The sequence below is a fragment of the Spermophilus citellus genome, assembly GCF_964194105.1.
Source record: "Spermophilus citellus genome assembly, chromosome: 3".
In the NCBI taxonomy this organism is placed as follows: domain Eukaryota; kingdom Metazoa; phylum Chordata; class Mammalia; order Rodentia; family Sciuridae; genus Spermophilus; species Spermophilus citellus.
The window spans coordinates 222121625-222265803 of NC_138184.1; positions in this window are offsets into that span (position 1 = coordinate 222121625).

Consider the following 144179-nt stretch of genomic DNA (forward strand, 5'->3'; position numbering starts at 1 on the left):
AGTTAGAAAGATGACTCCGTAAAAACAAACAAGAACAATGAAAATATTCCTTCAAAGGTAAATAGGTAAGATTTATTCATTATAACCTAAATATCATTTAAAGGCAATTTACTGTTTAGCAATGGTAAATATAAAATTAAATTAAAATTTTATATTATAAATAAATAAAAACATAAATTATAGACATTTATCACAGCAAAAATATTCAAAGTATAATGCATCAGAATAATAATCTTGAATAAAATAAATATCCCTAAAAAGCTACTGATTCTGTGTGATGAGAATGAGAAGCATAGAATTTTACTGCTTTAAATTCTAGGCCTCGATATTTCATATGAAATAAATTAATGTAAAATAAATTACTGTTGAGAGCCACAGCCGAAGGGGCCCCAGCAAACTTCCAGCTGCCGGCAAACTTTCAGACTGCCAGCTGATGATTGGCTCACAGCGGCCCCAGCAACATCTAGCTGATTGGCTCCTCTGCGGTGATGCTCATTGGGCTGTTTCCCTGCCCTTTCAGACCACAGAGCTGCTCATTAGGGGACTTTTTTGGCTCCACCCATGTGACTCAGCCAATCGGCCTCAAGAGCAGGAGGATTGTGGGAGGTGGAGAGAGGCTTGTGTTGGGGTGAGAGGCTTGTGGGAAGCCGGTGGTGGCAGTTGGGCTCTGAGGGTTTTTCCTGAGGAGCTGTTTTGTTTGGCATGTGTAGTTCTAAAAATAAAGTTAGTTTCTTTTGACAAGTGGCTCCTGAATTGTGCCCAGCCAGACTGCGGCAAATTACAGTAACCAAAATGAAGCTGTAAAATCCTTGTCAGAGTTGAGTCCAGAAAGATTTCAAGGTCATATCAAAGTAACTCTCAGAAGGTCCCCTAAAATTCAATTTGGACAAGTACAATAGCCATTCATTCCTAAAGAGTCTGGGAATTATTAATGCTCATGTCTGTTCCATTCCTTTGTATACACTTTCAACTCCGTCCAAGGGAAGGCATCACAAATATTAGGTGAAACATTCTGACTTCAGGAACAAAATTTTAAAGTATTTATGACATGGACAAAGATAATGCAGCAAGGACTTTTTTTGTTTGTTTTTAATACTGTGGGGTTTGTTTTGAAGATAAAGATGTCACTTTCTTTGGAGTTCCTTTGTTACTGAATATTCAAGAAGGACCAAGATGAGATTCAAAAAAGTAGGAATTGGGATATTTTCCCTTCTTCACCCCTATTTAGTTGATTACTGCTTGTGTTCTCAGAAAGTTGAGTGTGACACTTAATTCATGGGTAAACAATGGTTTTGTACCTCTTCCTACATCTTAAACTCTCCTGTATCCTCGGTCCATACTTATTTAGAGAATTCATTTATTTCTTTTTCTCAGAGATGACCACCTTTTAAAATTCTAATTACTAACCAAAAGAATAAAATTTTATTGTCAATACTATCAACTGTCAAGGAAATAAAGGACAACAGCTTTATTACTTACTCTTTAATTTATGATTTACTGATCTTCTTCAACAGAATGCCTGCTAAAAATTTTAGTTTTAATGATATTACAACATAGATTTGTCATAGATTATTTAGATTAGGTAGACCAAAGTTACAAGATTTAAATTCATGTAGAGGAATCAAATATATCCAATTGCTTGAAGTAGGACATTAAAGTATAATTTGTTGTAAAGTGCACATGTATAAAAGCAACTTGATAATTTTCTGTAAAATACCATAGAACAGAATATGACTATAAATATTTTTAAAACTATTAAAGAATGATATAATGGGATATTCAAGAAGAATAAAAGGATAAAGTTCAACAGGATGTGAGTCCATGGAATGATCATTTTATTAATCAAATGAAATTGTTACAATTTAGGTCAAAATGGCTTTAATAAGCACACGGTTAATTCACAGAGATTGGGTATTTGTTTGCTGTCTTGAGAGATTTATTACCTTTTCATATCTATTTAATGTAAACTGCAGCATCCTAATATGAGAAAAAAATCTAATTTTCACCAAATGTATTTAAAAAAAAATCATCAGACATGCTGGCAATGAAATGTTTCCATTGAAATATCTAAAATATACAGAAATCTATATTAAAATATAATTTATAATACTACTAAGCCACAAAGATTATTTACTGTTTGCTGACATGATTTTTTTTCTGACATTAAAGCACTCTGTACATAAATTTAATATATGGAAATTAAAATTATTGAATTAACATAAAATTATAGATGTCATACAAAATGTGACAAAGTCAGAGTTGCAATAAAATTAATTTGGTTTGTCATTTTGATTTGTGAAATGGTGGGCTTAGAATAAAAGACTAATATTTCTATTTTTTTTAGTATTAATATATTATTTTAAATTGTGTGAACTCCTTTTTGAAGAACAACACATATAAGATGCCCCAATAACAAATTACATTTTTAAAATGATTAGAAAAGTTGGGATAATTGGTTCTGCAATTATTTAGTATACTGATATTTCAAACCAAAGCATAATAAATGTTAATCATTAGTCACTTACAGAAATCTCAAAATATTCTAATTAACACATCTAAATAGTAATATTATGAATTTATTTAGATTTTTCAGATTGTTTTGATTGTTTTAAAGAACTAAGCATATTGTGCTAGAAACAGTCCATATACTTTCTTTTAAGGCATTGCTTAGATTAATTCAACATATGTTTAACAATTGACTATTTAATTTGAAAATATTATAGAATACTTAAGGCTATAAAGATTAACAGAGCATATTTTTTTTGCCCCTAATGAATTCATATGACATGGTAGAAATAATATGAATATGTTAAAAAAATAGAATATGAAGCATAGATACCTTAACATTAATAAATAATTACAGATAAATATCATAATTTGTATGTTAGGGACAATTTGACTATTTTATATCATTATGTTATCTTTTATGTAAAAAATAAATATGAAAAATTTTAAAGAAAAAAAAATAGTATCTATGTTGATACTTAGGCAGCATTTTAGTATCTTTCAGTACCTACTACCAATTTTATTCTGTTCACTAAGAAGTAGCATAAGACTGATATTTTCTAAAAAAACATATTGTGTATATTTAGGGTAGACAAACATGATATTGTAAAAAATATTACTATAGAGAAGAAAATGAACATATCCATCACTTCACATAATTACACATTTCTTTTTTATTGCCAAATCAGTTAAAATGTACTCATGTAGTATGAATCTCAAATACCATGCAATTTATTATGTTGTGTTGTCTTTAAAATGAAAGGAGTTCAGTGTAACACCTATCCCTGAAATGTCCTTCTCCAGTCCCAGAGACTTAGCAGGAAAGGGGAAAACAAGAGCAAGCCCAGGTTGAAGTGTTCAGATAAATTCTCTCTTGAAGGACAGTGACTCTCTGTTTTTCAGGTACATTGCAAATGAGCAGGCTAATGTTATCTATAAGAACTACTTTCTTGCACACACAACCGCCCCTTGGGATGCTGGTTTTACCAGGAACAAAGCAAACTAAGCAAACTTATTCCTTAGCCTAACTTAGGAACTCCGCTCCCTGCAGTAACCAGTGATTTTCAGAGCATCATGGAGAGGGAAATGCTCTTGTAGCTGGCCACCCTGGGAAAAAACACCAAGGAGGAATGAAGTTGCTACTTTCTAGTGAACTACTGCAGGCACTACATGAAACAGTTGTACCTATGCACCCCATTGCCTCTGGGCTTTCTGGTGAAGCAGCTGTCCAGTCCAGCACCACTAGATTTTCTGTGTAAGCATTTCTCAATAAACCTTATATCTCACATCTCCTGTCCTAATGCCCTCTTGGGTCTCCCAGCAACCCCATACCACTGCCTTAGAACAACGTGGCTGTGGATGTTACAGTCTATTGTCTTGATGTTGTACATTAGATCTCGGGACTTGTTTACCCTCTCTTTATTCCTCACTTTGGTAAACAACATTTTGTTATCTAGATCTGTTTATTTTTTTTTCAATTTGAGTTTTATGTTTTCAAATAATTGCAAAAATTCGATATTTTCCTTTTTCTGTCTGCCTCATTTCACTTAGCAGATGGTCCACCAGGCTCATCCACATTGTGATCAATGACCATACCAAGGGGGTTTCAGTTCTGAACAATATTACATTATGTAAATGTAACCACAGTTTTCTTTATCTACTCATCTATTGTTGAACTTAGATTGTCCATGTGTTTTGGCTATTGTGAATAATGCTGCAGAGAACATGGAAATGCAGATATTTTTATAGGGTTGTGAAATCATTTTTTAGGTATATGCCCAGAATAGGGATTGCTAGTTTCTATGGTTAATTTCTTTAAAAACTTCCATACCATCTTCCATAATATTGCTGCCAATTACTGCCTATGAGTTCCCTTCCCTGCACACCCCTAACAATTTTGATTGACTGATAACATTTGACACTAAAGGTCCAAACAGATGTGAAGTGGATTAGGGTTTTTGACTTGAATTTCCCTCATGATTAATGGAGACACCCTTATCATACATCCATTGGCAATTTTTATATCATATTTGGGAAAATGTCTCTTTATTTGCCCAGTTCTTGACTGGGTTATCTGTTTTTCTACTACTGAGTGGTATTTGCTCTTGAGAGATTGTGGCTCTTATTCTTTTATTAACTATGTGGTTTTCAAATATATTTTTCACTATGTAGACTGCCATCCCATTTTATTATATCCTTGGCTATACAGATGATTTTTAGTTTGATGTAATCATATTAATTTTTATTTACTTTTTGGCCCAGTCTTTTGGTGTGATATCCAAATTGTTGCCAAAGTCAACATCCAGGAGATTTTCCACTATGTTCATTCAGAGGTTTTCTAGCTTAGGGTCCTACATTTAGTCATTTTATCCATCTTGAGCTGTTTTTGCATATGTAAGATAAGGTTCCAATTTCATTCTTTTGCATGTGAAAACCCATTTTTTTTCCCAGCATCAGTTGTTGAAGAGACTTCCCACACTGTGGTTCTCTTGGTGCTCTGTTCAAAAAGAACTTAACATTTTGTATTAGGATTTATTTCTTATTCTGTAGTCTATTATTTCTATTGGCCTGTGTATTTCTTTTTATACAAGTTTCATACAATTTTGACTTAAATATATCTGCAATGTAACTTTAAATCAGGAATTATAATGCCTCAGAATTATTTTGGCTACTCAGAATCTCTCCTATTTTTATATGAATTTTAGAATGTTTTTCCACCTCTGAAGAAAATGTCATTGGGATTTTAACAGGGTTGCTTTAAAAGTGTATATCAATTTAGATGGCATAATTATTTGAAGAAAATTAATTCTTTAAACCCATGAGTGTGGAATATCTGTCTGTTTATATGGATTTTTGAATTTTTTTCAGTTAGGTCATTATTTGTGTACAAAAATGCTAGAAATAATTAAATATTAGTTCATATATGTGTGTATGTGTGTGTGTATGTGTGTGTGCATGCATGTGTGTATGGTGTGTAAACTTTGGGACTTTTTACACATAAAAGATATCATCTTCATATGAAAAATATTTTTCCTTTCTGATATGGATTTTTTTTATACCTGGTTTCAAATTCATTGTTATTTCTATTTAAGTTTGTGCACACAGGACTGATAGCCTTTGACCTGAGTGAGGCTCAGGATTTATTTTTTTAATACAGACACTTATTTATACATGACAGTAGAATGCATTTTGACCCCTTGTACACAAATGGACCACAACTTCTCTTTTCTCTAGGTGTACATGGTGCACAGTCACACTGGTCCTGTTACCATACATGTATTATACAGGGTAATAATGTCTGTCTCATTGCAGTGTCCTTCCCACCCCACACCCCTCCCCTGCTGTCACTCCCCTCTGCCCAATACAAAGTTCCTCCATTCTTTCCTAGTCCCTTCCCATTATGGATCAGCATCTGCTTATCAGAGAAAACATTTGGCCTCTTGTCTCTTGGGTTTGGCTTATTTCACTTAGCATGATATTCTCCAGCTTCATTCCTTTACCTGCCAATGGCATAATTTCATTCTTATTAAAGGCTGAGTAATATTCCACCGTGTATATTGACCACATTTTCTGTATCCATTCATCTGTTGAAGGGCATCTAGTTTAGTTCCATAATTTAGCTATTGTGATTGAGCTGATATGAACATTGATGAGACTGTGTCACTGTAGTTTGCTGATTTTTTAAGTCCTTTGGGGATAAGCTGAGGAATGGGATAACTGGGTCAAATGGTGGCTTCCTTCCAAGTTTTCTGAGGAATCTCCATGCTGCTTTCCAGAGTAGTTGTACCAATTTGCAGTCCCACCAGCAGTATATGAGTGTACCTTTTTCCTCAAATCCTCGCCAACACTTATTATTGCTTGTATTCTTGATAACTGCCATTCTGACTGGAGTGAGATGAAATCTTAGCAAAGCTTTTATTTGCATCTCTCTAATTGCTAGAGATGATGTACATTTTTTTTGTATGTTTGTTGACCGATTGTATTTCTTCTTCCGTGAAGTGTCTGTTCATTTCCTTTGCCCATTTATTGATTGGGTTATTTGTGGGGTTTTTCTTTTTTTTTGGTGCTATTTTTTTTTTTTGAGAGAGAGAGAGAGAGAGAGAGAGAGAGAGAGAATTTTTTTAATATTTATTTTTTAGTTTTCGGCAGACACAACATCTTTCATCTTTGTATGTGGTGCTGAGGATCCAACCGGGCAGCATGCATGCCAGATGAGTGCGCTACCGCTTGAGCCACGTCCCCAGCCCTTGGTGCTAAATTTTTTGAGTTCTTTATATATCCTGAAGATTAGTGCTCCATCTGAGGTGCATGTGTTAAAGATTTTCTCCCATTCTGTAGGCTTATTGACTGTTTCCTTTGCTTAGAAGAAGCTTTTTAGTTTGAATAATATGGGTAAATTTTATTTATATATTTTTTATTGTATGATTGCTCTTGTTAGTACCTCTAGCACAATGTTAATTAGACAAGAGTGTGTACCTTTGCTTTGCACTGATCTTCAGTGGAAAAGATTTCACTTTTGTACATTGATTATAATTTTAACTATGGGGTTTTCATAAGTGGTTGTCATAAATGCAGAAACATACCCTCTGTTTCTAAACTTTTGATTTCTCTCTCTCTCTCTCTCTCTCTCTCTCTCTCTCTCTGTGGGGGTGGGTGTGTGGGGGGGTGATGTGTGTGCGTGTGTTTCTCCTAGAAAAGGTATTGGATGTGGTTAAATGATTTTTCCACATTAGTTGAGACTATTGGGTATTTTGTTTTCTTTTGTTTTATTTGTTCTGTTTTTTATATTTTGGTAGTAGGTATTGAACCTAAGTTTCTCTAAAACTGAGGTACATCCCCAAGCCTTTTTTTAAATTTTAATTTTAAACAGGGTCTCACTAAATTACTTAGGGCCACATTAAATTGGTGAGAGTGACTTTGAACTTGCAATGCTCTTGTCTCCTGAGTTGCTGGGAATACAGGTGTACACCACAACACTGACCAAAAACGTATTTTTTATCATACAACTGTTAATAGGATATTTTCCTTGTATGCATGGGATAAATCCCACATTACCATGATATGTAATATTTTTGATGTGTTGTTGGGTTCAATTTACTAAAATTTTATTCAGGATTTTTACATGAATTTTCTTCAGAGAGATGGGACTATAGTTTTCTTTACTTACCGTATTTTTGTCTAGCATAAGAATGAAAGTGATTCCTCATAAAATGTGTTAGAAGTATGAGCTCTAGCTATATAGTTGGAAGAGTTTGAGATGTATTGGTATTAATCATTTTTGGTGTATTTAATTTAATTCAACTCTGAAATCATATATATGGTCCTAGGTTTCTGTTTCTGGGAAGGTTTTTTTAAAATTACTTTCTCAATCTCTTTATTTGTTATTGGTTTGTTTGGATTAGTTTTTCCTTATGAAATATTGGTAGATTGTACTTTTTTTAGAAATTCATTCATGTCCTATAGATGATCCAAAGTTTTTGTACATAGTTGTGCATAATATGTTTATTTATGAATTGTCTATTTTAATTTTCTTACTTTAATTTTCAGTTTTATTTATTTATTTCCTCCTTTATTTTGTTTCTCATTAGACTAGCTAAAGTCTTATCCATTTGTTTCTTTATTCAAAAAAATAACTTTTAGTTTATTGGTTCTTCCTGATTTTTTTCTTTTCTCTATTTTATTTATTCATGTTCATGTTTAGATTTTTAAAACTTTCTTCCAGTTTTTGAATATATCATGTCCTGCTCTCCTGGGATGTAATTTCTGCTAAGAAATTCTCTCCTACTCTACTAGACAGCTCTTCATATGTTACCTAACAGTTTTCCCTTACTTCTTTTAAAGTTCTCTCTGTTTTTAACTTTTGAAATTTTGATTGTGTGTGCCCAAGAGAGGAATTCTTTCAGTGGTAGCATTTGGGGCCTTTTGAACTTCCCAGATCAGGATCTTTACATTTCTGTCAATACTTGGAATGTTTAGATTAATTTTTTATTAAATTCGCTTTCTGTCACTTTTTCTTTCTCTTCTTCTTTTGGAATTCTTATAAGGCAAATATCATCTATTTAATAATATCTTATAAGTCCCATAGGTATTCTCTATTTTGTAAATCGTTTCCACCTTTGACTAACTTGTTTTTGAATATTCTACTCTCATCATCTAATTACTACCCAATCTCTACTTCCTCATACCATCACATATGGGGGAAGAATTTTAATATAAAAATGTTGGGTAGATACAAACATTATCCCCAGCCCTATTTTGTATTTTATTTAGAGACAGGGTCTCACTGATTTGCATAGTACCTCACTTTTGCTGAGGATGGCTTTGAACTTGCAATCCTCCTGCCTCAGCCATCCAAGCCACCAGGATTTCAGGTGTGCACCACCATTCCTGGTGAAATATTTATTCTTAATCAAACACTGCCTTAATGGTTTATTTAAAAGTAATTACTACATGATCTATCATCTTTGCATGACATAAACATCAGTCATTTTAAGTGCAGAAAACAAGGGTTATCTTGTATATTTATAGTTTTTGAAGTCACTAGTACAATTTTAGAACATTATATCAATCACACTGAAGAGACCTCATTGCCTGTTCAGGTTTTACCTTGGTATCCTTAAATTTCTTCAAGTAAAGTATATGAGAGGGGAATTTTTAAGACATATATTTGGAAATGTTTATGAAAATGTATAGCTGATTTGTAAGATTCTGTAATTCATAATTGGCAAAAAAATTACTAGCAGAAGTACTAAAACACTTAAAATAATTTATAATAATTTAAAATTTTGAACACATGAGGTATTATATGCAAATTTCAGTAATATTTATTTCTCTTTAGCAATCTGAAGAAATAGTTTAATGGAATAGGTTCATATTCTGACCAAATATGACTTGGTATTTACCAGTTGAACACAACTAGTTAGGCCTATTTTACTCAAAATATGTTAAATAATTTGTCTTAATATTTTAAGGCTTAAAGTAGTGATTAGGATTCAAAAGCAATATATGATTTTAATAAATTTGAAATCAATTATAATGGATATGGACAGGCAAATCATTATCACTCAAAAAAGCCATCTGTAACAACCAGCAAATGTAAGGTAGTGGTTCGTTTTTCTCTTTTTTCAATATCAAACATAAATACTATGAATAAGTTCTATATTTTCTTAGTATCTAATCTACAGTTATGAGAAATGACACATAATAATACTCTTTAGGAATCTGCAGTATTTTAATGTCATGCATATCATCATTTTTTTTCCTTTGATGGATATTTCAAAAGACTCCTAAATGAAGTTTGACTCAGCATTCAAATTCCATCATTCATTAATGTTTTGATGAGCTGATTGGGGCATCTTTGCTAATGAAGTGTCATTCATATTTTAGTTTTACTTTATGATTTTCTAATAGTTCATTTATGTGGGTTGAACAACACGAGTACATTCTTCCTCATAGTATTTTCCTTGAAATATTACCCTCTGGGATACGTTGACAGGAACAATTTCCAAAGCCAAGCAAATTTGGGAAAATGTACATTTTTAGAGCTATTTGTTATACACCTACATATTAAAATTTTCTCAGAATGATTGTAATAAGGAAACCTGTATCTTTTGTTTTTATTTTTTACCTTAATTTCCCAAAGCTATCTGCTCACATATGTAAAAAAAAAAAAAAAAAAAAAAAAAAAAAAACGATTAGAATGTATCAACATCCCAAAGGGTAGTGTTTCGTGAAGCATGTTTTGGAAAGCATCAATTTAGGGCAGGAATCCTTTACTGAGTGGGTTGTTTTGTTTGTTTTAGTTTTCATGGGTCTATTTCTAGATTCTCTCTTTTGGATATTCTTCCATCTTTTCATTCATTCTACACTGTCTCATTTACTGAAAGTTTATAGAAAACATGAGTATAAAATAGTGTTAGTCTTATATTTTTGCTCATTTTATAAAATATATATTTGATACACATTTCATGTTCAGGTAAATTTACTTTAATTCATTTTATTTGGTATATAATTTTGTTAATACATATGGGATATGATATTGTAATTTGATATAGGTACGCAAAGTATAATGATCTAATCATGTAATTAACATTTCCATCTCTTAAATGATAATATTCTATGTGTTGGGAACCCTGAAACTCTTATCCAGGTATTTTTACATGTATAATTGTCTGTTGTAGACTGTGATTTTCCCCCCTGTGCCATACAATGCCCCTTCCTACTGTGTTTAGATGCCCATTATATTTTCTCTCACTATTCTATTTCACCTCTCTTTTCTATCCTTTGGTGAGCTGGCCACTATTCCATTTATTCTCTTTCTATGAGATATTTTTCTACAAATGTCTTTCTGTGTTTCACTCATTTCATTTAACATAATATTCTTCAGTTCCCCCTATTTTTCACAAATGACATTTCATTTTTTATACATGAATATTACATTGTGTACATGGAATAAAAATGTGCAAAAATTTCTAAACATAATTCAAAATCATGTTTGTATAAACTTAATTTATAATAAAAATTTGTATACATCATTTTCCTAAGTCAATCTTCATTCTATGTTATCACAATCAAAATCTCAGGAGCAGGGGATCCAAGATGGCGGGCTAGAGGGAGGCTGCATTTTGTTTTGCTATGTGACCTTGGATTTCAGTAGTGGCAATACTGTTTCTCTGTGAATTATTAGAGGACCCCCAACAGCTGCTCCCTCTCAGGTCTCTAGGCCTCAGTGTCAGTGCAGAACTCTCAGCCACTCACCATGGAGGACCTCCAGCCACTACTCCTGTGTGTAACCTCTTCTACCAGTGTGGGGCTCCCCTAGTTGCCTCCATCTTGGGACACTGCAACCAATGCCAAAGTCCCCTACATGTGATGGGGGACACAGGACAGGGACTGGAGACAGCTGCAGCCACAGCACTGCATGCCAGAGCTGCATCTCTGAACATGCCACCAAACACTACTACCTGGCCTGACCCAACTTGATACCCCATCTCTGAAAGCAGTCACCTCCATCTTGGGACACTTTTTCACCATCTTTAGTTGGTAGCCCCCAGCTTGGGACACTGTCTAGGGACTAGGAGCAATATCAATGTACATATATTTCCCAACTCCCCCTAGTTCCCCCCAGCCACTAAACCAGCCCAGTACTTGTGGCTATGTGGTCCATCTGTAGGTCACAATGCCTGGCCCTGAATGCCCAATACAAAACAGCCCTCTACATCAGGTGTGCAGCCCCTGAGCGCAGCCCACAAGACTGCCTGAGACAGAGAAGTTCCTGATTGGGAAGCAGAAAGGAAGGGGGTGAGTGAGATACAGTTTAGAGACTAAACTAGAGTCTAGGAATTGTGAGGTGACAGGTGATATGAGGAGACAAGACCAGGCACCCACATCACGTATGCAGGCTGCAAAGGAGATCCTTGGGTTGCAGTCTCCCATGGGGACCAGCATGTTTTATACATCACCTCCAGGATCTCTACCCCTGACCAACTATCCCAGCCTAATAACCTTCACCATCCTGAGGGTAGAGATACTAGCAAACAACAGACAATCCCACCTATTGGATGAGAAGGGAAGCAGGAAAGACAATGAGCTTCAACAAAAGCAATCCTTGTATTTTCCTTCAAGACATTTTCTCCTCCTCCTCCTCCTCCTCCTCCTCCTCCTCCTCCTCCTCCTTCTTCTTCTTCTTCTTCTTCTTCTTCTTCTTCTTCTATCTTTTCTCCTGTCCTCAAATTTCCAATATTTGTGAAACCAAGCACTTTTCAAGAATTAGGCTACAGATGTCTGAATAGTATGTTACAGTTGTGTTTTATACTCTTTTATCTCCTATTTTTACATTTTTTTATTTTTCTTAATTTTCAGGCTTGTTTGTTTTGTGTACTCTCTCTATTGTCTTCCCACTTACTTGTCTCCCCAAAATCACTTTTTTTTTCCTCCAGCTACTAGCCAACTTCTTTAGATTTCTGTTTCACACTTCCTAAGATGTAATAACTCTATATCCTCACCTCATACCTCCTTAACATCTCATCCTACACCTCACCCCATGTTCTTTCTTTGTCCACGATCAGAAACTATACACTTTTGCAAAACTACTGTTTATATTGTAGATAATAATTGAACTCAACATTTTTGCTTATTGTTACAAGTCCTTAAACACCTTAATAGCAGCTATTTAGTTCAAGGTTACATATTGTTTGTATTGGGATCTGTTAATATTGTTCTCCCCCTTAAAGGAGAGGTATTGGAACCCTGCAGGGGCACTATAAGCCTATAGTAAAAACTCTAGTGCCTCAGATCCCCATTGCTAGAAGGGAAGATACATGAACAACATGAAACAAACAAGGGAAGAAAGTGCTCCAAACAAACCAAGATACTACATTATTAGAACCCATGGCCAGCACAGCAGAAGAAAGGACAGAGAAGGAGTTCAGGATGTATATAATTAAAATGTTCTGTGAATTAAAGGATGATATGAGAGCACATACAAGCAGCAAAAGATCATTTCAATAAAGAGCTACATAAGCAAATACAGAAAGCAAAAGATTATAGAGATAGAGGTTCTGAAAAACAAACAAAAACCAAACAGAAATCCTTGAAATGAAAGAATCAATAAACCAAATTGAAAACTCAATAGAAAGCATCACCAACAGATTAGATCACTTGGAAGAAAGAACATCAGACAATGAAGACAAAATATATAATCTTGAATATAATGTTGACCACACAGTAAAGATGATAAGAAATCATAAAGAGAATATTCAAGAATTATGGGAAAACATAAAAAGACAAAATTTAAGAATTATTGGGATAGAGGAAGGCATAGAGTTACAAACCAAAGAAATGAACACTCTATTCATTTAAATAATACCAGAAAAATTTCCAAACATGAAAAATGAATTGGAAAACAAAATACAAGAGGCTTACAGGAAACCTAATGTACAAAATCACAACAGATCTTCACCAAGGCACATTATAATGAAAATGCCTAGCATACAGAGTAAGGAGAGAATTTTACAAGCAACAAGATAAAGGAATCAAATTACATACAGAGGGAAAATCAATTAGGATATCTGCAGGTTTTTCAACCCAGACTATGAAAGATAGAAGATCTCAGAAGAACATATACTAAGCTCTGAAAGAAAATGGATTCAAAACAAGAATCTTATATCCAGAAAAATTAAGCTTTAGATTTGATGATGAAATAAAAATCTTCCATGATAAACAAAAGTTAAAAGAATTTACAACTAGAAAGCCTGCACTACAGAACATCCTTAACAAAACATTCCATGGGGAGAAAATGAAAAACAACAATGAAAATCAGCAAAGGAGAGGTATTACACTAAAGGAAAAACCAATCAAAGGAGAAACCAAGTCAAGTTAAATTACCAAAAATAAATAAACAAAAATGACCAGGAATACAAATCATGTCTCAATAATGACCCTGAATGGTAATGACCTAAATGCACCAATTAAAAGTCATAGACTGGCAGATTGGATTAAAAAAATAAAAAGACCCAACAATATGCTGCCTCTGTACAGGGCTTTTTGTCTTGGATTGTGCATTCCCTTAGTATTTTGTTATACTTCATTTTGAATTTTATCCCATGATTATATATCTTCTATTATCTAAATTCATATATTGCCTTCTAAACTGTGATCTTCTTTATGGAAAATCCACTATTTCCCTCTCCTGCTATAGCTTGAGTGTCTCCCAGAATCACATGTGATATAGAGTTTTTCCAGCTGGTGGTACTACTACTGGATGCTTTTTTGCTGTTATTGTTGTTGTTCTTATGCATGAGAGGAGAACGTATTTTGGCATATTGTACATACATGGAGTATAACTATTAGGATCCCATCCTTGTGGTTGTACATGATGTGAAATTACCCTGGTAATGTATTCAAATACAAGACTAGGAAAACTATTTCCAATTAATCCCACTGTCCTTCTTATTCCTCTCCTCATTCCTTCCCTTATGTTTCCTTTGTCTAATCCAATGGACTTCCATTATTCCCCTCTTCACCCTCCTTGCTTGTGGGTTAGCATCCACATATCATTGGTTTATTGTAATTAGCATGATATTCTCCAGTTCCATCCATTTACAGGCAAATGCCATACTTTCATTCTTCTTTATGGCTGAATAATATTCCATTATGTATATATACCACTTTTCTTTATCCATCTATTAAAGGACACCTAGATGGGTTCCATAGCTTGGCTACTGTGAATTGAGCTGCTACATTGATGTGGCTGTTTTACTGTGGTATTCTGATTTTAAGTCCTTTGGGCATAGACTGAGGAGTGGGATAACCAAATAAAATGGTGATTCCATTCCACATTTTCAAAGGAATCTACACAATGCTTTCCATATTGGTTGCACCAATTTGCAGTCCCACCAGCAATGTATGAGAGTATCTTTCTTCCCACATACTCACTGACATTTATTGTTATTTGTATTCTTTTTTAAAGATTTTTTATTTGTTCTACTTAGTTGTACAAAATCATAACAGCAGAATGCATTTCAATTCACCATGAATAAAATGGAGTGCAAAATTCCAATACTCTGGTTGTAGAGCTGCACCATTTGTGCAATCACACGTGTACCTAGGGTAATGATGACCATCTCATTCCACCATCTTTCCTATCATCATAACCCCTCCCTCCCCTCTCCTTTGCCCAATTCAAAGTTCCCATGCCTCCCCCATCATACATCAGCATCCACTAATCAGAGAAAAAAATTGACCTTTAGATTTTGGGGATAGGTTTACTTCACTTAGCATAATATTCTCCAGCTCCATCCATTTATCTTCAAATGCTACAATTTATTCTTTTTTAATGCTGAGTAATATTCCATTGTGTGTGGTGTGTGTGTGGTGTGTGTGTGTGTGTGTGTGTGTGTATGTATATATATATATATATATATATATATATATATATATATATATCCTTTATAATTGCCATTCTGATTGGACTAAAATGGAATCTTGGTGTAGTTTTAATTTGATTTCTCTAATTGCTAGAGAAATTAACATTTTTTGATATATTTATTGACCATTAATATTTCTATTTCTGTGAAGTGTCCATTTAGTTCTTTTGCCCACTTATCGACTAGATTATTTGTTTTTAGGTATTGAGTTCTTTGTATTATATGGAGATTAATGTCCTATCTGAGGTGCATGTGGTAAAGATTTTATCCCATTCTGTAGGCTTTCTCTCACATTCTTAATTTTTTGCTTTGCTGTGAAGTAGCTTTTTAGTTTGATACAATTTCATTTATTGATTATTGATTATCCTTCTTGCACTTTAGGAGCCTTGTTGGGAAAGTCCATTCCTAAGCTGACATGATATAGGGCTGAGCCTAATTTTGCTTCTGGCAAATGCAGAGTGTCAGATCTAATGCCTATGTCCTTGATAGACTTTGAGTTAAATTTTGTACAGGGTGAGAGATAGGGGTTCGATTTCATTGTACTACACATAGATTTCAATTTTTCCCAGCACTTTTTGTTGAAGAGGTTATCTTTTACCCAATGTATGTTTGTGACATCTTTGCCTAGTATGAGGTAACTGCATTTATGTGGGTGTGCTTTTGTCTCGCATCTATTTTTGTGCCAATACCATGTTGGTTTTGTTACTATAGCTCTGTAGTATAATTTAAGGTCTGGCATTGTGAGGTCTTCTGCTTTACTAAAAAGATTGCTTTTACTATTCTGAATCTATTTCTTTTCCAAAAGAATTTCATGATTGCTTTTTCTATTTTTATAAAGAACATCATTGGGATTTTAATAGGAATTACATTAAATCTGTATAGGGCTTTTGGTAGTTATGTTCATTTTGACAGAATTAATTCTGCCTATATAAGAACGTTGGAGATTTTCATTTTCTGACATCTTCAATTTCTTTCTTTAGTGTTTTACTACAAGAACCTTTAAGAGGTGGGATGTAATGGATGTTAGGTCATGAGGGTTTACCTTGCAGGGAATATTGGGATTTCAGTCCCCATGAAGTGAATATGACACATCCACCACCTTACCTGCTCTAATATAATGTACTTCAACAGTCCTAAAAACGATAGGACCAAGTGACTATGAATTCCAATACCTAAAACAGTGAACTCAAATGCTGAGGGCCATTACCAAGTAGGAATGACGCATTGAAATTTCCTTGCCAGCGTACCCCATGTTAAATGGACTTGCCTTGGAATTTCGCTGTTGACATTGCATGTGTGTTTGAGAAAGGTGACCCTACTCAAGGACGAGGGTGGATCCAGGATTAGGGTGTATCCTGCAGTTTGAGGAAGTATAGTATCCCGGTCCTTGGGTTTAGGGCGTTCCCAGTTTAAGACAATAGGGATTTTAGGGAAGTTGGAGGTTGAAGATTATTGCTGCCGAGATTAGGGCGTTCCTGCTGCCTGAGCTCCTGTTGAGCTCTCGTGAGATTCAGAGAGGATTTTGGGAGGAAGCCTCGTGGAGTAGGTGAATTGGGTGGCAGAAGAACTGGGATTGCCCCAGAACGTGTGTGGAGGCCGGTGTGAGTTCGGGAATAAAGAATTGTTGTTTGAATCTACAAAGCTGTGTGGTGGCTCGCGATTCTGTGCCCAGCCAAGACTGCTGCACTCAAATGAATCTTTTCCTCTGTTAAGTTGATTATCTCAGGTATTCTGTCACAGTGTTAGAAAGCTAACAGTTACTGTATGCATACTGCCCACTTCTTAATGTTTGACATTTAATGATTTGCACATGCTTAATGAATAGAATCTCACTAAATTTGTTGTGTTCTTTGAGGGGCTATAAATATAAAGGTGAAATGTACTGAAACACCAAGCAGGTGGTAGACAGTTATCTCCTTATGTTATATGTCATACTTTTCTTTTTTGTTGTTGCTCTATCATTACTGTTTTCCCTCAAAGTTCCAGATGTTATACTTCAATACCCATATGTGTTAATTTGAAAGTTACATGTTATGTTAGGTGAAAAAATGATTACATATGAAAAGATTTTGCTAAGGAACTGGAGCTCAGAAACACAGCAACATTCAGAAGCAAAAAGTATTACTGGGAACAGAAATCACCGTGTATATCATGATATTGTGCTTATGGGAAATGAATATTGAATTCTACTTCGAATAAAAAGTTCCATTATGGGTGGTGAATGTTTCCTACGTTTTTATGGTTACTGGGTTTCAATTTTGAAAGCAAAGTACTCTTTTATATTGGAAATACCTCTTTATTATATTTTTACTTTCATATATAAAGCTGCATTCCTATTGTTCTTGGATTGACCTGAATGCAGGGAAATATTCCAGGAATATATGACTTTGAGTCAGTTGGTATTAATTCTGATTGATAATTAGATATGTAAATACATTTAACATAATATCTTATTGCAAATCTAAAAAATCTTCTCCTAAATATTTATTTCACCAAAGGAAAAAATAAAGAAAAGGTGCTATGGGTATCTTATCCAATTATTTGCATATCCTTTGGGTCAATGCAAGAAGGCATGTAAAGATTTGAATTTTTTTATACTTAACTTTACCTTATGTTAATGAAAATACTGAAAAAACAGAAGATAAATTAAAATCTGTTCTTGGTTTGACAATTTCTGAGCTGTATAACTGGTTTCTAATGTGTACTACAATTTAAATCTTAATAACCCAGCTTTTCAAAAGTGTACTCTAACACTATTAAAATTGAATTCTTTGGAATAAGGGATGTTCTGTTGAAAAGAGGTAAAGTGGCAACTGAAGAAAAACCATGTTTTTGCTATTAGGAAGTCAGAAGATGAAGTGATAATGGACAGGACTGGGAAGGAGCTTGAAATTATTGAGCTTGAAATAGAAATCATGAAAATACTTGGAAAAGGCCACCTGCATGGGCTAATGTGCACCCCATAATAAGTAGCAAAGGTAAAACTCAGACATCATATTTGTACCTATGGACTAGAGCAACTATTTTCAGTAGAAGTGTCATACTTCTCTTTACACTGCATGTTTTTAGTCTCCAAACCTCAGCAAACTCTTTCAAGGGACAGTTGTGCTCTCAATAGTCATTAAAAAATGTTTTCTCTCCAAATCAGAGAAAGCAAACATCTTTTGGGCTTCAGAGGAGAACACCAAGAGTAAAATGGTATATCCACTGATGTGTCCCTTTTGTGAATCACCCCTCATTAGGGGATAGCCACCAGCAAGATCAGAAGGATGGTAATGAAGTTGATGATAAGTCTACAGACTTGTCCATGGACACACAGAAGGGGCTCACTTTGGTTTAATGACAGACCCAAGGTCACCAGTTGGCAACAAGCCTCCATGCTCTTATGACTTTTGTATATAGAAGAGACCTGGCTTCACATATATAAAAATCTATTTACAGGTTTATATATAAACCTACCTTCCATAATTTCAAAGATCTAAAGCAATTTATATCTATATACCTATATCTACATCATGAAGATACTTGGAGAAGACGAATTGTGTGGTCTGCAAGTATCACCATAATATAGATCTTTGAAATAATAGAAGTCCCCTAGAGAGGTCAAATAGTTTGCCCAACATCAATACAGCTACTGACTGAGGGAACCAAGGTTTGAAATGACTGGCTTTTGTTCTGCTCTCAGTTACTATAGACCAGTACAGTTGGTATTATGTGGGCACATGAGTCTCTTGTGTTTTACAATAGCCTACTTTCCAGGCTCTTGAATTTCATTCCAATTCAGTTCACTTTTCTTCTTTTCATGTAGTCCTACTTTGGTGGCTTTGATATCATTGAGGATAAAGCCTACAAATATTTCATCTTTAAAACCCTGCAATTAAGCAGAATAATTAAAGACATTTTAATCCTTAAGTACATGGTTCAATCATTGAATCTGGAATAGAATCTTTCTTATTGAAATTAAAATTCAGTGAGTGTTTTTGAAGTATCATGAATTAGACTATATGTTTTTTTATTCAAGAGAAAAAAACAGATATTCACATTATTGCAAAACTATTTGTACTGAAGAATAAACACAGAGATGCTTTAGCTTACACAGTATTATTACTCTTTACTTTAAATAAGGGAGTAAACAGACCCTGTGTTTACAAACCTCCCAAAGGTTCAGTTTTATCTCATATTCTGCTTTCAACTGATTGATAGTGAAAAGTCTTGGGGAGGATGTATCGTCACCAGTGTGATTGCCATAATGTGTTAGTAATATCTGCAGAACACGTGAAGGCTTTTTAAACATTCATCTGCATAAATACTGTCCTGTCACTACTTTAACCAAAAGAAAAATAAACGTAGAATCTCTCTTCCTGGATGGTTTGTATAAAATATACATATTTAAATAATGAAAAGTGCATTTAAGATACAATTTTACTTAATATCTATTTTACTTAATAGCTATTAACTCCAATAGTCTCTAGCAGAACATGAAGATACTTTGCATCAGATATTTGCTCAGACCAAAATGTGGAACACCCTAATTATAAATTAAGCTGAGAAAGCAGGATTATCCAGAAAGAAAACAAACTATAAAACACAATTAAAGCAAGATCACACTTTTCCTTATATGTATGCAAAAATAAAATTTTGTGTAAAAGCTAATGGTAATGGTAATTTGTGTGTAGTGTGTTGAGTAATCTTGATGGATAAGGTCATTAAAATTAATCAAAAGCATATATATATATATATATATATATATATATAATGTACAGAATTCCAGTTTTAATAATTTTAATCATTTGTCCATATTAATAAAATTGCTGACATGGTCTTTAAAGTACTATTCTAAAGCAGCTAATTGATGTGCTCAGAAACTCACAGAAATTATAAGAAAAAATTTTATGTAAAAATCATGACAATTCAAAGTCAGAAAAGAAACTGATGAATTGAGTAAAAACAGTATCAAATATGTAATACAGATAATGATAAAGTGAAGTAACATCAAATAAAGGGCCTAATGTTGACAAAAGGAAATAATAGTTCAGAATCAATAGTTAAATGAAGAAAGTAAACACATGTTCAGTTGAAGAATATTATTTTTTCTAGTTTGGCTAAACAAAAGAATCAATTTCCACAGTGATTAGATAGATACTTCACCAAATATAAGCTTCATTAGCTTGACAGTTCATAGAGAATTTTTAGTTAAATCAGTTTCCTTGCACAAAATATTACACAGTTAAAGTTCACAGTTTATAACTGCCTCCAATTATTCTAAATATTCACATATTTAAATATTAAAAGTAAAGAGAAGGGAAAGCATGAACCATAATGATAAACAAAAGAAGGCTGGTGTTCCTATATTAGTTTTAGACAAAAATAAATTTGGAAAAAATATTAATATCAGGAATAAGGAGGGCTTAAAGTAATAATAAAAAGACTCATTCTCCAAGAAAATACAATAATCTTAAAGTTCTATGTACCTGGTAAGAAATAATCCAAATGCAGGAATAAAACCAAGAAGAACTGAAATAACACATGGACAAACCCATAATATAATTGCATAATTTAGCACTTCTCTTTTAATAATTGATAGATCAAGCTGAGAGAGAATGAGTAAAGACATTATTGACCTGAAAAGCACTATTAATCAACTTGATCTAATTGACATTTAGAGAACATTCTACCCAGTTGTAGCAGAATACAAACCTTAGCTAATTTAAAACAGCAAAAATCCTACAAAGTACATTACATGACCACAGTGGAATTAATGATTAATAATTGTTTAAAATAGAAAGCAATAGACCCAGATGATTTTACCTGTGAATTCTATCAAACATTTAAGGAAAAAGTGATGCCAATCCTACCAAATTTCATTAAAAAAGAGAAACACAGGAAATACTTCCTAACTTACTTTTTAAGGTTGGCATTTTCTGAATAACAGAACCAGATAAAGATATTACAAAAAAAAAATAAAGATTACTAGTGCTCACCAACAGAAATAGAAAATTCCTCAGTCAAGTATCAGCAAGTGGAACACAACAGCATATAAAAATGAATGTAGCAAGACTTATTTCAGATGTGTAGGACTTGTTTAATATTCCAAAATCAAATTAATCTGATACTACAGGCTGATAAGAAAATTCATAAGATCACATCAATTCCAGCACAGTAAACACTTCCGGGATTCATTCATGTAAAACTCTCAAAGGGGAAAGGAAAATTCTTCAACTTGATAAAGGATATCCATAAAAAACAACAGGCATATCTAGAAGGTTCTTTGAAGCATATTTTTTTTTAAGTGCACATCTTAACAGCATTTCCTTCTGTATCAGGTTGTGTTTTTTTGTTTGTTTATTTTTGTTTTTGTTTTGTTTTTAATCAAAGAAGAAAAACCTTTGGGATATCGCTAACTACGCATTTGTCACAGGGATGGGATCTAACACTATGGCCAGATAAGGTCAAGCTGTCCTGGTAAGACTGTTGACTAGTGACCTGCACTAGAGCATGAAGTGCTCTAGGCAGACAGTCTTCAAGCAAGAAGAATGCATGTGAGGAGGAGCAAGGTCAGGGTTAAGGCCACCTGAATCTCCTAAGGACAGACTGAAGACCCCCTTGTTTCTACTGCTTCTGACTTTGATGACATGGATGATCAGCAACAAGACCCGACATCCTGCATTGCCCCTGTCCAGGAGCCAGAGAGGAAGAAGGAGGATCCCAGGAAAGGTGCTGCCTCTCAATCCTGCAATGAAGTGTCAAGGGGGGAATTTGGAAAGTCACCGCGAACCTGCCCCAACCCTCCAAGCGTTAAAAAAATAAAAATAAATAAATAAATCAAAATGACAGGTGCTTTTCTTTCACACTCCAAATTTTACATAAAAATATCTGAGTGGCCTGTCCTAACCAGAAACAGAGGAGAAGGAAACCTGGGCAACAGGATTCATCCCACCCACGCATACAACCCCAACACCACTGCAGCACCCACTCGGGGAGGCTGGTCTTCTCACACTGTCTTATACCTGGAAGTATACTTTCTGAACACACAAACAAAAACATAAGTATTAGACGTAGATCACTTCTAAATTTAGTTTCAAATTAAAAAAAAATGGATTTTAAGAAAGTGCTTGGATATTGTTTCAAATAACTTCAAGTCAAATTTTACTTGGTCATGATTCATGTTGACTCTTTGCTTCTTTTAAACTGAAAAGCACTATAATGCTACAGTGTTGGAGTTCATGTACATCATACATGTGGGTGTTACCGATGCAAAGAAAGTATGAATTTGTATATGTTAAAATGTCAAATCACTTTTCCTTCCAAAGTCCTACAGATATTACTTGTTTGTCCTTTGGAATGTCACATGAAGAAATCTGAAATCTTTATTATTAGATAATCTCATTATTCTGTATGGATCTTTGTAAAGTGCTCAGTTTATCCTAATAATTTGATTTTCCTCCTGATTTCCCCTATGTTGGAATGACTGTTTTGATCAGATTTCAGGGAAATTTCTTATGTTAAATTTTAAAAATATGTCTCCCTTTCCATTCATCCTTTTGCCATTTTATCTCAGCCTTTTTTATCCTTTGTCCACGCTTGTTTCTAAAGAAGCCATCTTCCTGCTTTCTTTTTTTTAAGATATTAGTTTTTTTCAGATATCCTTTTTGATTGGTTGTAGGTGGGTTCAAGATGGATGTGGCTTTTCTGGGATTCTGCATTAATTGTATGAATATTTATTGAACGTAATTATTTGTCCGATAATTCTTTCAGGAGCTGAGAATACAATGGCAGATAATTTCCTGTCCTTTTTTATACTTGTCTTTGGCCACAACTTGGCTCTTTCTCTTTCCTATTTCTTTAAGTAAGATATGTTTAATCCTAATAAGTGCTTGTCTATGTGATCATTTTGTACCTACTTATGTGATGGTCAAGTCTGCTTCTGAAATGTAATATTAATTTCATATTGAAGTGTGAAGTAGCAGTCCAAACAGACATTATTTGGAGTACCTCTAGGCAACTACAGGCTTCCTTCCTTCCTGTACTGATTCCTGCCTTTGTCTTCTCCTTGTCAAAGTTAATTCTGAATACATTGTGTGTCATTTTACTTTTAAGAGATAATTGCCTAAGCGCTAAGACACTTCATTGATTCATTTAGATATTTTCTGTCCCTTTCTAAAGGTACAAACTTTGAGGTTCTATAGGGCCAGAGAACATAATCCACGTGCCCCATATTTGCCTACTCATCCTTAGATGGGTTCTGTAGGGGCATGTCCAGTTTTCTTACTTACAATTGAAATTGTCAGCTAGTTTTCTGTCATCCCTATTCTGTCATTACTGACAGGAACATTAGTAAGTGAAGGTGTATGTGGTAATCATAATTATCACTAATATAAAAGCCAATATTTATGTAACATATAAGCACTGTGATAGGTGGTATATATGAATATATATTTTATTTCAACCTCAAATCAATCTAATGCTTTAACTTTGATTTCTATTTGTGGCTAAAGATGTTAAGGTAGAAAAAAAAAAAGCATTTTGACTAGTGCTATACACTTAGGGGAAGGGTCAGGATTAATCCTATGTAATTAGGTTTCAAAATCTGCCAGGTAGTTGAGCTGCCCATCAGGCAGGTGAATATGGCTAGAAAAGCAAGACCTCTCAATTAATTTGGTCAAAGGCAATGCATTCTCTTTGCATTGATAATGCCTGGTTCAAGCCTTAGATTTCTGCATCAGAGCATCAGAGGACCAACTATCAATGTTTAAAGACTTCTGTATTTTCATGTAGCCTATTAAGGGCAGGATTTACTATAAATTGAAACCATGTTTTTTTTTTCCCCTCTATTGAAGTCCATCTCATTTTTTATTATTATCTTCTTCCAAATCCTGGCAATAGAGTATCACAAATGATAATATCTGAAGTTTTTAGTTTTGTTTTTCTTGTTTCATTTTACCTTAATAGAAAACTGGGAACTATCTTTGTAGGAGTAGTTTGAAATATGTCATTCTCTCTGGAAACTTGAAACTAGTTATTAATTATTCAAGCTAATAATTATTTTCCCAAACCAAGAAGGAGATATTTCTGAAATTTTACATTTTGTAGACATCTAAACAAAAGAAATATTAAGTATTTTAATGTCAAAAAGTTTTAGCATTTAATAACAAAATAATATAAAATGGGCATTATTTTATTGCTCCTCTCCAGAAAACATATTTCATATACAGAGTTAATAAAGATAAATGGATTGTTTACTGAAGAAAAACACAGAGTATTATAATTAAATCAACAGGCAGAAAAAAAAAATACTGAAATGCCAAATAGGATTCCAAATTATGTGTTCTTGGTTTGTAAACATGATGTGCCAAAGAGCAGGAAAGCCACATGCTTAATAGCTGGCGCAGCCTCCTCGGCAAATTTTATGGGATATGAACCCAGAATATAAAAAACAAAATGAAACAGTGAAGATAAATAAAATTATACAATTCATACTTGAATTTTTATTTCTTTCAGTCAAGGACTTATTTACTAGCAAAACTTTGAAGTGAAAATTGAAAATTGACTAATAATTCTCAAAGTGGGAACACGCATATTTAGAAAAAGGTTTCAAATTAACTGCTTTTATTTCTCTTAATGGCTTTTCTTTTCTTTCTTTCATTTTTTTTTTAAATTTATGGCTTGACTTTTAATCTCTCTTATTTTTCTCCTTGCAATGCCTGAAAGAAATATCTTTTAGTGAGGATAATTACATAATTCTAAAATGCCTAATCAAACTACACCATTCATTGGGATATATATTTGCATATTTATTGTACTAAACTATTGCCAACTTTGAATAATTTCCCTTTAAGAAAACTGTGCATAAACTACAGATAAGTTGTAGTACAGTCAACTGCTTGTTGGCATTCTTTACTACGCTCTGCTTGTCATTTTAAGAGTAAGGGTACAGTGTATTCCAACAGCGATTCTTGGGATTTATCATCTTTCAGTCTTTAAAAAAAATCCCTAAAAAATCTTCTACTTATGAACAAGATAAAATAATATCATTTTTATTTGCACCCTAGACTCAAACAACTAAAAGTTGGGATATAATAAGTAAAGTATTTTTTAAGGTAATGGAAACTGTGCAATTAAGAAAGTGTTACCAAAATATGGAAACAGGATGAGCTCTGTGATTTCCACAGTGTCCTGTCCAGAAGGAATTTCCAGGGTGTGATGTAGGGAAGAGAAGTCCAGGAAAACAGGGTGCTATTGTTGAGGTGAGCCAGGAAGTCAAATCTTAAAAGGAGGAGAGTCTAGTGTTCACAAGACAAAGCAGCTTCCTGTCAATGGTAGAGTACTCCAAAAAATTTGTTCCATTTGCAGGGAAAAAGCAGATATAGACCAAATGCTACTCTGGTTCTGCCCAATAAAATTTAAAAGCAAGACAGAAAGTCATAATAACAAAGTTCAACATTACTTATTGGAATGCAAAGATATATAAACAAGACAATATAGAATTTACACTTTTCTGTACTTTTGAATGTGACCAGGTATGTAAAAAGCAAGAAAATACAAGTCACAATGAGGAGAAAAATTAATTGGCCAAAATTAATCTCAAAATATGAAAGGAAGAATTAATTAGAATAACATTAAAAGGATTAAATTATAATTATATTCTTTTTAAAAATTTTTATTTTTTAGTTTTAGGTGGACACAATATCTTTATTTTACATTTATGTAGTGCTGAGGATCGGACCCAGTGCCTCATGCATGCTAGGCAAGCACTCTACCACTGAGCCCCAACCCCAGCCCCAAATTATAATTATATTCTATCTGTACAAGAAGCTAAAGGAAAACAGAAACATGTTAACTAAAGAAACATGAAGAGATTCAGATTGAATTCTAGAGATGAAGACTACAATAACTGATATGCAATTTACTGGAGGATTAACGGGAGCTGGAACACTGTAGAAGAAGAGAGTAAGAGACATGAAAATAGCCCAAGAAACCATCCAAAATTAAACAAAGAGAAAATTGAAAAATAAATATGCTGTGTTCATTGAGCTGTTGGACAAATTTAAGTAGCTTACAATAAATGTAATTAGAGAAACCTACAAGGAGAAAAGGGGGAGGAAAAAAAGTAAGAGATAATATCAGAAAACAATAATGATCAAAAATGGTTCAACTTTGACAAATAAACACTGTTATATCTAAGAAGCCAAATGCACCTTAAATACAGTTAGATGATGACAATTCTTCAGAGGCATAACATAAGAAAATCACTTAAAACAAGGGATAAAGAAATAAAGTTAAAAATGGTCATAGGAAAGACAAATAATAATGTATAGAAAAAAATACAGTAGACTTCTCCTGGGAAATATGGCAAGCCAAAAGTCAACAGAGAGGCAGGAAGAAAAAAAATAGAACAAAGCAATCAAATGTAGAATTATATACACAGAAAAAATATTTCTGAAACAAAGTTAAAATAAAAGTAATTTCAAACAATTCAATGGCTAAAATAAATAATAACCTTCACACTTAAAACACAAGAAATGTTGAAGGAAATTTTTCATGGAGAAACAACACCAAATAGAAAGCTTGGAAACATGCAATGAATAGAGTATAAAAATAGTAACAAGGTGAATAAGTTAAATACACTTTTCTTACTGTGTAAGAATATTCTCAAGACAATTGTTTAAATGAAAGCAATAATATTGCATTGCATTTTTCTGACAGTAGTCAGAAATGGTCATTAAGAAAAAATAAAGGTATTCTCTCATAGATACTTATCCAGTGCACAAAATGATATGATACTATTTGAAAGTAGATAGTGATGAATTAAAATGCATACTACAGGAACAGCAAACATCAAATATAGACAAGCAAATAAAAGAATTACAACTAATAAGTCAATAAAGAAGAAAACAGTTAAATAATAAATTCACTAAATCCAAAATGCTTTAAAGAAGAAAAGAGTGGAAAAAGAAGAAAGCAAATGCAAGTATAAAATAGATAGAAAATGGTAGATTAAGAAACAACCATAACAACGATCATTTTGAATTACATGAACTAATTAGTAGACAGAAATTTTCAAAACTGATAAAGCAAGTCCCAACAAACCCCAGCAATTTGATTATAGAGTGGGCAAAAGATTCAAACAAATATATATATATATTTTTTTTTCTCACTAGGGAAGAAATATACAGAAGAAGTAAGAATTCAAACAACATTAACTATTAAGAAGTACATACTGAATTCACAATGTGATACTACTATAAATCCTTTAAAATGTTTAAAAATTTCAAAAAGCCTGGACAAATTGATGGTTTGTGAGAGTGTAAAACAACAGTAAATCCTATTCATTTCTGGTAAGAATATAAAATAGTTTGAAAAAGATTTTGTTGGTTCCTTAAAAAATTATACCTGTGCCGTTTGACCAGCTGTTTCACTCCTAGGCATGCACCACGCAAAGACTTGGACACCCCGGTGAACATAAGATCCTTGCAGCATCCTGTGAGGGAAGTCCAAGAATCTATTCCAGAGGGCCAAGCTCCCTTATCACCTCTGGACCACAACAAAAAGCAAGGAAAGCCTTAGCTTCAAGAACTTTCTATATGTGAGAAAGAAAATCAATGCAAAAAAAAAAAAAGATAAATGACATCAAATATCATGAATTAAGGAATAACATTTATAAACATATGATAAATAAGGGATTAATGTTTCAATTTTATATATATTTAAAATAAAGTTCTAGAGTTCTTGAGAAGAAAACAGAGCTCCAAGAAAAGTTGGTAAGGTATATTAATATATTGATATTATATATGAATCCAAATATACCATAAATACATGAAGTGTTCAATCTTCATGTGAAGTAAGAAATCCAGAGAACAACTAGATAAGCTGAATAACGTTTACAGTAATGCACATGCCTTGTGGAGGCAGGGAGAGTGGCTTGCGCCTGAATACTGATGAAACATTGATTTTTATGATTTTAGAAAAGCCACTTCAGCAGTGTCTACCAATAAAACATGGATTGATATTGAAATAATATACAGAAAAGTCATTTCTGGATATTTTGCATAGGCAAAATGCCTGAAAATAAATAGTTGGGCTGATGAGTACCAGGTATAATAGATGTATGACAAAGTACAATTTAAATCAACCATGGGAGGGCTTTCATAGATTCTATTATTTGAGAAGAGATAGATGCATAAAGTGAATATAATGCCCCTTGTCATTTTCCTAAAATTCATTATTATGTGCATTTGTATATATAATATAAATATGGAGAAAAATATGAAGGTACACAACAAATTGTTAACATTTGTTAAAGGTGGGAAGAAGGTAAAGAAGAAAATGTGGGGAGGGTGTACAAAAATAATACTGAAATGTCATAAAAATTTAAATGGCCATTTTCTAATTAAAAAAAATATATATAGTCCAAAGGAAGACATATGGAAATGAGGGATACTTGGGTGAAACTAGAAGGATATTCCAAAGGATGTTATAAAAATATGAATGGTGTTTTTTGAAATTAATAACATTTTTTTACTTCACTGCTTATTCTTTAGCATAATAATATTTTTTTTCAAAGACTTTGTGCTATAAACATATTAGGAAAACTATTAAATACATGAAAAGTATATGAAAAAATTTAAAACCTATATTGGGGTAGAAATTATTAGAAAGATCTTTTTTAAAAGACAGAATGGAATTGTATTTAAATTGGTACTTCAGAGCTTAAGAATTTATTTGCTTCCATAACCAAAAAGCCCAAGGGAAGCCCTGGCTTTTGACAATGCTGGTACAGCAACAAAACCAATGTCATCAGCAGCATGTCCCGTCCGCCTTCCTGTATAGCTTTCCTTTGTGCTGGATTTATTTTTAGGCAAGGTCCACTGAAGGTTGACAAGAAGGCCATAAAAAGCTCTAGGCTGACATCCAACTAGAAGATGGCTCCTGGGAATGAATGATCTCTCTTTATCACATGTAAAAGAAGATGGCCTGGTTGACCATCGCTTTGTTTTCCACTACCTGGTCTGGGGCTATTGCTATGACTTTGGCATTCCATGTCACTTTGGTCAACTCTGCTACTCGTTCCAATCCCTGGAAGCAGAGTTGAGTTTCTACTATTAGAATCAGACAGTGTTAGGTGATTTTCTTAATGAAAATTGGGATGCCAATATCAGACAAGGAGGAGATGGAGCACAGTCCCAGGATAAAGAAAGTCTACCATATTACATCCTTCTTAAAATGGGGAAGAAAATTAAAAAGTTTCAGAGAAAAAGATAGGAACACCTAAGTTTGTCTATATAATGCTCCTTATAGCAACAGTTAAAAGATGAGCAATAGATTAAAAGTACATCTGTATCAGTAAAATACTTAATTTTTTGAAAGCATACCTATAACTCACAGGGAAGAAAAATAACAGTAGAGAAATTTATGGAGTACATAAACAGGATTTCTCAGCTAAAAATGCTAATGACCAATAAGAATATATAAATGCTATCCTCATTAGTACTCAGTAAAGCAAATAAATGTGATCATAAGATTTCAATTTTCATTAATTAGATTATGGAACTGGAAAGAAAACGTGATAAATTACAATACCAAAGATAGTTTAGCAAAATTGGTGCTTTCAAGTATACTTGATGGAAGTATAAATTGGTTCAGTTTTTTTTTGGGTGGTACAGCTTTTTGAGGCTGACAAGTTGACAGTGATCTGTCAAAGTTTAAAATGTGCATACTTTGGTCTATCTACAAAAAATACTCATAAATATACATAAATGCAAAATTATAAGAATATTATGGCACTATTATTTGTAATAGCAGAAAGCAGAAAAAGTAGGGAGTGTCTATCAATAAGAAATGAATAACAAATAAGGGGACATGCATATTTTGAGTAGGGTGAAAATCCTTAAAAGCATGTAATAGCCCTGCACAAACAGAAATGTAGACCTTATATGGTGTATCTCTAATTCTACAGAATTCTATGTAGATGTGCAAATACACATAATTTCTATGTAATGACCCCTGTCCATGTCTCTGTGTGTGGGTTTTGTATGTGAATGCATAAAGAAATAGTGGAAAGATGGGCACATGATTCAGGCAGTGGCTGATTCTGGAAAGTGCAGGAATTCACAAAGGTAAGGGATTGCTAAGGGGGTTGTAATCCCTTTTCATGAGCTTTCTATTTATGGTTAGTGGGGTAAAGTGCTGTAAAAGCCAGCAGAAAACGATGGGTCACCTTTGCAGAAATTACAAAAATCATCTTTCTGAGGACTGGGGTTCAAAGAAACAGCAACTGTAGCTTTTGTTCTTGTCTTTGTATTACAGACAAGCGTTACATTATTTAACTCTTGCATCCTCATCCCACATCACCTACCTACCCCAACACCCATGCTGGGAATGCTAACCCAGCAGATCTATAAGAGTCCAATAACCTGGTCTCTATGGAGACATAGCTCACTTTATAATTTATTTCTCATGGTAAAAAAAAAAAAAAAAAAACATTAGGAATGTACTGGCGGATACCCCCTGTTCTCTGAAGTATCTAGCATTGTTCTAAGCGTTGAAGGAGCTAGGATTTAAGCACACTGCCCTTCACTCTTATCTTGAGCTTGCTTTCCTAGGGGGTAATTTGCGCTCTTCCATTTTAAAATATTCCACTTTAAAGATTTTTTTCTCTCTATTTTTTTTCTTTTTTTTTAAATTTGTTTATTGTTCTTGAACATGGCTTAACTGTTTACCATGAGTCAAGAGAGTGACCAGAGAGTGGGCTATTGAATGCAAAACTTTCTCTTTGGCATTGTCTGGTACCCCTGGGGCAGCTCACCTGTGGTCTGTGAAGCCTGCCAGTGCCTGTGCCTGAAGGCCACTGGCAGAAGTGCCAACAGCAAAGCAGGGTCAGCACACACCAGCCCTTCCAGAGAGCTATTTAATTTAAACAGATTCACTAATACTTATGGAAAATTATTTCTTTTTTAAAAAATACATACATTTTTAAATCTCTTTTTTAGGTCATTTTTTTAATTTTATCCTGAACATGGAGGGCTTTTTATGAGAATCTATCAGTAGGAGTGGAACATAGAACAAGGTAGCATTATGATTTGGTTTGCCAAGAAGGACTGTTGCATGAGATTTCAAAGAAATACTCAGCATTAAAAATGTCTTCTATTTGTAGATCTAAGCTACTCTGCTATTTACCTCCTTAGTATATACTCTAGCACACACCCTCACAGTTTTTAAATTTGAGTATTTACAAGCTACCCTCATGTTGATCATTCTTCTTCTTGTTGTTGTTTTTGTGATTATAAGTTTACTTTAGCTTTTGTTAGTTAACTGTCATATCCTTCTTTAAGTAAAATAATTTTTTAAAAGAATGTTGTTGATTCTCTGGAGATAGGAATAGTTTAAATACACCTTGGGGGAAGATTTGGGCTTTAATGTTTGGAGTATTTCAGACTTTGGATGAAGGAAAACTAAGTTGCTTAATGTAACTTTAATGCATTGTTTAATGACTGTAATAAATTGTGATGTATTTTTTCTTTCTATTAAAAAAAGAAAAATTATCATTTAATATTTAATACAATATCTCAATTTACAATTAAAGTTAAGAATATTCATTTTTCTTTTCTTGAAACAGAAACTCTTTTTCACATTGGGAAAATAAGTTTTAAGGTTACAAAAGTTATACAAAGGAGTAAGCAAGGATATGGAAAAAAGTAATATGAAAAATGTGTTTTAATTTTAAAAACTCTTGAGAGGTTTTAAACAGAATATCTCACTGCATGACATTTTATCCCATAATTTAGACAAAAGAAAAAAAATGGCCCTATTTTTGGAACTAGCTTGTAAATTAAAATAAACCCAACAGAATAAGTCATACAATATGGGAGAACTGGGCTAGATGGTGGCATTACATCTTTCTCAAATGTCTGGTGAGAAGGGAACACAAGAAAAATGTTTTAGCGATCCATGTTCCTCCAAGAACAAAATGCAGGACTAATGAGGGCCATCTCTCTCATGCAGAGAAAAATGAAGGTTTGTGAGAAGTGAACAAATTTGGATTATGAATAATGCTCCCTTGATAATGGACCTCCAGCTCTCTGTACTGACCCAGGAGGCATCATGTAAATAGGGGTCTGTGCAAGAAAGGCGTTTAAATAATAAACAGTAATAAGGGTTATGCTCAAATTCTTCCTTTGAATAAGATTCATTATTTAGTGAGGAAATAAAGAACTTTAGCTCTTTAGTTTGGGTGACGATAAAAGGGAGACTTTTTAAGTCACAGGTTTTTTTAATACACAGAATAATTATTGGAATGCTCCAATTGTTTCTCACGTATCTCTTGATCTTCTATCTATATGTCTATCATGTGTCTATTACTATCTATATGTTCATAAAAATTATACAAAATATAAAATCTTGTAGAGTAATTTTTCTGTCATTGAATATTAAATTTTTGTTGATTTGGAGGACTATATTTTAGAGTCTAAGTCATATTTAACCTTTATTAGTTCCTGGAGACTCTTGACCCTATGAGATATGTCACATTCTAATATTTCCCTACAGATTCAAAGTTCATGAAGACCTGAGACAGCTGGTTAGAGGGAGCTCTTATGAATCCCCTGCAACAGAATGATGCTCATTTTCTTCCATATTTTATTTTTTTTCTTCTTATCAGTCTTAGAATTATCCAACATATTTGTATCCCTCAAGTTTATTAACCAGCCTTAAATTGTTTCTTTTATTTATTCTCTCATTTGAGTACCATTTACAAAAGAGAACACTTACTTTACAATAGGGAACAGGGGCACTAATGAAGATATAGATGTTAGTAGAACTCAGGTTTCTCCTGGGGACTGACAGTTGTTTCAAAGATTTTAAAAACCTATGAAAGTCATGCTTTTTAAAAATTTGAGTGTACCATTATAAATAACTTAAAATCATTAAAATTATGTCATCATGTTTCATAGGCCTAGAGAAAGACTGATAAAGTTCAGACCTCAATTTCCCCACTTTGAAGGTGTATTGTGTTATATAAGTAATTTATCTCTCCTTCATGACTTTACCTTTAAAATAAATGGATAATAATAATAGTGTCTGTATCATGATATTATTAAGAAGATGAAATGAGCTAATTCATGTTGAGTACCAAGGAGAATGGCATGTAGGAAGAGATTGGCAATTATCACCTCTTACATTATTACATTTACATTGGTCACTCTTTTATATGACACACTACTAGTGCCTAATTGTGGTTTAGATTAATAAGTTATCAGTCTATAGTATGCACATATATGTGTGTGTATTTAAATTGTAAATATGCAATCTTATTAAAAATATCTATTCACATCTATGCCATTTATCCCTGAACTGACTTTTTCCTGTATAAAATAAACTGCAGTTTCTATACACAGCTTTGGGAGGTAAGATAACAGATTGGAATCCTGTGAAGTGTAATGGTTAGCTGGATTTGCTTTATTTCAAGATTATATTAATATTTTATGATTGTAGTTTATGTAATCCCAGTCAACACATGTGATTAATCTTTGCATATAACATTAATAAAAATAAAGAAATAAAAATTATATGTTAGAGTCTATAATTTTAACTTTTTAAAGTATCAGATATATGGGCCAAAATATCTTAAATATGGTGTAAAGGTAAAATTTCTAAGCTGATTCTAAGCTGCAAAATTCTGAGTTAAAGTGTAAAAGACTAGGGCATTGTAAAGCTTCTAGATTACAAGGCCTGGGCTAAAAGGTGAAAGCCTATTGTTACAATTCCTCTGCTATCCCCGGAACCTGTAAGTTGTTAGGACAATGCAGGAGCTGCTCAGTAAATATCTCTATTGATTCCCTGGTTGTTAAATAGCTAAGGGCTCCAGGTAGCATGGCATGTAAGCATATAGGCCCCAGGACCAATCCGTTTGAATGTGTGCCCCACTTGGAAGTGACCAATCACCCCTACCCAAACTGTTCCCGCCAATGAATGGACTAATCATGTATCAGAATTGTTGTTCAATTTCCCCGCGCTTCATGATGATTTGTTCTGATGTATGCAAAGCCCACCACCCTCTCCAAAAAGTGTACTTAAGCTCTACTTGACCTCTGCTCTGGGCTCTGGGCTGCTCTCCCTTCTTGAGTGAGCACAGAGTCCCAACGCGTTGGAACGGATCCCTAATAAAAATCCCCCTTGCCATTGCATGAAGCTAGTCTCGTGTGGTCTTTCCTTCTCCGACGTTTCGCCGGACCCTTACATTTGGTGCGTTGGCCAGGAACTGCGCATCGCCGGACAGGGAGACCCAACGAACAGCTTCGGGGGTAAGTAAGGCGCCTTTCTCTCTCTTTCTCTCTCTCTCTCCTCTCCTTCTTCTCCTTTTCTCCTCCTTGTTCTTCTTTCGCAATCGCTCAGGTGCGATCGCTCAGGTGCGATCGCTCAGGTTTGGTCTCTGGCGGCTCAATGGTGGGCGTAAGTCCCCAGAGGGCATAATCTCTCAGAGCCTCGGGTGGGGTTGGCAGTGTGTGTGTGGCTGTCAGTGGAGAGTGTAAGCTCCCCCTGGCGGTGGCAGGCAGACGTGTCTAGGGAGCCACAAGCCACGCCCCCAAGGGACGCTTTGGGGGACTTGGGGGGATGGAAATGCCCCCCCATCAGGTAGAGGGGCGGATGAACCCTTGTCGGTGTATTTTGCTGCCAACCCGTCTGGTTTTGCCGGCAACTCTTTCTGTTGAATTCACTGTCTGTCTTTAATTTTTGCTTCTGAATTTGTGTTAAACGTTTACTGTGTGTCCGCGTTTGCGTCACGTTTGTGTTGTCTCCCTGTGCTTCAGAGTGGCCCACCCTCGGAGTTGAATGGCCCCCAGGAGAGTCCCTCCATCTCTCTCTCTAATCTGCAAAGTCAGAGATATTGTCTTTCAGCCTGGCCAAATGGCCATCTAGATTGTGGCTTCTAACCTTTCAGGACCTCTGGGAATCTCTTCCTGCATGGGTGGGGTCCGCGCAGTCCGCTGGGAGGATTCCACCCAGCGGTATGGCGGATCTGTCCTGTCCCTGTCCCACCTGTCCTCTCCGCCCCCTGGCCGACTCCCCTCCCGGGAGGGGAGAGGGGTGCTCCAGCGGGGGCGGTGGACGGGCAGACGGAATCGGGGGTGAGGTCGGCGGGGGACCGCCCCTCCTCCCCCTCCTCTGCCGGCAACCGGCTGCCACCGGGCGTATTTTCACCACAGTGGGGCGGGTGGGGTTGGAGTAGGAGCCCGCAGGGGACTGCGTCCCCCCCCCGTCCAGCTGGCAAGCAGAAAAAAGCGGCTCGGGGGCACCCGGCCCTCTCCCTCCCTTGTGGGGGTAGAAGGGACCGGGTCCCCAAACCCCCTGAGTGTTACAGCCCTCCCCGGCTGCAATGATCACCAAATCCCGGGGCAAAAGAATCGAACGGGTCTTCCTCCAGTCGGGCTGCTTGAAAATGAAGCCCAAGGCTGGTGATAAATTCCAACTAAGGCTAAATACTGAGACTAGGAAAGCAATGTTTTCTTTCCCTCCCGTAATCAGCTTGAGTGCAAATAGAGATGCCTGCTGGAGATTTAACAACTTTGACATCTTGCTTTGACTTTTCTCAAAGCCCTGTCCTCGTTATTAAACTGGTGTTAATTGGCTTTAGAGATGGGAACCAAATTTTCAGTCACAAATTTGAGTCTCCACTCAGCTTTCTTGGGGAAGCCTAGCACTCAAACAACTGTAAGCAGAGGATGAGCTTTTTGGGAGCTGGCTACTAAAAAGTTAGGGGGAAAAAAATGCCTAGTGCCTAAGGTCAAACCAAACTGGAGGAGCTAATCCTGTGGGTGGGAGATAAGACTAAGGGACTCCCAGCAGCTGCCAGAGCCATTTTGCTTTGGGGAACTCCCTTATCTCTTATCTAAACCTTAAGGATTACTCCACCTTTGTTTACTTAAAAAAAAAAAGGGGGGGGCACTGAATGCAGTAAAGCCAGTCACACTGAGACCCTTGATTTTATACCTATAGTTGCCCCTACGTGAAAACATCTGGTCCACTCGTGGGAAAGTCTATGGTGCCACTGATGGGAGTCATAATTAAATGAAAGTTCAAAACTTGGAGGGATATATTCTTACCTGGTTGTCTGATTGTTTCTTAAAGATAAACTAGGTTAAATGTGTGTCTAAAAATAATTTTTTATTGTAACAATCTGGTATCTGAATGGGTTTCTAAAGCATTGCACTATCTTGCAGTTAAAAGTTGGATTTAAGCAATTGTTTAGTTTGATTTCAGATAGTTCTAAAGAGTTTCAATTTTGAACTGGGCAGCCTAAGGAGATTTCACTAGGTATACAGTGCATTGATTTGGGCAAGGATAGTAAATTATGATATGATATCTGTTTCCCTCAGCGTGTAAGATTCAGGGAAGAAAAACATGTTAAATTAAAACGTTGGTCTGGCTCATTAAAATAACCTTAAATAATTAAATAACAACAGTCTTGGAAATTCTCAAAGCTTAATTTCAGATATACATGGTAGTGTGTGGGCAAATTTAATGTAACTTAATGCTACTTTAGGAACTTCAGAACAAGGAAAGTGGCATAGAGGTCTTAAAGAAATTTCTTCTGATGGCAGAGATCCTATTTCCAGTTTTATGTGAGCAAGTTTTTCTAGTGTAAAAAGATAAAATTTTGGGAATTGCTTCTTAAATTTATATCATAATTTTCAACATCCAAACCTGGAAATATGACTTATGGCTAAAATGCCTTAGGCCTAAAGTGTCTGTTCAAAATAGCAGTTTTTCCCTGCTCCTTCCAGACCTCAGCCAGGGCTTAAGCTGATATGCAAACAGAAGCAGCTTGGAGCTCAGGCCCAAGGAAAAAAAAAAAGAGTAAAAGTGACTTTTTACCTGAACTCAAACTAGACCAAACCAAGAAGTAAATTGTATGGTATTTACTAACTACTGGCCAGTCATCTTTTTTTTTTTAGGACTCTTGCTTTTTCTTAGATTCTGTATTTTTTTCCGAGCTCGTGATTCTGATCCTGCAGACCTAGGTTAATGTTTTTCTGATCAGTGGAGTTTTTTTTAAAAAAAAAAAACAAAAACATTGCAATGGAGATTTCATCTGCGAAAAACTACAAGGCCTTTGTTGTTGTTATGTGTGCACACTCTTGTTATGTGTTGTATGTCGGTATGTCTGTATGTGTGTATGTCCATATATCCTGCAGTGATATGACAATTGACAGATGAGGAGCGCTCATAAAAAATTAAAAATGGATCCAAATATCTTTGATTCACGTGATTCAAATGGCTCAATTTAAATTGGGTAAACAGATGAAAGTAAAGAGGTCTTGGATTAAGCCTATAAGTTTTTCTAGGTGTTCAAAAAAGGCCTTAATAAAATGTTAACTCTGCTTAAATTTAAAAGTTTACAAGTATTGTTTCAAAATGTGAACAAAAGGAGGTTAGTAGATAGAAGAAGAAACTAAAAGGTTCTAGGTATGGAACTGATAGAGAGAAAAAAAAATTGTGTTTCTAGATAGGAGAGTCTATGTGACTAAGTAATCAAGAGGGTTTAAGTAAGTGATGAAGGAGGTTTATGTAAATTAGTTATGTGTATAAGTTTTTGAATAAGTTACACAACTATAGTTAAACAACAACTGTTGTTTTTCAATACTTTCCTTGTGCTCTGCATAATGAAGTTCCTTCAAATCCGATTACAGAAAGTCTCAAATCAAACTTTCAACCAGCTTCTGCTTAGGCACCACCAGCCTCTGATGACCGATGGACCCCCAACATCTTCAGGAGAACAATTCACTCAGTGCTGAAGCTCACTACCAGGCACGATGGAATGCAACGGACATGGGACAGGGGGAAACAACAAGTTCAGAGAACCTCTTAATCTGCCATCCTGGATTCATGAGTCTTTATGTCCTATTAAGCTTCCTCATGGCCCTTGGCCTCTTTTCTGTCAGCCCCCCAACATGGAACTTCTGCCAGAAATTGATCTTTGCTCTAATTTTTATCTTCATTCTGTTCTTATTCGCACTGATCTTCTTCAGGTGCTGGTGATAATATCTGGAAAAACCTGCCAATAGACGGGCTACCTGCCATTTATCTAAGCCCTGCCATCTCCCCCTTAGTCATTTCTTTGAAAGCTAAACTTGGTTAATATAAAAACATCAATGTAATTATGGTGTTATTAATGTGTTCATATCTTTCAGGTATACAAGTCTGTAAGGTAGAAGCTTCAAAAGAACATTATATCAAGCTGGTGTTCTAAAGTTGTATGGTAATTTTAGGCTTAAAAAGAAAAAAAAAACATGTTGGAAATTTATTTATCATTTGTGTTCTATAACTGGACTTGTTATCAGTAAGATATGTAAAGTTCTATGTTGCTTTCTACACTGAGATACAATTTAAATGTGTTTTTAAGTCAATGAGAGCCTAATCTGGGTGAAGGTTTTATTGTAAGACACAGAAATACTTTGCTACTTTCCAACAAGAGGTTAGAAGCTTCCAGCCTTCCTTTAATTCATGTTTTAGATGTGATATTATGTTGTGTTATCTAATATTCATGTGAACTTGAGCAACAATTTATGTAGGCTTTGTAAAATGATGTCTAAAAAGCAAAGATCAGCTTCAGAACTATAGTATTTAAGACTTATAAAGAGCCCCACCTTACTTGAGATAAGGCTCTACGTCACATCTCACTGCATGTGAAAGTGACTATGAAAGAAGTAGGCCAGATTTCAGTGCATTTAAAGTTGTGCCCAAAAGTTGGTTTTTGTCACGATTGCCAGGATACCAAACAGGGGATGTACTCTGCCAAAAATTCTAGATAGCTATTACATAGACTAAATATGTTTTTACCCTAGTTAGTTTTGTTTTGTAGTTTGCCTATAGATGGTTTAAGAATTGCCTGTTAATGTTTTAAAGAGGTACTGCTTTAAGAACTCACAACCTGGGTTAATTTAAGATAATGAGTTATAGGGAGTTGCCACCTACAGGATAGAGAGATAGACATTAAAGTTCAGTACCCTTAATATAAGGCTGTTGACTTATTTGCTAGATGTTTAAGATTAAGCCTTAAAATTAAAAATGTGGCTCTTGCCCTCTGAGTCAGTCTGAATCAGGGAATAGGGAACTGAGCAAAGGGCTCTGCAACTCTAGGCCACATAACTTCCCGAGTAGGGAGATTAATGAGACCAGTGGAGGGCAGAAGGCCAATCAGTGCATTTGCTGTAAAGAGGAGGGTCATCAGAGAAGGGAGACATCCCTGATGCTTCTGAGGGAAGCCGTATGATCAAGCCAGGCCTGGACCCATCCTAGCGCAAATGGCACTAGCAGAACTGAGAAGTTGCTGTGAAGTTCCCGAGGACTCCCAGGAGACTCAGCTGACTGTTAACAATAGGTAGAAACATAAGTCAGTTTGACTTGCTTCATCTTAAACACTTAGCAAAGACAGTCAAAGCCAAAGCACAGCTGTTCCTGGACATCTTAGATGATAATAATAGTTAAATGTAACTTCCATAAATAAGTAAACTGGAGGCTACAAAAGAGATTCTTAGACAGAAATGCCTGATAACTGTCAAAGGGACTGCTAGAGTAGTTTTAGTCTAAGGCCTTTATTTCTAACCAACGCAGGTAGGCTTGATGTTTGCTAACATGGTTATCTAGCCCTAAGTATTAGACTATATCTTAAGATTTCTCTGTTAGACACAGAGGTCATACTAGCAAAGGATTTTGCAGGATCAGATGGCATTAGATTATTAGACTATATCTTAAGAAAAAGGACATCTGTAACCCTAAATGTTAGTTGTTGTGTTTACATCCCTGATATTTCTGACAATGTGACAAATATCCTTAAAGATTTACATGCTCAGATGGAAGCCATGTCCTCAGCAACTTTGTCATGGAGACAATATCTTAGCTCCTGGTTTTTGGTACTTCCTGGTGGGAAACATTGTTAATCTTTGTCTTGGTTATTATACTCATTGGCATATTCCTGTGCTGTGGCATTTATTACTGCATCAATATGGTTCCAGTACTAATGAGTTCTTGTTTGTCCTATAGACCACCTATCATTCGAATGGCCCTCCAGCCTATTACTTCTCAATTGGACTTTTAGCATGGACCACTCAATAGACCCGATATTTTTAAGGGGGACTCCAAACTGCTTGCCCCACACCGTCCCTTTTCAGCCTGAAGAAGCCAGAAAGATTCTCTTTGTCCCCCTTCCTCACATCAGTAAGGAGTTCCCAAATTAGAGGGGGGAATGAAGCCAGATTTAAAGTTAGGTAGTCAGTGTAGCTAGATAAATCGGGGTCTAATATCGAGTGAAATCTAAAATGGAGGCCATGCTGAAATCGATTCTAGGAAACGCAGGACAACTCATAGTGATCAGACAACAATATGCTCCACTGGCAGAAATGAAAAATGAGACCTTCCAATAATTATGATTCAGTACTTTTAAGATTAAAAGTAGTCAGAAAAAGGAGTGGGGAATGTAAAGGTAAAATTTCTAAGGTGATTCTAAGCTGCAAAAGTCCGAGTTAAAGTGTAAAAGACTAGGGCATTGTAAAGCTTTTAGATTACAAGGCCTGGGCTAAAAGGTAAAAGCCTATTGTTACAATTCCTCTGCTATCCCCGGAACCTGTAAGTTGTTAGGACAATGCAGGAGCTGCTCAGTAAATATCTCTATTGATTCCCTGGTTGTTAAATAGCTAAGGGCTCCAGGTAGCATGGCACGTATGCATATAGGCCCCAGGACCAATCAGTTTGAATGTGTGCCCCACTTGGAAGTGACCAATCACCCCTACCCAAACTGTTCCCGCCAATGAATGGACTAATCATGTATCAGAATTGTTCAATTTCCCCGCGCCTCATGATGATTTGTTCTGATGTATGCAAAGCCCACCACCCTCTCCAAAAAGTGTACTTAAGCTCTGCTTGACCTCTGCTCTGGGCTCTGGGCTGCTCTCCCTTCTTGAGTGAGCACAGAGTCCCAACGCGTTGGAATGGATCCCTAATAAAAATCCCCCTTGCCATTGCATGAAGCTAGTCTCGTGTGGTCTTTCCTTCTCCGACGTTTCGCCGGACCCTTACAATGGGGACTGTATTTTGGAAATTAGGAATCTTATTTCTTTATTTCCTTAAAATTGCAAGGAAAGACCCAAAAAGTAGAAATCTTTGTAGATCTAAACCTTTCTCAACTACATTTTCAGGAGAAAATATTGGGCAAATGGCATACTGCTCATTAATATTTATTCATCTTCTTAATAACTTTGTTTGGTTTAGGTGCTCCCTAAAAGCTCATGTGTGAGATAATGCAAGAAGGTTTAGAGGAGATATGATTAGATTATGAGAGCTTTAACCTGATCAGTGGATTGATTCACTTATATGGATTAACTGGGTGGATCATTAGGTAGGTAGGGTGTGACTGGGGGAAATGGGTCATTGGGAGTGTGCCTTTGGGGTTTTCCTTTTGTCCCTGGTGAATGGAGCTCTCATGCCCTGAGCTGCTTCCCTCTGCCCTGCCCTTCTGCCATGGTGTTCTGCCTCACCTGGGGCTCGGAGTTATGGAGTCCACTATCCATGGACTGAACCTTGGAAACTGTGAGCCAAAATAAACTTTTCCTCCTTTAATTTGTTCTTGAAAGGGTTTTTGGTCACCATACACAAAAATGGACTAAAGCAGCATTTTAGGTTCACGGTTTATTTAGATCCAGCCAGCTTTTGTCTGGACTATGAAACACCTTCTCCAACTGCTCTCCCCTGCTTTACAGTGGCTTCTCCCATCCGTTCTCCACAAGGAGGTCCACACCAAGATCATGAAGTCTCTCACAGTTCCATCTTCCCTTTTGCTTTTTCTCCTTTCTGATGCTTCTCTGCCTTTCTCTTACAAGGCTGCCTGTGATGGTTTTGGGGGCTTCTCCATATAAACCTCCTCATCTCATCTTCCTCACCTGAATCACATCTGCAGAGTTTACTATGTTGTACTATTTACAGGTTCCAGGGATTAAACCTTGATATCTTTGGGATTCACCATCCAGCCCACAACATCTGGTTTATGTCCCCAGCACCAGCCTCATTTTGAGCCTCTTTCTTCTCTGTCACAGCCACATCAGATGACTTTTCTCATCTTCAGAAGTGCTAACCTTCTCTCCCCCACTCCCTCAGTGATCCTCCCTCATCAGCATGGGGTGCTCATTCACTCACTCTTCCCTGCCTTAGCTGGACCCCATCCTAGGACACATGTTAAGAGTCACCTTCTGTAGATAATATCTCAATCCTCAGAGTCCAATAGACCTGCTATGGTCCTTCATAGACTCCCGTGATTTTCATTATATTCTTGATAACAATGTGTAAATATGTAATTGTCTCTTAACAGATCATTTCTTTTCCTTAGGAATCGATATGCTTCATGAGGACAGAGGAGATACCATTTCACTCACCCACACAGGACTAGCCTCATTTTCAGATGCCCAATGAGCATACATTTTCATTTGAAGATAACCTTTATGATGATAATACATTTATTCAACAAATATTGATGTAGTCCATATTATGTGACAGACACAGTGCTGTTTTATTAAAGGCCTGCTAATATTTTGAATCTTGCTCTTTGTGTTAAAAATTAATTGTTTTATTTTAATATTACTTGTTTTATTTATAATTGTAAATATGAGTGAAGGGTTCAAAATAACATTTGAAATTATACATACCTTCTGTTTTCTTTTTAAATGTTTAGACATTCTTGTGTACTATATTAAAACTTTGATCAGCAAATTTAGTTGTGAAAAGCATTTCAAAGTGAATTTAGTTATACTCAACTTTTAATATGTGTGTGCCTTATACTTTCTGTCCTTCATCAATTATAGATTCATATCAATCAACAATTAACTGGAAAATACTTTTTATAAACATCAAAGCTACCATGATATTCCACTGAGCAGTAATAAATCTGCCAAATAATGGAGCTATGAGTGAACTCATTCAAAACACACTAGAGGTTTTTGTGCTGTGACCTTTCAAATACAATGCATATTTGAACATTTTAGGGCAAAATGTTCAAATATGCATTGTATATTTTAAATGAAAGATAGAAATGCATTATTCCTGTCTCTAATTATGCAATTACTTGTTGGGAGAGAAAGTCCTTGATGGGCCCTGGGTATTCCTGTGTGTTCTTGGTTTCTATGCCAAAAATAGAACATTCAAGAGTTCTTACCTGGGCCATTTCTCAGGATTGCATGTGCCTGCGGAACATCTAGGGAGGAGGTCGTCTCTCTGTCTGGGGAAGAGCAGCCTTGGTTTTGCTAACTCTAAAATCCTGAAGCCCAACCTTTCCTTACTATACCTTAGTTCATTGTGTCAACAGCCCTCCTTCATCACCCCTCCCCCCATGAAACTTAGGACAATGGGAGATGGGCAGAAAGATGAAGCTGTTATGTAATAAGTCCATTCTTTCGGACCCAGTTCTCATGCTTTCCACCTACATCCATGAATATGGTCACAGGCTATCTTACGAGATCTACATGGAGTAAAATCTTGATCCTTCACAGTTCCCAACATCACCCTCCAACACTGATGGGAAGCTGGCAGGCAATAGATTCTCACTCATTTCTTTAGGCCATGGAAAAGTATTTTGATCGATAATGTCAACCATTTTAAATTATAAACATAACTTTATTGCTTCTACTTGAAACCCTTAATAGACTCTTCAGTGATTTTTATTCAAATCCAAACCCCTTTCCAAGGAATGTTAAATGCTACCTATACCTAAGTACAACTATGCTTGATGTTCCTCAGTCCCCACCCTATTTTGGTCCTCTCTTCATTTTCTGTCCACATCTCTCTACAGAGATTTTGTTCTCACTTTACCAGTAGCTAGATAATTCATATCCCTTACAAAAAATATAAAGTGCATTCTAAGGGAGTCCCTGTCTACCAGAGACCTCCTTTTCCTTCCACATACACAGCCTCCATATATATTTCATTGCCTGAAAATTTATTTACAAAGGTACACTCAGTGCTGGGGAAAGAAGATTCTAGGCCTATACATTAGTGCTAGGAAAATGCTTTCCCATCGAGCTACATTCGCAGTCCTACTATCTTTAATGATTAAAATCAACCCCAGCATTCAGTGGATTGAAATCTTAGATTCTCTCTTGACCAAATTGAAAGCAAGTTGAGGATGGACTGCAGCTTGTCCAGCAGCTGTGCTGAAAGCCTCTTTTATTTTAGCACCCAGGACAAAGGAGCAGCCCCCATGTGGGACTTGCTCACCTCTTGAAAGATGAAGAGAGCAGGGAAGGATGGTTTGATGGCTTCTCCAGCTTTACTGACAACTGACACTCTGTCCTTCTGCTTACATTGGCCAATACGGATCATATGGATGAATCTGACATGAGTAGCGTCAAGAAGTATACTCTGTCCCCAAGATGTTTCGAGGTACAAGGAAATGAGTCATAAATCTTTATAGGAAGTTGGGAGCAAAGTCTGGTACAGCCACTTAAGACCAACAGCTCTCCTCTTTCATTTTCATGACCAGAAATTCAGTCTGGGTAGCTGCATTTCTGAGGCGCAGCCCATGGGAGCCTATGTCCAGATACATCTCAGGTCATCATAAGCATAAGTTTTTCATTGCTTTACCTCAGGCTCCAGGAACAGATGTTTTTTCTTAGTTTCATCATTAAAACCATCCAGGTGACATTATTTCTTAGTTTTCTATTCCCATTGTATCTTAAGACTTCCTGAAAAATATAATATGTAACTGAAGCTGCTGCCTCCTCCCTTGCAGTTTCTTTGAAATTCAGAAAGCAAGCCCTTCACTTTTTTTCTTACTAAACCAGATAACAAACAAAAAATAGTTAACACAGGCAAAAGTGGAAGATTACGAATTTTCCATGAGACCCAGCTTATAGTCCTGATTCCCTTGGGCTGTAGCCGTGTGGAAGGTGAAGGTGTGAATCAGAAGGGACATCCTAACCTCATCTTCTCACCCGCCTTTCTTCCTTCCAAAGGCAAGACACAGACATTGAGGCAGAAGTGGGTTCATCAGGAAGCTTTAAAAATAAAACAGGAATGAAAAGGGAATCTTATGAAAACAGAAGGGAGATCAACAGAGTAGAGGAAGGGGGTTGAGAAGGAGGGATGGGGAGAGAGCACGGAAAAGCACTGGGGAATAAAATCCAGCAAATTATGTTATAAATATGGATGAATATACACAATGAATCCAGCTTTTATATATATATACACACACACACATACATATACATAGTTATATCTATACTTATAGTGCACTAATTAAAATGATAATAACAACAATCAAGGGTAGGTTAGTCCAGTAGAGCAAGTACATCAGGGAAGGATGAAGGAGAGGAGAAAGGAAAGGTACTCAGGAATGAAATTGATCAAATATGTGCGCATATGACTATGGCATAACTATATGTAATTATAATGTACCAATAAAAATTAAAAATCATTTGCATTAGAAAGAAAATTATTGTTATATTCTCTCTATAGATAATAATACAGAAACCATGTCAAATAAAGAAAATACATAGTTAAAGTTTTTTGAGAAAATATTATTAAAATGTCAAAATCTAATAATATAAATATATTTTCTAAATTTTGTGAACATTGGTATAATATAATATAATGAAGCAATCATTAAGCATGATTATTTTCTAACTTAAGTATTCAACTTTTTGTCTACATTTCTATATTTATTTTTACATTCTTTTCCTTAATGAGTTCCCAACAATGCCCAAGTGTCTGGCTCTATAGAACCTGACTCCATCCCTAGGTACAGGTCCTTCCTAACTTGTGCAATTTAGGTAGTAAGTATGTGAACCAGTTGATCCAAGGTCCCAAACCCACATGACCAGCTCTGGTACATATCGTAATGAATGGTAACAAGGGGGTGAGTCCAACCTGACATACAAGAGGCAACTTATGCTGAACACCTCCAGATGTGGTCAGTCTAAGGAAGGATGCAAGTGTGTGCCAAACTCATCTCTGTGGGTACAGAGGCCATCTTCAAATTTTCCTTCTAATAATAAGGCTCCAGTTGTATTCAATAAAGGAGACATCAAGTCACATTTCCTCATTGGAGCTCAAATGGTCCCATCTGGAGAGCAATGAACTTGATAGCATAATGCAGTGGTAAAAGCATGGAGTGTGTTGCTGAGCTGCTGGGGTATGAATTATATAAGTCGCTTTACCTTCTATTTTTATAATCATGAGCAAATTCTGCCCCCCTTTGTGTTTGATTCCCATATTTGTTAAAATGAAATAAAGATAATACCCAAAGTCATGCTTGGAAGATGAAATAAACTAGTAAATGCTAATTGCCTAGATGAGGAGGAGAAGGGGAAGGGGAAGGAGGAGGATGAGGGGAAAAAGAAGAAAACAGAAACAGAAAAATAGAGAAATACCTCTAAGGTGAGAAACTGAGATGAGGAATGGAAAGGGCCTGCTTAGGTGCGTCCTGTATCTGGGGATCACTAGATATGATTTTCTTGTGGGTGCAGTGTTCTAACATTATTCCTTGACCTATGCCTTCCTTAGCCATTAGTTTTGACCTCTATGCTACAGCACTCAAAATTCGAATAATTAAAATATGTTCTGATAGCCCTTTCATATCACACAGTTTGGCACAGTAAAAATCTTGATGCTCAAAATTTTACTGTCATTATTATTTCAGATCAAGCAAATTAAGTTTTAATATTATTTAAAGATTGTCCAGGTCATCTTCTTAATAATGTTTTCTATAATAAGGCTAACTCTAACATAAAATTTTCACTTGGAATAAAATAACTAAAACTAACTTTCAATAACAAAAATCATCATGCTTATTTTAACCTGTTTATTGAAAATAAGTAGATCGTAAGCTTATTAATGTGTTTAGGATTTGTAATATATTTTATAGCATACTTCAGAAATTAGGAAGTACTGTGTAAGAATGGTTTTCACTTTTGTTGCAGGATTGTCCCTCACATCCTCCATTTGTCTTTCGGAATCTGCTCTCTTGATTTATATAGGATTTCATCAGTGCACTCTTTGTACCTAGATTCAGTTTGTGTTCAGGAAATGGTGAACTTGACCTGGAATCACGTAGTTTATTAATCCCTGGCTGCGTTTTGCACAGTTTGCTGAAATGGGATTATGTTCTGGATTGCAGATCACAGCCCTTCTCAACTTGTTTCTGTTCGCCACACTTTGCCCATCAGTGATCCAGCACCTTCCAGGTCTCAGGCATTAATGGAAGCTCTGGTGTGGTGAGCTCATATTGCACTTGTGCTGAGGTTCTGTTATGTTCTCTTCACACTTTTGAAATAATAGGACTAGTTCCCTGATGAAGGAGGCTCCAGAGAGCTTCCTTGCCCCTTCCACCATGTGATGCCTTAGCAAGAATTTTCCAGGAACTATGAACCAAGGAATCTGCCTTTGTCAGGCACCAAGTCTGACAGACTTGATCTTGGACTTCTTATTCTCTAGGATTGTAAGAAATAGATGTCTATTGTTTATAAGCCAGTCTGTGACACTTTTGTTATAGCAGCCTGAATGAATTGATGTAATCTCCTTTGAAAACTTTGTTTGAATTATTATTTGTTATCATGTCTATTTCAGCTAGGATTATAATAAAAACAGGCAATAAAAAGTAAGGTAGATTATTCGTTTTTTTTTTTTTTTTACAAATACTTTATATAATGAAACCAAAAATTATATCTGAATAAAAGAAGGATGCTGAGGGCCATAGCCAAGTAGGAATGACACATGGCAATTTCTTTGTCAGCCTACCCAATGTTGCTCAGAGGGAGGACTCTCCATTGTGGAAATGGGCTTGCCTTGGACCCAGGTCATTTGCAGTGACATTCCATGAATGTTTGAGAAAGGTGACCCTGCTCAAGGACCAGGGTGGATCCGGGTTTAGGGAGGATCCTGCTGGATTAGGGTGGGTCCAGGTTTAGGGTGTATCCTGCTGGGAATAGGGCACATCCTGTTGTTTCTGATATGCAGTATTTGGATTTATCTTTGATTCTAAGAGTAGTGATCCATCAGACTCTGCCTGAACCAGTAGCGACATCCCCTTAAGTTCCTCCACATAAGTGGAGGAGACATGCCCAGTGCCTGGGTCGTCCCATTGCCGGTCTTCGTTCAGGGTATAAACCTTCACTCGTAGCCGTGTATCCGACATGGTGGCTGCTGTCCCTACTGCTCCGCCCGCCGCCTCCTCGCTCACCTCTTCCACAACCCTCACTCTTGAGAGACAGTAGTGGCGGCAGCGGCGGCGGCGGCTCTGGAGAGGCCCCAGTTCACCATGGCTCCAGAGGTTCAGCCTCGAAAAGGGTTGACAAGAGCCACTGAGACCCCTCCACTCGGAGTCCCCGTTATCTCTTACTTCAGCCCCGCACATCTCCATCCTCCTGTCCCTTTGCCCCCCAGAGCTTGCTCGCTCTCCCGCCTCCGCCACCACCGAGGTATCTATTACAGATCCACCATCTTGTAACTGGATTCTCTCTCAAAATTGTGTGACCTTTTTACCACAAGTTAATCTTGGAGTCAATCCTAGAGGACTGATACCTAACCATATTTGGCAGATGGACGTCACACACTTGCCAGAATTTGGAAAATTAAAATATTTGCATGTTACAGTTGATACTTCTTCCGGATTTTTGATGGGCTCCCTTCATGCCGGAGAAAAAACTAAAGATGTTATAGCTTATTGCTTACAAAATTTTGCCACTGTGGGAGTTCCAAAACAGTTAAAAACAGATAATGGTCCTGGCTATACCTCTACCTCTTTTAAACAATTTTGCTCATCATTTGGTATTACTCATATAACAGGAATCCCATACAATCCACAGGGACAAGGCATAGTTGAAAGAGCTCATCAAACTATTAAAACGTACTTATTAAAGCAAAAAGAGGGAATTGGAAAGGGGTATATATCCCCCAAAGATAAACTTAAAGTAACCCTTTTTACTCTAAACTTTTTAAATTTGGATTCATCAGGGCTTAGTGCTGCGGAAAAACATATGTATCCAAAAAATGTACATAAGCCTAAGGTACTTTGGAAGGATATTCTAACAGGACAATGGAAAGGTCCTGACCCAGTGATTGTCTGGAGCCAGGGTTCTGTTTGTGTGTTTCCACAGGGAGAACAGCAGCCGATTTGGATTCCAGAGAGATTAACTAAAGCAATTTCTACAGACCAAAAAGATGATTTGACTCAAATCCATAACAGCTGATATCCAGAGCCCCAGCTTGGCTATTCTTACATCTGTGACAGTGATCAACCAGGATGCTTTTTTCAATATCTATTTTATTATTGCATTTTCCCACATCATAAAGTTCTATTTTATTTTTTGAGCTCATACACACCTAGGTTAATGTTTTTCTGATCAGTTTTATTTTTGACTGTGGAGTTTTTAAACATTGCAATGGAGATTTCACCTAGGTAAAGCTACAAGGCCTTTACTATTGTCTTATGTGTTGTATGTTATGTGTGCACACTTCTGTTTTGTGTTGTATGTCTGTATGTGCGTATGTCCATATATCATATATGAGGAGCGCTCATGAAAAATTGGATCCGAATTTTTTTTTTATTCATGTGATTTAAATGGTTTAATTTAAATTAGGTATAAAGCTGTTAAGGATTGTTTTTAAAGGTGGTTAACAGATCTGTTTGTTTACTTTCACCTTTGCTTTTCATTATATTTAATAATTCTGTTCAGGATAATGTCTCTTTAGAATCTTTGCCAGAATTCCTATCTTCATCCCAGTGCCGGTGAAGAAAAAGATAAAACCAAACTACAACTTCTATGATAGCTATCACAGTAAACTGTATAAACTGATGCATCCATGAATAATAACTCAACAAGTAATGCTCAGTCAAGGAGTTGATTTACTTTGGGAGGAAATGGACATATTGATAGACTCCTCCACTTTGAACTGCTTGCAGAACTTGCCTGGACTATGTATCACTTGTATACATTGTGAACTATCGTTTGGTGCAGCGAATTGTGGTAGTGCTGGCATATCTTTGCTGATGGTGTCACCAGTGATGCAATTTTTCCAAAGGAGCCGTCAATTGGCTTGGTGTCGTGGCATTTCTGTATCCTCCTCCCTTCTGCTAGTGATGGTCTAAAATTTAGGGGCCAACAGAGGTGAGGCAAAGAACCTCACCCCCCCACTGGCACCAAGGCCAAATTTGGGGGCCAACAGAGGTGAGGCAAAGAACCTCCCCCCCCTCCTCCCCACTGGTGCATAGGCCTATCCACAAGTATGGCTGTATGCTGGACCAGTAGTCAGTGATGGGTATGATCTAATTGCAGTGGTATAAACCTAAGACAGGAAGTTGATGCCTAGAGGTCAGTTCATCTGATGACGGGTAAGAACCATATATTGAATTGGACAACCTAACAGGCACGGTCCCTAGCTGTTGTTTAATTAATCAGAAGCGGGGAGATGCTGAGAGCCATAGCCAAGTAGGAATGACGCATGGCAATTTCTTTGTCAGCCTACCCAATGTTGCTTAGAGGGAGGACTCTCCATTGTGGAAATGGGCTTGCCTTGGACCCAGGTCATTTGCAGTGACATTCCATGAATGTTTGAGACAGGTGACCCTGCTCAAGGACCAGGGTGGATCTGGGTTTAGGGAGGATCCTGCTGGATTAGGGTGGGTCCAGGTTAAGGTGTATCCTGCTGGGAACAGGGCGTATCCTGTTGCCTCAGGGACTGCTCCTTGAGTTCCTGTTGAGTTCTCATGGGATTGAGAGAGTATTTGGGATGCAGAGCCCAGTGGAGGTGTGGATTTTCCCCAGAACGTGTGTGTAGAGTGCCGGTGAGAGTTCAGGAATAAAGAATTGCTGTTTGAATCTACATGGCTGTGAGTGGCTCGTGATTTTGTGCCCAGCCAGACTGCAGCAGCAGGAATACTCTATTTTTAAGTTTTGGGGAGAGGTGGGCAAAAAACAAAACAAAAACAAAAACAAAAATAAAAACAAAACTATAAAGTTACAAGTACAGACTTTTAGACTACTTACAGTCAAATTCTATTTGTGTCATTCATTACCTATATACTTTATTTAAAATTCAGAGTCCTCACTTGTAAAATGATCTATTGGTAAATGGTAAATCGAATCTCTCTCACATTATTGAAGTTAGAAATGTGTGTGTGTGTGTGTGTGTGTGTGTGTGTGTGTGTGTGTGTGTGTGTTTAAATCCAAATATTATGTTGTTAGGCACAGTGCTTTTTAGTGAGTGATCTTTCAATAAAGTTCTTACTTTGTAATTTGCATCTGATATATCATGAAAGTTCATATTTTAGGGCTGAAATTTATTTTTCTTTTCTTTGCCATCATAAATCTATGCCCTATGGGGAAAAGCTAAGTGTGTGCTTATTCATAAATAATTTCAAGTTATAACTTTATTAGAAAAATACAACTTGCACTGAGTCATTAGGTTAGAAATAATTGAATCTTTAATTGTTTAAATGTATCCTGTAATATTTAGCTTTTCTACTATCTTCCATACAGCATTATTTGGTAGAGTCAGAGTAGTTCAAATTGGTAGACCTAGGTCATATATAATGAAACATTTGCTAAACTTTTCTCTATAAAAATGTTACTCAAAACTAGTATTATTAATTCTATTCTTACAGATCCATGACCTGCCTTAGAGGTTCCTCCAGAATTGCCTCCAGCAGGTAAGAGAGAACTCAGTTTGGAACTCAGTTTGTAGGATTCAAGATTCATAACCACAACATTGATTTTTTATAGCCTTTCTAATATTGTACCAGGATGTATGGCTTCTTTTAGAAGAAGATTTTATAGTAACATTGACCAAAATCAGAATATTAGCTATTGTAGGGAAGAAGAACTGTGCATGGTATTAAATATACATCAGATTTTCTCACTTGTGACTGATTGTCACTGGTATTTTTTCAGACCTAAGTTCACCACAAAGGTACTATACTAACTACAATTTTGTACATCCTAAACTTGAGCACATCGGATTCTTCCAGTTATCTTAATATGTCTTCTTACTGTTTTTCTAATTTCAAAATCAATATATACTTATTATAGAAAATTTGATAAAGAGAGAAGGTCAAAGAACAATACATAATCTGAAACACTTTTAGTAGTAGTATATTTTTAAAGCATTAATTTTATGGATATCTAGATTTTAGATTGAAGTGGTGCTATTTTATTACTGAAATTTTCATAAGAATAATTAGAAACATCAGAAACCCTGTTTCAAAATGATCATTATGGCTGTGCTAATTTACATTACCACCAATAGCATATATAAAGATAGACCTACCATAAGACTGATGTCACATATGTGATATACCACTTCCAGGTATATATCTAAAGGGGATGAAATCAGCATACCAAGATACACCTGTATGCCCCTCTTTATTTTGGCACTATTCCCAACAAGCAAGAAACAGAATTAAACTGTGTGTTTATCAGTGATTGAATGGGTAAAGAAACTGGTATATATACACAATTGAGTATTATTTAGCCATAAAGAAAATTTAAATCTTGCTATTCATAGCAAAATAAATTGAACTGAAGAGAATTATGTTAAGTGAAATAAGCCCCAATCAGAAAGAAAAAACTTCTTATTTTTTTCTCATGTTTGGAAGTTTAAAAATTAGAATAGTAATTAACAGAGCCTGGGGTTGGGAGGTGGGTAAAGGGTGGCTGAATTTGATCAATGCATGCTGTAAACATGTGTGAAAATATCATACTGAATCCCATTAATATTTACATTTAATGCTTGCTAATAAAAAAGATAAAATAAATGAAAAAATATTATACAAGTGTTTTGCCATGACATTACAGATATGTTGAAAACATCATTTTGTAATAGAATAATTATTTTATAATGGTGTATGATTTATTTAAATACTCCCTTTCATTTGTACTATTAGATTCTAATCATTTTTTTTCCTTTTACATGACTATATAATAGGCTGGGGGTATAGCTCAATTGGTAGAATGCTTGCCTTGCATGCACTAAGGCTCTGGGTTCGATCCCTAACACCACAAGGAAAAAAAAAGTTTTTACAAGACTATATTATGATAATCCTTATAAGAAATATTTTATACTTAAAACAATACACCCAAAGAATTTAGAAAGGGAATGACTGATCTAAAGAATGTCGACATATTTTGCTGTTTCAGTGCATTATTTTAATTTTAAAAACTATACTTGCATACATAATAGCAAGAAACAATCTTTTCATTTTAATTTATGTGGCTATTTTAACAAATGGTTCTTCCCTCCATGGAATTTTTTTCCTTTAAACTTTATGGTTTCCACAGATCTATTATGTCTTTTAAAGTATAATTTGTAATTTATTTCTTATTGTTATCAATATTTTTTTTAAAAAATGTACAATTTCAGAGAAAAATATTGTACCAAACACAGAAGAAATGCAAATAGCATACTTCAGAAGAGAAAATAATAAATCTCACTATAAAAAGAAATGCAAATAAGTTAATAAGGTATCATATTTAATGTTAAACTAGCATCCACTTATTATGTAAGGGCACTGATTCTGGACACAAATAGAGGCTGTCATGTCCAATCTAAAAAATGAAACCAAAATAGATTTTGACTTTGATGTCTGTTGGTGGCATAAAATCAGAGGTTAAGCAATCCCCCAAAACAATGACACAATTTTATCACATATTTCAAATACAAGATGCTAGACACATTTTGAAGCATTATATTGTAGGAACTAAAGATTAAATGTACAAAACATAATAATTTTTTAAAAAATGAAACTCAGGAAGAACTAAAACTAACACACACAGCTCCTCAAAAGCCCCATTAAGAAAAACCTGTTCCTATTTGATGTGCCTGGCAGCTCCTTAGATAAAACTTATTCTAAGGGCTGGTCTTTATTTAACCAGACTGAGCTCATGTAGTACAAATACCATCATTTCTAAGGTACTTATCAAAAACAAACTGCAGTGATTGGTTAATGCCAAGGTTGCCTGAAGTGTAAACTTTAATTAAAGCAAATAAGAGGTGAACTCAAAAGCATAAAAGGAACATCTGGGGAATGAGATGTCTAGAAGCTTTGATGTCTACAAGCTTCTGGGTCATTTAAGAGGCAGTGTACATACGTACATCCGTACATCCGGGAGAGAACCTGGAAGCCCTGATCTCTGGTTTCTGCTTGATCTTGAGGCCTTTGCAAGCAGGAAGTGAAGGCTAAGGTAGATTTGGGAACTTCTGGAGGAGTGAAGGATTTTCCTAGCAAACATGCAATATCCCTTGGTCAAGGCTGAGAGATTCACTAAGACTAAGCTTCACAATATGTAAGAAGAATTGCACACCATGACTGTAGGAACACCAGCTTGTGTAGCCCCTGGAAAACAATTATTATAAGATAATATTATAGTGGGATAAATACAGACACAGCATAAGCAACTCAATGAGGATTTGAGAAAAATTTACATCATCGTGAAAAAAAAAAGCAACAAACTAGGAATAGAAAGGAACTTTTTCAGCCCAATAAAGAATATCTATGAACAACCCTAGCTAGCATCGTACTTCAAAATATAACACAATGCTTTATTCCTGAGATCAGAAAGAAGAAAGGGGCAGCTGTTCTTATCATGTTAATTCAATATAGTGTTAGGAATTCTAACAAGAACAGTTAAGCAGGAGAAATTTCAAAAAGCATTCAGATTTTAAAGGGTGAAGTATAGCTATCCCTATTCAGAGATTATATGATTTTTAAAATGTACTGAATTGACATTTCTTTAAAGAAAGCTGCAATGAATTTCAAATAATTTAAATACTGAGAGTATTTATTTTTCTGATCACAAGGGGATTGAAGTAGAATTTAATAACTCAAAAGTAGCTAGAAGATTCCTAAAGTCTAGATTTTTTTCTTTTTCTCTGTACTGGGAATTGAACCCTGTGGTGCTTTACCACTGAGCTCAATCGTCAGTCTTTTTTACTTTTTATTTTCAGATTGAATCTCACTGAGTTTCTGAAGGTCATTCTAAATTGATGAGGCTGGCCTCCAAAGTGTAGGCCTCATGTGTCAGCCTTCAGACTCAGCCTTAGAAGTTGCCAGGATTACAGGACAGGCATAGGCCCCTCACTAAGAACAAAGTCTGGAATTTGAATAAGAGGTTTCTAGATAAAAATTAAATAAAATATAATGTTATAATTAAAATGGAAAAATAATTTTAACTAAAATATAATGAAGCTATGGCCTATATGGCATATAAAACTAATAAGATGTAGAAAATACAGTATTTACAGCTAAATGTGTAGTATGTAAGGCATTTATTAACAAAAAAGAAGTCCAGGGAAAAAATGGTGCTTTAAAGCCCCATCAAAGAATAAGAGAATAAAAATGCATGGCATTTTATCATAGAATGGGTACAATATGTATAAAACATAAATCGATGGAATTATAAATAAATTCAATAAGGGTAAAATTTTTTTTTCATTTCCCAGCAAGACTAATTTAAAAAAGGTGTAAACAAAAAATATTAAAAACAGAAATGCAGATGGAAAAATCACTGAGGTTTCATAAATATTAGAATAATATTAATAAACCATGATGAACAACTGTGCAAAAAACTTGAACTCTATGAAAAAAAGTTACTAAGTAAAATACCACTTATAAAGTTTTTAGAAGCAGAAAGAGAAAATATGAATATTCTGGTATCTATTAAGTTTTTCAAAAATATCATTACAAAATTTTACACAAAAAGAGAAAAAAAAAAACTTAACCCCATAAGTTTCATCGATGCTTTTTTTTATCCACACACATTTAAGGAAAAATCATAGAAATGCTCAACAAACACTGTAGGATAAAAAAATAATATAACCTTTTCCAACTCATTTTATGAGGAGAAATAATCTTTATAAAAACATGTAATGGAGAAAATAATATAATTGAAAATGACAGACCAGTTTCTCTCACAGATATAGGTACAAAAAAATACTCATTAGATAAATATTAGCAAATGTAATTTGGTGAAAAGCTATATATATCCAACAGTCAGTGGAATTTAATACAAATGTTACAAACAATATATAGAGAATTAATACATTTCATCTGATTAACAGAATTAAAAAGTAAATAAATCCAATATTAATTGGACAAATGTAAAAAAGTATACCGGATGAAATTCTGAGCCATGGAAAACCCCATGATTATGTTTTATTTACATTTAGCAAATGTAAATAAATATATACCTATATATAGGTGTAATTCTCACTCTCTGAGATGTGCTTTTCTCTGCAAAATTCAGGAACACACAAGAGAATAAGCAAGCACATTTCAATCCTCTGCTGTGCCATGGTCATGGGCAATTGACAGATGAAACTTTCTCCCACTGTTAGCCCAGAAAACATTTTACTGTGTTTTTCTGACACTTGGGTGTTTTGAAGAGCTTGAGAACTGCCAGGAAGAGAGGATTTGGTGCTGATAACGCCAAGGTACACCAGCCATTAGCAGGTATCCTGGTCCTTCATTCCTGTCTTTACTTTACATATTGAGCTTTGACCTAATGCTTATTTGAAGAATAGACTGAGATGAAAATAGTTTTAAAAACATCATTACATACCTAGCTTTGCCGATAAAATATTTTTTTTTTTTTTTTTTTTTTTTTTAGTTTCCTGCTGTCCTTGTTCATTGGGGCTGGTATACCAAAGTATCATAAACTCAGTAAGGTATAAACAACAAAATGATGTTTATTCTGGTTATCAAATTACCTGCAGATTTGGTGCTGGAGGGAGACCTGTTTCCTGAAACGCAGATGAAACCCTCTTGGTGCCTCACCTGGTGAACAGGGCAAGCCAGTGCCCTAGCCCAACTCCCTTCAGATGGGCTCCACCTGAACTTGTCACCTCCCAGCAACTTGGAGGGTGAGGATTTCAATACAAGAATTTGGAGGGGACACAAGATTATGGAACCAAGGGAGAAGTAATATCATCTTTATTTAAATATGGTGGATATACATTGTACCATACATTTCATGGAGCCTCTAGGCATTCTGTACAAATATAACACATCTTATTATAGCTTTATAATATTATTTAACATATAATAGGTTAATATCTCCCTTTAATTTTTTTTTCAAATATTCTTCACTATTTTCATGAGAAGCTTTGAAATTTTCTGTTATTTTAAAGATAATTATTAAGTAAACTCAACTTATATAATAGTTTTACCATAATTAAAATATCTGAAATATTTAGGCCCTAAGAGCACATTGTGAGTATTTCCTTAATAAATTTGTATTTCATATTTTGAAATAAATATCTTAATTTTATTCCTGAAGATACCATAAAGTTAGCCCTAGTTATTTATATTTTGCCACTAAATTTTATTAATAAAACATTTTTAATATTTTCTAAGTCAGTAATGGTATACAGCAGATATGTTTACTTTATATTTTTATTCCCTCCAGGCTAACTGGCAGAGACCTTTTATTGGTTCTAGCTGGTTTAGAGTTGATTAATTTAGACTTTCAATTACTCTCATAAAATCATCCAGAGATAATTATAACATGTTTCTTACTTGTATTTATGTTTTAATTAATTTATTAGCAGATCCACAAGAATATAAAACAATTTTCAAAAATTTGAAGAAATTTTATGCTGTGTTTTTCTCCTTGGGGATAATACACACTCTAGTGCGGATGTTTTAATATTCATCCTGCATTTGATCTGGGGTTGTAGAGAGCTGGGAAGTGCAATTTTGTAGATTCTGATAGATGAAATTTTTCTTCAGTTACTTTACAGTTAAAGTGAAGTGTAGGAAAATCACTTGATTAGTTCACTCAAGACTTCCGATGGATGACATTTAGTCTATTTACCCATACATTATAATGTCTATATTGAAGTACATTTTAAATAATATCACACTCAAACTAATAAAGTCCTTATACATTATCAATAATTAAACACTCTAGATGGTTCCATTCGACTATAATTTTGTACCATTTTCTACATAATACAATACTGGCTAATATTACTTGACCTCATTAATTTACCTGAAACTTGATTCATTATTTATTTAAAATATTTCTTAAGTGATTTCTATATGTTGAACTACACAAATTTATGCCCTTAAGTACATTAACCTCGTGAGCCATGCTGTAAATGTAATATAAACAGCTTATTCCAAAGACCTGGTTAAAAAAAAAAGAATATATGTATAATATCTCATTAATAATTTTATATCTATTACACATTGAAATGGTCTTTTGTGTAAGGTTACAATATGTTAATATATTTATATTTATTATATTTATCTTTAAATAGTTTCTAAATTTGGATAACAGGAAATTTAAAATTACATGAGAGTTTGTTAATATTAATATTTTATTAACATCACAGCTGAGACAATTTGAAAATTCATATATCTTACACTCAAAAAGTGTAAATATTATCAATTCTGATGCTTTATACACATGATCTCATTACTAACAATACACAATGACATAATAAGATAGACTTTTATATTTATTTTAGACACGAGGTAACTGAGGCTTGAGATGGCTGGGTGATTTTTCCAGGGTTTTACAGTTGGTACAGAGGGAAGGTAGCCTTTAGTCTTAGAGCTATCCAGCATCAAAGGCATTTTTCCTCTTTGCATCTCTAGAGGGGTCAAAAGCCCATTATAAGAATAATCAGAATATAAAACAATAAAGATTTTGGCACAAAGCAGTTTGAAGGCTTATTTCTGAGAAGTCTTGTGCCCAGCCCACATCATGCAGAGCTAAAAGGCTATTCAGGGAATGATTACAAATCTGTTTCTTCCTATCTTATTAACTAAGAGTCAACTTTGTACCTACATATCTGCTTCTAAGAATGCTTCATAGGCTCACCAGGAAAATCTTACTACTGAGTTGTTTCCAAACAAAGATGATTTATGAGTGAGATACGATAAACTTTCATTCATCTAGAATCTCTGAGCAGAGCCTCTGCATCAAAGTCCACCACAAGCTGCAGGCTTCTGGGAGGGTGCTTCTGCTTCTTCACCAGAGCCTCTGACATTTAGAAAGAGCTAGGGTTTGTCATAAGCACACAGCATAAGTGGACAAAATAGACATTTTATTTTTCTAATTTAAACGAGGGGAAAATTTACATACAATGAAGTACCCGTGATTTAAATGTACAGATTTTGAGTTGGCCAAATTATATGACCATGCAATCAGCAACCCAGTGAGAGCACAACACTTGTCCACCTTTCTCAGAAAACTCCAGTCAACCCTCACTCTCATGGACAACTGCACTTAAGGAGCTTCACCTGTTCTTGAACTGCACGTAAATGAATACCAAAATGCATGTACTCTTCTGAGGGTACTGTTTTGCTCATCATGACTTTCCATGATGCTCATTCATACTATTTTATGTCGAACATTATGCCACATTATATCTCATGAGGATAGCATAATCTGATTAGCAGTTGTTCTGCTGCAGAATGTTTGAGAGATTTTAGGATTTAAGGCTACTACTGATGAACTGGTAGGAGAATATCCTCTGTTCCAGTCATTTCCTCATAGCCAGGACTGGGAGGGCCCTACTGTTACATTTCATAGCTATAAAATGTATATCTATCATGTTCTATTTCCTGGAGGCACAGATGTAAAATATAAATTCTTGTAGGAGTTTGGTAGTAAGATTCTTAATATAATTATCTCCATAGTCACCTTCTAATATTATATTTTAATATTATCTTTGTCTTCTGTTATAACTCTCCCAAACATATTTCAGATGGTTATGATTTTAAAGAACAAACGAAGAGACTAAATAAGTATAGTTAGATGAACTGTGTTTATGAAAAATGAGAATTATAAGTAAAAGACAATGCCACATGAGTGTTCACTTTCAGCTTGATGTGAAATAAAAAAGCATTAGGCTTTGAAAAGTTATAAAGATCCAAAACACTCAATATTCCTGTTTTCTACAGAATATAATCATTATTGTCATTGATGTAAGATATTTTGACTTTTAAAAAACATCCAAATAGTTTCTTTAACTTTTCCCCTTTAATCTCTTCTTCTAGAGTAGCACATATAGTACATAGTTTCTCCTGTTTACCACCTAATATCAACATCCAGTCCGTCTGAAGACTTGGGGGATCCTTCTTTGCTTCTACCAGCTGCTCAAGGCTCCCGGAACTCCTTGGTGGTGGCTGCATAGGCCCAGGCTCTGCCTCCTTCTCTTCATAGTGTTTCCTCATCTCTCTATCTCTCCTCCATGTGTCTCTTCTAAGGGTCTTTGTCATACAATTCAGGATCGACTCAGTAAGCCAGTGTGACCTTCTTCCTAGATTCTTAAATACATCTGCAAAGGTGCTTATCCAACCAAGTCCCAGTTCAGAAGTTTGAAGGATTAGGATGTGCATATGTCTGTTGTAACCACAATTCAACCCTCTTCAGGGCTAAACACATAAACCTGCTGATGTAGAATTTCTGGGCCAGAAGTCCTGGCAGTACAGTGTGTGGTGACCAATCGTCAACATGAAGGAAAAGACAAAGAAAAGAGCTGCTACATTCATATTTCTCTGAGCAACATGACCCGGGAGCTATTGACACCAATTCTGGTCACAGTTCATTGTCCAGGGGCTGTAGTGTGGGTCTGGAATCCCACTCCCCTCAAATATCATGTGCTAGAGGCTGGGTTTTAAATGCAGGAATGTTCAGAGAGCTTTGGGGAAGAGACTTGATCAGGAGGGCTCTCATCTCATCAAGGGATGAATCCATTAATGGGTTCATAATTGAATGGACGAAGTAGTAGTACAGTCCATAGACCTAGCTGGAAGTAAGGCATGCCTTGAAAGAGGATATGTTGTCCCAGTCCCCCCCCCCCTCTCTCTCTCTCTCTTTCCTTCCTGGCCACCATGAGGGGGAGCAGCTCTGCTATACCACACACTCCCTGCCCTGATGTTCCACCTTGCTGAGGACTGGAAGTGATAGGAAATGTCCCTGAACTGAAACCTCTGAAACTGTTAGCCTAAATAAATATTTTCTCTTTAAGTTATTTTTCCCAGGCATTTTGTTATACCATTGAAAAATCTGACTAACACCCCAGGACTTAGTCAAAGGAGTGTCTTGGTTGAGGCTGACATATTTGCTATTGCCTTTCAAAACTACTTTCAGGTTAAACTGGAAATATACAGTCCCTTTTCTTAGATGTCATCATTTTCTGTTCTATACCTATGGTCAAATGAGTCTACTCTCTAATCCTGTAGTTGTTTTTAATAGATGAAATGAGGATATTTCACCCAAGGATGTTAATATTACAGAGTTATTGGAGGCCTTAAATATTATATTATATCAAAATGCACCGTGAACTGTAAGTCTCTAAATTAAAATAAGGCATTATTTTAATTGTGTGGAAGAATCTCTTTCAGGTGTTATCATTCAAAAGCTATCAATATTGGGGCTTTGGATACCCCAAAATGATATAATATTATATTAATTATATTATGAGATATGGTTCTAAATGCAAATCATTAAGAAATGGAAAACAGAAAAGATTAGAACAAAATATTATAAACCATAACAATTTAGCCAACAATGTAATTTATGCAGATGAACAAAAATAAACACCAGATACACATGTATAGGTTTCATTTAACATAGGAAGACTTCTTTAATACAAACTTCCCATTTCCTGGAATAAAAACAACTATTGTTCAAAGAGATTATATAACTTGATTAACAAAATTTATCTGGTCAAGAGCAGAAGTAATATTGCAATGTAATATCAAAGCTAAACTTTTTTTGTATTTTATAGTGATTTTGATAAATAATATTTTATTAATAAATCAGATTTTAAAAATTTAAAGTCAATTATTTTTTACTTTAATCATAAACATTATTTTTTGTTTTAGAGCAAAGATTTTGTAGGCTCCAAATGGATTGTTCACAACTAAGTTAAAAAAAATTAAATATTTTTAGGATGTACCTGTCTAATTCATAGTAATAAGGTTTTCTATGTAAAAACTGCATTATAAGTAACTTTATCCTTGTGTGGTAAATATTATATAATTTGTTGGTATTTTTTTTCAATTTTCTAAGTATGAGATACCTAAAATCAGAAATACATCTTTCTATTCTGTCAATGAATGAATCGAAAATAAGTTTGATTTCTGATGAAATATTCACATTTTGTTCAGCTCAATGGAAATTAATATTGAGTCATCCTCTTTAGCCCACTGGGGACTTTATCCAAGTGTCAAGCTACAAGCTTTTCAGCCTCATTGACAATTAAATTTCTTTTAAAAGAGAGATGTAGAGAATTGAATCTGTTTATTGTAAATGGAAAAGAGATTGGATTGCAGCCTGGTTCCCAGAATGATTGAATCTTTTCTCGGTGAGTCAATATTAAATAAGATGATGAACCATAGATTTCACATTTTCTTTGATAATACAAATGTATCAGATTTCAAAATCAGTGCCAGAAGTTATGTACTTACAACCACTCAATCAGATGGAAAAAGGAATAATGAAGACCTTATGGAAAATTAACAATTATAAAAGGTTTAAATTTGCACAGAGGCTGCTCCAATTTATGGTTTTGCAACAGCAGAGAAATATAGTAAAAGCAACTCTTCAACCCAAGCTGTACATTTGGTTGGAAGAAGAAGGATAATACACCACCAGGAGGTTTCTGACTGCTGCCTTCCCTTCCTTGCAAGTCCATCAAAATAATGAGCAATTCCTACCTGGAGTCGGGTGCTGTTGCCTCTGCGAAGCACTTAAGAGTATTATGGGCATTCTTACAATACTGGAAAATATAAACTTCAAGCTGGTCTCATCTGGAAAACTGAATTCTTAAGTTGCTGTGACAACTGTATGTGGCAAATAGATGAATGTAACAGAAAAAAGTTGAAGACAGGGAAAGTTTGAATTATTTTAATGAAGTGTTTTTGTATATATAGGAAAAACGAGTTTAGATCACTTCTCTGGAGATAATCTTAGTACTGCACAAAACCATTGTTTCTTGGTTCTCAGTTACAGGCTTTAATGTAAAATTGTGAACAGGTTCTCATCACCTCCCTGATAATTCTTCACTATTTCATTATGAGACCTATAACCTAGTATTTTTTTCTGACATCTGCTTTTAAAATATTTTCTCATCCATTCTGCTCTACTTTTATTATATAACTAGCAGGAGTTTTAAAATACATGGAAAGATTTATTTATACACTGATGTTCCATGTCACATAATTAATCCAATACCTGGATGACTACCTGTCATCTGCACCATAGTAATCGGCACCCTACTGTGTGAATTCACAAGTCTTCTTTAATACGAAAGGACACTAATATTCTGTATTATACAACACACAAATGCTTAGTAAATGCATGTTTGGCTAATGTTTTGTGAACACTTTATTTTTCAGCAATCTCACTTTCTTGTATTTTACAAGCACATATGCTTGGAGCCATATTTTTCTTAGACTATTTTTCTCTCTGTTCTTCAGACTGGATAATATATCAGTCTGTTATCAGCATAATTGACTATCTTTCCAACTAAAAGTCTGTGCTAAGCCTAATTCATTCAATCTCTTAAAATTTATTTTTTAAAAATTATATGTATGAATTTAAAATATGTATTAATTTCGCATCATGTTTATCTATATGGATATATATATATATATATATATATATATATATATACTTGTATAATTTCAATATATATGGTGAAAAGATTATTATAGGTAAGCGATTTAAAACAATTTAACATATATTGCTACCCTACTTTTGTATCTTGTATTGTTTCAAGAGCACGGAAAATCTACTCGCTTGTCAATATACAATAGAACATTATTAATTACAGTCCTCCTGCATACATTGGACCTCTAGACTTATTTATCCTCCATAACTGCTAATTTGTACACTCGGCCCACTTTCCCCCTTTCCTCCCATTCCTAAACCCCTGTAATCACCATTTACTCTTTGTTTCTTCATATTTAATTGTATTTAAAGATTCTTCATATGTGGTTGGGCAGTATTTTGTATGCCTAGTTTATTTCACTTAACATGATGTCCTTTAGGTTCATCTATGTTGTTATAAATGGCAGAGTCTTCTTTTGTAGGCTGAATAATATTGGGGTGTATGTGTGTGTGTGTTTTCAATATGCACACTATTTCTTTATCCATGCACACACTTAATTTTAAGATAGTTTTGAATTTATAAAATATAATTTCAAAGTAGTATAGAAGATTCCTATATTTTCTGCCCACAGTTTTTCCTGTTGTAAACACCTTACATTAGTGTGACCCATTTGTTAGAGCGAACCAATACCAATTTATTGGTATTAACTAAATCCCATCCTTAAGATAACCTTAGTTTTTACCTAATGATCTGTATGTTACTTTTGTTCTAGGACCCATCCAGGATATTGTGTGTGCTGTTCATGATCATATCTTTCTTGGCTTCTCTTGGTTATGACAGTGTCTCATATTTCGTTGTCTTTAATGACTTTGACATTTTCGAGTGGCACTGCTGAGTTGCTTTGTAAACTGTCTTCCAGTTCATATTTATCTGCGGTCTTCTTCATAATTATATTGTATACTTATGTGTTTCTCTTAGGAAGACCACAGAAGTGACAGTCATTTTCATGACAGGCTTTCAATGTGATTGAGTGTCATTGTTGGCCTTCATCACCAGGAGGAGTATGGTGGATTTCTCCACAGTGAAAGTACTTCTATGCCATCTTCCCATAGAGTCTTTGTGGAAATAAGTTACTATGTGCTCCTCAAACCACAGGAATAGATATTTATGCTCCTATAATTCTACATGAATTATGGAGGAAGTTTGTCTCTTCTTTCCCATTAATTTATTTATTAAATCATTTATTTAGGTCAGCATTGACTCATGTATATTTATTATATACTATAAATTATAATCTAATAGTAGTTTGGCCATCCAGTTAAATTTTATTTCAGTTATTATAATTTCAGATCAAGAATGTCCTTTTAGTGTATTTTATACTTCCCAATTTTTCTCTTTGTAAGGTCTACTAAATCACTTGACTCATTTTCTTTAAACATAATTTTTGTGATTATTTGAATGTTTTATAATAGATACAATTTCATAAATCTAACATTGGTGCCATGGCCAAATTGGTTTCTATTGACTTCATTTTTTTATTATGAGTCAATTTCTTCTTTCTTGGAGTGACCAGTAATTTTAAAAATTTTCTATTTGGCATCTTAGACTGTGCATTATGGAGTTTCCATCACCATCCACTAAGAGTGTTGACTTTTATTTTAGTGAGCAGTTCAATTACTGGCTGATTGTCTTCAACATAGATAGGTTTGATTTTCTGCCTTTTATGTCTGGGGAAAGGCTAATGTGTTTTTCAAACCTTTCTAAATTAGCAAAAATCAATCTCTGTCTCCTATGTAGGTTTTATCAAGCTCTGGTTTCCGAATGTGCTAGGGTCAGTCTATAGAAGTCTTACTCCATTGTGACGATGTAACTCCTAAAGCCTGGCCTTGCTGGAGTCTCGATCAGATGTTCAGGCCCTTAGGTATGTGTCAGAACTCCAGTTCCCCCACTGCTTCTCAACTGCTATGCTCCATTTTCAATCTCATAGCATCCTCTTCAGCAGCCTGCATAGCTTGATTGTGCATATGCACAGTCTAGTCCTTAGCCAAGCATTTGTTATGCTCCCCAATTTAGACTTCTTTGGACTCTTATTTTATGCACTGACCTTCATTTCAGGATATAGCTGCTTTATCTGCCCCAAATGCTGATTCTTGGTTTCTCCACTTTGCAGGATTCCAGTTCAGTTCACAATGAACAGAAATTTTTCAGCAGAGAAAGAACAGGTTTGAGCATAGGGTTTACCATTCACTCAAAGATAAACAATATTTGCATGTTGCATGCCTGAAAATAATTTATATATCTACATTTATGCACATGTGTACATACACACAAACCACACACACATGCTACATGCACATATATATTTCTTTGTTTTAATTTTCTAAATTTTTTTTATAGTTGTAAAACTAGTCTGGTTCTAGATGGGAAAAAAAAAACTTTTCCTAGAAAATGAAGTGATTTTTTTGGTATGTGTAAAATAATTATTATAAATAGCATCAAATTCCATTGGTGTACTTGGGAACTTTACTATATATTAAATCTGAATTTTCTATTGTCTTTATATGTAAAATGAGATTTTTTGTCAGAAATTATGGGGGATTTCTTACTGCCACATTTCCCCCCAATTTCTGTAGACTTTTTGAGCATTTCTAAAGCAATCCTAATTTTACCTCTGCACAAATGTTTATGTGAGAAACAAAGTGGTTGTTTCCAGTGGTTGTTTAATTGTATAGCTGGCAGTTAAAGGAGATTCAACTATAAATAGAAAAATTGCAAAACACTTCATTTCTCTATTTGCACAGAATTTTCATGAGTCCAAGTTGAGTATGTCCAAATAACTGCACTGAATTCTTTCAGTCATTATCTTTATAATCATACATCTTGAAATGTATCTTTCCATCCATTAGTGAATGTATAACTTGTAATTTTAATCATAAAATGTTTTACAAAACTTAGCATAACTTGCTTACTATACATAGTCATCATTAATTCAATATTTTCATAATTTGTTTTAAGCCATTTTAGTCCCCTGACAGGACACAGTCGATTGCTTTGTCTTCCATGGGTATCTTCCTCAGAAAGCTTCTCTTACTTGCAAAGTTCCTAATAGGATATCTATGTGGATTTGTAAACATTGTTTTAGTCACCACATGAATTAAACATCTAGGCACCGATTTAACTTCTTGCTTGATCTCTCAAAGATCAGAACTAATTTAAAAAATTGTTCCTAGAGTTACTGCATTGGTGTCTAGTAGAACAGATTTCATTAGAGATGGTCGGGAACCTGTACTGGTAGATAGAATCTGCCAGCATTGGCTTTCGAAATTAAGTGGTGAGAAAATAATTGTCTCCTTCCTTTAATTCTATCTCATTCACAAGCAATTCTTTATCTCATACAACATGTCTCTACATCCAATGAGCTCAGGTGTATAGAAAATTCGAGAACTGTGTAGACATGGCACAAATGCAGAGTAAATGTCAAGATGGTGTGAAATAAATCTTAGAATATACCTATGTAGTGCTATAGTTTAAATATAGTTTGCTGTCTCCCAAAGCTCATGTGAAACAACAGAAGTAAGTTTAGAGGTGAAATGTTTGGGTTATCACAGCCTGACCCCAATCAGTGCATTAATCCCCTTGATAGGGATTAACTGGGTGCTAACTGTAGGTAGGTAGGGTGGCTTCCAGGAGCCTTTGGGATTTATATGTTTTTTTTTTCCCTTCTTGAGCAGAGCTGTCTCTACTCTCTGGTGTGATGTCCTGAACTGCTTTTCTCCAGCAACTCTTCAGCCATTATGTTCTGCCTCACCTGGGCCCTGAGGAATAGAATCAGCTGTATATGGACAGACGTCTGAAACTATAAGTCCCCAAATAAAGTTTTCCTCCACTAAAATAGTTTTGGTTACATCTTTTGTTCACAGTAATGAAAAGCTGACTAAAACAGGTAAAGCAAAGCAGAAGAAACCCCGGGAAACAATTATTATAAAATGAACATAGAAACATTCACTGAAGAGTTTTAGTTTTATCTGTTATCCACTCAACATTTTCCAAGAGCCTCTGAGGGACTCTGAGGCAAGCAAGGAAGGAGCACACATCTTCACTATAGTGTGCCAGAGGCACATCACCACCCAAATCCAAGAAGCCATCTCTATGGGGAGAGTACTAGTTGGCTGTGATCAATGCCTCTTCGACTTCTTTTCTAATTCCCCTCTGCAACTCATTATGCTCAGATACCTTGATCCCCAGGGCCAGGGATTTAGAGTGTCCCTTCTTTCATTCAGAGGACAGAGTCTACATCAGTGATCCCAGTTCAAAGGAGGATAGACAATTTGACTCACTTAGCACTCATTGAGAAGATGGGTTTGAAAACCTGTGTTAACAATGACATGTCACTCATTTATTACTTGAATAGCTTCAAATAAATGCCTGCTAGGGAGAACTTGTGGTAATTTTAAAAATGATATTAAAATTATAAAGAAAAATTCCCTGGGAATATGAAAATCTCTTGACTTCTAGACAGCTTCTAGACAATGAGAAGATGTTGAAGGATCACAAATAATAGAAGTTCACTGTGTCATTCTAATTTAGGAGTGTAATTATGAGAGATTTAATAATAAGGATTATGTATGTGCATAAATCATACCTACCATCTACAGTTGATCAGAAGTTTCGTTGTATCCACTGTTTTAATTTTAGTTGCTCACATGTTTGATCAGCACTATGTGTCTTGATATTTTGCTGCAAAATAATAGAACTTTAGATTTGAAAGATTGCCAGCACATTTTTCTTCTTCCCCTGTTTGTCCCCTTTGTTTAAACATCCTGAACTCAACACTCTTCCTCCAGTGTCAACATTTTCTAAATGTTCACAATGACCATCATTCTTTGGTACAGAAGTTACATTTTGTCTGTTGTCCTTACAAAATGTTTCACTAGAATATTAAATTATATCAATAAATATAAAAACAAGGCTAATATGTTGTCAAATAAGGGAGCCTGCCCATTTAAAATTTTCCATTTTAGTCACACCAGATTTAAGAATTCCAAGATAGGGCTGGGGATGTGGCTCAAGAGGTAGTGCGCTCGCCTGGCATGCATGCAGCCCGGGTTCGATCCTCAGCACCACATACAAACAAAGATGTTGTGTCTGCCGAAACTAAAAAAAATAAAAATAAATATTAAAATTCTCTCTCTCTCTCTCTCTCTCTCTCTCTCTCTCTCTCTCTCTCTCTTTAAAAAAAGAAAAAGAATTCCAGGATACGAGAGAGTTACATGTAGGATGACCATAAATTCTGTTTTTTTCTTGGACAGGATTTAATCTTCTTGTACTGACATCATACCTTGCTAGAATCCTCTGCTTCTCTCAAAATTCTGAAACTTAGAGGACACATGGTAAGGTTATGCTAGTTACAAGCAAAATAGCAGAGTGCATTGTAGAGTGTCATTTGTTAACTTATTTTCTTTGAGCTAGATCATCTCTATTGGTATCATACCATCAGTGTCCAAAATACATTTAACTTTCTTCTTTTTTTAATCTTCATTGTAACATTGAACTTGAATCAAACTGTGAAATATGATATATTAAGAACTATGTAATGTTTTGAACGACCAACAATAAAAAAAAAAAGAAAATCTTCAAAGGATGACAGCTGGGGAGGGAAGGAAGGCTCTGTAACCCTTCCCTGTTTTACCATCCTCGAAACACCATGAAAAGAACTGAACCCCTCTGTTCTCTGGGGTGAATGGATTGTGGAACTTGAAGGGTAGAAGAGTACTCCATACCTTGGAGCTCCTGAACTATTCTATTTCTCCTCTGAGACAAGGAGAGAGTAATGGCTGAGTAACTTTGGCAGAGGTAGAAGTCAGTAGAGTGGGGAGGGAGAAGAACTTTATTTAAAATTTCAATATGTTATGTGTTACATGTGTATTTGCTTTCCTGGGAGTATAAAGGTCCTCATTAAGCATTTGGTGAGTGAATGAATGACCTGGAAGGAATAATTCCTGTATACAGAGTCCGAGGGGAGCAGGACACCTTCCAATTACAGAAACTACTATTAGGCAGCTGTGACCCCTGAGGGACTATTGCTTCAGCTGGAGCTCATAGAAATTCAGCATGTGAAACAATATCAGACTTTTGTTGTTGAATATTCAAAAGTATAGCAACTGGTTAGAAACTGCCTGAAATTTACTTGTGTTTATAAAAACATTCTCAGATTTAAAATGAGCTATTCCCCAAATTAACGGTGCCATTTTGATGAAGTCATTTTTAGGCAGGTTTAGAGAGAGGTGGGCAAGACTGTGAAAAAGAAAAAAGGAAGTGCATAGATGGGAGGGTCACAGAGGTGCCAATGGGTCTCTATAAAGCATTCCACCCTAGCTCATGCCTGGTGTTCTGGGAGAGGTGGTTGAGGGATTAAAGTTTCATGAAGTCTGTGCATTGCTGTATGAATCCTGAGGGCACAAATGCGGCTGCTCTGATGGCCACGTGACAATGTGTGGATCTGGATTGGAAGGGCAGCTGCCCTGGGTAGCTGCAAGGCACAACACTGTTTTGGTGACTATTTGCAAAGAAACATCTCAGGGACTGAGATTCTTGTGACCATCTGTCTGAGCTGTACCAACCAGAGTGTGGTGGGCAGGAGAGGGCACAAAGCCAAGGTGGGATGTACTTCATCAAGCTGGAAGTTCAGAAGGCATAGAAACAGGATGATCGTTCTTAATGTAAATCCATTTGTACCTTCTACTGTCTGACGAGATCAAATAGTCTTTATAGCCAACCCACGTGCATTTATTTCCTAAAAGATTCTCAGTCACTATCTTGAAAGAGTGAATTTCATGACTTGTCCCCAGTAAAGCTTCACTGTTGGCATTTCCCTTCCTTAGGGTGACCAGAGCGTCAAATAAAATCTGAGAACATCCATGCAAATTAGAATTTTGGATGAAGAACAAATGATCTTTTTAGTTTAAGAATATCTCAGATATTTCCTGGAATGTATTTATGCTCCCCCACACAAATATTGTTTAAAATTCAAATACTGCTGTGTGTTCTGTCTTGTATCTGGTTACCAACCCTAGGCCTGTTGCATCAATAGCTTTCAGAAGGGGCTACCTCTTCCTTTTTTCTTTTACAGAGATAGAGGTGTTTTGTGGACTTTCATTGTATAGAACTGTACTTGACTCCACATAGCAATCACTTTTCTCAGGTCCTCCAGGGTGTTCTTGCTTCCGAATGACGCTTCTCATGATTGGCGTCTTCCTCATGACTTGTACAGTCAGAACTTTAGCATCCATGTACCACTGGTCTTTGGTGATCCTTTCTCTCCAATCTAGAGGAACATACCTTTTACCTGTTCACCTCTTTCAGAAGGGAGGAACTTGAAAACACAGGCCTGATTCCATTTCTCGCTTTACAAATTCTCCTTTTCAAGTGCTGGGGTGTGAGTGGTAGTGTGATAGCTTTGTGATACATCTGTGCACAATTAATGAACACTAGACTCCTTGATCTCTTCAGAATTTCCTCCCTGTCTCCTAGGTTACCCATTTTGCAGATTCTGTCCTTTGTAACAATTTTTATATAAAGGAACCAATTGCTCTTTCTGAAAACGTACATTCCCATGAGTTGTTTCCAATCTCAGGTTCTTCAGTTATTTGTGCACATGACTGGAATTCTATTTTGAATTAAATCAAGTGCTCCTCCTTTGACATTTCTGACATTGTAAATAATACATTGAGACATTTTTTAATGTATTCCTGGCCAAAAAACCAAGCAAGCTCCCCCCTCCGCCACCTCCATCACCACCACCACCACTACCAATTTTGTTTGCTTTTGAAATTTTCCATGCTGTTTGTTTGTTTGTTTGTTTGTTTGTTTATTTATTTATTTATTTATTTATTTATTTATTCATTCATTCTTTCCTTTTGCCTTGATGGATCTGGTTAGCATAGGCAAATGAACTAGGGCTTTTTTCAACTATTGTCTTTAATGGCCTTTTGAGAGTCAGCCTAACCCAGACAAGACATTACATTTCATGCACAATACTTTTGCAATACTTTCCATCTAAAATAGATTTTAAATTTGCTACATATTTTTAGTCTTTTCAGAATAAATGTATACAATGTAACTTTAAGTGATTTTTTTAAAAAGATGAGTAAAAGTCAGAGATAACTAAACTAAAAACTAAATTTTCTCTCATATCTACTGTTTAACAACTGTGCTACTGATATCTGAGTGTAAGTCTCCTATTCTTTAAACAAGCATGATAAAAATCTGCTGCTGTAGGAAAAATGCTTTTGTTTGTCTGCTTTATGCTAGGGTGCTGTTACATTTTGGAATTAATAAAATATATCCCAGTTTATTATAAGTACTTTTAGCTTTCAACAGTGAGCTCTTTAGTTGACACCATCAGATCTGGACCTCATGCTGTGGCAAAAATATGTTTTCCCTTTCTTTCGCATAAAGTTCTTGAAAAAAGTTAATGTTCATCTCACCCTTAAATAAGTGTCTTTGAAGCTTGATTTCCAAAGATCTTTGAATTTTTCTGTTTTCAAAAATATTGCTTCCAGGGGGTAGATTGCCATGGTTTTTTCTCAAGTTAAGTCCCAAGCATGCTTATGTAAAAGGGAACTTCGTTAATAAAATGGACAAGGTTTGTCAGAGGAAAGGATCGCTGCAGAAACGTAGACACAAATATGCCACTGCATCCGTGTATCAGAGAACATTGGACCTTTGTGGGTTTTTTGGGGGGAGAATAGGGGTATGGCTTATTTCCCTTAGAAACTGTAATGAATATCTAAATAGAACAAATACAATAAAATATTGTAACTGCACTGAAACTGGAGATCTGAGCTCTCATTCTTTGCAACCTCTCTGAACTCTCTGAAGCTTTGATGTCTTTCATTATGGAAATATGACAATAGAATAGACTTGTCATTCCCCCAAACAGTTCATGAACACAATTGTCATGAAATTATTATATTTTTTTTCCTTTCAATCTAAAGTTACTGGGCTCTTACCCATACCTAACAAATCTGGCAACCCTTTCTCATGAATTTCCCTTGGCCAATGATTGTCTTACCAAACAGAAACAGTCAATTTTCAAACAGTCAACAGGTACAAATGATTTAGTGTTGCAGAAAAACATGAATTCACAACTTTTATAAAATATCAGAATATAGAGTATGTTTAAGTACAAAAATGGACACAAATAGAACTGCATATGTAGAGAAAAGTGAGATTAGAGAAGTTGCACCAGTAATCTAGGTGGGAAAAATGGGATTTGAAAAGCCACATTATTGCTAGCAGATTCTGCAAATCTCTACATCTTATATGTTTGCCTGAGATGATAAAGATTGGTGATGTGAAGGATGGACTGGGCTCTCCAGCTCAGACACCTTTCATCCTGTAAAGCTGACTGTCTGTATCAATCTAGTGTTTACTTCTATAATAAATGAATATTAAATAATTGAATATGATCAATTGGAACACCCTTCATTGGAAAGGTGAACACATTAGTCATCCTGGATTTAAACAGGGCTCTGATGGACATGGGGGAGTCAGATCTCAGGCTCTTGATTACTCATTGCTCTTCACTAGGTGGATATTGCTCCAGAACTCGCAGTCCTCTGTACACACAGTAGGTTGTCCAACCAGGCCTCCTGCTCTCAAGACAGCAGACAGATGAGTTTTGTATTTAGTCTTCAGTCAAAACACGCTTCCATTCCAAGTTTTGTTTTTACCTCTTTTAGTTGAATTTAGTGAACCTTTCTTGAACAGGTCTGGGGTGTTTAGAAATCCATAGATAAAACAAAGCCAGGGTCCCTGAGCTTATGAAACTGAAAGAAGAGAGAGAACAAAGGAAGCACATATGGATGTCCACATTTCTCACTGTCTACAGTGAGAAAAGAGTGAATAAATTAGGCTGTACAGGTTTATGAAGAACACAGGGATTAATGGTGGTTAGAACAATCTAGAAAGTCTTATGAAGAGGGCCAGGGATATAGCTCAGTTGGTAGAGTGTTTGCCTATCAGACAAAAAGCCTGGGTTCAATCCCCAATACCACAAAAAGAAAAGAAAAGAAAAGAAAGTGTGTCAACCTCTCACAAGCAGGAGCTGAGCTTTTGACGTAGGCTTGCGAGCCATTAGCCAGGCCGCCTCTCCAGGTTCTTATCACTCTTACCCACCCCTGCCATAGTGCATCGCCCAGCTGTAGTGTGCTGTTCCTTTTCCTCTGACCTTCAATTTTCTATAAGTTATAAAGAATCTCTGTGATCTTTTGTATTTATATTTAAGCCATTTTTCTTTCTACATAGTTCTTTGATCAAACATTGTTCAAGGATTAGTTTGCTTTCAAGACTTCTTTCTAACATTGGATAGGTTCTCAAATTTTAGATGATTTATCATAACCTTAATTTCTGATAGACTTTCATACTTATTTCTCCAACCAGTACGTACATTTAATCATTATAACTTTAAAAACACAAAAAGGAACCCAAAACAAGAAAAATGGATGCCTGAGCATTTTCATGACCCTCCTCTGCCAGGCCTGAAGTCTAGTCATGTTGACCTCACTATGGCAGAGTAATCAACTCACGCACACAGTTCCTTCTATTCTTCATCCTCATTTCAAAATGGTCCAATATTTTATTGTACTTTTGAAACTACAAGTTCCAGGCTATTTCTCTTTTTCTCATGAAACAGATGCTGATCTAAAGGATGTTTGTGATCCTATTACTCATATCCAGATTGATGTTGTAGCTTTCTTAATTGCAGTTGAGTCTCAAGGTGTAGTATTTATTATTTGTTTATGTTATTTTTTTAGTTTAACATCTTCTAGGCCTTTTTGCATTAGATAACTGCCGGGATTCGTATTTTTCGATAACACCAAGCCAGTTGTTCTTTGGGTGACTCTTGCTGGATCCTCATATGGAGACAGAGCCTCTCTCATGTGTCTCCTCTGACAAGAAAACTAGTGCCGTTCATGATGGCTTTACTCCCAAGACCCAATTACCTGTGAAAAGCCCAACTCCAAGAGCCGTCACTTGGGAATTATGGCTTTGACAAATGAATTCTCTGGGGACATAAATATTTAGTCCATAGCAGCAGGCATTTAGTAAACCAATTCTGAATTGGATGGAAGACAATAATAACCTCTTGATATAAATTGCACCAATTTCCACTGAGAAGGAAACAATTAAAATAATTTGGGAGGATATAGACATAACCCTATTTCTGCTGCTTTGAATTGTGTGTGTGTGTGTGTGTGTGTGTGTGTGTGTGTGTGCTAGAAAAAGGTTGAATTTGTCAAAATCAAAGGGCAGTTTTAAAATAAAATCAAACCATCACACTTTCCTCAGGCAGCCCAGAGCAAACCTCTGAAACTCTGAAAAACAATATTCTTGTTGAGTTCCCCGAAGAAGCTGGAAGTCCAACAGTGCAGCCTCCTTATTCTGATTGCTCCTTTTTACAGCTACAGCTGACCCTCCACCTCAAGTTCAGATTCCTGGAACCACTGGAAGGAACCGTTGCATTATATTCAAGATCTCATCAGTGGAAGTTAAAGTTCAAGGTACTTTATTGAAGCCATGGCATTAAGAAAGTAAGCATTGTGATAGTTATTCTGGACTTGGAATGAAGATAAATAATAAGACATAGACCCTTTGCTCCACTGATGGGGGCCCAGATATAGCCTGGTAGTTTTGCTAGTGCTATATCTCCAGAGTTCATATAAATCAATTTGCAGAGGCATTATTTATTTCTCTTTCCAAGACAATTTGCCAGAATGAGGTCAGAAAGAAAGATTAATATGACAGCTAATACTGCAGCAAGAAGAAAACTGTTTTACAATTAGGGTCAGATCTTAAAGAGGCAGGTATTTTTGCTTTGCCAGAAAATATTAACTTCACATTTCCCATTGATGAACCTGGCAGATTCTAAGTGTGTCCAGTGTCAGTGCAGAAAAATGTCTCATGTGGAGGCCTTGGGTTCAAAATCTTAGAATAATTCCCTTAAAGTTTCTGATCCTGAGTCAAATATCTTCTGAAAACAGCAAAACATCATGGGGTTGTGTGAGAATTAAAATAAAGAATGGGTGGATAAAGAAATTTACAATGAAATACAATTCAATCACAAGTAAACATGAAATGTCATCATTTGTGACAACCTGGATGGGCCTGGAAGACTGTAAGTTTCAGGAAACAAGCCAGGTCCAGAAAGACAACTGTCACATGATCACATTCACATGTGAAATCTAGAAGTTTCATAGAAGTTGTGAGTCGGATAGCGATTACCAGAGGCTGAGCAGAATGTGGGGGAGAGGAGCATGAGGACATTGGACAGAAGTACAATGTTATGCTTAGCAGGAATAAGTTCTGGTATCGTAGATACACAGGGTGACAATAGTTAAGAAGGATGAGAGGGATTTCAGTGTACTCACCATCAAGATACGATAAAAATTTCAGGTGATGAATATGCTAATTACCATAAGTTGATCATTACCCAATATATCCATGAATTAAAACATCACATTTACCTTGTAAATGTGTTTCAATATTACATCAATCAAAATTAATTCATACAAAATTAAAGTAGGTGGGTGGTGGAGTCCCTCTAAGAGTAGCTCTTTAGCAAAGAGCAGGTGTTTGATAAACAGCTTCTATGATAAAGGACGGACTCCACTCCTTATAAGCTTTCTTGCCTAAGGAATCAAACACAGGTCTAAGTGGAAACTTGTACTGTTCTTTTATATTTTAAACCTTATGAACTTTTGTCTCATATTATTAAAAAAAACTCCACAAATAAACAGAGTATGTATTATTTTCTTCTTATACTTCAGAGAAATAAACTGAGTCACAGAATTGTGTGATACACTGGAAAGATTATAAAACTTAAAGTGAGGAAGTTTAATGAAATTCCTAGTAGAGCCACTAACTGTGGTATGGCCCCCAACATTTTAGCCCTCCTGTGTGAAAGGTAAAAATGCTGTCCTAGATGTTCACCATGGTCTGAAAAATCCTGTCTGTGATAGGGCTCAGGCAGAGAAAAAATTATAAACCAAATTTGGGATTATGTAGTTATTAAATAGTATGGTTTTCCTCACTTGATCATATTGCTCTTTTTGCAGTTATCTGCAGCATCGATCCCGTTTTATATGATGAAATTCAAATTCACTTGCCCTTTAAAATCCAACTGCTAAATGTACGTGTCTTACAGTAAATGTTGCTCAACTACCAATGATTTGTTGTAACTGCATGGGGGACACACATAAATCAAAAACACATTTAGAGCTCTGTCCAAATTATAAATTCAATAACTTGGGTGCAAATTATAAATCAAATGACTACTGTGCAACTGTCAATCAATTGAAATAGATTAATAACCGCGACTGAAGTGATTTGATGAACTACAGAAGTTATGGGAACTGCAAGATTTCAGCTCTAATTTGAGAATTTTTCTAGGGCTGGCAAAATAAGTCTGTACACTAGGTAATAAGAACAGTAAAATTTACAGGACACACACCTTGAGCTCAGATAGGGTTTCATTTTGTTTTCACAACTGCCCTCTCCAGTAGATACTCTTGTCATTATTATCATTTTATAGATGAGAGACTGACTATCAGAGAGGTGAAACAGTTTTCCTCATGTGGCATACTGATGAACTTTAGAGAGGATTCAAACCACCAGGTGGGGAGTCTTCTCTGATGTAGATCTCTTAACCATTGCACTAAACAAATCCAGGTATGATGGATTTGTTTTAATTATGAACAGTTTAATTTTCTTGCTCAAATGTATTCTTTCTTATTAGGATTCCTCAGTCCATCTGTGTAGTTTTCATGACTTAACAGAACCACAAGTTCATGAAAATTAAAAGTAGATGTTCTGCATTTTCTTTAAAAAATGATTTCTTGAGTTACTTATCCACTACCTGCACTTTCCTCTTCTGGAGATGCAGGAGACCTCCAGCCAAGTCATGGGATTTGCTGAGGGTTAAAAGGAAAAAGGATACTATGCCAATAGCTCAATGTTTAGTTTCCCTTAGATCATTTATTAGATTGCAAATGCAATTTTACAAACTCAGGTGAATTGAGTACGTCCTGCAAGATAGGCTCTGTTCTAGCTCTCCAGATATGCACTTTCTTTCTAAGTCTCAAAATTTACAAGAAGATCGTTCTCATTAGCATTGAGACTTTAGTAGTCAGGAGTTCTGTGGAGTTGTGTGGGTTGAAGACACATGGCATGTCTTACAGAAATGTAAGTGATTTTACTGACCTCATATTCCAGCTTGTGAGAGAAAAAAATGCAATACCTCAAACTCTTGACTTCCCAAAGAAAGTATGCTTCACAAAGACCTACAACCTCTCACCACGCTGCAGGAGCTTTCGACATTCTGCCTGACCTACTGGCCAGTCAGTCCCTTTGCAGTCCTAACCTGCCCAACACCATTGTCTGTGGAGAGAGGGGAGGAGAAGCAGAGACCTGGCCTCACACAGCACCTCCCACAGTACAATCAGCATTAGTGGTTTGATCCTTATGTAGCAGCAGCAGAAACAGCAGCAGCAGCCATGCTTGGGATATTTATCTGCAGCCAGTAAATCTTGGAATACCTTCAGGTAGTCTCTCCCTGACCTCAGAATCCTGTGGAGACCTCACAAACCACAAGCACTAAAATCACATGGCAGCCACTTAAAAAGTAGCTGGGTGTATCCTAGTTACCTTAGGAGACTGTGGAACATGGTAAAGGTGAAGAGAAAACGCTGGTTGTCACAAAGAACGCTGAATGCTAGCAAATTCATCCAAGAGAATAAAGGGAAAGGAACACAAGCCATACAGAGAGCTGAGATATTCCCCACACTCTCTACACACCCAGGTAACGTCGTTCCTGCCACTCCTGTGTGACTCTTAGGAAATGAGACTAATGGTGGAGATTGTTTCTCTCATTGCACCTGCACAACGATGAGGTACAGAGGCTAAGCAACCTTATGAGACAGCATGACCTGAGATGAGTAAACTGATCCAGGCAGATCCAGCTTCAGAGTTCCTTTCAGCAACGTGCAGGTTTATAACACAACAGTCTTGAGATCCCAGAAAAGCAGTCAGAAGTCACCTAGGGCAAATGAAAGGAAGTGGGCTTTCTCATCACTGACTTCTAGCTCCAATCCTTGTAAAAATATCTCATATAATATAATATAATAATCTATTTGTACAACTAAAAGAATAATTATTTTCATGGTTGCTTAGGAAATAAAAAATCACCCTGACCTCTTGAGGTAACTACTACCATGAATTTAATGCTAATAATTTCCTAAAACTTTTTTTTAATTTATTTTTAATCAGGGAAAATTACACAGAATTAAATTTGCTGCCTTATCAAGTTTAAATATATGATTCAGGAGTATTGAGCATATTTACATCGCTATGAAATTCATCTTACAGAACTCCCAGTCAAAAGTCAGACTCTATACCCACTCGACACAACTCCCCAGCGCTCCTCCATCTGGGGTCACCACAATCTGCATTCAGTTTCTATGAAATTTGACTGTTCTAAGTTCCTCATGTAAGAAATAGTGGAATCAGTGTACTTTTTTTTTCTTTTTGTGACTGGTTTATGTCACTTAGGGAGTGTCTCCAAGGTTTATCTATTCTGCACCCTATTCAGAGTTTCTTTTTATAAAGTGGTTTTAGCAGCATTAGGGGTTTGATCCTTGTGTAGCAGCAGCAGAAACAGCAGCAGCAGAAACAGCAGCAGCAGCCATGCTTGGGATATTTATCTGCAGCCAGTAAATCTTGGAAATTAGTTTTTTTTTTTTAACTGCTATCACCAAAAGATATAACAAGAACAATTAAAAGAAGAACAGTTTATTTGGGGGCTCACGGTTTCAGAGGCCTCAATCCATAGATGACCAATTCCCTTACTCAGGGCTGAAAGTGTGGCAGAAGGGTGTGTTGGAGGACAGCAGCTCAGAACACCAAACTAGAAAGCAGAGAGCAGTACCCCCACTCTCCAAGAACAAAATGTGTACTCCAAAGGCATGCCCCCAATGACCTCCCAATGACCCCCCAATGATCCTCCTCCAGCCATATCCTACCTGACAGTTAACAACTCAGTTAGTTCTTGTCAAGGGCCTAATGAGCTGATTAGATTAAGACTATCATAGCCCAATCATTTCACTCTGAATTTTCTTAATTTCTCTCACACATGAGCTTTTGAGGGACACCCAATATCTAAACCATAAACCATTCACTTTACTGTGAATGAAAATATTTCTAAATAATATATTATTTATTTATGCATCTTTTGCTAATTATAGTTTGAGTTGCATCTGTGCTTGCTGATAGAGCTGATTTTTACTGTTAGCTTGAATTCCACAGTACAATGCTAACTACTCATGGAGGACATTGACTTCTTTCAACTTCTTACTAATATGGACATGCTAATTTTAACATGTTTTTCATACCTGTCCTGACATATTGTCAAGAGGTGAGATAAAACGTTGATTTAAAATAATTTTATCTGTTTCTTTTTACTTTTATAATATTATTATTTGGCATTAATCACACGTTCAATTTTGGTTCCTTTTAATGACCACTTGACTTCGAGGAACATATACAACTTTTCTCAGTTGGAAGTTGCTCTTCTATGAAATAATACTATGGTAATTCTGATGATCAAGTGAGTTAATATACCTATTGTTACATAATAGTGTTTCATATTTGTCTCTCATATTTTACTAATTTATTCATACTTAGGATCTAACCCAGGACACTTTACCACTCAGCCACATCCCCAGACATTTCTAACTTTTTTTTTTTTAAATTTGAGACAGGATCTTGCTAAGTTGCTTAGTGTCTCACTAAATATCCGAGGCTATCCTTGAATTTGCAATCCTCCTGCTTCAGCCTTCAGAGTCACCAGGATTACAAGTGTGTACCATTTTAACTTCTTTATTCTTGGCGGTGTTAAATGAGTTAGTATACTTGTTTGTCACATGATAGAATTTTATACTTGCATTTTATATTTTATTCTTAAAGTGAGTGATACAAATTTTGCTTTTATATGTGTATAAGATTATATATATAATTATATATGTATATATAATATATACTTTATATGTATATAATATATACATATATGTAAAGTATATATAATTATATACATGCAATTATTATGTATAATATATACATTTGGTAAAGTATATAATTATATATATATATATATATGTATATAATTATATATATATATATATATATATATATATATAAAAAATATAGATATAAACCTAAAATTATTTATTGAAAAGCTGTTATTTTCTCATGGATGAGACATGCCATCCAGTTCTGTCACAAATTATTCCTAGACTTTTATTATGTGATGTGTTTCCCTAATTGCTAATCTGTATCAAAAGTCTATTTATCTTTCCCCTCAATTATATCACATCATCTCTGTTATGAGTATCTCTTAAAAGTTTTGGAATCTCTAATAAAAGTCCTCTAGATACTGCTTATTCTATAAGCATGTCTTGGGTACCTGACCCTTGGCTACATACATCTGTGCAGCTATCCATTTCCAGTCCCCCCCCCATGTTCCCTCAGAAACAAACAAAAATGATGGTACATTAAATAAAATCTGTATATATCTGCAGAAGAGTTTGGGGAGAATTACTCCCCTTATGATAGAGGCTAGTCTAATCCTTGATGTTCCATGTTTCTTAATTTGTTAAGGTCTTTTAAGTGTCATAGCATAGAATTTAATATTCTCCACTAGTGAATCAACATCTATTACTATATTTTTGATGGTTTACTTTGGTAGATGTTGTGAAAAATTGTTTTAAAAGAAATTGCATTAATTTACACTCTTCCTGCAACATGTAAGTTCCAGTTGCTCTACATCCTTACCAATACTTGGTATTTCGGGTTATTTTAGTTGGGTTATTTCTGTTGCTAAGCTCTATTTATAACTCTTTTTTAAGGTTATTTTTTTTTACTGTAGCCAATCAACAGGTAGAAGATAGAAAATGGATCCTCAATTATTAATTACATTTCAGTAGGTACAATAACGTAGGCCATCAAGGGAGAATAAAACATATTCAAGGTACTGTTTTGACTCTCTCTCTCTCTCTCTCTCTCTCTCTCTCTCTCTCTCTCTCTCTCTCTCTTTCTCTCTCTCTCCCTCTCCCCATCACCTCTCTCTCACACATCCCCCCACACATATATATCTATATATCCCCACTTGAAAATGGGATGAATTATATAACTACTTGTTAATTGCTGCAATTTGCATACCAAATGAAAGCCCAGCTGCAACATAGACTAAATGCCAGAGATATCAATTTCAATTAATTTGTGATTTCCAACTATGAGCAGGAGACTACTGAGAACTATAGGGTATAAAAGTAATGTTTGAGGATGGTACAGCCTCTCTTCTAGGACTAAGGCTGCAACTTAGGGAACTAGAAATAAATACATTTTTACTCTGAAAAATACCAAAGAAAATCAGATTTACAAAGAAAAGTTGTAAAAATGAAAACTGCAATTGTATGAGCTCAACTGAAGGATTAAAAAAATTAAGTTTTGCTCTTAGGAATCCTATAAGAATAAATAAAAATATGGTATTTTAGTTGATTATTCAAGGAAGATAATTTCAATGAGTAGAAATAAGTGTTATGTTTTTTATAATGAAAAAACATCAGAAAAGTGTTCCATTGTCTTATAAAAGTCAATGCATTAATTGAGTGATTGATTTTGGAAAATAATTTCATTTGGTTGAAATGAAGTTTTGCAAGAAAAGGTCAGTCCCTGGCACACAGTTGGAATCTTCACTGAATAAATACTAGAATAAATGAATAGAAAGATGAAAAAAATGAATTAGTCTGTCAATGAGTGAAGAATAAATAAGTGCACAATAATAGAAGGATGTAGGGTCACAGTTCTGCAGGGGTCCATTGCACTGTAAGTCAACTACTAATTACCCCCTTTTCCGGGAATGGCTCCTCAAAAAAATTTTTATCATGAACTGTCTCATTCTTATAGAGATCTTTTGGAAACAAAATTGAATTTTCTTTACTCTCCAACAATATAAAGATAATGTGTCCTTCTGGGCAAAATGACAGCCTCGTGTACAGACATTCGTAAGAGATTTGAGCTCCTTTAATTCAGGGGTCCTCATCTGTGGGGCACACCCTCTGTGAGTCTTATAATCCTGGTACCTCCACATTGAACTTGCAAATACAAACATTATGCTCATGCTGCTCACCCTGCTGAGGGCAAGAACTTTCTCTTACCCACATGTCTTCCACCTGTGTCTTCCACCCATATCCCTGTAACTTTGGAAGATGAGCATGTAAGCTTACATACAGCATAAAATTTGACTTTTTTTTGACATAAGTAAACCTGAAGAACTCTATCAAGAGTTTTTGGTGACCTTTGAGACATTGTGCTGAAATTAGCATTTAAATTAATTTTAATGGAAAATAATTACTTTGACAAAAGTGGGTTTTGTAGTATTTTGTGGTTTGAGATATCATGTATCATTTTGTCAGTATGAACATAAAACACCAAGAGACTATATTCTTGGAAATGAGGAAATTTGTATTCTGAACCATAAGTCTATCCTTTTAATTCTACCTCCCTGAGCTTCAGTACCATCACCTGTAAAATGGGTCAATAGATGGTTTCTAAGCTATTATTTAGAAATAAACTTTGTCTTTTCTTGTGCTCTACTGCAATATTCAGACATCTCCTGTGTTCTGTGTTGTGCTAAAGTCAAGTATTGGTATTTCTAGTGTAGGCACTGATACAAACAACACATAAGAAACCGTTCAATAAGACACTAGACACTTTCACCAGTTAAAAAAAAAAAAACTCTCATTTTAATTTATGCTCGTCTAGAATGTTGTTCATTTCATTACAGGAATGGATAAAAAAGTCCTTACCAAATACATTACCTTCTTCTTTCTCTACTAAGAATATATAGCTAATTAGATATAACTCTATATTTACCATTCTCTTAATTTGTAAATATCTACAAAATGATCTTTTACCAGACATCTACTCAATCAATAAGACTTTGGCTACAAGAAATGTATAAATTAAGGAATAACTGTTGAATTGTCTAAAGTTTCTTTTTTAAAAGATTTCCTGTATATAATATTACCCAGAAGTAGACATAAGATAAATGATTACAAATCTCTCTCATTTCTCTCTACTTCTTTCTCTCTCCTTCTAAAATTTTTGAGAGAATAAAATAAAAGTCAGAAAATGTATTTACAATATTTTCTGAGAAAAGAAATGTAAATCCTTTACACAAATTTATCCCCTGAAAATACAGCCTGCTGTTGCCCTTTTGGGACAAAGTCTACTTTAGTTATTTATTAGTATTTATTAGTATTCTTCAACATTTCCCTTCTGGGCATTTTATTCGAAAAGATACAAATGCTAACTATACAAATCGAACACTGTACAGAGAACACTTTATGCTCCATCTAAATATATTTGTCACTTTGTACAGAAGCTGTAATCTCAGAAAAAGGACACAGCAAGGTTCCACAAATGTTAGTCCTTCATAGATGATTGCTCATAAATGAAGGCTATTTTAAAATGCTTTGTGCATGAGCGTAACTTCAGACCACTTGACTTCTCTCACAGGAAAAAACAAATGGTGGCAGAGACGAAGTAAGGAATTAGTGTGTCCATAGCATGGACAAAACTGAGGAATAAAAGTGTTTAATTACATTGATTTAACATTCCACGTTGCATACATGTATTATTAATTATCATAATGTTGTCCATAACTGTGCACTAACATTATGTCTCAAAAATAACTAAAAAATGGGATGGTTCACTTATAATTCAGGTAATTATGGATTTGCCATTATTTCAGCAAATTTTATAAACATTCATTATCCATTTTTTAAAAGTGTATTTCACTTCTGTCCTTTTTTACTTCAACTTCTGCCAGAATAAATAAATCCCTGGATACCAGAATACCATCAGCATTACATGTGTATAAGTGTTTGTACACGTATGAGCAAAAGAGAGAGAGTATATCAAATTTAAATCTGGAGATTCCATGCTGGATAGAATGTCATTGATAAGTTTTATAAAACATGCATTATACCATCCTGCTCTGATAAATCCACAGTGTATGGGAAAATCAGAAACAAATGACAGTACAGTAGAATAAAAGTAGATTCCTAAAGACAATGCTCTTAGGTCCATAGTCACATGATCACAACTGTGCACGCAGCAGGATTTCAAGCACGAACAGGACTGCTTGCTTCTGAGTGTCCAGTGGACCTTAATGGAAAGGCTGACACTCAGCTGATGTTGAAGAATTTAAAGAATCAAAAAGAATTTAGCACTTAGGTGATCAATACATATTTTCTGAGTAAATTCATATATAGTGAAGAAGAGAATGAATGAAAGACAACACAAAAAGTAATAATAAATGGCATATGTGATATATTTTTTCCCTTTCCCTTGTTTGATTTCATTGAATCCTTTTCTAAATAAATTGCATTGGTTTCTATATAACGTATTGATAATGCATTGTATGAGAGTTTTCAGGACCATAGGTCTCCAATTTACAGGTGATATGAACCTCAGGAAACCATCTTAGTACATTTCTCATATGAATATTTTTGGCAAAAACACAAATTATATTTCAAAAGTAACTGCAAAACAAGAATCTGATTGTTTCAAAGACAGAGGTAATTCATTATACCTACTTTGCCTTCTGACCTCTAGGTACTATTTAGGCTTATTTGAAGAGGCATGGTGTGGGTTATTTGTTGCTCATGATACACAGGGTAGACATTATGGACAGAAAATAAAGCATCTCTTCCATGCCTTATAAGTACAGCTAAGGAAACCAGGAGGAATCACTTAAGCTCAGAAAGAGGACATATTCTTCTGGGATGGACCATTGATTAACCAAGGTCCCTGAGTACCTTGTGGTGTCTTGCTGGAAGGATTTTTTTATTTTATCAGCTCCTTTGATTTGAACACTATTGCTATTCTATTTACCAAAGAAGGAAGGAAAGATGATTCCAAAGAAGAGGGAAAGTGTCAAGCATTGAAGGAATCTGAGCAGTGTGACCAGAATGGAGAAACCTAGAGACACAGAAGGATGAAAATCTAATCACTAAACTATCTGCCATGAACCAGCTGGAGGTCATTGCTGATTAAATAATTTGATATGAAATATGCTTGAATAAAAATGGTGAAAGAATAAATTAATTTCTACTCTCACAACTCTAGATGTCAGATAAATTGTAATGGAATAAAAAAAAAATCTACCAGGTAAATCAGTATGTGGCCCTCCCTTCCCCAGAATGAGTAGTTATTCTACAAGGAAAAAAAATCACATTCTTGGTTTTTGTAAGGCTGTAATGATAAGAGAATATATCTGCAAATGTTAAAGAAGATAGAAGGAATAAACATTTCATACCACTTCACCAATAGGTTAGAAGCAGAAATTGAGTGATAGTTTAATTAAATCAATAACAAACAACATCAGGCTTTTACTAGCTAACAGTTTTTATGATTCAATTGAGAACTAGAAACTGAATTTATAGATAACCAAGGCAGGTTTGCAATTAGGATTAGTGTAGCCTATCAAGTAGAGTTAAATATTCTAAAATATGTAGTGAGAATACTGCCAAATGCAATAACACCATTAATGGAGATGTAGTTGAATTTTAGAATCACAATCAAATGGCATTTTGGAAAAGTAAATCTAAATGCGTTTAGAATTGGTTTAGTTTACCTCAACTTGATTGTGAATTGGTTCTCTAATTTATTCTATGTTTTTTTTTGCAAATAATTAAACCTGTTTCTAAATTCTTCCAACCTAAAAATTTACTAAATTTTGAAGTCTAGAGGGGAAATTGCAAAAGGATGAGGTAAACATCGTTTTTAAATCTGAGTTCAGTTGAATGTCACATTTAGAGATGGAATATAAAAAATCATAAAGCCATCTGTCTCTATTAGCACTACTTCAGCAAGTAAATAAAATAAAAATAACCAAAAAAGTAAACTTTACATAAGGGAAAATATATACTCAATTGGATTCTATGGATCAACAACAATGATTTATGGTCTATTAAGGTACTTGGGGTACTGTAGGAATGAAGGATCCTGCAATTTTGAAATGAGGTTTTAAAGCAGGAAAACTTTAGGTTTATATCAGTGCTTATTTTAAACCAAATAGGATAACATTAACTATATGATAATTAGGCAGTAGTTGATATGAAATAATTAGTAGAGTGCTCAAAATCCCTCTTCCTTTAAATATCGTGGCCATTTACTAATGCTAAAGTAATTTCTTCTTATCCACAGTTTTTTTGTTCTTTGGGTTCAGTTACCCAGTGTCAGAAGCAGTCTAAAAATATTAAACAGAAAATTCCATAAAGAATCATGTTTTAAATTGTTCATCATTCTGAGAAGCAAGATGGAATCTCACACTGTCCTCTCCATTCCACTGGAGTGTGAATCACCCTTTTATGCAGGGTACTCACACTGTAATTCTACCTTCCTATTAGTCACTTAGTAGCTGTCTAGGTTATCGGATCATCTTTCAGCTCAGCCATTACAGCACTTGTGCTCAAGTAACAGTTATTTTGTATGATTATGCCTCCAAACTACAAGAGTCGTGATGCTGGAAATTTGGATATGCAAAGCAGAAGCTATAAATTGCTTTACAGTTTTCCTTTAACTGAACAGGTGATTTTTTTTAAACTTAATGAAAAAAGAAGTAAATCATTTGATCTATGGTTAAAATAAATCTTCCATTGATGAAAGTGGAAAAATAAATCTGTGCTAGTTTTTCTGACCTACCTCAAAGTACAAAAGTTAAGGCCACCATGGATTTCTCTATGAATGCATGTTTAAGAAAATATAGTGGATGTAGGGTTTGTACTAACTGTTTTCAGGCATCCACCCACCGGGGGTCTTGTAATGTACAATAGCATATTGATCGAGAATATTATACATAGGTTATTTCAAATCCAAGTATGGGTGAACATGATGACTTACACTTAAAGTTGTTTTAATTTTGGAAGTCATCAAATAAGCAAGATGAAGTCATAAACCAAATAATGCCAGTGAGTGAATGTTTCCGCGCCGCCTGTGCTATACCTCACAGAAGTGCACCTGGATTTTGTGATCTTGTCAGATCAGAGTTAGGTGTCTGTGCAGGTGGATGCTCACAGAACTATGGGCTCACTGCTTGCTCCCTTCAGCACACCAGCTACAGAAGCAACTCAGCCATTACAATAGCAATTCTACATAGAGTTGTGTTGCCATAACAGAGATTCCCTCTGCAGGATAATTGGATCAGCTTAAAACACTTTGAGCTCACAGGAATGATAGCTAACTCAATGAAAAAAATTCCGGTGTGAAGCTGAAGAAGTTCTAAGAGTTCTTGAACCTCAAATTCTTCATCTGCACAATAAGGAACTTTAATCATAAAGTTGTGCTGAATTAAATGAGTTGATATTTGGAAAGCAAATGAAGAAGAGCTGGGCTCAGGCAGGCATCCTCTGACCATGCATGCACAAGTGGCTGTGACAAGGATCACAGTGATGGTGGTGAAGATTTCTCCTTATAGGGTGGAAAAAGTACATTTGTCTGCATTTTTCTGCATTTCTATCCCTGAAAAGCAAATAAGAATCTCTGATATTCTTGGAATACTATCTTCAGAGACTATGTTTGAGGTCACCCAAATCTCAGGTTTGGGTAATGACTTATGAAGCCCATCATCAACAGAGATACAGTTCTGTCAGTTACTGACACTGGAGTTTTATGTACCAATAACCAGTGTCAACCATTACTACAAAAGTCAAGTCTCCTGTAAAATGTCTTATGCTTCCCTAATGCCATGTTTCTATTTTGTGACTTTCTTTTTCCTTCAAGCCAATTTCAAATATGCATTTAACTTCATTTCACTTTTATGAAAATATATGATCGAGATAATAGAATATGCCATGATAAGCCCAAGGCTTAAACTCCCTTAAGAAATTTTCAGGTCATATTCTATAATCTCTCCTCCTCCACTCCCTGCATTGGATTTGAAAAGGCAGCAGCTGAAGAAAAATTTTGCATATTTCAAATTTTGGCTGGGAGCCAGCCCTCTCTGCTACTTAGAGGATGCCGTGAAGCTGGCAATTTATTTATTCCAGCATAGACACAAGTGTGGCAGTTCTATTGTTCCTGTAGACTCATCCTGTTGATAGCTAACAGGCTCTAGTATTTATTTGTTTAACTTAGCATGTTCAAATTTTATAAAGTGATTTTCTTTCAACAAAACAAGTAAAAAACAAAATTCCATAAGGATTTTATCTAATCTTGTGTTTTCAACTTTACCTTTACAATAATGACTGTCAAACAGACATTTACATTTCTGTTTTTTCCCAAGGTTCAGATATTTATTTTCATTATCAGGTAGAATATTTGTAAGGTTACTGTAATCATAGTAATAGTATAGATAAAAAATGGTAATAATTATTATTATCATTAATAGTATGACTATTTACTTATTCACTAACCTACCACTTAGCTGGCACTCATGGTTACTTTATATGTATTTTCTGATTTACTTCCTGATGAGTACAATTAGTCTTAGGTTTTTAAAAGGATATTCAGATATATTGAGTCGTTCTGGAAATCTACAGGTGGACAAATATTTGCACTACCTCTAAAACAATGTTTTATGTCCCATAATCCTCCATTCCTATTAATAACATAATATCTGTTGCAATTTATAGTTCCCAGGTTTGAATATGTATTTTATTTTTGATATTCCTATCAAGTTTCACCTTTTCTTTCCATCAGCACTGCCCTCATCTTGGGAAAAGTCTTTATTATGTCTGTATTATTCATACCCCAAATATTTCTTCATTTATTTTCCCCTTTTACTCTGAAGATTAAAAGGGGGGGGGCATCTGGAAGAAGAAGAAGGAGGTGGAGGAGGAGGTGGAGGAGGAGGAGGAAGAGGAGGAGAATGACAGATCATGTTTTTCTTACTTAAAAGGTTGGGGTATTTTTTTCTCTCAAAAAAGACAAATTTTTTATCTAACTTGCAACACACTCACACACTCACTGATACACACAGAGCATGTCCACCAATCCTCCAGCCTCAGAGTTGTGTTGGGCTACTCACTATCTTCAAGTCACTAGGGTCTTTCACGGCTCCCTTGCCCTATGCAGGCATTCCTCTTGGCCAGAGTCTCCTTCTTCAGCCCCTTCCTCATTGACAATAACTATGCTGCACCCAAAAACTCAGCTGTCTGCCCTCTGAAACAGGGTTCACTTCTTCCCTGGGTTCCTGGTCCTTGTGACATACCCTTTGTTTCACAGGTCACATGGTACCATCATTTGTCTGCTTATTTGCCTATTATGTAGATCAGTGGATGGAAAGAATCCAACTTTACATAACATTCTTACGTGCATTGAATTACTAAGAATCACTAGAGAGCTGGAGTTTCTCCTGACTTTTCTACTTTGCGATTCTGGAAAAATGCTATTAACCGGCATGTGGACTTGGGGTATTAATTCATCACCTTCCTTGGATCTGAGGTTGGTTTGCACGAGATTATTATTCACCTTGCCTTTTAGCTTAAAGTCCCATGATTCTATGAACTAGTAATTTGAAATATTTTCTCAATAGGTCATTATCCAGAGAAAAAGAGTTACATTGAATATTTTTTATCTGAAGAATATATATCTGTGTTCTATCCTGTCATTTACTTTTTGCTTCATCTCTATTATGTGCCACCTCTTTCACTTTGCTCTGGGCATTCATTGTAAAATGTTAGGATAGTCACAAAAATGCCGAAGAGAAACATATTTTGCCCGTGGTTAGTAATAAGAATCTATTAGTGCTTTATCATCCTGGTAGACAAGTATACACAGGCAGTGAGTGAAATGTTGAGCCAGTTCTAGCATTCATCATCTGAAACAGCTAAGGAAATATCGCATATTTAACTTAATCCACAATACAATAAATCAGCAATATATGAATCCCTAACATTATTCCAACTCACTATCGGATCCAAATGATTATTTATAAAATACACAAGCACAGCTGATAAATAGAAAACATTTTCTGGTTTGGAAAATGGTCTGGCTAACTTGGAAATATTTAATTTCTGATTTGGGCCATCTTTTAATTCTATTTAGCCTTAATGTTTCTTAAATTTTCTCAATATTATTATAAAGAAGTGGCTAAAAGAATATAGTATATATATTTTGAGTTCAGAGGTATAACTGAGAGGCTCAAAATACTGGTACACTTAACATTGTAGAGATTAGCTTTCCCTCATCTAAAAAGCCAGCGTCGTGACAATCTAAGGCAACACAAAGGTGCCATAGCTGTCATTAGGGACCAGAGTCTTCTCTCAAATTGCTCTGCCAAACTCACCTTGAACTTTCAATTTATAGTCCAAGATGTCTGCTCTGGCTCTCCCTGGCTAATTTGCATTGCAGCCAGTGGGAAAAGAGATAAAAGGAATGTGCTGGAAATAACCCTTCACTTTAAAGACATCACCCAGTAGTTGCAAAACCACATCCTATTAGCTTGAATTTGCTGGGCATGTGGCCATACCTTTCCCGAAGGGAGGTAGATAAATGTAGTTACTATAGCCCTGAATCCAACTTGTATTCAGATATTCTATTACCAAAGGAAGAAAGAGATAATGGAGAGTAGTTGAGGGCTGTAGCCAAAAGCATGCATCAATAAAACACAAGAATTTCACCACCTGAACAGAGATTGAATAAAACAGATTACATTGCAATTAGCATAAAAATTTCAAGTCAAAAGTAAAACTTTTTAATGAGCAGTTTTAAAACTATATTTGTAATCAATATTTTTCAAAGGCTATCAAAGTGATTAATAAACACCACAATAGTAGGGATAGAAAATATGAAAAAAATGATTTTTTTAAAAATTTTCAATATTGACCAGTGCCCTCCCTCCAGAAGAAATGTAGGAAGATTTAGCCAGGCTGCAGGAACTAACTATGGACATAGCCTGTGGAAGTTCTGTACACTTATTTGTGCAGCTTTATCAGTGTGAAAAGGCTAACAAAGTTATGTTACTTGGCAGGGCCAGGTTTCATGATCCACAGAAGTGAATACAAACAGTGAAACCACTAATAATGACTCAAGCAGAATACTGACAACAGGAATATATCACCAAGTTTTTAAATGGAGAAGATTGGAATATAGACTGAATGAGAGACTAGGAAAAGCATATTATTTAATATGAATATCCATTGTGCTAGCCTGTTTTGTTACTATAATGAAACACCAAATGCAGGCTAACTTTATAAATAAAAGAGGTTTATTTATCTTAAAGTTTTGGAAGCTGAAAGTGCACACAGCATGGTATAATTTCTGGCTATGATACTCCTTGGTTGTGTCACCTCATGGTGGATGGCAATGGCAGAATTACACATGGGAAGAACAAATCACATCTTGAAGCAGGAAGTTAGCCATGTGGGGATGGGGTAAGGTTCAGGATGGATACCAACTCACTCTTGGAGAACTCACTCCAGGAGACCAGTGTTTCTTGTATAGCCCCCGATGAACTAAGGAACTTCCAGTAGGCCCATATTTTAAAAGTCCCATCAGCTTTTATCTTACCACACAGGAGACCAAGATTCCAACCCAAGAAGCTTTGGGGGACACACTTATACCATAGCAGTCTGTCCCTGACCCCTTTGGTTTATGACAGTCTCACAATAAAAATGCACTCAACTCCAACCCCAATAGTCCCAAAGTCATAGCTTTTTCATCATCACTGAGAAATCCCAGTTCAAAGTCCCCTCTTAGATCAAAGTCAATTCCTACAATTTAAGCTGTGGGGGAAAAAAACAACATTTAAAGTTACATAATATTAAGATGCAATGGCAGAAACGGTCCAGAGTACACATGACTATTTCAAAGGGAAAATGGGGAATTAGAAAGGAGTGAGTGACCCCAAATGAGATCAAAGCCTGAGCAGATACTAAATCCTCAATCTCCAGGTGCCATGGGTGTCAATGTGGTAGTGAGGGATGGGCCTCCAAGACCTTAGGCAGTCCTCTCCCCATGGCTTTTCTGGTCACTGTGACTGCCCACTGAGTCTGTGTCCTGGTGGCAGGGGCCTTCCTGGAAAGCTGTAGCATGTGCTCGTCACTCTACCATTTTGGCATCTCCCACTGTGGGTTTATTTCCTCAGACACATGAAGCATGGCCTCATTGAGGGTTTCTGCAGGGCTCCCAACCCTGTGGTAAACCTCTGCGTGGCCTCCCAGGGCCTCCTTTGAAATCTAGGTGGGAGCCACCATGGTGCCATAACTTCCTCATTCAGTGCACTTGCAGAAGTAGCAACATATGGATGTCACCAAAGTCTGCCATTGACCCTGGACCTTCTTCAATCACAGCTGTGGCCACAGAACACTTTGACACACACACACACACACACACACACACACACACAGGAATAGAATCCCAAGGGGGCCCTGGAAAGCAGATCTGGGCTCTTCCTGAAATAAGCATCCTGTAGAAGCACCTTAGTCTGACGGAATAAGAAAGCACTGGAGGTTCTAAGAGGCCCCTGAGGGTTTTTTTCCTTTTCTGGATACAAGGCAACTATCAACCTCTACCCACACAAATCTCTTCAGCAAGCAGTGCTCCACTGTATCCTTCCTGAACACAGGCTTCTCTGCTTCTTCTTGTTGAAATCTTTCTACTCTAATTCCCAATGAAAAGTTGGCAATAATATCCAAGACACAGCCTGAAACCTAAGTGGTATTGACATTTCTGCCACTGAATAATACAACGAATGAGATGAAAAATTCAGTAGAAAGCTTCAATAGCAGACTCAAATGAGCGAAGAAAGAATCAGCAAGCTCAAAGACAAATCATTTAAAGTAACCCAGACAGAGGAATGGGACGAATGGGACACAATTGAAGGAATGCATTAATGTATTGGAAAAAGAGAAAAGAACAGAGGCTTTTTTTGGCGGGGGGTAGGGGAGGTACATGGATTGAACTCAGGAGCACTCAACCTCTGAGCTACACCCCCAGCCCTTTTTTTTTTGTATTTTTATTTAGAGATGGGGGTCTCACTGAGTTGCTAAGTCCCTTGCTTTTGATGAGACTGGCTATGAAATCATGATCCTCCTGCCTCAGCCTCCTGAGCCGCAGGGATTACAAGGGCTTATTTTTTAAAAAAAATGAAAATTTCCTATTCTGGAGAGGAAAAGGGACATCCAAATTCAGTGAGTCCAAAGGACCTCAGATATAATCTAAAGAGGCCTACATGAAGAATTACATGTTGCAATTAAATTCCAAAATGTACAGACAAAGTGATAATTTGCCAAGAATTGGGATGAAAGTGATTTGTTACATAAAAGAGAACCATCATAACTCTGTCAACTGATTTTACAACCAGAACTTACAAAGGAGGAAAGATTTGGGTGAATATACAAAGTATTTTTAAAAATTCTACAAGCCACGGATATTATACTTGAAAAAGCTGCTTCTTAAAAGTAAAGGAGAGATGAGGACTTTGGGGGAAAAGAAGTCTATAAATCTAAAATGAGGTAGTTTGTAACCACAAGACCTACTAAAGGAAGTTACTAAAGGACACCAAAGGGTAAAATGAAAGCATATATAAAAACATATTTTAAAAAAGCACGTAAAATACAGAGTGATATGACTGTGAAGGTGATGCATCAATCACTTTTAATTTTTTGTAAATTTAAAAGAAAAAAGTACTAAATATAACTATAGAAATGAAGTAAATTCTAATATCAGTAATAGGAGACATGAAGTAAAAATGTAGACTTTATACTAATAATGTTATTATCAACTAAAAATCAAATTTTATAAAAGTTTGAAACACAAAGAAAAAAGCCCTATAGAAAATACAAAAATCTGAGGAGAAAATAAACTACTTTACAACAAAAACCAACGTTTTAAAAAAGAAGATTGCAAGAAAAGAAGAAAATAACAATTGATGTACAAAACATACAGAAAAAAGTGGCAATTATATCCTTACATGTGAATAATGAAGGGTAACTATATTAAATTCATAAATCAAAAGACATTAAACAATATCAAAATGTATGCCATTTATAAACCTAAAATGTTAGATTTGAGACTATGCATAGACTGAATGTAAAAAGATGGAAAAAGATTTTCTAAACCAATGGCAACAAAATGAGAGCAAGATGGCTATCCTTACAGAAAACAGAGTGGACTTTAAGTCTACAACTGTCATAAGAGACAAAAATACAACGCATGATGCTACAGAGTGAACTTGATTGAAGACTAGCACAGCTCACCATTGTGTTCCTATTCCTCTGTAGCAACTGTTTCTATAAACATGCATCCACCAACATCAGAGCACTTAAAAATGTAATGTTAAAATCGACATAGGAGAAGGGAGAAACAGCCACATGGCTTTGTGCTGTGCAAGAACATTTCAGTCAACAACAGATGGCATTTACACTGGGGCCTAGGGAGTGATAATGGAGCTAAAGAATCCTTATCTCCTGGTACTATCAGAGCCACTGTAGCATTGTGAAACAGTGTGGCAATTCACTGCAAACAAACCTGCTGTGTAACGAGCCATACACAATATAGCACCTATGCTCATATACAGTGCAAACTACTTGACGACGATAACACACGACTGGGCTAGCTTAGGGGTATACCATCGTCCATATTTATATTATTTTAAAGGTACTCCTTCTACTTGTAAATTAATTAACCATAAAATAATATGCTGCATAATGCCTGCAGCCATCTCGAACATCTTGTGTTCACTCTCTTAATTGCATAATTTTCCCTTATGATTGATTTAATTTTGTGTTCATTTGTTCATCATAGATTCAGTGGCAATAGGATATATATATATATATATATATATATATATATATATATATATATGATAATACGGTGTATGTAATATGAATAGCATAACAGATATGTGTATACATATACACGTATACATGTTACCTTGCCTCCCCAGAAAATTCCGCCAATAGCCACAGAATACACATCCTTATCAAATGCATATGGAACCTTGCCCAGTGTAGGTTATGCATATGCTATACAACAAAGGAACAAACTCAGGAAGACTGAAGTCATTTCAAGTATCTTTTCAAACTACAGTGAAATAAATCTAGAAATCAGTAAAAAAGAAAAATAAAGAACTTCACATAGAGATGAAAAATTAAACACATACTATTAAACAACAATTGGGCAAAATAATACATCAAAAATTAGGAAATATCTTTAGATAAATGAAAAGCAAAATGAAATACACAGAAGCACAGACTACAGCAAAATAAACAATAAAAGGGAATTGTATCACAATAAACATCTGCATTTACAGAGAAGAAAGATCTCCAATGAGCAATTCACATTACTCTTCAATGAATGAGAAATAGAACAAACTGAACCAAAGGTAGCAGAAGAAAGAATTTGTTCAATATTAGAAGAGAAAAATATGAAATGCAGAATAGAAAAACTGTAAAAAAAATTACTAAACTAAGATTTGGGTCTTTGAAATTTGAAACACAAAATAAGATCTGGAAATACAAAATAAAAAATAAAACTGAGCTAGAATAACCAAGAAAAGGAGAGAAGATTCATGTAAAGAAAATAAGGAAGACACTCCAAATGATGTTACAGAAATCTAACACATTGTAAGAACAATAATAGCATGCCAAATCACACATACGACCTACAAATATTGAATCAAGGAGAAATAGAAATCCTGAACAGGAAAGTAATAAATAATAATATTGAATCACTAATAAAAAAATTTCCAACAAAGAAAAATTCCAGGTTCAGATAGCTTCATAGGCAATTTTTCTATAACATTAAAGAATAATTAATGCCAATGTTCCTTAAATTATTACCAAAAACATCAAAAAGGGGACATTTGCAAACTGTCTCCCTCCAATTCTAAAGCCAGTCAAAGGCACCACAGGAAAATTAAACTACAGCTCAATATCATTGATAAGAAATAAATAAAATATTAGTGATGAAATATTATCAAACGGAATTTGATAACATTTTTAAAGGATTATAGACAATAACCAAGAGAGTCTCACCTATGGGATGCAAAGATGTTTTACCATATGCAAATAACTCAATGTTAACCACCACATTAACAGAACGAAATTAATATGGTCATCTCAATGGATGCTGATGTATCACTTGACGAAATTCTATACTTTCATGAAAAACTCAACCATTTGTTGTGAAAGAAACTTAACACTACAAAGGCCATTTATGGAAAAGGTATGACTAATACTCCAATGGAGAAATACTGTAAGATTTTCCTTTAAGATCTGGAACAATGCAAAGATAGTCAGTCTCAGCACATCTTAACCTAGTGCTAGATGTCCTAACCAGAGCAAATTGGTAAGAAAAAGAAATAAGAGACCTGAAAACCTCAAAGGAGGAAGAACAATTGTATCGTCTTTCAAATTTCATGTCTTTATAAGTAGAAAATCTACCCTACCCCCCCAAAAAAAGAAAAGAAAAAAAAATGTTTCCAGAATTGTTTTGCTAAATTTTTCTCAAGATCTTTATTTTTTAGTATTAATTTAAATTAAACCTAATTTAAATTATATTTTCACCAATTGATTTCTGTAGTTATGGAAACTCAAGAGTTTGTACTTAGAACTTGCTGAAAACTTTCTCTTAATTGGAATTTTTCAAATTCATTGTTCTTGATTTTTTTTTATTGGTGACCACATATCTTCAAAAATGAGATAGTTTCCATTATTGAAATTTTATTTGTTCTCTTCCTTTCACTTCCATTGCTGAGATTCATCAGAACCATAGCATGATGAACAGGCATTTACTGAATTATATGTACATATACATTCATACATTATGTATTTTATTTATTTTATACATATATAATGAGTTTCTCATTATCTAAACTTATATGTGTATATATAATTAATATACACAGACATATTTAATATCCTGCTCACCCTACTTCTCTTCCAGTTTTTGAATCATTTTTCTTTTCTTTGTCTTCTTAGAAATTTGTCTACAATTCTTGTTTCTAAATCTTCTCTTCTGTTTTTTAATGTCTGCATATAATTTACTAAAGAAACAATAAACCTTTATTTTCATAAACTTTAACATCCTAATCTCATTTAAAACCATTTCAATCTAATTTTTCTCACCAAATACCGTCTTTGAATCTGAGCTATTTAAGGTTTCAGCAGTCTCCAATTTGCTGAATATAATTTCAATCCTTTATTTTCACATTTCTGGAACAAATATGAGGGTTTAGCACATGTGTTTGATTGCTCTCTCTTTGATTCTTTTTCTCCAGTTGTCTTTATTACTTCTCATTTCTTTTTTTCTGGTTCCTACTCTTGTTGCTTTACTAACTGTGTTAGTTTGTCTTGGGAGTCAAGTTTGAGACACCTTCTCTTCTCTTTTAATATCTGTTTCTTTAGTTTTATCGACTAGCTCAACAAGAGTAAATACCATATTATCATCCTTCACATACAAACTTGTATGTCTAGCACAAGTTTCTCTCCCTAACCCCAGTCCTATTCTTCAAACTGCTTAAATGATCTCCTCCACCTACACACACACACACACACACACACACAATCTCAAACAAAATGTATCCAAAACTGAGCTCTTGACTTTGTCTACATGACCTACCCTTTATTTCTTTTGCTTTTTATCTGATGGCAACTCTTTCTATCTAGATTCTTAAGTTCACAATCGCGAGCCATACTTTCCCTTTCACCATGAAACAAGCATGTTGACTAGTTTCAACGTATATCAAGATGCAAATCTTTTTCATTATTTCTAGCATGATCATGTCCGCTGAGGTCCAATGATAACTTATTTCAATCTCACAATGCCATCCCAACGCATGTCACAGTGATACTTCATTTTCTCCTGTGGTTTCTTCACAGTGAAATCTGAATGTGAATGTATCAAAGTAGTGTTATCAAGGTATATGTCAAATTTTGTTAAAGTCCATGTCAAGCATCTTATTTTCCTCTTACAAAGCTCTGCAACCTGTCCCAATTTAACTTCAGGAAAAGCTAGAGCATTTAAAAATGACCTACGTGATCCTCTGTAATAGGGTCTTGCTCATTTCACTCCATACTGGTTGCATTAATGCTATTGCTACAGATTTTCAATCATCATACAATAGAGTTCTTCAGAACACCTCCTCAACTTCTAAATTACTTTCAAATACTTGCTTAATTATTATTTTTGTTTTAGAAATCTTGTGCTACAATCTGACTTAATATTTCATTCTCACCCTACTCCTTGGAAATTTTGATCCTCTAGTTATCCTCTTACCTTTAGATAATTGATTGCTAATTTGCTTTTTTCTATTATGGAGAGAATCTTTTCTGCATGACAATAAGTCTTTGAAATATGATAAGCTTTGCTTCATACCTCAGTATGTGGTCAATTTTCAGAAGTGTTCTTTCATGCTTAAAATGTACTCTGCTGTTGATGAATGCAATTTATAGTTATCTACTAGATCAAATTGGTTAATTGCATTATTAAAGTCTTTTGTATCCTTAGTGATTTTTTTCTGCTTAATTTATCAATTACTAAGAGAAGCACATTAAAAATCTCCTGCTCAAATGTTGCATTTGTCCATTTTCCCTGCAATTCTATGCCTTTTAAAATGTATTTTGAAGCTAGTATGGTACAGATAAGTTTCTAGTTCTTATATCTTTTAATTTGTTGAAGCTTTATCAGGATATGTAGAAATATCCTTTATTTCTAGTAATGCTATTCCCTTTGAGGAGACAGTAATGTTTATGGATATGAAATCTAATCCCTTTGCCTTCTAGTTTTCTTATTGATCCAGCTAAATGGAGGCACCAGATAGATCCAAGGGAAGTGGGAGTGTTTCTTGACCATAGGCCAAACTTCTGCAAAAGGTTGTCTTCTACAGTTGCATGCTTTGTTTTGACTCCTTCCTCTTTAGGAGAAGTGTTGGTAATGATCCCCATGCCCACCAACCACATTGCTAACTGTGAACTTCTTCATACTTCATTGCTACTTTTCCTTAATATATTTGTGAATTAGTTCATGAATAAGCTGTTCTTCAATTACATGGATTGAGGGAAAGTAGTTTATCTATTCCATGCAACCCATGATATATAAGAAATTTGACAGAACATTTTCCAATTTATATAAAGAGTCACAAGTTTCCCAGCAGGAATAAACTGCCACCCTGCCTCTGTACACAGCTACTTCCAAATCTTGAGATGTTATCTAAAACACACTGTTTATATGTATCAATGTTGGAATCAACTTGGGTGCATTTGATGATAAGTAAGACAAAATCCAAATAATTATAACTTGAGTTTCTGAGAATCACAATGCTTGAATACGTATTATGGAAAGAAACACATTTTCCTAGAAAATCTTCTAGTATTAATGTACACATGCATCCATTTATGAAAACCAATTCAAAAAATTGCAGGTATACATGGTGCATGCACTGCACATATACTTTCTACTATGTACTCTTTTGTTTTCAAAAAATTCTAGTTGTCCATTATTTTAGTCAGCTTTCTCTACTATGACCAAAAGATAAAATAAGAATAATTTTAGAAGAGGAAAAAATTTATTTAAGAGCTCACAATTTCAGAAGTCTAAGTGCATAGCCATCCTCCATTCCTCAGGGTTCAAGGTGAAACAGAATAATGTGCATGAAGAGTGTGGTTGAGGGAGGCAGCTCAAGACATCCCACCAGGCAGCAGAGAGAAACTCAGTTCAGCTCACCAAATATATACCCCAAAGGCACACCTCCCAGCACCCACCACTTCATGCTCCACTCACAACCTTGAATTTGAAAAATTCTTTGACTGAAACCCTAAGGACAAAGCCACTCTTAGACGCAAAGGTGCTCAGAAGAAATGAATGGCTAATAATGGGACACAGAGGAACCAGTATTTGAGAAAGACATAAAATTAGCAAGGTGTAGTAGTTACCACAAAGGAAAATGAAGTTCCATCTTCAATGCTGTGATGTCAAAGCTGGTTCTTTAAAAGGTTGAATTATCAGAAATTCCTGTTAGCAATACCTATCTTTCTGTGTGATTTGGGGGGTTGAGTTGAAGCAACAATATAATAAAATATCGTAAATTATATAAATACTAAAAAAGTGAGAAACTTTTTTGTGCATTTTACAAACAAAAAAATGGAAAAACAAACCCAGATGCAGAAAAATGGAACTAGACCTCAATCTCTCACCTGTTACAAAAAGCAACTCAAATGGATTAAAAATGTAAATGTAAGAACTGAAACTATAAAACTACAGAAAAAAATACCATGGGAATGCTTCAGGACACTGAAATTGGCAAGGATGTTTTCTAGAATATCTCAAAAGCACAGGAAACAAGCAAAAATAAACAAAATGCTATTGTATCAAACAAAAATCTTTTGTATAAAAAAGGAACCATCAACAAAATGAAGAGAGAGCCTTCAGATGGGGCAAAATATTTGCCACCTTTACATCTGATGAGGGGTTGATATCCAGAGTATATAAGGAACTCCTGAAGCTCAATAGCAAGCAATCAAAACAAGAAAAAATAACCTTATATAAAAATGAACAGTAGACATAAATAGATATTTCTCAAAAAAGATGTACAAATGGCCAAAGGTATATGAAAAAATTGGTCACATCATTCATCATTAGGGAAATGCAAATCAAGACCACACTGAAATATCACAGCACTCTAGTAAGAATGACTATAACCAAAAAGTCAAAAATTAATAAATTCTGGTGAGCTTGTGGAAGAAAGAAAAGAAATCTTTGCATGTTATCGGTAGGAATGTTACTGGAAAACAGTATGGAAGTTGCTAAAAAATGAAAATATAACTACCATATGATCCAGTGATCTCATTCCTGGGTATCTTTACAAAGGAAATAAAATTGATATGTAGAAGAGACAACTTCCCTTTCATATTCACTGATACACCAAGCAAAACAGCCAAGAAATGGCCACATGTTTATAGACTAATAAATGGATACAGAAAAGGTGGTTCATATACACATGGAACACTATTCAGCCATAAAAGATAAAATCCTGCCATTTGCAACAACATGTGTGTAAGTGGAGATCATTCTGCTATGTGCAGTAAGTCATGCACTGAAATGCAAGTTAAGCATGATCTCACTCATACGTGGAGTTTAAGAAGTTGAGGTAACAGAAGTTGAGAGTAGAATGACAGTACCAGAGGCCAGGAATGGATAAAGCTTGATCAATGGATATTAAATTAGAGTTAGTAGCAAGAACTTCTTCTTTTTTTAAGGGTGGTGATCCAAATTGCATTAGCTTTATTTTTTTTATTTATTGTTTCCATTTGTTGTTGATATACATGATACTAGAGGGTGTATTTTGACATACTATACCTACATGGATTGCAATCCATTTCAATTAGGATCGCATTCTTGTGGTTGTACATGATGTAGAGTTACACTAGTAGTGTATTGTATTCATATATGAGCACAGGAAATTATGTCCAATTCATTTTACTGTCTTTCCTATTCCCAAACCTTTCCCTTCCTTACATTTCCCTTCATCTAATCCAATGAACTGCTATACTTCCCCTCCCTACCCTCCCTTGTTTTGATTAAGCACCCATATATCAGAGAGAACATTGACCTTTGTTTATTTGGGACCAGCAAATGCCATAATTTCTCTCTTTTTATGGCTGAGTAGTATTCCATTCTGTATATATAACACATTTTCTTTGTCCATTCTTTTTTTTTTTTTTTTTTTTTTTTTGATATTGAGGAGTGAATTCAGGGACACTCAACCACTGATCCACATCCCCAGCTTTTTTTTTTTTTTTTTTTTTTTACAAACAGAAACTGATTTACTAAGGCACTTGCTAAGTTGCTGAGGCTGGCTTTGACCTCATGATTCTCCTGCCTCAGTTTTGGAACCTCTTGGATTACAGCCATGCACCACCTCACCTGGTGTCCATTCATTTCTTGAAGGGCACATAGGTTGGTTCCATAGCTTGGCTATTGGGAATTGAGCAGTAGCAAGAAATGCTAATGTGATTGCCTGATGGGGCAACTATGGATAACAATAATGTGCTGCACATTTCAAAAAGCTAGAAGAAAGTATTTTGAAAATTTTCACCATAACAGAATCAAAAGTGTTTGAGGAGATAATTACATTTAACCTGACTTAAATATCGCACAGCATGTCCATGTATCAAAACATTACATGGTGTCCATTGATGCGTACAAGTCTTTATGAGTTTATTCATCAGTTAAAATACTTTTTAAAGGAAAAATAGGGCTGGGGATGTGGCTCAAGCGGTAGCGCGCTCGCCTGGCATGCGTGCGGCCCGGGTTCGATCCTCAGCACCACATACCAACAAAGATGTTGTGTCTGCCGAGAACTAAAAAAAAATAATAAATATTAAAAAATTCTCTCTCTCTCTCTCTCTCTCTCTCTCTCTCTCTCTCTCTCTCTCTCCTCTAATAAAAAAAATAAAGGAAAAATAACAGGAAACTCATTTTAAAAACTTGTGGTGTATGTATGCTTCAGAAAAATAACCAGTAATAACAAAGAAAGAGGCAATTCTTGTATATATCTTTCTAAGAACTTTTGCTGATTAGTGGGAGCCAGGCACAATGGAATACACAAGTTCATTTACACAAACTGCAGAGTGGGCCCAACAGAAATTAGACAAATTATTGTCTCCATAATAAGTAGAAAATTGGCTGGGAAGATCACAAGGAAATGTCCTGGTGTAATGAAGCTGTAGTAAATATGAAGCAGAATACTAATTACAAAAGTCATATACTTTGGTCTCCTAAACAATACAAATCAGAGCTGTGTGTTTTACTGTAGATATGCCTAATTTAAAAATAGTTTGATTAAAATACTAGATAATGTTCTTTCTAAATTTGCTTATATAGCAGACATGTCTATTGAAATGTCTTAAAATTCATATTCTCCAGAGGATATGTGTTGGACAAGTTCTTTGATAAAGAAATAAAAATGGTCAAATTAAGTGATTTTGATAAAAACTACTCTCAGTATTATATGTGGTGGTATGATTTATTGGCAATGACTTTGGCATAGCATTGAAGTAATTTTATTTGTCTTGGTCCTATTATTAATCTTCATAAATGCTTTAAACACTATGGCTTTAATTTTCATTTCTGTGAAATGAGTTGCTGTACCACTTATCAATACACTTTCTCTCAGGTTTTTATTAAACCTTTATTGCTTCTTTGCAAAAATGAAGATATGTCTTCTAGATATTTCCTCTTGGATGGATGGTGCAATATTAATTAGAGTATTGTATGTGACACTGAAAAGGAAGGTATTTTTGTCTCACTGTGCTTTCACACTTTTCACAACAGGCTCCTGCAGCATATGATGTCCTCAGCATCTGGCTCCTTCAATAAGTAGCTCCTCCATTGTTCAGGTCCTGTATCATACAGAGTGCAAGAGGACCCAGAACCAACACCTTGTTCAGGCACACACTCAGATGATGATGTGGAGTGGAGCAGGTGAAGGTGATTCACTGCCTTCAATCAACATCAAAGCACTTCTCCCTGGAGCAGAGAGGGGCAGTATTTCAGCAATTGCCATAGGTACAGAATACCAGCGATGTCCATGTCAACTGGTAAATCATGTCCTTGCTGTCTCAGTTGAGATCTTGGTTTCATCCATGGATGAAACCATGATTTTCTTTTTCTTGGATAATGTATTGTTTTTCTATTGTTTTGTTATAAAATTACCACAAATTGAGCAACTTGAAACAACAGCATTTATTATCTCACAGTTTCCATGTGTCAGAAGTCTGGGAATGGTTTAACTGGGTCCTTCACTTAGTGTCTCACAAGGTTACAACTGATGTGTTGGGCAGGTTGTATTTCTTTCTGTAGCTCAAGTCCCTCTTCCAAGCTCTTGCAGTTGCTCATTGGAACAAATTAATATTCCTGTGAGCCTATACTCTTATTATTAATGTTAATCTTCTCCAATTTGTTTTTAATAAAAGAATTGCTAGACAACTTAGGAAAGAGTTGTGCTTCCTAATCTCAGTTAAATATTTTGCAATAGAGTGATGTATCCTTAAGTACCACATATAAATAAGACATGTTTCCTCATAGTGGTATTAAAATGGCTGTATGTGATAGTTTAAATCATTTTATTGTTAATTAAAATAAATTAGGAAAGATGAGAAGGATTATAGTAAACATACTATAGTTCACGTGTGTGTGTGTGTGTGTGTGTGTGTGTGTGTGTGTGTTTGGTACTGAGCATTGAACCCAGAGGCTCTCTACGCTCTATCACTCTATCATTAAGATACATCCCAGCACTTTTTTTTTTGAGACAAATAGGGTCTTAGTAAATTGCTGAGGCTGTCCTCAAATTTACACTTCTACCTCAGCCTTCTGAGTTGCTAGGATTACAGGTGTACACCACCATGCTGGCTATTTCATTTAAACATTTTAAAGAACAACAACAAAAAAGTCATATTCCAAATGCAGTACATACAATCCAGCATTCAAGGAGGATTCTAGACCCTTCAGGATTCTAAAGCCTTCATTAACACTCTAATAATGAAAATCACAGAAAACACCTGTTCCACAAGTTCCCCAAAATATAAGAATCTTGTGTACATTTAAATGTGGAGTAGTTTTAATGTCCTGGAAATAAAAGAACTCTCTAGATCCAGAAAGAAAGGACATAGAAAGGTCACTTTGAAATTTTTAAACAATGAAGAGAAATAAGAGAAAACAGAAAGCTATAAAATATCAGTGGAGGTAAAAATAGTAAATTGATGTTATGGAAAATCACGTTTTTGTAATTTATTCCAAATAAAATGCCCTAATGTTTGTGATGGCAGGACACATTAAATCCTGGGCTTGTGAAAAACATAGATATGTGATTAGCCTAGAGAATTCTGATGGAAGCATAGAAAACTAGTTGATTAGTTTCCAAAAATAACATTTTAGTATGAATTTTCTTCTGGTAAGCAAGCACAGTGTATCAAAAAATGTAATGTGTTAAAGGTGTGCTAAGTTTCTAGAGTGGTCTTCAGTAATTTCTGTCTTTTGCTGTTCATTACCTGGTATAATCTTCTCCCCATGAGTGGGCAGTTCTTGCCAATTCACCTCTTTTTGTTTGTTTGTTTGTTTTGTTTTGTTTTAGTGTTTTATTTATTTATTCTTTACCTTTTTAATTTGTTTTAATTCAGTTACAAAGAAGAATAAAATTATGGCATTTGCCAATATGGATGGAATTGGAGAATATCATGCTAAGCGAAATAAGCCAATTGCCAATTCACTTTTTAATAACCAGAACACTGAAGAAATGGCAGGGTATCAGTAATAAGACATGATTATCAAAAAGTTGAAGATTTCATCCTCTTTTTCTCTCTCAGTTCTGATAATAGGGGAAGTAGCTGTTCACATGGGAAATAACTAGTGCCTTTAGTCCTATAGTCCTGAGTCAGGAGACAGACCTGCCTGTAGCCACAGGAGTGGACCCTTCCCTGGGTGAGACCTGAGTGACCACAGCATGGCTGATACCTTGATGGTCATCCTGAGCAAGACCTTGAGCAGAGAAAACTGGTTAAGCCATGTAAAGATCCCAATGTGCAGAAACTCAAGACATCCAAAATGTCTTGAGTTGTTTTAAACATCTAAGATTCTGAGTAATTTCATGAAGAATTAGAAAGGTAATACAAAACAGATATATCAGAATGGGAAAAAAAGGAATTGAGATATAAATTTGAATAGTTGATTCAGATTTACCAAAAGAGTATTACAGGAGTGATAATTTCCATATTTCAAATAAGCAGCAAGTCATTGAGAGTGAATTTAATGTTCATCCTAGATTGGTTTTTTACAAACTTCAAAATCAACACTTCCAAAGGTGTTCTCTGTGCATGTATTCTGGATGATAATGATTAAAACACTTGATCATAAGACTGATTTTAACTCTGCTCCTTTCTTCTAGAGAGTTTAAAAAAATACAATTCGAATGTGGACAGTTAGAATTGTCAGCATTATGTGAGTGAATATAACCCTTACAACTAATGATGAGAATCATCCCCAGAGTAGGGACAAACTTCAGAAGAGGATTGAACTGCAAGAAAGGAAATGTACCAGTGAAGGCAAAATTAAATAATGGATACCTCATTCCTTCATTTAAAATTGTTGCAAAGCCCTCAGAAGAGACTTGTGCATGGAAGGACCCACAAAAGGAGGACACTCTTCCCACAAATTTGTAAGTACTCTCTAGTGCTTGTTTGTTATTTGATAACAAATTCACTGCTATCAATAAGTGGACCAATCTATCAGCTTATGGATTAGAGAATGGTCAATTGTAAGTACATAAAATAAATCAATAAGCATATTAAAGATAAATAGAATTATAAGTAGAATTATAATAAAGTTCTGAATAGGTAAAGCAATTAAGATAAACCTTTTTAAATTCCTCTCCAATTGAAAAGAACATTAATGGATATTAATACTCTGGGTGGTAGGAAAGGGTATTGAACAAACAATTTCAAGAGATCTATTTTATAGCACAGTGAGTATGATTAACAATGTATTGAAGTCTTGAAATTATGTGGAGAGAATAAAGTTGTTGTCACTACAAAAAAATATAAGTTTTAAAGGTAAAGCATATGTTGACTAGTTAGATTTTTGTCATTCCAAAATATGTGTATGTATGTATTTTAAAACAATATATTGTCCATGGTAAATTTAAAATAACCCCCCTACTCTTCTTTCTCAGGACTCAATTACTTTGTTTAGTTTTTGTTTGTTTGTTATTAAGTTAGGAGTACTCATATGATGCATTTTACTCATATGATGCATTTTACTCATATGATGCACTTTACTCATGTGATGCACTTTGGCCAATGAATGATATGTGCTACTTTCAGGTAAGTTTCTGGTTTTGCTACCAGAAATGTAGATAAATCCTAGAGAATGACAATTACAAGTTGAAGATGACCTCATCACAACAGGAAAGAAGCTTTGGCACTTGAATTATTACTCAGAAGACAAACACCATCCAACTGTGAAAGACACAAATGCATGAAGGATACACCTGCTACATATTTGTAAATGTGGAACAGGACTTGAGCCATTAGAGTAGTATCACTGTTTTTGTTTGTTTGTTTTTTAATTTATCTGCCATGGTGGGGAGCATTTAGCAATCCTGGTTAATATACTTGTCAGGATTTCTGAGAATCTTTTCTGGAAGAAAACACAAGACGAGGGAGCAAGGACATGGAAATGAGCACATTCCGCAGCTGAGGGGGTGTGAATTGCTACATCTGGGTTTTTATTTTCAACAAGCAAATTAACCCAATGTGACAACAATATTCAAAATCCACTTTTTCCTCAGGGATTATGATTATATTGACCTTTTTAAGAGATCATCCACATCGTTTTGTTAACTGGAGTGAGAGGTATAATCTGTGACTATGAAACACAATTAAAAACAGTCCTTCAACTTCATTAGACTGTGCTCAAAACAACTGAAAATCTAGTTCAAGGATCAGCGTGGAACAGAGCACTGTAGCATAAAATGAAACACGAAGGATGTTCCATAAGTCAATTAATGATGAATGGCAGTACACTGCATTTTAAGGAAATTTCTAATAAGATATATGGATCAATGCTTGGCCAAATGTTGTTGAGCAGCATTTGTAATTAACTGGGACATGAATTAATGATTAGATTAATGACTTTTACAGGTATTGTTAATTTGGGAAGAAAAGAGGCAACTAGAAATCAATACACAACATATATAGAAAACAGATTAGTGGATTGGTAACAATAGAGAGATAATCATTTTTTAAAATGGGAGACAGGCTGTTCTGTTTTGATATTGATAATGTTTAATTTTCTACATAGATTCAACATATTTCAATATATAATTTAACAGCAATAATTCAGTTTATTTATAAAAGTCAATCATGGTTATTGTTGAGATAATGTACTGGTGTATTTGAGATGATTTGAATACCACTCTAGTCTTTGAATCTAGAAAACTTATAAAGTTCCTTGACTACTCTTATGGTTTGTAATTTCCTAGTTTCTTTTACTTTGCTGTTCCCTATCTTCTTTTCTCACTTAATGGTCTTTCAACTCTAACTACACACATCTGCATATTCAAGTTTACAAGAACTGTACTACAAACAGTCTTGGGAGGAGAACCTAATTATCTAGTGCTTATTCTCATGAGTGAGAAAATGGAACTCTGCAACATAAATCTTAAACTTCTCTATTTTACTTAATGGAAGTTTCTAGATGTGATTTTTTCAGATAAATGAAGCAGTCTTAAATTCCTTATGGCTTCCAAGCCCACGTTTTCCTTTGCACATCTAGGCTGTTATAGTCCTTGCACTCTCAGAAGACTAACATGTTGTGGAAAATGAAGAAAGAAAGATAGGAAGAAAGAAAGAAAGAAAGAAAGAAAGAGAGAGAGAGAGAGAAAGGGAGGGAGGGAGGGAGGGATGGATAAAGGGAGGGTGGGTGAAAGAGAGAGAAAGAGAGAGAGAGAGAAAGAAAGAAAGAAAGAAAGAAAGAAAGAAAGAAAGAAAGAAAGAAAGAAAGAAAGGGAGGGAGGGAGGGAGGGAGGGAGGGAGGGAAAGAAAGAAAGAAAGGAAGGAAGGAAGGAAGGAAGGAAGGAAGGAAGGGAGGGAGGGAGGGAGGGAGGGAGGGATAAAGGGAGGGTAGGTGAAAGAGAGAGAAGAGAGAGAGAGAAAGAAGAAAGAAAGAAAGAAAGAAAGAAAGAGAGAAAGAAAGAGAAAGAAAGAAAGAAAGAAAGAAAGAAAGAAAGAAAGAAAGAAAGAAAGAAAGAAAGAAAGAAATGAAGGAAGGAAGGAAGGAAGGAAGGAAGGAAGGAAGGGAGGGAGGGAGGGAAGGAGGGAGGGAGGGAGGGATAAAGGGAAGGTGGGTGAAAGAGAGAGAAAGAGAGAGAGAGAAAGAAGAAAGAAAGAAAGGAAGGAAGGAAGGAAGGAAGGAAGGAAGGGATGGATGGATAAAGGGAGGGTGGGTGAAAGAGAGAGAAAGAGAGAGAAAGAAGAAAGAAAGAGAAATAAAGAAAGAAAGAAAAAGAAAGAAAGAAAGAAAGAAAGAAAGAAAGGAAGGAAGGAAGGAAGGAAGGAAGGAAGGAAGGAAGGAAGGAAGGAAGGAAGGAAGGGATGGATAAGGGGAGTGTGGGTGAAAGAGAGAGAGAAACAAGAAAGAAAGAAAGAAAGAAAGAAAGAAAGAAAGAAAGAAAGAAAGAAAGAAAGAAAGAAAGAAAGAAAGAAAGAGACAGGAGGGAGGGAGGAAGGAAGGAAGGAAGGAAGGAAGGAAGGAAGGAAGGAAGGAAGGAGGAGGCAGGGAGAGAGACTAGCAAAGAAGGAAGGAGAAAAATTAGCTTTAGGGAACACAAAATGTGCAGGTTCTCTCCAAATAAAGTTATTACAATACACAATTCAGATTTCTCCCTTATAAACCTTTTGCAATTCTACTCACTCATTTATTTTACTATAGTCCATAATAAGCAGGAAAAACTGGGGAATTAAAAATAGTTCTTATCTGAGAACTTTTTATAAACTGAGACTACTTAGCTCTCAAGAAGTATATGAGCCATAGGAACATATTGGGTAATTGAATCAATTTCTTTAAATTACTTCAAGGAGTACTTACTTAGCCTGTTATCTGGGGGTTCCAAATCCATAGTTTCAACTAGCCATGGAGTGAAAATATTGGAAATAAAACCAACTTCGTCTGTTCTGAACTTGTAGATATTTTTTGTCATTATTCACTAAACAAAGAAGCATAACAACCATATGCAGTATTTATATTGTTGAGTCTAAGTTGCCCTTATCCAATATACTTAGAACTAGAAGAATTTTAAATTTTGGATTTTTTTGGATTTTGGAATATTTGTATATATGTAATGAGATATTTGGGGCATGAGACCCAAGTCTAAACATGAAATTAATGGAGGTCATATACAGCTTATGCACAAACCTGAAAATACAACATTTTAGTGTATTTGCTTTTAGACTATAACCAGGCCCATTGAATCAAGTATGGAATTATCCAACTCCAGTGTTATGTTAGGGCTTAAAACATTTCTGATCTTGGAGCTTTTTGGATTTCAAATTTCGGATTAGGAATGTTCAAATTGTACTGGTAATCTGGGAATACTTGAATTGAATGTATGTGTATAGACGAAATACAAATAACATACCATGTTTATGGAGAGAACACAAGCATCCCTGGACTGTGTTAGCTACATGTATCTTATAACCTGTGCTTTGAAGACTCAGAGATGGTATTAAATAATATTAATGCTTTAATTCTACTTTCTCCAAGTGCTCATCCTCCAAAATATGTTCAGTGTGTAAGCTGTTGCTCTGTGTTAATAAGGTCATACTTGTCTAGATCAATTTACATTTGAAAAATGACATGTTTCTGATATAAAAATACAAATAAATTGTTCAAGGAACATTAGCATGGACATGAAAAACAATGAGTATTTTTAAAATTCCTAGTGCTCAGACCCAATTTCTTGCTCTTTTAAAGTTCAGACAATATTTGAATTCAATATTCTCAAAATTTTGAGAATCTTTACTTTCTCTTAAGTTACTAAGGATTGAATTTGTCCTAATCATTTGCATCAAGGTCCAAAATTAATGTAATGTAATGTATTTTAGAAATGCCTGTAGTTGCTGCAAAAACACACATTCTAGAACTCTGTTTTTAAATTATCCCATTATAATAAATAAGACATACCTACTCCAGGATTTTATTCCCACAATTGTTGCTTCTCTTCCTCATCTATGTTTAATCCATATGAACATCCTAAGCATGTGCCTCATTTCAGTTTTGCTCAAATCCCTACCCCATTTGGTACAATTATACCCCAGCTTAATTCCAATATTACTTATTTATACACTGTCATTTCCTTTTTCTTTCTTAATGCCACAAGAGGTTTTTCAAGTTCATTAGTGTGTCTTTTCAAACAACCAATTTTGTGTGGATTAAATCTTCCCAATTGCTCTTTGTTTACTTACATTATTCTTATATCACTATTATTTCCTGAGACAACTTTGATTTTTTCAATTGTTCCACTTATTCTTTAATAACATGTATATTTTTCAGCTTTTCTTCTTTTCTACAATAAGTAGCAAGGTTATAATTTTCCTGCTATAGCTTTATTTCCCAAGCTTTATATGTAGTGTTTTTCCTAATCTTCCATTTCCTAGGAGTTGCAATTTTCTAAGATTTCTTCTTATCTTCTTTTATATAAGTTAATAACTGTTGGGGTTTGTAGTGTCCAAATGTATGATGTTTTTAAGGAGGCAATTTTTATAATTTTCTTCTCATTATTTCTCATCTAATAGTATCTTGGCCAGAGAATATAAATTCTTATGGTGACAATGTGGGTAGCAATCTTTAGAAATCTTTTACTTTATGACCAGGTATGTTATTTATTTATTTATTTATTTATTTATTCATAGTAGTTAAGTAGTGCTTGCAAAGGTTTTTTTCTTCATTTGTGGCACAAAATATTATATAAATACATACTATTAAATCAGGGTTATTCATTATAAAGTTTAAAATTTTTATTTTCTTAAATTTCCTTTATTCTTGTTCTATGCCTAAAAGCTGGTAATAAATTGTCACTATTGTTATGGGTTTAGGTATGAGGTTTAACCCAGAAGCTCATGTATGAGACAATGCACGAAAGTTTAGAGGTGAAATGACTGGGTTACAAGAGCCTTAACCTAGTGAATTAATTCCCTGATTGATAGGGATTAACTTGGTGGCAACTGTAGGAGGGGAGGGTGTGGCTGGAGGAGTTGGGTCATTGAGGGTGTGCCTTTAGGCTTTATATTTGTCCTTGGTGAGTGGAATCTTGCTCATTCTCTGCTTTCAGGTGCCTTGTCCCCAGATGTTTTGTTCTATCATGCTCTTCTGCCTAACAACAATGGAGTAGGCTGTCTATGGACTGAGACCTTTGGAGCTGGGAGCCCCCTCAATAAGTTTTTTTTTTTCCTCTAAATTTTTTTTTCTCAAGTCTTTTGGACATGGTGATGAAAAGCTGACTAAAATAACTATTATTTTTGTAAATTTATGTTTGTAATATTCCCATTGTTTATATACTTTGAGATCATATGGTTACTTACATTTACTGTATTTGAAATGATTGTGATTTCATGGAGAAGTGAACTTTTTCTAGTATATAAGGACTCTTACTATCTGGAAATGTATTGTCCCTCATGATGTTTTTCTTTGTATCCATAAAATGCTTCTGTTTAATATATGCACCGTATACTGTTTTTTCCACTTTCATGTCAAACTTTGTGAGTTCTCACTATGCAGTTTTGACTGGTTAAATGCCAAGAGCTGCTCTTTTTTCCATTTATGATTCAAACCCAGTCTTTTAACTGGAGTTTAGTATATACTTGCACTTACTTGGACTAATTGTGCATTTAGGCTATTTCTATCATTCTGGTTTTTGTTTGCTTGAGTGATTTTATTTTTATTTATGATTTTAAATTTTTATCTTCTACTATTTTTCTCTTCTACTTTCAAGGTGATATTTCTATTCTTTTTGAGGTTAATTCTAAAATACAAACTTAGTAGTGTCCAAAATTATTAATATATTTACCCTTGCTATGTCCTTAGAAGATTCAAAATTTAAAAAGTACACAGAATCTTTGACCTACATCATAATTTCTTTAAATTTAATAAGATAGAAAAGGATATGCAAGATTCATACAGTTGTTACTTGTATTCACTTACATTTACTAATTTTTATCTTTACTCAGCAATTTCCTGTCTGTTTACTATTTTATTATTCAGTATTTACTTGTTTTTGTTTCTCAATCTCTTTATGGATCCTTTACAAATGTTCATGACCATTTTTTGGAATCTTTTTTTAATTTTTCAAGAAATTTTAATTTATACATAGAACTAAAAAATGTGCATATTAATAGGACATGACAATATTTCAATGTATGTATACATTGTTCCATTCTTAAATCAGGATAAGCAGATCTATCTCATGAAATATTTTTCATTTCTGTATGGTGAAAACTTTGAAAATTCTTTCTTCTATTTTTTAAAAATGCACAGCACATTATTAGTATCTGCAGGCATTCTACTCTCCGGTAGCACACCAAACCTTCTTCTCCTGACTGTAATGTTGTAGCCACTGATGGACTTCTCTGCATGTCCCCTTCATTTTCTCCAACCTCTGGTGACCATCATTCTACTCTTATCCACAATGCGATCAACCTTCTTAGATTCCGTGTGTGTTGTTGCATGGTAATTATTTTCTATGCCTGGCTTCTTTTACTTTATGTAATGATCACCAGTTCCATCTGTGTTGCTGAAAATTACAGGATTTCATTCTTTCTATGGATGAATAGAGTTCCACTATAAATAAGTACCACTTAAAAAAAAATATTCATCTGTTGATGGATACTTAAATGGTCTCCATTTCTTGACTATGGTTGAATAGTGCTGTAGTAAACATGGGGGTGCAGAATGTCTCAATGAATTGATATCATTTCCTTTGGTATACACCAGACACTAAGACAACTCAGTAGTTCTAATTTTAAGTTTTTGAGGAATCCCCAAGTTGTTTTCCATACTAGCTATGCTAATTTTATTTCCACCAACAAAGTCCAAGTTTGTCCTTTCTTTACATTCTCACCAACATTTGTTCTCTTTAGCATTTCTTGCTAAACCATTTTTATGGGAGTGAAGTGATATCTCTTTTTGGTATTCATTTGAATTTTCCTGATGATTAGTGATGTTTAGCATTTTTCATAAAGCTGTTGGCCATTTGTATGTCTGCTTTTGAGACATGCCTGTTGCTCACTGTTTTAGATCCCTGGTTATTTGGTTTTTGATAATTAGTTTTGGAGTTTATTATATTCTAGATGTCAACCCCTTGTCAGATGTTTAGTATGCAAATGTTCTCTCTAATTCTGGAGTAGTCTCTATACTCTGATGATAGTTCCCTTTGGAAAGGATTATTTTCTTTCCTTTGTGAAAGATTTCTGTTTTACGTAATCCTGATTGTCTATTTTTGCTTTTGTTTTATTTAATTTTTTGATTTTGAAAAAAAAAAACTTTGCCCATTTCAAAGTCCTGAAGAATTTTCCCTATATTTCCAATAACTTCATAATTTTAAGCCTTATATTAGTATATTTATATTACTATATTTACGCTTATTTCTATAATTGGCATAAGTAGGCATATGGTTTTATTCTTCCACCTGTAAATACCCAAATATTCTAACAACATTTATTGAAAAAAAGTTCTTTCTGTAATGCATATTCTTAACACTTTTGTCAAAAATTACTGAGCTAGAAGTAACAATACTTTTAAACTCCTATATTCCCCAAAGATATCTATACTGTAGAGTAAATACAGTCTTTGGCAAAATGCCAAATGCCATTTTTCACTGACCTAGAAAACCAATCCTAAAATGTGAAGCCACACACACCCACACCCACAACCACACAGAATCATTAAAACCAACTTGAGCAAAGTTCAAGGCACTCCATACTGCTCAATTTTCATCTATGTCACGAAGCTGAAGTAATCATGACTCTTGATGATGGAAAGAGATGGACATCACTACCCTAAGTGCATGTATGAAAAAGACACAAATGGTGTGAATAAAGATTGTATACAAGCAGAGAGATGAAAAAATTGTGCTCTACATATGTAACATGTATTGTAATACATTCTGCTGTCATATATAACAAATTAGAATAAATTTTTTTTAAAGTTGAAGTAATCAAAACAACATGGTATCGACATAAAAATAAACACAAAAACAAGTAGAAAAGCATTGAGAGCCTGTAAATAAATGTACATCTACTCTGCTTCTAGGTTTATGTAGATTTGAAACGTTTCAGTACTTTCATTCGTGCATTATAGTTGGTCATAGTGAGGTTCATTTTGATGTGATAACACATCCATGCCACATGTTGTGCTTTATTTCAGTTACCACATATTCTTTCCCTTTTCTCTTCCCTGCCCCTGTTCCCTATCCTCTAATCTACTGGTCTTCTTTCTATTTATTTATTGCTTCTTTTAGTTGAAGCTTTATGAATATACATAAAGGCAGAATTCACTGGGACATATTCATATTTGCACACAGGATAATTTTACTGATTTCATTCCACATTACCTCCTTTCTCCTGTCCTTCCTCCATCCTTCTCAATCCCCTTTTCTCCACTGATGCCCCGGCTATCTTTGTGGGATCCCCTTTCAACCTTTTTTTTTTCTCTTACTTTGGTCTACTATTCACATATGTCAGAAAATATTCAATGCTTGACTTTCAGAGTCTGGCTTATTTCATTTGGCAAACTTTGTTCACTTCCAGCCACTTACCAACAAATGCCATAATTTTATTTATATATAATGTTTTATTTACCAATCAGCTGTTGACAGGCACTTGAGCTGGTTCCAGAACGTGACTATTGTGAATTGCGCTGCTGTAAACATTTATGTTTACACTGTATCACTTTGATAAACTGATTTTAGTTCTTTTGGATAATTACTATGGAGTAGTATAGTTAGGCCATATGGTAGTTCTATTCCTAGTCTTCTCAGGAATTTCCATAGTGCTTTCCAGAGTGGTTTTCCTTACTTGAAATCCCACCAACAATGTTTCAGTATATCATTTCCCCCCAAGTCCTTACCAGCATTATTATTTGCATTCTGGATGATTGCAGCTCTAATTGGAATAAGGTGAAATCTCAGTGTAGTTTTGATTTGAATTTCCTGGATTGCCAAGTGTCTTGACTTTTTTTCATATATTTGTTGGCCATTTATATTTATTCTTTTGAAAAATGTCTGTGTAGTTATTTTGCCCATTTATTGATTGGGTTATTATTATTATTTGTTGTTAAGCCTTTTGAGCTCTTTATATATTCTGGATATTAAACCTGTGTTGGAGGAGTAAGTGGCAGATTTTTTTCCCCCATTCTGTAGGCTCTCTCCTTACACTCTAAATCTTTTGCTTTGCTGTGCAGAAGTTCCTTAATTTGATGCTAGGTTTTATTTCTTGAGTTTTATGGGTCTTGTTAAGTAAGCTGGTGAAAGTGGAGATAAGTGTTGAGCCTACATTTTCTTTTCTGATTTAATTCCCAAGTCTTTGATCCATTTTGATTTCATTTTTGTTCAGGGTGAGAGATAGGGATCTAGTTTCATTCATTAACATGTGGATACCCAATTTTCCCAGCATCATTTGTTAAAAATGTTGACATATATGTTTTGAATTTTTTTCAAGTATCAGATAACTCTAACTAGGTGGGTTGATATCTTATTTAGCTTTTTTATTGCTATGACCAAAAGAATCAACAAGATAAATCCCCCTATCATGAGATTAATGCACTGATTAGGTTAAAACATTCACAACCCAATCAGTTACTTATAAATGTTCTTGTATTGTCTCATACATGAGTTTTTGTGAAACACTTCACATCTAAACCCTTACAGTTGGTCTCTGTGACATCTATTCTATTACGACATTTTTCACACTTATTTTAATACTAATACCATACTGTTTTTGTTAATATAGCTATGTAGTAGAATTTGATATTGAGTATTGCGATGCCTTCTGCATTGTTCTTATTTCTCAGAATTTCTTTTGCTATTCTGGATCTTTTATTCTTCCAATGAATTTTAAAACTGTGTTTCTAGTTCTGTAAAAAATGTCACTGGTATTTTTATGGGGATTGCAATTAATAGGTATAACACTTTTAGAAATATGGTCATTATGACAATATTATTTCTGCTATTTAAGAGCATGTGAGATCATTCCATCTTCCAAGGTCTTCTTCAATTTCTTTCTTCAGCATTCTATAATTTTCATGGTAGAAGTCATCCACTTCCTTGCTTAGGTTAATTCCCAAGGATTATCATCTACTTTGAGGTTATTTTGAATAGGATAATTTTCCTGATTTCTTTCTCATTAGATTTTTTATTAGATTATAGCTATGAATTTCATTTTGATCTTAAATCCTGATAATTTGCTGAATTTATTTATCAACTTTAGAAGTATTGTGATGGAGTTTTTTTGAGTCTTTTGATGTAGAATCATGCCTTCAACAAGATCATTTGACATCTTATTTTCCTGTTTTCATTTAATTTCCTTCTCTTGCCTGATTGCTCTGCTTACAATTCTAAAAACTCTTTTGAATAAGAGTGGTGATGGTGGACATCCTTGTCTTGTTCCCGATTTTAGAAGTAATGTTTTCAGTTTTTCTCCCTTCAGTATGATATTGGCTTTGGATTTGTTATATTTAGTCTTTATGATGTTGAAGCAAGTTCCTTTTATGCCTACTCACTACAATGTTTTAACGTAAATTGGTACTACATTTTTTCAAAGTCTTTTCTGCATTTATTGAGATGATCATATAATTCTTGTCTTTAATTCTATTTTGGGTGGTGAATTACATTTACTGAATTGCATATGTTGAAACAACCTTGCATCCTGGAATAAAATCCACTTGACAAAGGTATACTATCTTCTTAATGTGTTTTTGAATATACTTTACAATATTTTATTAATATTTGTTGTACCCAAATTTATCAAGAATATTGGTCTGTAGTTTTCTTTCCTTGTTGTGTCTTGGTCTGGTTTTGGTATTAAGGTGGTACTGGCTTCATAGAATGCATTTAGCAGAGTTTCCTCTTTTCAATTTCATGGAATATTTTGAGGGAGAATGGCATTAGTTCCTCTTTAAAGATCTGGTAGAATCAATCTGTTATCCTGAGCTTTTCTTTGTAGAAAGACTCTTAATTACTGTTTCAATCTCATTACTCAATATTGCTCTTTTTATGTTTTCTATATGTTCCTGATTCAATTTGGGAAGGTTATATGTCTCTAGAAATGTGTAAATGTCTTCTAGAGTTTCCAATACTTTTTGGACTATAAATTTTCAAAATACTTTCTAATGATCCTCTAAATTTCAGAAGTGTCTGTCACATTATCCCCTAATCTCTATTTTTTGTTGATTTCGTTCCTTTTCTTTCTTTTGGCTACTTTGGCTAAGATTTTATCAATTTGTTCATCTTTTCAAAGAACCAACTTTTGTTCCATTGATCCTTGGTGTTATTTTTTATTCCAATTTCATTAATTTAATACTTTCTAATGATCCTCTAAATTTCAGAAGTGTCTGTCACATTATCCCCTAATCTCTATTTTTTGTTGATTTCGTTCCTTTTCTTTCTTTTGGCTACTTTGGCTAAGATTTTATCAATTTGTTCATCTTTTCAAAGAACCAACTTTTGTTCCATTGATCCTTGGTGTTATTTTTTATTCCGATTTCATTAATTTTGGTTCTGATCTTAATTATTTCCTATCTTCTACTGAATTTGATATTAGTTTGCTCATCTTTTATTTAGGGTCCTGAAGTGTAGCCTTAGGATATTTTTTGAGACCTTTCTGTTATTTAATGTAGGCACTCAATGCTGAGAATTTTTCTTGTCTTTTCTTTTCTTTATTATAAGTGCCACAAATTTTCCACTCAGGATTTTTTAGTATATCCTCAAAGCTTTGATAAATTGTAATTTTTATTTTACTTCAATTCAGTTTATTATGGCTTGCACTTGAGATTTGCTCCTCGGTACAGAAGTATATTGTTTACTTATTGAGTGTTTTGAAACTTTTCTATTATCTTTCTGTTACCTATTCCTATTTTGGTTCCATAAGACAAGTGAAAACATGCTCTGTGAATTCAATTATCCTGGACTTGCTGATTTTTTTTTCCTTTTTTTTACATTCCAGGATATATTCTACTTTGGTAAATGTTCTGAAAAAGTGTATAGTAGAGGAATACTTCTCAGAGGTAAACACCTCAACTTCCTACAAAGCTCGCTGGGCACTATTCCCAGGGCACATTCATCAAGGTGTGGTAAAGATGGAATTGTAGGCTCCACATGTGGCTCATAATGCTGTGAGTGGGTATCTGCCTGTGGTATCTGCTATTATGTTGAGTGTTATTTTCTTAATTTTTCTATTGTTCTGATTTACCATTTTCTGGGCCTTTGCCTAGAAAAAGTAGGCTTTGGGGGGGATTATTTTGTTTCATTTGTTTGTTTGCATGTTCAGGTTGGTGTCTTGAATTGTCAGTTTCTTCAACATCGTGCAGAGATTATATGAGAAAAAATGAAAATAACCTTAACTATGTTACAGTTCTTTCAGTCGCCAAAGTTTCTAACCAGATTGCCTCCTCTCAGCTTTTGGAATCTTTTGTTTGTTTTATATATAATGTTATATAATGTCCAGGGATTGCTTTTGCTAATTTTTTTTTTTTAACTAGGGATTAAACCTAGGGGCACTTAATACTGAGTCACATCCCCAGCTTTTTTTTTTTTTTTTTTTTTTTTTTTTGATACAAGACCTTGAAAAGTTGCTTAGGGCCTCATTAAGTTGCTGGGGCTGGCTTTGAATTTTTGATCCTCTTGTATCAGCCTCTTGAGCTGCTGGGTTTACCAGCATGCACCACCATGCCCAGCTAGTGTCCAGGGATATTCAGCTGTACTTTTATGGAAGAATAGGGAGAAAATGTTTATATTCTTTGTTTTCTGCCTTCTATATTTTTACTCATAAAACTTTTTCAAATACCACTATGATGTAATTGTACCTAACTTCCTTAATTTGAGAGTTTATGGTCAACTTTTTACATGAAGAATATTCTGCTATTTGAATCGACAGGAAGAATTACTCCTGATTGTAAGTAACATCATTGTGAAGAGAGCTTTAAAATTACTATCATCCATTACTATTGGGGGAGGGGGCACAATGGCAAGGTTTACACCATCACTAGGCAAACAATCCAATCCTTAATTACAGCTGTTCTGAGGTTGTAGTTACTGAAGCACTTCACATCCAAAATATCTATATTACCATATCTTAGCAAAATACAACTTGCACGTATTTACAGAACATAGATGCACCACTAATTCAACTTGGAATACAAAAAAAAAAAAAAAAAACCAGAAATAAAATAGAAAACATCTCTTTTATTTGGCAAATTGGAATAGCAAAGACACTATTAGTTTTTTGCAGTCTCCTTGTCTCTAACAGGAAATCTGGAATGAAAATTCCTGTGTCGTGATTCCCTAGCAGCTGGTTTTATTGCAAAGCAAGCACTGCTTAATTCCTAGGATCAAGAGGGCTAGTATTAGAGAATTATTTTTTCCAATATTTTAATAACCACAGCTGTGCTTACTCATGGGTGGTAAAAGGGTAGAAGAGGAAAAATTCCTAGGATTTGTGTGATCATCAAAAATATCATTCCTGAGGGTAACCACAATTCTTAAAAGCCATCTATTCATATTCTGCAGATAAACTGCATAATTAGCAAGATGTTTAGCTCCTGTGGTGAGAAAGTAAATTGAGAAAATTAAATAGCTGGCTTATTTGGATACTAAACATATTCCCTATGTAGATTTATTTAGAATTTTTAAGGTGTATCAGAGACCTGCAATACAAAGTTAGAGATATAACAAAATATTTGACATAATTTTAAAGAGTCAAAGTCCTTTTTTGCTATGCTAAATTATACTAATATAGTAAAATAATTTAAAGAGTAAATTTCAATACTGAAAAAATTATATATTTTGCTATAGTGATTCTATTCAAATATTTTATATTAAAGCAGTATTTTAAAGCACTTTATTTATTCAGGAATATTTTATCCTTATGAGCCATAATTAATCTTGAATTTTAAAGGCTTTAATCTGGTTTTGATATCTCTACATACTTCAATATACTATAAATAGATAGTAGTATAAGTTTGAACAATAATATTATGAATATGGAACAATAATCATTTTTACTATATTGTTTTTTAATCTTGACTACACCCACTAAGGAATACATTCTCTCATCAATTTTGTGAGTTAAGGTTAATGTTCTATAACATGCAAAGTATTCAAATTTTATAATAGATCTTTTCTTCCATTTGAAATTGATTAAAGATTTTAATACAATCTTTTTTTGTACCCACAAGCAGATAATGGTTGCTCCCTAGCTCCAATTAAATATATTTTCTCCTCTTAAAGTAACCAAAGGAATCATAAAAATGGGGAGAAATAAGGGGAAGCTGTTCACAGAATGATGAAATACTGACAGCATCATTTGATCAAAAGTAAATGAAAAATCTTGAAAAAGATGGATTAATGTCATTAGCTCAAGACACAATATGTAGTGATGTTGTCATATAATCTGGTCGGTAACAGAAAAGCATGAATATTCAATACATTTGCTTGAGGAATAAATACTCAAAAGTATTAGTGCTTATAATTCAGATATAAATGAATAGCAACCATACCTCAAAGCTTCTCTTACTCTTGACTCTTTAATCTTACCAAAGTCTGTGAAAGCTTCCATTGTCATTTGTTGCAAGCTGCAGTTGGGGTATCATCTTTGCCTTGGTAGAAGGAGCAAAAGCAAAACTAAGATGCCATCCATCATCAAACCACAGGTGACCCCATCATGGGCTCTCTGCAGCATCAACTCAATTTCATAATTTATAAACCCATCTAATGCTGATATTGAGAAAATCCCAGGAACAGAAATAGAATATTTTCTTAAGAAATCTTGATTATTGTCCTTACTAGAGATTCCTTTAAATCTTATTCTTATGTTTATTTCACCACAAGGTCACAGAGTCAATCATCCTTTCATTCCTTTGCTTCTCCATATTATGGTTCTGGCATCATGCCAAGCCTTGAAAACGTTCAGGACATTGAAGATGGGATATTAACAATTAGTGAATATTTTCAGTCTGGTGGAGAAAAGCATATAATAAGATAACACAATGTACTAATTTATATTTACAATATAAATGAAATGATGAGAAAAAGAATCAGGGAAAAATAGATTTTCCTGAGAACATCAGGGAATGTTTTAAAGAGGAGATTATATTTTAACTGGGTCTTCAAAAATGAACACAATTTTACAAGAAAGACAAAGCACAGAAAGTATGATGAGGGAAAAGCCCGAGATATTTCTCCCTGTGAGTATTGAAATAAGACGGTTTCAGCAGGTCGAGGTAGATAGTGAGACACTGTCATGGACAAGAACCAGGCTGCCCTGAAAATCTCCTGAGCACTGACTATCTTTTGAGATCTATCTAGCAGACATTATTATATCAACTCATTTCTTCTGAAACATTCGTTATAAATATCTCTTTTCTGGACCATTTATAGAAACGTAGGAGGGGAATGAGTGTGGTTCATTTTGTAAAATGCTTTCCTTAGTCTTGTCTTCCAACGCTACTGTAATTCTTTCAGGTTGACCATGTTACTTGGGATTAGTATTGTAGATAAATATGATTTCTCAGAAGGGCAGTAAAACGGGCCATTAAAAACTTAGCACAAATTAGCTTTTTCAATGTAATTGACTGCACACAGAGGCGCCATAAGGGATTTGGGACATGAAGCAGGCCCATTTCAATGCAAATGAAGGGAAACAAAAGTGTGCCTATATGGGATGCTATTTAGTCAGGTGAGACCTGAGCAGAACACCAAAATAGATTCTTTGGACAATCTGAGGCAACATGAAGGTTTTGGTTATCAAAACTGAGAAAATTACTAAAGCAGTAGTTTTTTAGGTGCTGAAACCAAATATGAGCTCTGCGAGCTAATTCTCCTGGTCCTCCCAAGTTGACCAGCCAGAGAAAAGATGAATTGACTTCACTTGGTTTATATTAGCAGAGCAGACAAGTGCAAAAGATTTACAGGACTCTAAGCATCAAGTAACCCTAGGCTTTGAGTACCTAAAAGTACATCTTTTGAGTAACATGTTCCTGATGACCACACTTAGGCATGGGTGTGGACACGAGGTATTCCCAATATCTCAGCATTTCATCATGAATGAATTATGAAGAACTTCTAAAAAATGAAAAAAGAAAAAAGAAATAAAAAGAAGTTCTTCATCAAAACCTCACAGGATAATGCCCATGATAACTAACTCTAACATGAATCATCTCATTTCATCTATGCTGCCATTTCAAGTTGTACTGTCCTTTTATTTATTCCTCTGTATTACTCAGGAAATGAACAATTATAGGGTTTGAATCTCATTCAAAACAGGCAAGAATGATACTTAAATCCATATCCTATTCATGTCACTCAAAGTTTTAGGCTTTAGATAAAATTAACAATAATATTTCCAATGGTGACCATGAGTTTTTCCCCTAAAGGTTTACCAAAGATAACATCTCAACAATTGTCCTGGGTTCCAGGCAATATTTTAATATCCTGTATTTCTGATTCAGAAAGTGAAGTATCAAAGACACAAAGTCCACTCATCAAATCTGGTAAATTGCATCTTTCAGCCATCTAAGCTAGTCTGGATCTGATCTGACCAGCCTTTCTATGCCTTCTGAGAGTGGCTGGAGGACTGCTGGTGGTCAGTCACACAGGGTTTGTCTGTAGAATTTTGCATGCCTTGATGTTTCTAGCACTGTCAGAGAAGCTTATTTAACACTCTGTGTTAGATACATATCTTAGATTAGACAGATAAAGGAATAAGTGCTTGTACCATATAGTTCATTTTAATCTTTATCAGAAAAAATGAACTCTTATTTTTAAGAGCATGGTTTTCAAAACTTGTCATTAGAGTAACTAATGTGATATGTTAGATGTGTATCCTAATATGCTGCTCCCACTAGAAAGGAAAATATGTCTCCAGATTTTATTCTTTTTTTTTAAATCTTTATTTTTGGTTGTTCAAAACATTACATAGTTCGTGACATATCATATTTCACACTTTGATTCAAGTGGGTTATGAACTCCCATTTTTACCCCGTACACAGATTGCAGAATCACATCGGTTACACATCCACTGATTTACATATTGCCATACTGGTGTCTGTTGTATTCTGCTGCCTTTCCTATCCTCTACTATCCCCCCTTCCCTCCCCTCCCCTCCCATCTTCTCTCTCTACCCCATCTACTGTAATTCAATTCTCCCCCTTGTTTTTTTTGCCCTTTCCCCTCACTTCCTCTTGTATGTAATTTTGTATAACCATGAGGGTCTCCTTCCATTTCCATGCAATTTCCCTTCTCTCTCCCTTTCCCTCCCACCTCTCGTCCCTGTTTAACGTTAATCTTCTTCTCATGCTCTTCTTCCCTACTCTGTTCTTAGTTGCTCTCCTTATATCAAAGAGGACATTTGGCATTTGTTTTTTAGGGATTGGCTAGCTTCACTTAGCATAATCTGCTCTAATGCCATCCATTTCCCTGCAAATTCCATGATTTTGTCATTTTTTAATGCAGAGTAATACTCCATTGTGTATAAATGTCACATCTTTTTTATCCATTCATCTATTGAAGGGCATCTAGGTTGGTTCCACAGTCTAGCTATTGTGAATTGTGCTACTATGAACATCGATGTAGCAGTGTCCCTGTAGTATGCTCTTTTTAGGTCTTTAGGGAATAGACCGAGAAGGGGAATAGCTGGGTCAAATGGTGGTTCCATTCCCAGCTTTCCAAGGAATCTCCATACTGCTTTCCAAATTGGCCGCACCAATTTGAAGTCCCACCAGTAATGTACAAGTGTACCCTTTTCCCCACATCCTCGCCAGCACTTGTTGTTGTTTGACTTCATAATGGCTGCCAATCTTACTGGAGTGAGATGGTATCTTAGGGTGGTTTTGATTTGCGTTTCTCTGACTGCTAGAGAAGGTGAGCATTTTTTCATGTACTTGTTGATTGATTGTATGTCCTCCTCTGAGAAGTGTCTGTTCAGGTCCTTGGCCCATTTGTTGATTGGGTTATTTGTTTTCTTATTGTTTAACTTTTTGAGTTCTTTGTATACTCTGGATATTAGGGCTCTATCTGAAGTGTGAGGAGTAAAGATTTGTCCCCAGGATGTAGGATCCCTATTTACCAATGGTACAGAATAGAGCACACAGAGACCAATCCACAAAATTACAACTATCTTATATTTGATAAAGGGGCTAAAAGCATGCAATGGAGGAAGGATAGCATCTTCAACAAATGGTGCTGGGAACTGGAAATCCATATGCAACAAAATGAAAATGAATCCCTTTCTCTCACCATGCACAAAAGTTAACTAAAAATGGATCAAGAAGCTTGATATCAGTGACTGTTGTATTCTGCAACAGTCACTAATATGGCATTATGTAAAAATGTGAATATGTAACAGATGTGATTCTGCAATCTGTATTTGGGGTGAAAATGGGAGTTCAAAACACAATTTGAGTCAAATGTATGAAAGATGATATATCATGAGCTATATAATGCTTTAAATAAAAAAATTAAAAAAAAGAAGCTTGATATCAAATCAGAGACACAGCGTTTGATAGAAGAAAAAGTTGGCTCCGATCTACATACTGTGGGGTCAGACTCCCAATTCCTCAATAGGACACCATAGCACAAGAGTTAATAACAGGAATCAACATATGGGACTTACTCAAACTAAAAAGTTTTTTTTTTCCAGATTTTATTCTGTGAAAGGAGCAAAACTGCGTATGTTGTCAGAAGTTCCAAGAAAGCATCAATGTGGAAATTCACCTCAGGCCTGGTGGGTGTGTGACATTCAGGGTCATCCAAGGCACCACTGCTAATAAGCAATGCTAGGAAACCAGAAGAACTTATGGGGAGACTTTCTGAGCCTCATGCACAGGAATTGAGCCTCTTTAACCCCTTCCTATCTGGCTCTTACTCTTGACATAACTTATATTCCCCACCTCAAAGCAAACATGCCCATACACACACATTTAGCTATTTAGGATTCATTGCAAAAAGACTTTATATGCTCACATTAAAGAGCTAGAACATATAAAGAAAAAAAAATTCAAATCACTTTGAGAGAATTTATCTATTAGATTCTCCACCTACTTTAAAAGACATTATTTTTTCTTACAAAAAAATTAATATCAGATCCTTAACAAAAAGTGTGAGTCCTGGAAAAGGCAGACTAGCAATGTTTTCTTTTCTTTTTTTTACAGAAATGGGATCGTATATTTAAAATTAAGAAAAAAATGGAATATTAGAGACAGTGAGATTTAATGATAAAAGTATGAGACTAAACCAAGTTACCTAACATATAAATTTTGTCTTCTACTAAATGTTTTTCCCTATTCCTGTCCCAACTTTGAGATGAAGAATTTGGACTTTTTGACCTTGGTTATTTCCACTCAGTTTCTGTTAAGTATTGGACAGTATGGTAAACAGGGAATATTATAGCAGGAGTGAAAATATTATATTTTTATATAGAATTTATTACTTGCTTCATAAAGTCCAATGAGTTTTGAGAATAAAGATCAGAATTGTCTGCATACTCGATAGAATTGGGCTCACTGAATCTAGTCAAGGTTGTGTTTCACTCACAAAATAGAAAAGCATGTGGATGTTGAAAACTGACAGTACAGGTAATTTTGGAGCCATCAAAATTGTGCTTTTAAAGACTTTCTGAGCAGAAATACGCAAAACTTTATTCCAATTTTTGAAGCACAGGACTTTGAAAACTAGAAAAACTCAGTAGGATATATTTTTAATATATAAAATCAAATGTTCTTTTTTACCACCTGGCTGTCATTAGAAAATCTGAGGAAGATGGTGGCATTCACCTTCTTATACCCTTCTTTTAAGTGAGTTAAGTAGAAACAGGTGTTTGTACCTTATCAGATGTAAATGAGCCTTTGCAAAACCTGCCAACTAAAACTCTCTCTGGTCCTTGAGACTCGGTTTGCTACCAAAACTTACACTAAAAGTTGGATTGTGTTTAGTGTGTTTTAGTTCATGTAACTTTGTAGATATGAGTTAAACATGAGGGGGAGGGGCTGGGATGTGGCTCAGTGGTAGAGCGCTCGCCCACCATGCAGGAGGCACTGGGTTCCATCCTCAGCACCACATAAATGTGAAATAACTATATTGTGTCCACCTAAAACTAAAAAATAAATATTTAAAACATAAAAAATAGGAGGGGGAAAAAGGTCGAAATGCCAGTTAATTTACCAAGTGTTCTTGGGATCATTGAGCATGTCTAGATAAAGCTCCATGTTGACTTCAAAAACCTATGAGTTCCACAGTGTGTGAATTTAAAAAAAAAATGCACTTGGTGGTGAATATGATTGAAGTGATTACTCATCCATATATTTAACTCTGTACATATACAATAAATGCAGAAAAATAAATTAATGAATATCCACTAGGCTAGACTGCTGTACTCTAAGCCAAAATATGTTAAGAATGGGAGAAAATAAATTTATGAAATATCAAAGAAATTCATACAAAAAATTACCTTTGATCTCCTTTTCCCACCAATCATTATTTTATAAGTCATGGGAGCATTGCATAGAGATATATATCATTGTATGACTGAATCTGTACATATTACATAACTGTAAATATATCACACTTCTGCAGTCTAATTTGCCATCCTCTGCAAATAAATGGATATTTGGAGTTACTCTTGGTTATAACAAAAGTTTCTACTCAGAAGGGGCAGATACAAGTTATTTTGACATAAAATACTACCTAAAGGTAAATAAAAAGGTTATCAAATTTGAAAATTTAAATTCCACATTCTCAACCACAAGACACTGAGGTTTTTATTTTCTAATTTGTTTACTTATTTATCATTTATTTAATTCTTTCACTTCATTTTGGTGTTGGATTTTTCTATGTCAATGCTGATGTATCTCAAAATACTCTATGAATTCTTCCTGTGAATAGCTACTCTACATCGACCTCAATTCTTCAAATTTCTGTCCACAGTATTTGCCTGTTCTTGAACTTTATTTTGGTAGAAGCATTAAATCTGTATTATTTTATGTCTGACTTCTTTCACAATTCATAATATCTTTGAGATTTTCCCATGGTTTGCATGTATCATTATTCAATATTTGTTATTGTTGAGTCATAAGCCATTGTGAGCCTTCTACATCCATCTACATGGGCTATTTATAGATTAGGCTCTTATGAATAAAAGCTTCTATAGTCTTTTCAGTATGATTTTTTGTGTGTGTCTGTTTGTGTATATATGTATGTGGACATACATTTGATAAATTTCTAACAGCAGAATTTTTGGATCACATGGGAAGGTCATGATGATTTCATTGAAGACTGCAAAATAGTATTTAAAATAACTTCTATTTTAAATTTGCACTAGCCATTTCTGAGGTCTATACCTGCACACCTTCCTTTCTAGGGTGTGTGTTTGTGTTTTTAGTTTTGGCAATTTTAAGGAATCTGGTCTAGTATTTCATTGAAGTTTTAATTTGCATTTTCAGAATTATTAATGATTTTAAGCATGCATTTATTTGCATACCTGGCATTCTAACTCTTCAAAATATTAACTGTCAGTTGAAGACTATTGTCCATTTTAAGAACTGGATTGTTTGATTTTCAAGATATGGTTTTCAAGAGTCCTTTACTCTGTATAAAATCCTTTGTGTGTATGTATGTCTACATTGTTGAAATGTGTTGCTTTTTTCCTTGCTTTCTTATTTCATCTTTTCTTATTTGATGTGAGGTCCATGTATCATTTTACTATGTGTATGTGTATGTGTTCCTGGTTGGTGCCTATACTAATTTCTTCAGGCTGTCCTGAAGGGCCACATGTGGGTGGTTTAAATGCTCTGCATTGTCCATGGTTCCAGAGGCTGCAAGTCCAATATGAAGTTGCATAGAAGGCTGGTTCCTCCTGAGGGCTGTGGAGGACAAATGTGTCCCAGGTCTCTCTCTATGGCTTGTAGAAGGTTGCCTTCTTCCTTTGACTTCACATGTTTTTCCCAGGTTTTTGCCCTTGCTGAGTTTTTGCCTTCTTATGAGAACACCAGCCATGCTGTATTGGAGTCCCCTAATGAACTCATCTTTATTTAAGTTAAATTTAATCTACGACCATTCCATTTCCAAATAAGGTCACATCTGAGGCATTAGGAGTAATAACTTCAACTTGTGATTTTGAGGACTGGAGGGGACACAGTTCAATCCACATCCGTACCTTTTATGACACAACAAACATTCGCTCACCAGTTTGAAAATATATTCTCTCATGATTTCTTCCATCAGCTTCAGAACTGTAGTGCTCATGTTGAAGTCAAAGACTTGTTCCTAGTATGTTGTTGTTGCTTGCTGAAAATTGGAAAGTAAACTTCAATTTCCTCCATGAACTAGCAGCTATTACACTACCACATACCGAAAATAATTTTTGATACACTTACCTAAAATTAAAATTAATTGAATACATTTATGATGTTGTTGTCTAAGATTAAAATTGGACATATGTTTGTGTGTCTGTATCCATTTAAATTTTTTAAATCTCCCTGTTGATAAGCACACTATGTTTGTTAGTTACTATAACCTTCTTATGTGGCTCCACAATAAATCTTAAAATCCTCTGAAGTCCCTTGTTCTGTAAGTACCAACTGACTTAGCAATTCCACATTCCTTCCTCTGCTTTCTCCAACCAATGAGATTGTTTTTCCGTTTTGTACTTTATTTTCCTATATCATAATCTAGAAAATGCTCCAGAGAAATGCTATAGTCAATGTGGACCTTCTAACATCTCTCTTAAGAGTTCAGGCCCACCCTATCTTCAGGGTAGTAATACTTTCTACATGTATTTTCTTTAGTCATATAATTGCTTACTAGGAAAGGTTTTATTAAAACCAGCCACTCCATTAACAGGATCACAAGTCAACCTCTAGTTGCTTTGTTTCTCCGATTATTTTGCTCAAATAACATATGCATATCTATATGTAAATACATTAGAGTCTATATTACATATATAATGTATAAAACCTTATGTAACTGCATGGCTGGTTAAGAGAGAGCGGAGAAAGAACAAAACTGATTTTCAGCCCTCAAACCCTCCTATATTTTGAGATGATAATTCGTCTGAAATTCATTCTTCCAGCATAACATAAAGTCTCTACACGCCCTGTGTGGGTCTAACAAACCATGCATGTAAATACAGAAAGAAAACTTTAAGAAGAGCTTAACATACTGCATGTGTATCATATCTCTAGAAACATGAATAGTTAGAGTCGATAAATGACTAATTTTGAATTTCTGTCAGTTTTAATTTTTATCAATTCTTCCACTTTGAACTGTTGTAATTTAATGTTTTTGAGCATAGTGCATCTTAAGAATTACAATGCTGTTTTATGGTAATGGAAATTCTCTACCCCTTATGTTTTTGGCAAACTTTCACACAATAATTAGAAAAATATACCAGCTTAGAATTTTTACTGAGATTTAAAGAAATAGCAGCTGAGGTAATACTTTCTAAGCACAAACTACTCCTCCTTAATATTTTATTTAACAAATATGTAGTGAATGTTTATATTATTCAAGGTGTGCAACACACACACACACACACACACACACAAAGTGTATGATACAATCCCACGTCAGAAAGATCGCACATGCTTGTAAGGAAACTAGTTTGTGAAGCTCATCTAAAATGTACCACTAGTATTAAAGACAGGCATCACTAATATTTTCTGCAAAAGCAAATGGTGGGCTAAGATGAGAGGTAGCCTTTCTACTGTGTCTTAACACATCAATTACATCATCTTAGGAGGTCAGGAGGGAGGAGGGATCTGCTAGGAAAACCACAGGCAAAAGCACAAAACTGCAAAAAATGCACTATAAAGTTGCAAGGAAAGAAGTCCATAAATTTTATGAAAGAGAATGAGAGAATGTGATATCACAAATGCAGGTTGGAAACAGATTATAAAAAATTTGAATGCCATTCTAAAGCATGATATTTTATACTCATGTAATTGAAGAACACACAAATTGTGACTAATCATTTTATAAAAATATGAGTTATGAAATACTCTATAGATAGCATCTTATAATATATCAATATACAACATAAAATATGTTATATCTAATAAATATGTACTGTTATGTGATACAATATTAATACTAATGATACATTTTATAATGGCCTATAGATAAGTATTCATAAGAACAAAAACATCTTAAAACTTACTAGAATCTGAGCAACACACATTAGTTTTTACATGGAGAAACACCATAAAGCAATAGGAATTTTTACTATTAAAATTATGTAGCAGGCACAGTGGTGCACGCCTGTAATCCCAGTGGCTCAGGAGGCTGAGACAGGAGGATCGCAAGTTCAAAGTCAACTTCAGCAATGGGAAGGCACTAAGCAACTCAGTGAGAGCCTGTCTCTAAATAAAATACGAAATAGGGCTGGGGATGTGGCTCAGTGGTTGAGTGCCCGAGTTCAGTCCCCGGTAACCCAAAAATAAATAAAATTATGTATATATGGGCTGGGGTTGTAGCTGAGTGGTAGAGCAATTGTCTCACATGGTCAGGCAATGGGTTTCATCTCCAGCACCACATTACAAACAAACAAACAAATAAATAAATAAATAAAAATTATGTATACATTATATATCTTAAATCTGGACTGAAGCTTTTATTTTATTTTAATTTTTCCTAATCATAAATCACTACATTACACTTCACCACCTATAATTTTGTTTTAGTCTATTAAACATGCATAGTGGATATTGTTTTTCTGTGCATATGCACAATCAACTGTTTGGGAAATTACCTCTCTTAAAAATCTCAAGCCTGCCTCCCAGTACCAAAGCTATTCTCTTAATGACCTGTGGACCTGCCCAGAACTTTGCATCTGGAGCCAGCATCAAACCCTGCAAGAAGGCCGGGATGGTGAGTGTTCTTTCTCACTGGTGTTGTGTTTTAACTGAGGAGCTGTGGGCTCAGGGGAGCCATGGCCAGCGTGCACCTGCAGTGGCCTGGTGGTCTGAACACACTGGCACTTCCACTGAGATTTGTGACTGTGGATCTGTCATGATACTACTCCCCTCCTTTTTGTTTGCGGAGCTTGGAGCTTGCTTATTCTAAGTTCCTAGGCTTTCAGCCATTCTCTCAGCCACGCAATCTTTTTTTTTTTCTTTTTTTGGGTACCACCATTGAACCCAGGGGCACTTAATCACTGAATCACATCCACAGCCCCTTTTATTTTCTATTTTGAAACAGGTTCTCACTAAGTTGCTTAGGGCCTCACTAAGTTGTTGAGGCTGGTCTTGAACCTATGATCCTCCTGTTTCAGCCTCCTGAGTAGCTAGGATTACAAGTGTCCACAACCACATAGGACTCCACAGTCTTTTTCACACCTTTATTTCCTATATATATTCTGCATAGACACATTTTATTACTTGCAATCTTATCTCTAATTCAAGGTGTGTCCATTATTTGAAATTGTGGCATTTACCTTTACTATGGTTAGCTCAAAAATCTGACAATAGTTGTGTAACTATTATGGGAAACATATAATAAAATAAATTAATAAATACATGACAATTATTACAATTGTGTTTAGATATTTTTTTAAAATGTAGATAATTTTTTGCAGGCTACTTTATAGACACTTGATGTGCTTTGAATTAAAAAAAAAATGTTTTAGTACTTGAGGGACCAGTGAAATATTCTAAAAGCGTCCAGAGTGAAAATAGCAGCATCTTAGAATGGAAGACCTTTTGATGAGCTATTTAGTTTTATTAGCCTTGTTCTACATAATTTGGGTATCACTGTGAGAGAAGGCCATATGGTGTCGATAAATAAGTCTTCAGTGGGCTTTACTTCTCTTCTGAAATGTGCATAAAAGGTCAATTATTCTTAATTAACTCACTATTTTCTTTGGAAAGGATGTGTGTGTGTTTTTCTAACCAAGCACCCAGTGAGGTCACTGAGTCTTTTCTGTGTGGTTGGCTAAGGACATCAAAGGTGTGAGTCAGGACAAAAGCTGAAGAGCCTTTCTCTCCTAAACAAAAATGAACAACAACAACAACAACAAAAAAAAAACCCAAACAACAACAATAAACATGTACCAGCATAATTTTGCACATTTATCACTCTTTTATCTTGTGTATTCTCTATAAAAATCTTGTTTTCAAACCTCTAGACCTTGCCTCAGCTAGGTAGATAGAATTTAACAAAAATCTAGAATAAGGTCCTGCCAGCTCTGTGGCTTAAAGCCACCCAGCAGGCAAGGTCTTGATAAATCCATAATTTTATCTGGTGTGGGTTAAGGCAGAAACTCAGAGAAAGAACATGGGTGCAGGCTGCTGGGAAGAAAACCGCAGAGGTGCTGGGAGGTACACAGGAATAGAGGGGTGCCCTGGAAGAACCTGGTAGCACCCTAGCTTTACCTTCTACACTCCCTTCTGAGAGTTTGCAGGGACACAGTTAATTTAAATTTATACAAAATAAAAAAGTTACAGTTAAAACCTACATTAATTATGGCAAGAAAAAAATTGAATAGGAAAATATGTATACAGACTGTCATGGCCTGAAAGCGTGTGACGCTCAACTTTTATAGGTAGGAATTCTAGCTCTAGTGTCATGATGGTAAGAGGTGGGACCTTTGGAAGGTGACTGGATAATAAAGGCAGAGGCCTTGTTAATTGCATTAGTGTCCTTTAGAGCCATCACATATGGATCTTTTGCCCCTTGTAGCATTAAGTGATGAAGCAGGCTCAAACCAGACATCAGATCTGCTGATATCTTGACCTTGGATTCCCAAACTCCAGAATTATGAAAAAATAAATGTGTTTTTTATAAGCCATCCAGTCTGTGGTACTTAGCTATAAAAGTCCAAATAGAACAAGACACTGACAATTGAAGAAATACCAGAGAAGCTTGTCCCCAAACAAATAAAATGAATGAACTAACATTTAAAAAAATAAGCTACATTATTTATTTATTTATTTTTTAATTTTTTTTTTTAAAGATAGAGTGAGAGGTGAGAGAGAGGAAGAGAGAGAGAGAGAATTTTTAATATTTATTTTTTAGTTCTCGGTGGACACAACATCTTTGTTGGTATGTGGTGCTGAGGATCGAACCCGGGCCGCAAGCATGCCAGGCGAGCGCGCTACCACTTGAGCCACATCCCCAGCCCAAGCTACATTATTTAAACAAAACTCTAGAAGGTGTAAAAGGGTCACATTTTCATAAATTCTGATTAGAAAAAAAAATAGAAATACAATGAATTGAAAAGAAGAAAACTGAAAGAGAGAGCTGAGAAAACAGAGTAATCAGTAATAAAATTTACATAATAAATTAAACCTACGAATTAAAGAAAGTTATGTAATAAGAAATAATGATAAAATAATGCCATAAAAGATATACAAATGGTAAAAGGAAAGATAATAAAATGAACAGATAAATACAATATAAGGATGGTTAGAGGAAAAGAAATGTTTATAGAAATCCCAAAATGAAGAGAGAAAAAAAACAAAGCAATAGACTTAAATAAACAATCATACAAATTCAAAACTGTATTTTGGAATCAAGGAAGGTTTGAGGGTATATATTTGTATAGACAACAAAGGAACTAAAATAAAGCCATTTATCTAGTTGGTAACATACCAACCCTGAAGTAAGTATGCCAAGTGACTTTTACACTGTTATGATAATTTCACTGTAAGTCTCTTAGTAGGGTGGGCCTTAATGACTAAGAAAAACTCCTGCAAAATCCCATTTGTTACTTTCTGATAATACAAATTTTAACCTAAAATAACTCTAATCCAATATGTTTGTGTGTATTTTACAAGAAAGGTAATGAGCAATTATGTCTTTTTTCTTTGAGAATAGATATTTAAGGTATAGAAGAAAGACATGCAATTTGTAAGATTAAGGAAATTAGTGCAAAGAAAACACATTTTCAAAAAACAACTATTGTCCTGATTTTTCATTGGAAGGAACATCATGAACTCAGACTGTATCTTTTTTTTTTTTTTTAAGAAAGAAATCCATGTATCTTAGCCCTTTCCCTTAAAAAGACTTAGAAACCACTCCTAACTCAGTGATATCCCCTACCAGCCAATTCACTGATTCTGAATTCTAAGGGCTTCTTAGTATATATTTAATTCAAAACATAGGGAAGGAATGTACAAGCTGAGTCCAGACCAGCTTGTCATTTCAGGAGTCAAGCAAGATCTCAAAGATAACCAGACAGTGCCAAAAGAACTCTGGGACCACACAGAAGTGCTGTCTAGACAGTGATGATTCAGTTGAAGCATCAGTAAAATGATAACTACAATAGACTGAGCAACATCAAAATGTTTAAACCTATGAATCTATATCATAGGATAGATGGCAACAGATAATAAATACAAATTCATCATTCATTATTTTCTTTGGATGTTGAAAATCCAACTCATTATTTTTGAAAATGATAAAGGGTAGAGATTAGTTTTCCCTCCTGGATGCAAAATAAGCTGATGAGTGAGGAGATTGAAGCTTTCCTTTAGAGAAGTGTAGAAAATACTAAAATAAAGTTTAAATTCAATTAAAATTAAACAATGGTCATGAATTGTTTCTAACCTTAAATTTGGAATAGATATTATGTTCCTCCTGCTGTGTGTACACTGTGCCTCCTATGGAATTCTCTTGGGAAAACTCTTCCCTGACTCTCTTGTGTCTCAGTAGAACTCTACCAGTTTGTTGGCAGTACAGGGGACAAAGCTAGTGATACAGGGAAAGGATTCAGAATAGGAACTCTGCAGAGATTTTGTACACAAATTAATTGTAAACAATAGAAGAAAGGAAAAGAGCATGCGTGAGAGAGAACTGAATGCATTATATGGTACTCATTTTCATCCTGGTTCTAATAAACAATTTTGGGGTAGGTGAAATTTCCCCAAAGGAAACTTATTATAAAAGTGATGGTCCAGCAATTTCACCAAAGAATTTTGCAGTCATTATCAATGTTTTTTTGTAGGGGAGTCAACAAATTGGAAAAGCTTAGGATATTACCTTACATGGAAATAATAGATTGATAATGGCAATCATATGATTATATGTAAGGGATACTAAGCATGTAAAGAGATGCACATAGGACATTTGCCCAAACCTACATATGTACTAGTTTTATGTCCATTTTAGTCATCATCATGTTTAATGTTTTTACCTATTAATTTTATTAATAAATTATTAACATATTTATATATATTTTAGGATCAAGAAAACAACTTTCAATTGATACACACACATACACGTGCACACACACTAAAAAATATACTTAAGAATCAAAATGAAAGTTCCATGGTAAAGTTATGAGATTGTGAATGTTTTTCCTTCCTTAATATTTCTGAATTCATATGTTCAATACATTTTGTTCAATAAAAATATCAATACAATAAAATACAATTATCATGAATTGACTTTTCAAGTCTTTTGCACCATTCATTACATTCTTTTTAGCCTTCAGTATTATGTAAAAATACTGTAATTCTTTAAGTCATTCACACCTTAGTACAGATCTCAGATTAGCCATTATTTCACACTCAGGTTTTGAACTTCATGAGATAACTTAGCCCATTAACCATGAATGATAATTTTCCATGCAAAAAAATATTGCCACTCAAAATCTTTGATAAGTGGGTGAAATCAAATTGTAACTCATTCTATTTCTCTAATTTAGCAAACTCTAATTCTCTTTCTCATATCTTCTTCTGACACATTTAAGAAATTTATTTTTAACTTTATACAATTTACAAGAATGTGTTAAAATCAAACCACATTATAATGTCTGAGATTAAAGTAAAATTATTTGTTCATTTTTTTCATCATATTCTGAAAGCATTTATGGGAAATTATTTTCCATACATGGATTTCTGTAGTATCTATTGCTCATTTTCACCAGTCCTTCCACAATATAAAATAGGTTAAGAGGAGATGCAGCTTGACATTCATTTTGGGGGAATGAAAATCCAAATTGATGCCTAACTATGGTGTTTTCATTCTTTGTCATTTCAGCACCGAGTAAATTAGAGATGTCCTCATTCTTTTACCATTGTCTGTCTGTCTCTTTTGAAGGACAAATTCTATTTTGAACAGAGGATTTTGCTTTTGGTCTGGGTTAATCAGCCCTCCAATCCTGCCAATCACTTTAGAACCGAAGCTCTCTGTCCAGATTATAATATATCCTTCAGTGCTTGTCTGTCATTTCAAGTATATGCCATTATAAGTCAAGACGGTGTCCTTTGTATCCCTCTGCACTGAGAGGACTTATAGGAGATCTCAATTTGATTCTGCTTCCCGCATTTTAGACAACTTCAGACTCAGAATACCCCCTCACTCTGAACTCCGTACAGATGTCTCCTCCCTGTGTTCAGTGGTTGGCTTTCTGCATTTGGAGAAGGAGACCTTGAACTCATCCTTATAATCCCATTATCTTCTTCATATTTAGGTGCCTATTTTCAGGTCTGCCTCAGAACGCCATTCTGTCAAAAGCTCACGTAGCATATACCACCATCCGCTACATATTATAGCAAAACAGAGCATTCCTGGCTGAAGAATAGGCTAATAAGTACTGATTACTGTTTATTGAACTAGATGGATGTAAATTACTTCCTTAGCTCACTTCCTACAATTTCCAGAAAAATCTAATATTTTCACTAAATTTAAGACAGAAATAAGTTTACAAATTAATTCTCCAGTAATCATCCTTTTTGGGTAAGCTGTTATCACCTCTTCACCCACAGCCCCAGCCCTTTGTTGGAGCCATGTCAACTCACCTCCACGGCATGCAGCCCTTGCTAGTTTTCACCACATTCTCTCTGCTAGTGAGGCGGCTCCCCAGGGTCCAGAACCCTCCTTCCTTTTGTTCACTGATACATGCCAGGTGTCTAGTACGAGGCATGGCACACAGCAGATCCTCAGTCATCCCCACCACAGGATCTCCACTGCAGTTTTGTTTGTTTGTTTGCTTGTTTGTTTGTTTGTTTCATTTGTTTTGTCTTACTTGGTAGGGGGGAGGATTTAGAATGGTATATTTCCACACTGCATTTCCTTTTGTGTAGGTTACTTATAATTTGAATAAAATAAAATAAAGTGTGGAATTTACCCTTGTAAATTGTTTCTTGTGTTTTGAACTGTAGTTGGCAGGGTCACTTTTCCATAATACACGCAAAATCCTGTCTGCAATACACACTAAAAGAAGGAAAGCATGTCTAATCCAATCACATCAGATCTAGTAAGAGGAGGGAGGGAAGAAAATCAAGGCACAGGGTTTCCTTCTCTACATTTTTATCTCTTTTAATAAACTTACTTCTCAGCAGACTATGCAAAAATCCATTATTAGTTACAAGCATTAACCTTTCCAAAGAATTTTAATTTTAAAAATAACTCCTCAAAAAAGGAAATGATTTTTCAACACTGAAATTTTCAGAAAAAAAAATGTAACAATTTGGGGTCAGGGGGTCTAACATAGTCAAGTGTGCTATCAAAATTTATTTGTTCTCTGTATCCAGAGAAACAGCTTATGGCTAATACATAATAATCCTCTTTTTAAACCATGAATTGACTTTATTCTATGAAATAAAATGTACTGCCTAGATGTCAGCTAATATTACTAATAATCATTACAATATCTCTGTACTTTACATGTGGTATTTTTTCAACCTAAAATAGTCACTGTTTCTCTTCTCTACAGTTTTTCTATTGAAATACTTCTCCTTGCACTAAAAATCACTTAACCACATGGACTGTTCCCTCACTCTACAGCACTTTTATATTTAAATCACCCTTTTGGAATTTTATCCTGGGATATTTTTATTAAATTCTAGTGCTATTAAGTAACTTAAAAATTATGAGTGTACTTAAAAGATAACTATTGCTCCAGGAAAATCATTTCAAAAATAATAAGTACTCAGAAATTATTTACTGATTTAATCACTCTCGGTACCTTCAATTCCCACATATGTAGATAAGTTTTAGTGCATATGTGCAATATTTCATAATCAGATTGAATTTCATTTTAGATAAAATGTGTATGTCCTATAGATTTATTCATCATAATTCCTACATTAAGTAATGCTATGAGAATGTAAAAACCTGGGTGAGGGAATGAATGTCCTCAATGTGCTCTTTGAGGATGCTGTTATTCCTAGTCAATTTGTTTTTTCAATGAATTATCTTTAAATGAACATTGACCACAAAATGCTAACAAACCAGTACTCTAGGAAACTAATAATCCAGTCTGCTACCATGCAACTATTTTATAGTTTGTTTACTCTCAGATCCTGTGTTACCAACCTGCTGAGAGTAGGATAAATAAGACCTAAGATAAGTTAATGCTCTTCCCATCAATCTCCTACTTATAACTTGTTTACAATGTCATTGTTCTGATGTAAAGAATTTATTAGTATGCACATCCATAAATCTATGATCCCTGTGACCTGCAGACATCTTTTGATTGAGGAGGGCTGTATTCATAGTGTGACGGTTCCATGACCATTTGATATAAATTACTTAATGGTTTATAGAACTCATAACTTTCCACAAACATCACAGAGACTTTGCATTTCATGGTCTCATATTTATGTTCCATAAACACACTGTATTACATTCTATTTTGTGGAATTTATTCATCTTTCCTTCTATCAAATATTTGCTTGGTATCTAGGGTACCTACTAAGTGCCAGGTTCTGTGGTAAGCATTGGCAGTACACCTATGATCAAAAGAAATGTCTGTTTCCGTGGAGCTATCCTGTGGGGAAAGATAAAGTTTATCAGTGAAGATGGGGTGTCTGAGAGGTGCAATCTGAGATTTAAATGAATCCAGGAATTGAGCAAAGAGGAATCCGAGAGATGAAGCTTACAGCAGAAGAAATTATTAAAACAATTGATCTAGTTGGGTTGTATTTGCAACATTGGTAAACCAATAAGAGGGTCAGTATGGCTGTAACTGGAGTAGGTGACCAATATTATATGTAATATATACAATACTTATGTATGTTAGATATAAATACATATAAACATACGTATATAACAATTTATATGCAATAGATTTATATACAAAGTATTTATAAAATAATATAATATTGAGTAATAATATATAATAATTTTACTATTACAAATATATAATCTTTCAAACCAGAGTTATATGTGATTGAAGTAGTAAGGATTGAATGACAGAATAAAGAAATCTCTTAGGACTGAACCTTGAAGATATATCAGTCTCATGCAAATCAAAAGCAGAGAGATGAAGTGAGTCAGCTCTGGGGAGCGTTTGTGGAACAGTTGCACAACAGTTAAAACTGAGCTCATCACATTTTACTGTCTTCAAAATACTAAAATCCTAATGTTGGAGCAATAATTAACACTGGCCTTTCTCAGGGATTAGCCATAAACACTCTGATATAGAGATGTGATTATTCTAGATCATGGGATTTCCAAGAATTCTGACACATAAGGACCTTAAAATCAGGAAATCTATTGAAGAAGTATTTTCTGGGGCACTGGCCTTAAAGTTATTTCCAGAGCCCTCACTGTGAAGGGGGTGCTCATTCCTGCCACTATCCCTCCTTTCCTGTCCCTGGAGCAATAGGAGCCCAGCAGGCCACATTGAAGGTGAAGAAGTCAGAATATATATTGCCAGAGAGAAAGACCATAGTCTGATCTAGGGCAGATGATTTTAGAATAGATGGCTATTAGCCAAGACAGGAGACTCTCACAGCTACACATGGCTCTCTACAGATTGAGGCATTTAAGAATTTCAAAATTAATAGAATCATACCACAAAAAAATTTTAGTCTGTTTTCACTGTTGTGACCCAAAGACCTGGGTCTCACTAGATGTTCACTGGAGATGGCTGATTCCATTGCTCTGGGCCCCAGGTGGGACAGAACCCCATGATGTAAGGGAATGGTGGAGGAGAGCAGCTTAGAGAATGACAACAAAGAAGCAGAGGAAGCCCTGCACTCAGGGATAAGGAATAAATCCTACAGGCACACACACACCCAGTGACCTTCCTCCCCCACCCGTTCCCTGTTTTCCTTCAGTTATTGCCCAGTTAATCCGTATTAGAAGATTAATCTACTGATTAGTCTATAGCTCTCACAATCTAATCAATTTCTCTCTGAATGTTCTTTCATTGTCTCACACATGAGCTTTTGGAGGACACCTTATATCTAAACCATACCATAGAGTATTGTGTTACTTTATTGTCTTCTTTAGTGTGATGTTTCCATGGTTATTCTATGTTGAAACACATATCAGTACTTTAAAGAGAACATGTTATTATAATTTATTTTGCTACTAAACATTTAATCATGTGTTTTAAAAATGTGTTTATGATAATTGACAGGAATGTCAATTATAATTCTGCTGCTATATACACAAACCCTCTACATGATGACATTACTTACCACAGTGGTATATTATTTTTGCAATCAATGAATTATATTGATAAATCATCTCCCGATGTCTATGTGTTTTTCAGTTTACACAGTGGTATGTTTTCAGGGGATCATATTCAATGAGGATTACAAATGTTTAATGACATGAATCTCCCAATGTAATATCATGTGCTATGGTTTTGGCGCTCTAAGATTTCTCTGAGTTCTGCGTACTGATCTTTTTACTGTACTCACAGATTTGCCTTTGTCAGAAGGTCATATTTTGTAATCATACAGAATGTATGAGTGTGTCCAATTTTATAAGAAACTAACAGATTGTCTACCAAGGTGATGGTACCATTTTACACAGATTTCATCAGCAACGCATGAGATTCCCCGGTGCTTCACACACTTGGTAGCACTGACTGTTGTCACCTGCAGCAGTTATTTCCATGGTAAAGCAATATTTCATCCTATGGATTTGCAAAATTTATCCATACATTCATCATTTGGTAGTTATTGAATTGTTTTCCCTTGGCTATTATGATCAACAGTATTATGAACATTTAAGGTGACACATTTGCACAGTTATGCTTTTGATTCTCTTGGATATATTTGTAGGAGTAAATTTTTTGTCACATGTTATCTCTAAGTTTAATATTTTAGTAAACTACCAGATCATTTTCCAAAATAGTCGCCACATATATTAATTATATTATATTATCCAATATTACACAATATTTTGTTATAATCTTCTACTATTACTTTCTAAATCAGTTAAGTGTAAACAGGAGAATAAATACATCAAATTGGGGCTATCTTAATTGCCTAACCACCTTCTCAGACACTTTTTGTTTTTCCGTGTGAATTTGAAATACTCTCTTTGGCCAACTGTACTCAACCTTAAGAACTTCCTAGGCTATCTCTTATAAGAATATCTGATAATAATGAATTCTTTCAGTTTGCATCTAAAAATGCTATTATTTTTATTTGTCCTTTGATCTTTAACATATTTTTCTTTCTTTTTTTTTTTTGTAGTTGTAGATGAACAGAATGCCTTTATTTTGTTTATTTGTATGTGGTACTGAGGATCGAACCCAGTGCCTCATGCATACTAGGCAAGCGCTTTGCCACTGAGCTACAGCCCCAGCCCTAACATCTTTTTCTTGATGTTTGACTGACATATTTTTTTTTCTTTATAAGCACTTTGAGTATGCAATTACCACTGCCTTCTATTCCACATTGCTTTCTATGAGAAGTTGGCTGTTAAACTTATTATGCTTAAAAGAAATTTGCTTCTTTCCTGATGCTTTCTGTTTTTCAGAGTGTTTAAAATTTTTTACTATGGTATATCTGGATACAGATATCTTTGAGTTTATCCTTTTAATGCAGATTTCTGTGCATTTATCCTACTCAGAGTATGTTAAACTCTTTGGTTGTTTATACTAATAGAGTTCATCAAATTGGGTGAAGTTTTAAGTCCTTATCATTTATTACTAAGTGTCTCCTTTTCCTCTCCCTTATTTTTAAGTCTTTAGCTAATTCATTAAATTGTGCTCCCAAAAGCTCCCCATTTTCCTAGGTTTCAATCTCAACATCACATGAAGAAGCACCATTTACTGAGAGGAAGTCAACACGTCCTTTCTTGTTTTTGTGCCTCATGTGGAAATTCTACTAATGTATGAAAATTCTACTAATAATATAACAAATAAGTATCTAGTTGCTAGCTGAACAGACTGAGTTTCCTCGAAATGTGAATACATGAGATATTATTTCTAATGAACTCCTGAAAACTTCATTATTTATAGACTTTGTATAGAGTTCATGCTCTTTTCCAATAAATATTAAAAAATAAAATAAGCATATAGTATGTTTGTTTTCATCAGCTTTTTCATTGATGTGACCAAAAGACCTGACAAGAACATTAGAGGAGGA